Source organism: Peromyscus eremicus, chromosome 1 (genome assembly GCF_949786415.1).
Source record: "Peromyscus eremicus chromosome 1, PerEre_H2_v1, whole genome shotgun sequence".
Classification (NCBI taxonomy): Eukaryota; Metazoa; Chordata; class Mammalia; order Rodentia; family Cricetidae; genus Peromyscus; species Peromyscus eremicus.
Window position 1 is genome coordinate 116,327,255 of NC_081416.1, and position 112,585 is coordinate 116,439,839.

Sequence of the window (112,585 nt, forward strand, 5' to 3'; positions counted from 1 at the left end):
CCTGAACAATGACATCACCAAGAGGTGTGCTAACATAGCAGGGGAAAGCTTAGAAGCCTCATCAAAGAGTTACAGACAACTAAAGAATGTTGAAAGCTGGAGAAATAGTCTCCCTGGGGAAAAGAACATGAATTCACTCTCCAATACCAAACGGCCAGCCTTGAAAACATATACATACAAGAAACATTATATAGACTGAGCAGGCAGTATTTATGTATTTAGGAATATATATATAAATATATACATCTATACATGCAATAACAATTTGAAAAGGCCATGAACTTGAAAAAGTAGAGAGGGTGCATGGGAGGGATTGGAAGGAGGGAAGAAAAGTAGGAAAATTATGTGCTTATGTTATAATCTCGAAAGATTTTTTTTGTTATTGTTGTTGTTTTGAGATAGGGTTTCTCTGTGTAGTTTTGGTGCCTGTTCTGGAACTCACTCTGTAGACCAGGCTGGCCTCGAACTCATAGAGATCCGCCTGGCTCTGCCTCCCGAGTGCTGGGATCAAAGGCATGCGCCACCGCCATATAAAGAAAAATATCAAGATTTGAGAGAGGAAATATCAGCATCTCAATTGATCCTCAATCATTTTTCTAAAACACAGCACTCTTTCCAAAGTGGCATCTTTGTCAGAAACCATTCATCTATATCTCAGTGGCTTGTGTGCTTATTTGTTTCTTTAGCTTGAGGCAAGCTCTTTATACACAGATGGCTAGCCTGTCGGTCTAGTGTCCCTTTTTCTGTTATTGTGTGGATGAGACGTTCCAACCAAAAGCAACTCAAGGGAGGAAACCTTTAAGCCCACAGGTCGCGGTTCATCGTCAAGGGAAGTCCGGTTAAGAACTCAAGCAGGAATTTGAAGCAGAAATCCTGGGGGAACTCTGCCTACTGACTTACTCCCAGGCCCATCTTCTTAGCTTTCTTATACAGTCCAGGACCAGCTGCCCAGGAAATAATGCTGCCCACAGTGGGCTGGGCTCTCTGACATCAGTTAACAAGGTAATCCACCGCAGACGTGCTAACAGGTCAATGTTATCTGGGCAGTCCCTCCACTGAGATTCCCTTCTCAGACGACTCTAGGCTGTGTTAAGTTGACAGTTCAAGCAAACTAGGACATCTAGTTTTTACTATATAGCTCAGGCTGGCCTCAAACTAGTAGTAATCCTCCTATCTCAGCCTCCTGACTGCTATATGCCGGGTTACAGGTATATGCTATCACACAGGCTCAAAAATTCATACATGTGTGGGTTAGTATCTGGTCTTGCAATTTTATCTCACTGTCTGTTCATCTACTTTCGTGCTAAAACTTACTCTCGTGATCACTGTATATTGAACTAATATTGAAAAATATTAGTATCTAATAACACCAATCCTCCAAATGTGTTCTTTAATATGTTCAAGTTTCTCTTTGGTACTCTATATTTTATATAAGTTTTAGAAGTGAAGATCCACATACCCCAAAAAGCCACTGGGATTTTAATGTGGCTTAATTAGAAACCATGGACCAGTTTGAGATGGATAATACTGAGTTTCCAGGCTATGCACATGAAATTCCCCTGATATGTTGATATTATCTTTAATTTCTCTATATAATGCTTTATAGTTTTCTGTTTAGGGTTCTTAGAATCTTTCATTAATTTGTTCATAAGTAATTGATTTTTAGTATTATTACAAATGATAACATAGTTAAAATTTTGCTTTATAATTATGGCTGTTATAAACACATTTCTTTTTCTTTAAAATTAAAAAATATGTTGATGTTTATGAGTGTTTACTTGCATTATGTCTGTGCACCATGTGAGTATAGTGTCCACAGAGGCCAGAATAGAATATCAGATCCCCAGGTGGGTGCTGGGAACCAAATCCAGATCCTCTAGAAAAGCTCGTAACCTCTGAGCCATCTCTTCAGCCTCTACAATTAGTTTTTTTGGAGTAACATTTTTAGAAATAAACTTGCTGAATTTACTTATTCTTTTCTTATCTTTTTTAAATTTCTTCCATTTGTTTGTTTGTTACAGTGTTTCTCTGTGTAGCACTGGCTGTCCTGGAACTTGCTCTATAGACCAGGCTGTCCTTGAACTGAGAGATCCACCTGCCTCTGCCTCCCAAGTGCTGGGATTAAAGGCATGCACCACCGCTGCCCAGTTTTACTTCTTAACTCTGAGTTTTTAAAAATTACTACCGGTTTTTAAAAATTACTGCATGCATAATTACATTATCAGTAAAACATGTGGATTTATTATTTTCTAACTTTACTTTTTTTTTAACCATATTTCAAAGGACAAGAACTCTTAGATACAAGTCTCAAATACATGAAACACTCTACTAGATGTCCGTTTTTGTTCATAATTCTGGAGAAAGTTTTCAATACTTACTACTGAGTGTGATATTTTCTGCAGGTATTTTATAGATATCTTGTATCTGAGTAGGAAAATCCCTATTTCTAGTTTTCTGTGATATTTTAAACATTTGTTAAACTTAAACACTGTCCCTGAATCTCTTTAAAGAGTCACAATTTTTTCTCCTATAATCTATTAATGTGATGACATCAGTTGTTTTCAAATGCTGACTTGCATTCTAGATTATATTCTAATTTGCTGTGATGGATTATCTTTTTTATACATACCAGAATTTGATTTGCTACTTAGTTGACTTTTTTTACCTATATTATGAGAGGCTGGTGTGTTTTCCTTTCTTGTGTTATACCTGTCAAATGTTGATGTTCATATTGTACTGTTTCATTAAACAACTTTGTAAATTCACCCTCTTTGTAGGCTCTAGTTTTGTATGGTATTGGCATTGTTTAAGTCAAAAAATATTTACTATGACTTGCTAGTGAAGACAAATAAGCCTGGAATTTTCTTTGACAGATTTTATATTACAGGAGGAATTTCTTTCTCTGGGAGACAGAGTACTATTCTCACTTCTCTTTCTTCTTGTGTCAACTTTCTAAGATGAATTTCCCAAGACATTGTCCATTTCAACTAATATTTCAAATGTATGGGCATCAAGTTGTCCACAATGTCCTTGTTGTTAAATATCCACAAGATTTGAAATTATGTACCATTTTTTAATCTCTGTGATTTGTTATTTACACTTTCTCTATCTTGATCAAATTCTACAGTGGCATATCCATTTTATTATCTCTGACGTTGCTGAATCTCTATATGATATATTTTATCATACATTTAATTCTTTTTCAGTCATATTTTGTTTCCTCCTGGCTTTTTGAATAATCACTGCTTTTCAGTCTTTCGATTATATGAATTTAAAACTCTCTAAACAGAATTAACTTGAGCTTACAAGTATAGATGTATTGTGTATCCACTATTATTCTATCATTTCACTTTTTAATATCTTTATTCAAGCTACTCTTGGTGGGAGTGGTAGCTTTTATCTAGAACCCCAATATTTGGGCGGCTGAGGCAGGACGATTGCAATGAGTTCAAGGTCAACCTGGGTTACAAAGTAAGACTTTCTCAAAAAAGAGAAGAGGAGGAGAAATCTGTTAGCAGTCGAGAGTCTTTTTAATTCAGTTTGACAACCTTTTAATTGGAAAATCTGTTACTTTATCTTCAGTGTGATCATTGATATCTATGAATTTATGGGTTCTGTATAATTATTTCATATTATATGATTTTTTTCTCATTTCTTCCCACTTGGGAGGATGAGTTATTTTTACTAGTTTGAGCATTTAATTATTATTAAATTAGTAATTATCCTAAAATTCATGAGTGTCTTTGTTAAAATGTAATATCTTGGTACTTTTGTTAATTCTTCATATCCTAAGAATGTAGACCTCTTTATTTCACTCATCACAATCTCACAGGTTTTTAAGATTTATTTTTTTAACGTGTGTGTGTGTGTGTGTGTGTGTGTGTGTGTGTGTTCACTTGAGTGCAGGTATCCATGAAGGTCAGAGACATCAGATTCTCTGAGGCTTGAGTTATAGGCTCATGTCCTCTGCAAGAGCACTACATGATCTTAACCACTGAGCAATCCCTCCAGTCTCGTTTAAATTTTTAATTGCTGCATAAAATTACATATGATTATGGGTTATCGTGATATTTTTAAATTTTTATCCTTTGTTTTTTGTGTGTTTTATGTGTATCAGTGTTTTGCCTGCATGTATGTCTGTACAGCATGTGTGTATACCGACTGGAAGGGCTGGGAGAGGGTGTTGGACCCCCTGGGACTGGAGTTACAAGTTGTGAGCTGCCTTGTGGGCGCTGGGAATCTAACCCAGGTTCTCTGCCAAAGCAGCCAGTTCTTGTAACCACTGAGTCATCTCTCTAGCCCCCTTCTTATGGATTCCTAACTTGCCATATAGAGCTCAAATAAGTAACCACTGCCTAATTAAGACACTGTTTTTATTTTGATTTACCGCAATATTTGTTCTTTCAATTGTTCACTTCTCCTGCATCTTCCTGCTTCAATTTAGGATCATTTCGGTTTTGCCCGACAATCTCTCTTTAGTGTTTCATCTAGTGTAAACTTGATGTTGATGAGTTCTCTGGATTTCTAGTTCTACAGTCTTTACTTCTCCTTTATTTGAAAGCTAACTTGATTTAGCATTTTAGGCTGCTACTTCTTTCTGTTGGTAAATCAGCACTTTATCTTGTTGTATCTCTGAAGATAATGTGGTTTTTCCCATCTTCTTTATATATATTATCTATGTGTTCCAGTGATTTTATCATAAGATTCTTAAGTAAAATTGTCTTTGTATTAACCATAATTGACATTCAAAATACTTTTTTTGTTGTTGTTTTTCGAGATAGGGTTTCTCTGTATAGTTTTGGTGCCTGTCCTGGATCTCACTCTGTAGATCAGCCTGGCCTCGAACTCAGAGATCCACCTGGCTCTACCCCCGAGTGCTGGGATTAAAGGCATGAGCCACCACTGCCTGGCTTTCAAAATACTTTTTAATCTATGGCTTCATATCTATCTAAGTCAATTTAGACTGCTATAATAAAATACTATGGACAGATAGGTTAAACCACAAACATTTATCTTCGGAGTTCTGGAGGCTGGAAAATCCAAGGTCAGGGTGCTACCAGCCCCAGCATCTGGTGAGAGGGCTCTTTCTGGTTCACAGATGCCATCTTTTCACTATATGATGGAGAGAGAGGAAAGAAACTCTTCCACCTCTTCTTATAAAGGTATTATTAATCCCCTGCTAAGAGTCCACCTCATACTCAAAGGCCTTGTTGGGTGTCTTTCCCTGGAGGAAACTTGCACAAATGTCTATTCACCCCAAATAGGGCACCAAAGACAGACCAATGATTCCACTCAAGTCTAACTCGATGATCCAAAGAGTTTATTAGGATTAATTACAGGAGTGTGGGTGAGGGCTTATAGATAGGGTGCAGAGGACTCTCAAAGGCAGCTGCATCACTGAAAAGCCTACCCCAGCTTATATAAGCCCTCACTGCTTTTTTAACCACAGGGAGGTTCTCTGTGAATTTTCTTAGTTTCAGGAGCTTCCTGAGACCTGTAAGTTTTGTTTGCATCCTGAGTCTTCAGAAGCCTCTTTCCAGGAGCGAATCTCCAATTCAGAGGGAAGAGCTACACAACAGGCCCCATCACCAAATGCTATCACACTGAGAACTGGTGTTTCAACATACAAACTGGGGTTGTAGGGGGAGTGCACACAACTGTTCAATCCACAGTGGTATCTTCGGTTTCAGAAAACTCCCGATAGCAATATTCCTTCCATCTCGTTCTCTGTCTCATCACTTGGGACTCCATCTTAGACTACAGAAAAATCATATCTCACAGGTACTTACAAATACGAGCAACAGAATGCTGAAATGACTATATGAAGTTCCTCAAGTCTTTTTATCTCTGAGTTCAACATTTTCTTCTGACCATTGAGGTCACTAACTCTCTTTACCTGTATTAAACTGCTATTAACCCCTGCCTTTGTTATCTTTTCTTAAATACAATCTGCTCCCACATTAAAAATTATTTTTTTTAGGGCTAATGAGAGGGCTCAGTGGTTAAGAGTACTGGCTGTTCTTCCGGAGGTCCTGAGTTCAATTCCCAGCAACCATAGAGTGGCTCACAACCATCTGTAATGAGATGCAATGCCCTCCTCTGGTGAGCAGAGGAACATGCAGACAGAGCACTCATATACATACATATATACATACATACATTTTTTTAAATTATTTTTTTTGTGTGTACAGGTGTGTAGGTGTTTATATGTGTGCAGTGTGTGGAGGCCAGAGGTCAACCTTAGGTGTTGTTTCTCAGGAGTCACCCACTTTGTTTTCTGAGATAGAATCTTTCAGCGGGACCCAGAGCTCACTCATTAGGCTAGTCTGGCTAGCCAACAAGCCCCAGAAGTCTCCTTGTCTCTGTCTCCCCATCACTGGGATTACCTGTGCATGGCCACTGTACTCAATTTTTTCCAATGGTGCTGAGGAACTGAATTCAGGTCCTAATGCTTAGGTGAGGCCCCTCCATCTCAAACTTTCATAGCCTAAAAGAACTGCCACTATTGTCCTTTTGTGATTCTGTAAGTGGGATATGGTTCCATGGGTACAGCTTGCCTTTGTGCTATCATATGGCATTATCTAGGGTAGATGATCTAGGGTGAGAGGGTCCAATATGGCTTCACCCACATGGCTGGCACCTCAAATGGGAACATGGTAAGAGTTGAGAACTGATTAGTTTTCTCTCTCCTCACTCCATCACTTTGTTCAGTATTTTATTCATCATCGATTCTGGCTTCCTTTCTATTGCTGTGATAGAACACTCTGACCAAAAGCAACTTAGGGAGCAAAACATTCCTTGGACTTACCCTTCCAGGTCACAGTCCATCACTGAGGGAAGTCAGGGCAAGAACTCAAGCAAGAATTTGAAGCAGAAACCATGAAGGAATGCTGCTTGCTGATGTGATGGCAGGCTTATGCTTAATTAGCTTTCTTCTATGTCCCAGAACCATCTGCCGGGGAAATGTTGCCACCCACAGTGGGCTCCCAACACACACATCAAGTAACAGTCAAGACAACCCCCCACAGACATGCCCCCAGGCCAATCTGATCTTGCAATCCATCAACCCAGACTCTTTTCTCAGGTGACTGACTAGGCTGTGTCAAGCTGACAGTTTCAGCTATCTAGGACACCATCTCTCTCCATGTACCCCACGCCCTCTCCACACCAACAAAATATTCACAATTCTTGACGTGGTATTGGGTCTCTAAGAGGATTAAAAATGAAAGCACTAAGCCTCTGAGTGCCTGAGCCGGGAACTATGAAAACACCATTTCCTTCACATCCTTCATTCCACGTCCCCTGAGATACTACTCAGAGTCCTCCCCAGAATCCCGCACCACCTGCTCTGGTGGCTCTGCATCTGGTACCCTCACTCTTTGCTCTCTGTGGTCCTGGGTCCCTAGAAAATGACGGGTGCACACCAGTGTTCCACAAATATTCGTGGAATAAAGGAAGGAATGGATACTCATATTGCTCTAATGCTTTCTTCAGCAACTTGCACACGCACATGAGAACAATACTAACAAAACCGAGAGGCAATTGTGTAGATTCTTTGAGCATTTAATGTGCTCTACATCTTGAATCTCTTCTGCAACTAATTCATTAAACCTATCCACTTTCCTCCTCAGTCTGGAGCAGGACGCTGAAGGAAGAAGAGTGGAAATGACCTCAGTGAAATAGGTTTTACTCAGACTCAGAATTCCCAAGCCCTGCAGTCATCTCGGGCAGTCCGAGCGGCATCACGCGTGGGCTTTTCCTATGCCCTAGATTATTATGAGGGCGCCCTCTGCTTCTCGGCCTGCTGGCCTCCGGGTGCTTCTGCTACCCATCCCCACTCCGCTGATGCCTCCTGGCCCCTAATCTCTCCAGTTCCAGCCGGTGTAGACTCTATGGTGCCTCCTGCCGTTGGACACGGCCGCCAATGCACACTTGATGAGGGCGTTCTCTCACAGCAGTTTGCTACGACTTTCAAGAAGACGTCAAGTGTCCAGAAGCCCATTCTCTCTCAAGCAGGGTAAGATCTTGGGACTGAGTTGCTGGCATTTAAGAGACGCTTCAAGGAGCAAAATCAGTTGAAATGGACTTAGGCAAGGTCACAAGTGCTCTTGTCTAACACAGTGATTGTGTATGTTAGATTAGGCCCACCTTTCCCAGAATCCCTTTTCAGTTACTTTCAACCCTTGCTATGTTAATAATTAATAAGCAGTTACTGTGTGCTCAGCACTGTCTACATTATATATATCATATAAATATTATATATATTCATTTCACTTTGCACATAATTTCATGGAAAAGAAGAGATTTTGGGCAATTGGAAAAGGTGAATTTAGGGGCAGGATGTGAAGGAACGACAGGAACTTTATCGGATGCTAACTTAAGATACGAAGGTGAAAGCAAGACCAGCTCAACAAAGCACATGGACTGAGATGAGTGACACAGGACCGCAAAGTCAACATGGAGCCAGAGGCAGAGAGAAGCCTCAGCCCAGGGGATCTGAGGATACTGAAATTAAAAGCGATCAAAGATGATACTATTACAATTTTTAAGCAGATTTCCCTCCACATTTCAGAAATAAAATGAATGTGGTTGTGTTGTTGTTTCTAGATGTGGTCTCACATCACCCGGGTTGGCCTCACACTCATTTTGTACCTGAAGCTGGCTTTAAACTTTTGATTCTCCTGCCTCTACCTCACAAGCGCTTTTATAACAAACAGACCAACTTCTGGGACCACGCTTGCTAAATAAATATATCAAGTTCTTTTTGTATGGTGCTAATGAGACCTCTAAAGGGTTTCATATTATCTGTTAAATACTTGAATAAAGCATGTCCACAGCACCAGTCCTTTGTACAAAGTGGAGAGACCAGTCAGGCCGTCAGTGAAAGCTGCAGGGCAGTGTTTCCTCCCCAGCACGTCTGCATGCAGCCTGGCTGCAGACACAGACAGACTCTTAGCCAGGCACATTGTGGCAGTCCTGATGATCATCCAAAGACAACCCATAAGGGGATTCCCTGCTCTTGTGTTACTAAGTCTGGCTTGGTTAGGGCATGAGACTAGGGCCAATGATACGTGCTGAGCAGTAAAAGGCCAGGCTCAATTGAAAACAAGAAACCAAAAGACCGGGAGAAATGTCTGCCTTCTCAGAATAACCAAAGTCCTGTGAGTTACCCCCTTTGACACTGCCTCGAACCATGTGGCTAGCTGTTTTCCCGTTTACAAACTCCAGTTTGTCCTGTCTTTAAACTGCCCCTAACACCAAACAGCACAGCCCTCCTCCCCGCCTTCTTACTGACTTTCTCCACAGTGTTTACTTAGTATTTGTCAGAACCCGATGTATTTATTCAAGGAGAACGAGCTGCCTGCACTTTCTGCTTCCACATTTTTGCCTCTGACGCACCTCCAGTCACCACTCTGGTTTCTTTCCACCTCTATTCAAACAGTTCCCAAAAGGTCACCAATGACTTCCCAGTCAGCATAAGAAATGGGCCCATCTCCTCCAGCAGTTCACTTATCCTCTGTCTGCCACCTACCTAGACATCTCCTTTCGTCTAGAAATGCTTCAACTTTCTGGATCCTGTGACACGGAACGTTTTTTTTCTACTTGTTCCTAAACTTCTGGTGAGCTGTCTCCAACTTGACAATTGCTTTCTCGTTCTACACGCTCCTGGACCATGTCATAGCTTCGATCACCACCTGCAATATTGATATCATCCGAATCTCTACATTCTGCCTTCACCAACAGCCCCTAAACATGACCCACAGAAATCTCAACACCCCCCAAACTCATTCATGGTCTTATCTGCAAACCTGCCTATTCTTCACAGACTTCCTAACCTTTCAGCAGTGCTGAAAATCCTGTTATTTAATCTAGAAACCAAGGAATCGTATTTTAGTCTCCATTCCTCCTACCCACTTGCCACTCATGAGTCAGCAAGATGGCTGAGACCATGTCTTCTCTCTCCTGGTGAAAGTCCCTCCTCAGTGAGGGTCCTGGCTCCAGCCTCACCCTCAGATCCACCTCTGTACTGGCCACTGGAGTACTCTGTCTAACCCAACTGTGACCATGTTGCTTCCCAGCTCCGCTTCCTTCCAAGGCTTTCACACGGATAACTTCTCTCAACTCTCTCCTCTACTCATGACCACCTTGAGCCCACTGGCAGACCGGATCACTCCGGCTTCAGACAGTTAGGGCTTTGGTGGCCTGTCAAGAGATGTGGCTTTGACATGAGGATCTAGGAGACACTCTACAGGTACCTGTGATGGGTGTAACATGATTTCTAGAATTGAAAAGCACATCATCGGGCCGCCACAGCCAAGGCAAAAGACCTAGACTATTTTGCAGCAGAAGAGAAGGTGAGCCTAAAGAAAAGGTGAGGGGTGGAGGGACGGGAGAATTAAGAGATACAAAAAGGAAACGCACCAGTAAAGAAATGGCCAGGTGAACAAAGTAAACACAGAGAACGTCTACAGACTCTACGGCCCGATCACTGGAAGCTCAGCCCTGGAAGCCTGCGGTAAAACGGTTCTATAGCGCAAACGAGGGAAGCAGACGCTGGGAAAAGCCACCCTCTATATCGGGGAGATATGGCAAAGAGGGAAGTCCACAAACCAGAACGGCCCTCTAAACTAGGTGCAGGCCACAGCCGCACCAGCGGACCTTTGAAAGAAGGCGTGTTCATGGTGATGGAAGAGGCAGCATCCATTCATTCATCAGGCAAATTCAGAAAACAGGGACTTATTTTATTTATCGCTCACAAAGGAGGATGTTATAAAGATTCTCGCTCCCAAAATGCCTTCGAGAGCAGTCAGCTGGTTTCCAAATAAAACAACGGTGAATGCACACATTTGTTCTAGACCTACTGACCTGTGTTAAGAAATCACCAGAAGCTGCTATCCAGCATGTTGCCAGAATGGAAAACAAGTGACTTGTCAGGCTAAGTCCTTTTCCCCCAACTGCTGGCCTATGAAGCCCCCACATAGAGAAGCAAATAACGGCTACAGGCATTGGACCACAGGTCCATGTTCAAAACCCGACTGTGCCATCCTGTCGGTGAGGACTGGCCTTGACACCAGTGAAGCAGCTCGCCCTAGGTGGCTCACACTGCATTGTAAGGCAGACCTGGGGCAAAAACCTTAGGGAGGTCGCCAGCTCTTTCCAGCAGCCTAGTGACCAGGCGGAGAGTCCCCTGCGCGGCCATCCCCATGCCTGGGGCGCCTTTGTCCCCTCCACCCCCACCACTCACCAGACAGCACCCGCAGAAGTGGCCCGTGGGTGGGGGGCAGCCGCGAAGGGGGGGGGGAGGGTTGCAGTCCGTGGGGGGTGGGCGCGGGCAGGAGGGAAGAGGGGCGGCCGGGTAGTGATTGGCTGGGCTACGCCAGGCAGCTCCCGGCCAAGAACAAAAGAGAGCAGGCGGCGGGCGTCCTCGGAGTAGGCGCTCCTACCCGCCGGGCACCGGCTTCGCTGCTGCGGGAGGACGCGCCCACCAGCAGCCCGCCGAGCCAGCCGGGGCGGCGCGCGCGGTTTCTCCGCGAAAGCCGGCCGTGCACCTAGGAATTAACCGGCCGGCGCGCAAGGGGAGGGAAGCGGGGCGGGCGAGGGCGGGAGGGGGGGGGGATGCTGAGCGCGCGCGAGAACAATAATAAGATCGTGTTTGCGGTCGCTGCCCGAGGAGGAATTCGGAGGAGGCGCGAGGCCCGGAGCTCGCACGGCACCCAGAGAGCTCGGCGGGGAAGCGGCGACGCGGCTCCTAGGAGCTGCACGCGGCGGCGGCGGTAGCAGCGGCGGCGGCGGCGGCGGCAGCAGCAGGACTCGGTGCGGCCGGACGCGTGCTCCCCTCCCCCGCAGCCGGGCGGGGATCTGCCGGGGCCTGCGGGTCTCCCCCCACCCCATACACACACACACACACACACACACACACACACGCAGAGACACCGCTCGCCTCGGCCGCTGCCTCGCCGCTTCCTCTCGTCGGAGCGGCCGCTCGAGGCCCGCGGGGGAAGAGCGCGGCGCGGTGCCCGTCGGCCCCGCGCGCGGGGCGCGGGGCGTGGAGGGGGGCGGGCGGCCTCCCCGGCATCTTCGCGGCGACCAAGGACGAGCGGGCAGGGGAACGACCGGGATGGCGCGTCCGCGGCCCCGCGAGTACAAAGCGGGAGACCTGGTGTTCGCCAAGATGAAGGGCTACCCGCACTGGCCCGCCCGGGTGAGTACGGCGGCGGCGGCGGCGGCGCGCCGCGGGCCCGCCCGCCCACCATTTTCCCTTCATGATGGCGCGCCCGCCCCCTTTCCCCAGCACCTCGGCGCGAGCCCGCCGCACGGCCGGCTGCATCCTGGGCTCAGCCGCGAGCCGCGCTGCCCGCCGGGCTCGGGGTCCCAGGCCAGGGTTCCGGCGGCGCCCTCGCCCGGCCGCCCGCCCGCCCGGCGGCCATCCTGACGCCCACTTTCGAAGGCGGGTCCGGCCCGACCGGGAAGGGAAGCGGGCCCGGGGTGCAGGCGCCGGCTCCCCAGCACGGTCCCGGGTAGACCCCCCCTGGTCCCGGGCGAACGTCGAGGCAGGTAGGAGAGCCCAAGGCTGCCCCCCCCCCCCAGCCGGCGAGAGCCCGTGGGGGAGGTCAGTCCCGGAAAGGGTTCGTGGTCGTGCCGAGGCCAGCGCGAGCCTCGTGGCAGCATCTTCCAGCTCAGTGCATCCTCCTTCCCCTTCCAGACTTGTTGAGTTTCCCCCGAGCGCGATGCCCTCGCGTTGTCCGGGTGCCTCCCTGGTGCCCCCTCGTTCTTAGAAACTGACACCAGATAGCCGTGTCTCGGGCTGAGGACTTCAGGAAGCTCCTTGTGCCTTTTCACCTCCATGTTGGTTTTAGGTCAGTTTCCGAACCACCTTCTTGGCCTCGAACCACAGCTCGCGGTAGCTCTGTTCCTAAATTGCGAGGCTGTCGCTGGGTTTTCTCTAGAAAGCATCTGCATTGAATACCTGGCGTTCGGCATTTTCCTTACACTCCCTTGACTGAGGAAGAAGCACTACCCGGTGTGTGCGCGCTTTATGTTTGAAAAAATAAATCACTTTTACCTCTGATTTTGTGATAGTTGGCAGTTGACTGCCTGAAATAGATGTAGTTTAGGGATAGTCGAGGCATTTTGGAGACAGTGTTGGTATCATGGAGGAACAAACACAGCCCATGGAAAAGCTGACAGAGTGTGAATTCAAGTGCTGTGTGGTAATGAAGATAACAAGACCAAGGGGAAAACACTCATTCACAAGAGGAAGTGACATCAGGAGGGGCAGGCTGGAATTTAGTGGAGTTGAGGTAATGGATGGACATAACCATATTTTTAAACGTTTGTTTGGGCATGATTTTAAAATGGAAAGGACACTGGGCTGGGAATTGAGGGGATCTGGTGTGTGGTTTAGGCACTGCTAGGAACTAATCATTTGAACTGCATGCACATCCATTTCTACCGCTATAAAACAACCATCTCCAGATTCCTTCCAACACTAACAACCTCAGGCATCAAGAAGGAAAAAAAAAAAAAATCTGTCTCACTCAGACTCCATTAGGCTGTGAAAAGTTCTTCATGCACGAACCCCAGGTCCTTAAACAAGGCGAGGTTTTCAGTGTAGAATTACTGGTTGTTTTGTTTTCGATGCTACAAAACAGTATATAATACTTACAAGGGGAAGATGTGTGACTTTAGGAGTCTTTTAGGGAGTCCCTGTGTGTATTTGTCAAGTAAGAAATAATACAGCTGTGAGGTTGTGTGTGCATACTCAAAAGTGAAAGGCCACAGCCATTCCTTACAATCCTGCCTTTGAAAAGTATCTTCCGATGGTCCAAAAGAAAATGCTTAAAAACAATCTCATTAACATGCTGCTCTCACAGGTTGTCCACCTGTGGTAATTCTGTGCTACAAAAGTGTATCTACTTGTACAAAAAAATTCCTGGAAGATAGAATCCCAAACCAAGATAGAAAAGGAAATGAGAAAGCACAAGCCCATTAGGTTTTCAGATTTAAAATGATGCATGGAAGAAAAGTCTCTGTGTGTTCACATTTAACTTTAAGGAAAGGTTCTAAGGTTATGAAAATTATTTTATAATGAGCAACATTTTGCATTCTGAGGAAAGGTAAAGGTGAGGAGAAAAAGATATTTTGAGGTCCTACTCTTGATTACAGATGCTTGGTAAAACATGTGCTCATCTCAGTTTTATGCAGCATTATCCCTCATGTTATACGTGCTTATAATTTTGTCAGTTGATATTTAAAAATACTAACTGGAAAACGAATCTTATTCATATTTCCAGTACTTTCACTTTATATAAAATGTAGTCATGTGGGGACTGCAATATGTGAGGCTCCAGAGACTCTCACACTTACCGTGGGAAGAGAAGCTTGATACCCTAGGGAGGAGCTTCTGAAAAGTCAGAGCTGGTCCGTCCAGAAATGGAAGAACAGTTCCCTTGCTTGTGAGGAAGATGTTTGGTTCAAGGAGGCACCTTGTGAGAAATATGAGTCAAGAGGACCCAAGACTTGGAAAAGTTGGATTCCATTCCTGCCTGGCCTTGACACTTAGTGGTCTGGCCATACTTCTGTAATCTTTCTGAATTTCAACTTAGTAGTCTGTAAAATAGATAATTCTCACTACATAAAGAGTTTATTAGTCTCCTTTATCAGTGCTTTCATTTTCCACAGTTCAAAAGTAGAGTGCAGTGCTATACAGTATTTTGGGAGACAGGGAAAGACCACATTCAAATAACTTATTACAATATATTGTTTTAATTATTCTTTGTTGTTAATCTCTTTACCTAATTTATAAGTTTAACTTTTTCATAGTTATGTGTATTTCAAGAAAAAATAAAAGTGTTTATAGGCAATGGTACTGTCCCCACTACCGACATCCACTGTGAATTTTGAAACATACCCTGAGGATAAAATACTGCTGTTTCCCAAAGCAATGTGCTTGAATATTCCTACTTTTTCCATTATAAATTTATAACTTACATTGTACCATTATGCCATTTTAAGTTAATGTCTGTCAGTTTTCAGCTCTTCAGTATTTTACCATGAAAATCAAAGAGATGTTCAATTATTCAGTGAGCATACATATATCTTTCACTTAGATTTTTATTAATTATACTGTATTCATCACATACCTGTTCACATATCAATCCTTCCATCCATACAGCAGTCTATCTTAATTTGATATACTTCAAAGTAAGTTATAGACATGATTATAATTTATATTATAATGTATATTATAATGTATATTATAATTAATTAAATATGCTTGTCATTAACTATAGGTCAGCATATTTAATGAATCTTTCTTTTTTTCCTTATGTGGTAAAATTTACATAGAAGGAAACTTAAATGTACATTGACTGAATTTGACTAATATATATACAGATACAATAAAAAATACCTACCAAGATGTAGACTAGTACCAGTAACTAGGAAATTTCTCTTGTGTCTCTTCCTGGCTAGTTCCTGTCTTCTTCCCTTCTTTCCTAATGTTTGCCTGTGTCATTTTAACATTAAGGCAGCTAGATATTTCTGTGGACTGTTGTATATAGCTTTAAAAACTAGAAGTCCATCTGTGCATAAAGATTTCCTAGCCTAATACTAAAGAAAAAAAACACATGCACTAAATAAAGAAGGATCTGAACTCCATTGATTGAATATCCTGTTGGTAAAATTTCAGCATGCATTTCTAATATGTGTAAATTTACCTTAAAATTATGTATGCCTCTTATTTTATACTACTACTATGTACATTATAAAATAGACATAAAAATTATCCAAAGGTGATGACCATGAGATAAGGATACTTTATGGTTCAAATCTTTTATTGTCAAGATATTAACAGTAATGTATTAAATCCATCTTTTTAAGCCGTAGTTTTTTGAATGTTTTTGGCCTGTGCCTTGTGAGACCTAATTGATCAGGAGGCCATAGCTTTTAATCATCTAAAGAGGTTTGGTTTTGTTTTTTAGATTACACATGCCAGTTGGGTCATTTTGTAAAGTTGTGTGCTTGTATTCATTACTATTACCTGTGTAGAACTTCTTTAGTCATTTGTCTGTTTGGTGAAAGCTAGGTGAATTAAATATTCCTTAATTCTGTTCAACCAAGCTCTCCCAAATGGCAGTAAGTCACAGTAAGCCTAAGACAAGGGCATTAATGTCAATTCTTATATTAAATGATAGTGAAATTGACTTTTTAGATAAAAGAATAAAAGATTCGGATAGAAAAGTCTTTTCTTCCCACATTCCCCATTCACCTTGTGTGTGAGTTTTGAGCACTTTGTTATCCAGTTCGGAGAATAGCCTCAAAGCCGTTGTGCTTCAATTCCAGAGCTTTTTAAATTGAAAAACTTGATATATCACTTCAGTAGTAAATCATGTCCTTTGTATGCATGAGGCCCTGAATTTAATCCCTGGTTCCTCTCCCCTCCCCCAAGTTATTTCCAGGCATATTAGCCCGTACCTTTAGTCCCACTACTCAGGAGGCCAACACAGGAAGATGGCTTGAGTCCAGAAGTTCAAGGCCAGTCTGGGTAACATAGCAAGCCCCCACCCCCAGCCTCAAAGTTTCAATATATTTTTATGTGAACTCTCCAACACTCTTCATAAGTAATTGATGTAGTCATTTTCAAAATCTGGCCCTGTCTACTGAAATTGAACACAAACCTACTTTGTGGCCTAGCAGTCTGTCATCATAGAACCAAGAAAAAAATAAGTGTCCACCAAAAGATCTGAAGAAAAGTGTCCATACAAAGTGATTTATTCATAATAGACTAATAGAAACAACCAAATGTCCCCTCACAGGAGAATAAGTAGACAACTCTGTCATGTGTTACTGATACCCACACTATAAAAGTAAAGTTGAGGGAAAGAAGCCAGACATGACAGTGTATGAGTTTACATCTGTTTCTACGGTGTCCAGGAACAAGCGGAGCTGAGCGTGGTGACCAGCATGCAGGGCGAAGAAGCGCTGCAGTTGTTCCGTGTCTTCATCTCTTGGTATTGGATAAGCGGGTGCTCACGGAAAAGCTTGTCAAGTTGCACACTTACGATTTGTGCTCTGTAATGGAGTTCTATCTTAGTTTTTAGAAACAAGTTTTGGAGCAGTATGTGGTAATGCACCCCCTCTCACACAGCTGATCCTATAGGCTTCATGGATTAGATCTCCCCATTTTTAGATTTCAGTGTTTTGCTTTCCTTTTGCTGCTAGAGATTTAGCTCAGGGATCATGCTCACTTAGCAATGAGAAACCCTGGGTTGCATCTCTAGGCACTGAAGACAAAGAGGAAAACCGATTGCATTTGCTACTCTAGAACTTTCTCGTAGGTCTCCTTTGAGTTCTGAGTTCAGGGTCATTTGTTTGCCTGCATTTGTCTTTCTGTTCCTTACTTACTCAGTCACATTTGATCGTTTTGGATCTGTCTCGGCCTCTCTCACTTGAGAGAACTTTACAATAAAGCATTTTACCTTACCCTCCTATATTGCTTGAAGTGCTGAACTCTTGCTGAGATTTTGTTTTGTGTGAGGCACAATGCTAGGTACAATTTAAAGTTTAGATTAAATCTGTGGCACATAAAAAGCATAAATATAAAGTATTTTTATAATCTTTATTAATGTAAACATTTTGGAACAATTGAGTTTCTTCACTATAGCACTGTCCAGGTGGTAGTGTTCATATATTTGTTTGTTTGCCTTTGGCAATAAAGTACTAGAATATAAGACTTTATTTCTGGAAAGCAGGCCACATTTTTTTCAAGAATTTAAGTTCTTTCCAATCTCAACATAAAGTAAGATATCCATAATGTTCACTACTTTGGTATGCGTCCAGAGAAGTTGTCTTCAGGTAGAGAATAGCACAGGCTCTCTAAGCCTTTTCCTCCGGGGCTGCATTGACCTTGCCAAGAAACAGGCGGACTGTCTCATTTCTTTTACATAAACTGAGAGCAAATAGGCAACTTAAATTTTTAATACCAATCTGTGCATTAATTCTGTCATGAAATCTCCACTATAAGATATTGTTTATGATTCTTTTGTAAGAAGATTGATAGTTTAGAATTATATATAACTTTATTGGAAATGTTCTCTAGTATTAAAGCAATATAAGCTAGTAAACAGGAGAAAGTTTTCTATTATTGAGAGTATCCGAAGGTCAGATCAGAACCTGGTCTGTTTGATGTGGTTATTGGTATAGGCCATGACAAAATGCCTTTCTGATCACTTCAAGCCCTGCAACTGAAAACATGGTCTCCAGGTTGTCACCTGTCACTAGTGAAATAGGTAAAGAAATTACGAGTAAGAATGTGAAAATGAAACCTGGTGGGGGTGGTTCACGCCTTAATTCCAGCTCTCAGGAAGCAGAGGCACGCGGATATCTGTAGGTTTGAAGCTAGCCTGGTCTACAGAGTGAGTTCCAGGACAGCGAGCTACACAGAGGAACCCTGTCTCAAAAAACAAAACTGACAAAAAAGAATGAAAATAATTTAGGCTAGTTTAGTTTATGAATCTAATTAGACCAGGCTGGCTTCAAACTCATAGAGATCTGCCTGCCTCTGCCTCCCAAATGCTGGGATTAAAGGTGTGTGCTACCACTGTGAGGCTTGTATTTTATAAACACCAAGAGGCTTTTATAAAATACCAATGGTCCTCACGATAGGTAAAATAGAAGTGCCACTTATAAAGGACTCTTGCAAGTCACTAGTGGTCTTTTCTCTAATACAGTTGACAATACTATACATTACTTGAACTATTATCAACTTGTAAAAAATGGATTGAATTTCATGTTGTAGATACTAATTTCTCTTGAGTAAAAAGTTGTATTGTATGAATAATATTCATTATAGAAAGATTAATATCACTGTACCTAGTTATAACCAATGTGAATATGCACTTACTATGGTTATAAATTATAATAGTTCCTGTTATATGACATAGGTTATTCCAATTTATAACTATAGAACAAGACTTAGAAACATTCTTTTTGCTAGATCATTAGTTATTTTCTTGATGATTCTCTAGAAATCATATTTTTGAGTCATGGAGCATGTATGCATTTTAGAGCTTTGGATTTATATTGCTAGAATTGCTTTAGCAGAGAAGTTTTGGCTCCCACATGTTTACTGGCTAAGAAAAAGAATACCTGTTTTCTTCCTGGTCACTAAAAGTAAATGACTCGACTTTTTAAGATCGTGTAGCATGCCTAAAGTTCTAGGTTCTATCTTCAGCACCAATAAATAAATAAATTTGTCAGCTTACATGTACACATTTATAATTAAGTTATTTAATTATGATTAGATTGATTATCTCTGAGAGTGTATATATTACATATATATCTTGATAATATGGTAAGGTAAATATAATAATTTTTTTTATTCCCAAAACTTTAGTTTAAGAAATACATTCAAGATTAACAATTAATAAATATCATATTTTTGTTCTTATTTTAAAACAGAGTCTCATTATTCCCAGGCTGACCTCAAATCCAGTTTGAAATAATGAATATCCTTAAACTTCTGATCTTTTAGTGTATACCCTCTGAGTGCTAGGAATTACCATGCTCTGTTATAGAGTGCTGGGAATCAAACCCAGGGCCTCAGGATTCCTAAGCGAACACTCTACCATTTATCTTAATCCCTTACCACTAAGAATGCCTCAAGAATTTATAAAGTGTGACATTAGATTAGATGAAAGGACTAAAGAAACATCTGACAATATGTCCTGCATCTATAAAACTGGCAATCTTAAATCAGAGAACAATTACTATAGTGGTTTATATTGTATTTCTCTAGTCTGTCTCTTTAAAAGCCCTTTGATTCAAGGGAATATAAAATAAGATAGTAGTTGTGCATCTAGAGAAATCAGAGAACTATTAAAATCAAATCTGAGTTAATTGCATAGTATTATTGACTTGTGTAAAGGATTTAAAATCTGTATGTATAAAAGAGAACAGGTACTCTCCAGACATCAGATGGGGTAAAAGACAAGCCTTTTACTCTCCTGCTGTTCAAGTCTGTCAGGTTGAGCATACCTTTAGAGTAAGAAGGATGATAATTTCTCAAATCCCTTTCCTAGGGATTCCCTACTAAACTATGCATGAAAGAAATACTAAGTGGCTATTCAGGTACCTCCAAAAGCACCCAGCTCTACTTACATAATGCAAGAAACCTAGTAAAAACCTCAGTAAATGCTTGCATGGCTTGGTGGGTGTACTTTCTCATCATTTTCCTTGTAGTTTTATAATGTCATTTTGGCATTATCTTCTGGGAATTGTGGGGACTTTCCATTGTAAGATCCCCAAGTGTAATGAACCATTTCTAGAGATTCCACGTGGCTTCAGAATTTGGGGGGCGGGATCTATGACTATGCTGATGTGCAAATGGGTCAGTGAATAAATTAACCTTCCTGTTTGATCACTGGGGCTCAAGCTTCAGGAAAATTCTCATAATAGTTTAAGACTACCCAGAAGTGGAGCTGTCCAGTTTCCACAGGATGGTACAGTCAGTGGTAGCGACAATGTTTCTTGTATGGGCAGTAGAAAATTCTTGATAACACAGTAATGAGTTTCTAATGGAAAATATGCTTAAGAGTAAAGCTGTTAAAAAGATCCAGTAGTGGTTAACACATATAAAAATAAGTTTCACAGAAGATTGGAAAAATTATGTAGGCAGAAATGTCAGAAAATAACTCAGCTTTAGAACTCTCCTTTTTTGAGTCTGAAGAACTAGAATCAAACTAGTACAAACTAGAACTTTGTACTAATGACATCTTTAATTTTAGGGGAAGTGCATATCTAGAGGGAGCAGTATTATAAATTTTCAGGGAGTTTTTTGAATTCACATATTAAATGGATTGTAAACAAATTTTGTCTCTACCTATCTTTGGTAGATTTTCAGTATGAGACCAGCTGTTTTCAAAGTAAAACTTTCTACTTCATTGGACTCCTATATGAAGATTAACTCACTAGTTTTGAAGATTTAGACTCTGAAAAATAAGTAATTGTTGATTTACATGGCAGTTTTTTGTTTTGTTTGCTTTTGCTATATTCAACAGTAAAAAATAAATACTAATGCCCAGCACACACACCAGAATTTTTTTTAACCAAACCATAGTTCTTCTACATGTGATGCAGCCTGATAGTTTTATATGTAATATGATGTAAAATTAGGTTGACTACCAGTAAATCAGTTTTTACTGATTTAAAAGCATGGTTTTGGTCTGTTAGACCAAAGGAAGTTAATCTATTGTGTATTATATGTGTTTATATGGAGTAATTGTTGGGTTTTAGAAATAATGATGATTTACTCACATTTCTGAACTTTGTATTTTGATAGAGCTACAGTCTTACATGAAAGTCATAGAGTATAAGAAATGAAAGTGATAGTCTGTTAGAAACTTTAGTCATCCAGACCTATATATTCCTTGTTTTCACAAAGCTTTAAAACAGGCTGAAACTTTTCTACATTCACCTTCCTTCTAATTTTGTTTTTGTTTTGTTTTTCAAGACAGGGTTTCTCTGTGTAGCTTTGCGCCTCTCCTGGGACTCACTTGGTAGCCCAGGCTGGCCTCAAACTCACAGAGATCCGCCTGGCTCTGCCTCCCGAGTGCTGATATATCTATAACTACCTTGAAGCTATTATAGTTTCATGTATATGACTTGTTGAGGGTAATAAGCACCATGTATTTGCTAATCGCGTCTTTATTTACAGTCTGACTATATAATGTTCCCTGACTGATATTGAGGCTGTGAAGTTTGCTTGGGTTTATAGTGCTAAACTGTTCAAGTGTCGGACCCTCTGTGACTAAGGATGAGGACTGTTATGTTCACAAAACTAACAGGTCTACGAGGCAAGTTTGTGGAATACAGACTGTGGAAGAAGAGAACCCACGTCCAAAAGTTACTGTCTTACCTCCATAAGCGCTAGAGCACTCACACACGACCTAAGTAAATGTGAGAGGGAAAACCATGTTTAAAGGAGAAATTTCGGAGCATTTCTATCGTATTTGTGTGCCATTAATCAGCACGGAAGCCCTATATAATAAATATTATTATCCATCCTTTTACAGGTGGAAAAAAACTAAAGTCTAGAGAGATTCTAAGTATCTCCTCCAAGTTGCCAAATTATAGTAATTGATATACTGAAATCCTATCTCCCGTGCTTAAACTACCCAGTAAATTGTGTGCTTTAAACTCTGGCAATGCAAGTTTATTCCTCTTTTCATCCAGCTGCTATTAATTGAGTGTCTACACTCCAGGCACTGGTCTGAAGGCAGGGTTTATACATTTGGAATCTGGCAAAGACTCTGTCTTCAGGCATTACTTGAATAGCTGAGGAGAGATGATATGTGCTACCAGGTATGCGGAGTGCAGAGAAGATGTTTCTGTGTTACATAGAATATTCAGAGGAAACCCCTTCAATAAAATGGCATTTAAATAAAGGCCCTAGAGAGAGATCACTAAATCCTGAATGAGCCTACTTTGACATTTTGTTCTCTTGCTTCTTCCCTTCCTGCAGGCAGTACTCAAAAGGAAAATGGCTGAAATGTACATTTAAGATAACTTCCAGTGTTATTATTTTGAAGATGAGAAAAATTTAAATGTATTAATCTAGGCAACCAACTAAGTTGCCTAGAATCCCAGTCAGTTAATAGAAAGTGCTTTGCTAAAATTGGTGCTCTTTATTCACTTGTATAACGTAAAGGAAGAAGTGAAAGTAAATAAGGAAATCACTCTGGTTTTGACAATTAGAAATCATGACTTGGCCTGGAGAGATGGTTAAGAATGCTTGGTCTTCTAGAGGATTCAAATTTGGTTCCCAGTACCCACATTGGGTGGGTCATAACTACCTGTAACTCCAGTTCTAGGAGATCTGACATCTGCTTTTGGCCTCCTTGGCAACACACACACACCTAGCTGGCACACAACACACATACACACACACACATACACACACAACTATTTTAACACCTAGCTGGCACACAACACACATACATACACACATATAACTATTTTAAATAAAATTTTAAATATCATGAACCATTACTTAAGAAAATGAAAAGTTTATGGAAAAAAGATAACTCAGACTTGGAGTGAACTATTTATGTGCTTGTTGTAATTGTGGTTTTTTAAGTTATGGTATAATACGCATACCAGAAAACCATCTTAACTCTATCTTGTTTGTTTCGGGCAGGGATTTTGCTATTATTAGAGCTATGTCCCAGGTTGCAAAGAAAAAGACCACCATTCCAACTGAAGTGTCTCAACAGGGCAGAACTGGACTCATAATCAAAAGGGTGTGCAGCTCACCCAAGCAGGAGAGCAAGGGGTAGCAGGAGTGCGCTTGGATTTGATTCTACTGCAGGTGCTGTCTGTGGCTTTCCCCCATTGGCTGGGGCCAGTCTCACAGTCTTTTATGGATTGGCTGGGTTTAAAAGAATCCGCAGAAAGGAAATGAAGAAAAGCTGGCTGAGGTGTGCCACTTAATTCATTTAAGTTCAGAGAATGCAGCAGAGACTTTGTATAAACAAAGGTTTTACCTGGTGGGAGTGACTTTAAAATTTGCGTTAAAGTCTGGGGGAGATAAAAAGACTTGGATTCCTTGTCCAAAACACAAGTTTTACAGTGTTTGATAGAAAATTTAATACTTAATGTTTCTTATGTAGCTCAGGCTGGCCTAGAACTTTTAGTCTTCCTGTATCAGCTCCTTGTTAATGAAGCATATACCAGCTTAATAACTGTGCACAGTGTACATTAGTTAGTAATGTAATATCACCTCCCATCTATCTCTAGAACTTATTTCCTCCTGTAAAACTGAAACACAATGTCCATTAAACAGTAACTCTCCGTTTCCTGCCTTCTAACCCCTGGCAAACACCGTTGTACATTCTGTCTCTCTGTATGTTATTTGTCTAGGCATCTCATATAAGTAGAATTATACATTATATATGTTTCCATGACTGGTTTATTTTACTTAACATAATGTCCTCCAGATTCATCCATGTTGTGTCAGAATTTCCTTTACTTTCAAAAACCAAAGAATGATCCTTTGTATGAGTGAAGAACTAGTGAGGTAGGTCCAGGAGAATAGGTATGGCCACTTACTCTCCAAAAACCAGAGGGAAAAGGTTGTGATGAAGTATGTCTTAATCAGGGTTAACCATTGCTGTGATGAAACACCCTGACCACAAGCAAGTTGGGGAAGAAAGGGTTTATTCGGTTAGCTCATTGAACCTCACACACCCCTTATTTTATTAGCAATTATATTACTACATCAAAAATAACATTAGCTTCCTAATCAAAATACTTATAATTGTGTGATTTTAAAACTATAGCATACATTGATAATTTCTTCCTTCTGCTTACTTTCCCTGTCAGGAGCACATGACCATCAAAATAGTTTCTTATTTTGTTTTGATTTGTTTACATTTGTGTTGAAACTTTTTGAAAGACAACAAAACTACTTTATATTTTGCCCTAAAAAAGAAATACTTTACAGAAGGATGTATTAAGTCCTTAGAGTGGTATTATTACTGCTGTAGATTAAATTTTTGAGATATTTGATAGATTATGAAATGTGTGATTTTTGCCATTTGTCTAGTATCATCAGTGCATATGTCCCTGTTTTCAGAAGAATGTAAGATAATTGCTACAGTTCTAAATTTGAAATGATACAGTGTCTCTCTCATTGGTCTCTGCGTTATTTCTTCCTTGCCCAGAGGCTCTGTGTCCTTTGTGTTATGCTTTCTCTTCATCCCAGTCCATGCTCCTTCAAATGGTTTTCTCAGTGAGGAAAATAGCATGTTAACAATGATGACACAAAATAAGGAAAGCCAGAGTGGAGTCTATAAACACCCAGACAGCTTGTAGAATCAGTGCTACAGAAAATAAACTAGCCAAACAGAAGCGGGACCTGGGGGGAAATAACCAGAACAAAAATAAATCATTAGAGAGAAAATAATAATTAATGAAGTATACTGTGGGAAAGTGAACTTTCTGAAACATGAATTCCAAAAGACAAAGCAGATAATTCAAGAAAAAGCTCTAGACTTCCTTTAAAAGAAAGTTGTGCGTTTAGAACTAGGTAACATGTTGTTGTTAAAGTCTTAGACTTATAATTCTGAATATTTCCAATCAGTGAACTGTGTTGGGATTTTTGGATTTTAATTGGATTCAAGTTCTTTCTGTGGGTTAATATAGGAAGAACGGACATAATAAGTGAGGTTTCTTATCCATGAATGTAGTTTACTTCTCTATTTATTTAGACATTTAAATGTCTCTATAATTTTCTGCACATTTATTTTAAATGCATTTTAGTCTAATTGTAATTTTTGCTGATATTATGTGTGTTTCAATTATGTTTATTATTGTTTCTATTATTTTAAATGTATGTAAAATAACAGCCAAGACAAAACATTTCTGAACAAGAATTAAGATGATGGAACTTTATAAAATAGCAGAACATAGAAGTGAGTGCAGAAACTGGTCCACAGATAATGACATCCACAGTAGGTGACAGGGTGAGATTACAGACAGGAGTGTTTTAAAGTAATACGCCATGCTTAGTTAGTCGTGTGCATTGTACTGGGCTGTTTGTTTTCGTTTTTGGCAAATAACTGAAACGGTTTAAAGAGCATTTGTTTTTGCTCACGGCTTTAGGGGTTTAAGTCCTTGGTCATCTGGTTCCACTCCTTTATGCCGGAAGGGAGCAGAGCACCATAGTAGAAAGGGCATGATAGAGCAGAACTCTACTTACTTAACTGTAGCCTGGAAGCAGGAGAGAGTAACAACATGGGCAGGGCCCAAGTTAGACCCTTCAAAGGCATGCCTCCAGTTACCCACTACCTCTAGTCCTCACCCTCCTCGATCCTGTTACCTCTGACTAGTCAAGTCATTGATGGGGTCAGAGCCTCATAATCTAATCATCTCTGACAGTGCTCCCACAAGCACACCCCATAATCTAATCACCTCTGATAGTGCTCCCACAAGCACACCCAAAGAAGTGCTTTACTCACTGCCTGGGCATCTTTAATCCTAATCAAGTTGAGTCAAGATTAGTATCAAATCAGATATCCAGATGAGTTAGCTGTCACAGCATCTACATAAAACCAAACATCTATTATTACACGTATACAAATGTCAGATGAAAGTGTGAAGAGATTTTTAGGATGTCTGAGAACATCATTATGTCTCAAGAGCAGGGAAGAATTTTATGACAAGAACATAGAGGAGATGAACTGTAAAAGGAAAGATTGGTAAATTTGAGCTCATTAAAATCAGCTTTTAAAAAATTCCATAATGAAGTTGCAGAGGTAAACCACAAATCAGAAAGGATGCTCACAACACATGGAACCTATAAAGCTCTAGTGTATATAATGAATCAAGGAGATAAAGATGGGCAGCTCAATAGAAAAATGAACAAAACTACACAAACAGCCATTTCATTGAAGAAATACATAATGCCTATAAGTATAATGCTTATAAGAAAAGTGCTAGCCGGGCGGTGGTGGCGCACGCCTTTAATCCCAGCACTCGGGAGGCAGAGCCAGGCGGATCTCTGTGAGTTCGAGGCCAGCCTGGGCTACCAAGTGAGTTCCAGGAAAAGGCGCAAAGCTACACAGAGAAACCCTGTCTCGAAAAACCAAAAAAAAAAAAAAAAAAAAAAAAAAAAAAAAAAAAAAAAAAAAAAAAAGAAAAGTGCTGACAGAATTACAGATTAATATTATGGGAACGCCAGAAATAAAGAAATTTGCAAATATCATATATTGGTGATGGTGTGACTGATGGATTATATAATGGTCCAGCACTTTGGAATACAGTTTATATTGTGAAATTGAATGTTACATGCTTTCTGATTCAGCATCTATAATTTCCATAGCACATATATCCCCACCTCTAGAAGACTAGGAATGTATAGCATATATATATGTGTGTGTGTGTGTGTATATATGTGTGTGTATATATATATATACATATATATATATATATATGATTCATTAGAGTGGCTTACAGTCTGTGGTTCAAGTATTCAATAATGGGTATTCCTCAATAGGCCAAGGATCCAGAAGTTGTTAGTCCATGAGACAGGATGTCTCAGCAGTCCCAATCTGGTGCTAGGGTCCCCAAAGAATCAGAGATAGCTGCTGTTCTCCAGTCTGTTTTGGAATCCCAAAGAAGTAGGTTCTAATACTTGTGAAGGAATGTCTCACCAGCATGGTAGATGAACTTGCCAGTGAGAGTGAGGATAACCAGGCAAAAAGCAAAGCCTTCTTCCCATGTCCTTTTATGTGGGTTGCTACCAAAAGGTGTGGACCAGATTTAGGGTGGGCCTTCCCACCTCAAATAATCCAATCAAGAAAATCTACTGTTGTGCCCAGCTGCTTGGTTGATACCAGATCAGATGTAGTCAGGTTGACAACCAAGAATAACCATCACACTAGACATTGTCCCAGGTGCTAGGATTAAACACTGAACAGTATGGAAAATGTTTCTGTTCTTGTGACATGTTTAGTTTAGAAGGGATTTGTGGATAAGCCAACAAGCAATATTATGTGTAATATAATGGAACCATGAGCGAACAGGAGATGAAGCAAGCTTAAAAGGGTGCTTGTGATGTAATTCTGAGGAGATGAGGATGTCGGAGAGGGTGTGTGTGTGTGTGTGTGTGTGTGCGCGCGCATGATCAAAGGAAGACCATTCTGAAAATGGAATGTCTGAGCAGATTTTATCATTCTGTGGGAGAAATCCATACAACTCCTGAAGGAAAAGCAGCAGTGAGGTTGGAATAGTCAAGAAAGAGCGAGTAGATGAGTAAGGCTTGTGCAGATTCCCATTTAGGTGATGAGACACAGGAGATGAGTTTTGCAAGGTAGACACAAGCCTTGTTATGTAGGATCTTGGGTTCTATAATCTAGTTAGAATATTTACAGTGGTGAAAAGTCATTAGGGGTCTTCAAGGAGGCAAACAACAATCTGATTTATATTTAGGAACTGAAGAATTGAAGCTAGGTGCACAGTTGGGGAGGTTAAGGATTAGGGATGTTGAATGAAAGGGCCTTTTTAGGAGACATGTAAAAGTTTGGGCCTTAGATGATTTAACAAGGACTGGGGAGAACAGTGGACTTGGAAAGAAGTAGCTAGTTTGGCGATGTTTCTTAGCAATATAATTAGAAGAAGTTAGAGATGACCGAGGTGTATTGCCTTTGAAGAAAATTCAATCAAGAGTGTCTTCCCAGTGTCTGGTAGGAAACAGCTGTGTAGATGGTGATTGCTGTTTACTTAGGCAGTAATCAGCAGGTTAAGCCATAAGATCAAATTTTTTAGGACAACCTCTATATGTGATCTTAGGCTCAGAAAGCTCTGGCATTTGGGTATTTACAAAATGAGACTCATCAATTTATAGATGACATTTAAAGCTATGAAGATCACCAATAGCTATAGTAAGTGAAAATACAGGTGACTCATGAGACGAGGTAGTTGGTGAGATAGATGTGTGTGTGTGTGTGTGTGTGTGTGTGTGTGTGTGTGTGTGAGAGAGAGAGAGAGAGAGAGAGAGAGAGAGAGAGAGAGAGAGGGAGGGAGAGAGGGAGGTGTCTTGGAACTCAAAAGAATAAAATGTCTCCAAAGACATAATAACAAATGTGGGGGTAAGAGAGGGCAGAGAATAATAAAAAAAAAATTCTGTAGAGAAATGAAATATAAATAGTCAGTTTGCCGGAGAGCAAATTATAATGGCCAATAAAGCTATGAAAAGATGTTTAACCTTATCCATCAATCAGAAAATGCAAATTTAAAAGAAAAGTAACACCCAAATGCTATCAAAGATGGGGAAGGAGTTCCTTTTTATACCTTGGTGGAAATAGGAGTTACTGCAGCCCTTTTGAAAAGTCTGCTAATAGCTATTAAAATGAAAATATATATATAAGCTATGACCCAACAAATCCTAGCAATCTATTTCATTGAGATTGAAGCACTGGTATGTAAAGGTAGGGCAAAAAGTACAGAAAAGCAAGGTACAATTCTATCTCTAAAGGAAAGGTGAATGTATAGGTTTTATAATCATTGGATTATTAGTCATTAAGTTAATTGGATCTGTGCCACTTAGTCTATGCCAGTTTCAGGAATTTTCATAATGAAGAGAAAAATAAATTCCTTCTGTCTCTCTATGTGTGAGAAGTGGGACACAGGAAAACATTCAGCTACAGGTATGTCACAGAAGCTCTTTGATCATGGAGATCCTTTTTCTTTTTAGAGACAGGCTTACCTTCCCATCTTCTTGTGAACTTGTGAACTCTCAGGTAAATCTGTTTAGACAGTGGTGGCTGTTTTCTGAGGGGAAAGAGTGGTTTTCTGTGGCTTTACCTGTGTGTCACAGAACACGTGGCAACATTTAGATTAACAGAAATGGGCTGAGTTTAGGTGTAAGAGCTAGTCAGTAGTAAGCCTGAGCTAGTGGCCAAGCCATTTTAATTAATATAAGCCTCTGTGTGTTTACTTGGGTCTGAGCATCTATGGACTGGGCGGGACACAGGGAAACTTTCAGCTACATATGTCTTTTTGTGTAATATGGATGCACACATGTAGAAGAAACCAACAGATAGTCAAAACAACACTCTTAAGGGGCAATTAATTTTAAAAATAAAGTGCTAGTTGGTGTAAGTACTTACTCCCTTTTTATTAACCTTTCAATGTTGGTTCAGATGAAAAAATCTATACATTGCTCAAGGTTCAATTCATAATATTTTACTTTTACATGTGAGAAATATACAGAACTGTTATTATTTTATGCTTTTCACTAATGTTTCTTTCCATGTTCACTTTGCTACTTTTGCTTTCCATTTTTAACCAGCACCTTTATTTTGGATGTAAACTAAATAATATGAGACTAATAATGAACATTGGGACAGTTTAATAGTTAAATCTACAAACAGCTAGCAGTGCTCAGTTGAGTGTAAATTGTGAACACAATTATCTGATATCCTCTATTGTTAAACATGTTTGCTCAGTAGACAAAGAGGTTTTTACACACTATTAGGTTTTAGAGAAGAAATATTTAAATTGTTATTGATTTTAATTTTAAAAGGAAATAACATAATACCTGTCAGCTTGTTGGATATCTGTGCTTTTGCTAACTACTGTTCATAAAATGCTTTATGTACCCTAGTTAGTTTTCGCTTATGTCTGTTGGTGTTAAGTGTAATTTAACTGATATGACTTCTTTGTTTTCTCATCTTTCTCTGTTGAAGCTATGTTTTATCTCTACTTACATGATGTTGGCCTTTCTTCTGCCTCCTTGAGTGAGGTCTGCTACTGAAAAGTCCTGAAGTCAGATCTGGTTAAACACACACAAATCAATAGTAAATATAGTGAATTCTGTGTAATGATAAAAACTTTGCATTTTACTTTCAGCCTGTTTTTTCCTATCTAAAGTAATTTCTACATGCCTCCTGAATGCTGGCCTATTACAGTAGCAAAGGATTCAAGTAATATTTCTGACCATGCCTATCTTGTGGACCCATTTCCCCCACATTCTTAGTAGCCGTATTCTTCAGCTTTTAGTAACCTCAGAGTGGAAGTGAGGTAGAAATGGCATTAAAGTTTTTTGGTTTTATTTGGGTACAGAGTATTGAACTCTGGGCTTTCCACACGCCAGTCTTCTGTTGTTGAAAGTTCTTACTTATACTTGACAAACAACTGGGAACCTGGTGTTTCTGCTGCCTTGGACGAGGCAATTGTTCTTGCTTGTGAATTCTTTGCAGTTTCTTCTTAATGACTCCCTAATTGTCTTTATGATATTACTTACTAATCTGTGTTATAATATGTTACCATTCCAAACTAAATATTTTCATGATAGCAGATTACTCTAAAATTTAGTGGCTTAAAACAGCACACATTTATTATTTCATAGTTTCTGTAGGTGTGGATCCTTTGGCTCTGCGTCTTCATGAGAAAACAGTTACCTTAAGGCTTGATTAGAAGATGGATCCACTTTCAAGATGCATGAGTAGTTGGAAGGATTCAGGTCCTCATGGTTTGTTGACCTAAGGAATTCATTTCTTCACGGCTGTCAGTCGGAGGATGTCCTGTACCCCATGCCTTGCGGGCTGAATAGAGCAGGTTACAGCACAACAGAAGTCCTTGTCCTGATTCACCTAGAAGCACCATCTAATCACGTTTGCCATGTTCCATTCATTACTAGTGTGTAGCTAGATCTAGCCTGCACTCTAGAAGGGAGATTTCACACACAATGACTCAGGAGTGGAGTCACTAGGAGCCATTTTCAAAGCAGCCTGCAACTCTCCTACCAGCAGCATTTCTGGGATTACCTCATCTTCACCCCCTTGAGACAAGTAAATGTACATCCTCCTAGTGGTCTTTTCCCTGATCATCTTTTCATGTTTTCAGCTTGGTTTCCCCCTCAAGTCACCACCTTACCTCCAGATGGCCCTCTTGGACAGGATTTAATTGAATCCCGTACTAAGTCTTGTGGGTGAGCCATGGAGTTTGGCATTCTTTACAGGAATCCCTGGCAGTCACCCTTGATTTCATGCTGCCATCAGAGTACCTAACAGAATGATTCTGTCTTCAGCCTCTCTCAAGGATTTCACAGATGTGTGTCATCTAAAGATCTAGAATGCATACCTTCAGCTCTCAAGGGACCTTCTTTTTATAGGTTGAAGTCCTGGAGAAAGGGCAAAGGAGAGCCACAGCATAGCATTCTCCATCTCTTGCTGTCTCCACCCTGTTTGTTATGCTAGAATAAAATTTACATGGATTTTGACTGCATTCTTCCCAAATTATCCCAAATAGATGTGTAGTTTGAAAAAATATATATGTATGTATATAAAACACACACACACACACACACACACACACATATATATATATATATATATAACATATATATTTCCCCATTCTGTAGGCTGCCACTTTGTCCAAATGATGGTGTCTTTTGCCATGCGGAAACTCTTTTGTTTTATGAGGTCCCATTTATTTATTAATTATCGATCTTAGTGCCTGTGCTAATGGTGGTCTGCTCAGAAAGTCTTTCCTCTTCCTGATGAGTTCAAGGCTATTCCCTCCTTTCTCTTCTGTCAGGTTCAGTGTATCTGATTTTATGTTGAGTTCTCTGATCCACTTGGAGTTAGTTTTGTACAGGGTGATAAGTATGGATCTACTTGGATTCTTCTACATGCAGCTGTCCAGTTTGATCAGCACCATTTGTTGAAGATGCTTTCTTTTGTTCAGAGTGTATTTCTGGCTGCTCTATCAAAAATCGGGTGTCCATAGGTGTGTGGATTTATGTGTGGTTCTTCAGTTCAGTTCCACTGATCAATGTGTCTGTTTTTGTGCCAGTACCATGCTGTTTTATTACCGTCACTCTATAGTAGATCTTGAAATTGGAGATTGTGAGACCTCCAGCATTATTATTCAGGATTGTTTTAGCTATCTTGGGTTTTTTGTGTCCCATATGAAGCAGAAAATTGTCCTTGCAATCTGTAAAGAATTGTGTTGGGGTTTTAATGGGGATGGCACTGAATCTGTAGATTGCTTTCAGTAGGATAGCCATTTTTACTATGTTAATCCTACCAGTCCATGAGAATAGGACGTCTTTCCATCTTGTGCTATCTCCTTTAGTTTCTTTCTTCAATGTGTTAAGGTTTTTATCATACAAGTCTTTCACTTGCTTGGTTAGAGTTAACCCAAGATACTTTATATTCTTTGAGGCTATTGTGAAAGATGTTTACCTGATTTCTTTCTCAGTCCATTTGTCATTTGAATATAGGGCTACTGATTCTTTTCAGTTAATCTTGTATCCAGTCACTTTGCTGAAAGGTGTTTATCAGTTGTGGGAGTTCCCTGATAGAATTTTTAGCATCATTCATGTATACTATCATATCACTTACAAATAAAGATACTTTGATTTCTTCCTTTCCAATTTGTATCCACTTTATCTCCTTCAATTGTCTTATTACTCTAGCTAAGTAAATATCAAGTACCATATTGAGTAAGTATGAAGAGAATGGACAATCTTGTCTTGTTCCTGATTTTAGTGGAATTGCTTTGAGTCTTATCCCTAGCTCTGTAGCAGACCACCTGCTGAGTCTGCCCTTTCCCCCTGCCCCCCATCTCCAGTGGGTCACACAGATCTTCCCCTCCTAAACTATCCCCATTGCTTTATTCCAGCCCCCAACTCCAGCAGGAGCCCACAGGAAGCAAGTAGGCTAACTGCAGATTTTCACCTCTCTGGAGCTCAGCTCCCCCAAAACCAATACCCCAGTCTTATCCCCAGCTCTGCAGCAGGCTACTTGCTGTGCCCTGCCCACACACACCCCATATACAGTGGAATTAAGATTCTTTAAAATTCCAACCTTGTGTAGAATTGGAGGCTCTAAAAGCTATCTTCAGTGGGAAAAGGTGTTCTATCTAGTCAGACGGGTTTCATGGGCCCTGTCCTTAGAAAGCTTGGCTAAAGGAATAGTCCTTGGCACATGTAGACCAAGAATAGTCCTTGGCACATGATAGGTTCTCTAACCATTCTTTAGTGAGAATTCCATGCCCTGTGCATTTCTTTTTTTAGACAGGTTTTATAGAGCTGGTACAAAATATGAAATGCATCACCATTTTGTGTACCTGTGTTTGTGTTTTCATTTCAAAAGAAAATGTAAATGTGTAGCACTACTTACTCTACCCTACAAAGGTAACTGGTAGACACAGTTCAGAATATACCCTTCTAATGTTTTATATTTAAACGAACACACTAACAGTTTTATGAGATTACCTTTTTTTCCCCAGTGTGTATCCACTTGATCTCGATAAATTACTAGCTTTTCAAGTACATAATAGATCATGACTATATGGTCTATGAGGGCTTACGGTAGTATATACTATTGAACATTTATTGAACCATTTCTACCTATATTAATGGCCTTATGTTTCTTTGGGTTGGAGAGCTCCAGAGAACATTGGTTTCTTTATGGTTTCAGGCTCTTCTACAGGATAGACTGTTTACTAGCAGTAGAATTGTTAGACTGTGGTATATTTCTTAAATTTTACAATAAAAGGAATGGTACCAATTTCTTAAATATTTGTAGTAAGTTGCATTACTAGAATTTGTCTATGTTTTGTCCATTTCCCTGTACCCAGTTTCAGGCACATTTCTAGGTTAAGAAAATAATTCATTAAAACCACAAAAGTATCTAGCATTGTAGTTTATACCTATAATCCAAGCACTTGGGATGTTGAGGCAAGAAGATTGCTAAATTTAAGGCCAGAGTGAGACCTGGAAAGCAATGGTAGAGAAAACATGAGAAATGTGTTTTTTTTGTTTTGTTTTGTTTTTGTTTTTTTTTTGTAATCTGGGACTAGGAAAAGCCCTTAAGCAAGATCCAAACTCATAAGCCACAAAGGAAAATGATTAATAGTTTTAATAAACAAGTAATGATGTCTGCTGTATACAGCGACATGTCATGCAGTCTTAACTCATCAGGAGGCTGACATAGGAGAACTGCAAGTTTGAGGCACCCCTATGAAACATAGGAAGAACCTATATCAAACAAGATACTCTGCATCTGTGAGTAGGGGTGTGCATATGCCACAGCATGCAGAGAGATCAGAGAACAACTTTCTGGAGTAAGCTCCCTCCTTCTATTATATGTTCCTGGAATGGAACTCAAATTCATGTTGCCAGGCTTGGGCAGCAAACAATTTTACCCTCTAAGCTATCTCCCAATATTTTGATTCTGTTTCTACCCCCTTTTTCAGACACATGGCACATAGAGTTAGGATTCAACTTAAAACTTCTTCCATTCAGGCATTGCTATTTGCAGTGGGATTACAGTAGTGAGTAAAACAAAACTTTTCTCTAACAGATTATTTCAATGTCAAGAGACAGATATGTACAGACATACATTCCTGTGTCAGAAAAGTGTTAAAAAGAGAAAGGGGAAAAAGTGATAGGGAAGGAAGTAGTTTTGTTTTTTTTTTTTTTGGTTTTGGTTTTTTTTTGTTTTTTTTTTTTTTTTTTGGTTTTTTTTCGAGACAGGGTTTCTCTGTGTAGCTTTGCGCCTTTCCTGGAACTCACTTTGAAGACCAGGCTGGCCTCAAACTCACAGAGATCCGCCTGGCTCTGCCTCCTGAGTGCTGGTATTAAAGGCGTGCGCCACCACCGCCCGGAGGAAGTAGTTTTTAAGTAGGTTGTAAAGGAGTCTTTCTCATGAAGCCAAACAGAAATTTGAATGAAGTAAAAGAACTGAGCATGATCACTTCTAAGAGAAGACATCTTGCCCAGGGAGGAGCCTTAGTCTTTCCCTAGGCCCTGCCCCTTAGGACTTCTGACCCTTCACCACTTATCACCTTCAGCCACCAACTAGACTCTCAATGAATAAGCACAGAAGTTATTCACATTATTCACCACCATGTGGAATCCCTTGGTCTCCATGTTATGATTACATTACCCTCGTGTTGGTGCGTTTTAATCACTAATTCATTCCCTACTGTATAGTTGTGGGGATGGCTAAATACTGGGCAGATACAACAGGCAACAGATTATTAATTGCATTGCTCAAAGCCTGGAGTGAAAAAAAGACACCATACACTACACAGGGTCAATGGTAGTTCTACTCAGAAATAGTGGACAATGTAAATGTTCATAGTTTCAGTAGGATCAGGTACCATGTGGTTACCGCAGGAGGATATGATACATTTGGTTGTTAGAATAATTTCAGGGGTTGACAGGGAACTGAATGCTGCTATTTGGGGATAGTAGGAGCTCTGCCTGATGTCTTTGATTGGAAAAGATTATTTGTATGAGGGCCGTATCCATAGGTACAAGTTGGGAGAGCTGTCAGTAGAGGCCCTCCCAATTATATCAGATGTTGTTGAACTTTCAAATCTTATCATTTAAGCCAGTTGTTTTCAACCTGTGGGTCACAACCCTCTTTAACAAGGGTCACATATCAGATATATTTACATTACAACTAATAAAAGTAGCAGAGTTACAGTTATAAAGTAGCAATAAAAATAATTTTATGGTTGGGGGTCACAACAAATGAGGAACTATATTAAAAGGTCTTAGCAATAGGAAGGTTGAGAACCACTGCTATAAGCCTAGTTAACATGTTAAACTCTGTACCAGCAACATCAGAGAAGATAGGAGCGTTTAGACGTCTAAAAATAGTGAGATATTCAGAACACCACAATAGTGTTTTACATAAAGAATGATAGCTTCAAAAGTGAGGATTTGGGGCTTTGTTTAAAAACAAACCTAAGGTTGACCAGTGAGCTCCATGTTCAGTGTAAGACCATATCTCGAAGGAGTAAAATAGAGCACTAGAGGAAGACACCCATGGCCTCTTGGCCTCTACACAAATATGCAGTTACACGCAAAGAAAAATAGTTGTGAGGAGCTAAGTGTGTAGAGCATGCCTATAATCTCAGCACTCAGAAAGCCTAGTCAAATGGATATTGAGTTTGAAGCCAGTATGGACTACCTAGTGAGACCAAAAAAAAAAAAAGTAAAAAAAATCTCAGAATTGTAATTTGTTTACATTTTTCTTAGTTTTAAACATGTAGAAGTAATATTAGCTTTTAAAAATACACAAGAAAACAAGCCAATCTTATTTTAATAACAAAACATCTGCTTATATCACACAATAGTGATTCTATTCAGCAGACGAATGCCTGTTTTATATCAAACCAGTCTGATCTGTTCCGTAATTCATTTTGACTCCTGGAATTTGATTCCTATTTTTTAACTACTTGTGAGTTTCCAATTTCTATAAGATTTTTTTCTAAAAGGCTACATATTTAATAGTACTTCCTTAAAGAATTAGGAAAACAAGCTTGCATTGATATATTTTTTTCAGTCCGAATACAAAAGCCTAAAGATTTAGAGGACTTTCATGTTAATACAAACAGTACAGCTCATCTACAAGAACCACAAGAGGCTGACAAGTCTTACAGTATGGGTCAAAATCACTTGAGGCTTCTTTAAAGACTGATTTCTGGGGGCTATAGTCCTGGGCTTTCTGTTGTCCAATAACTAAAAACATAGCCCATGCATGTGTTGACTAGCTCTAAGATTGTTTACAGTTGGCAGACTAATTTTGGAACATGTTATAATTAGAAAATCTGGTCATATATTTTTTTAATTTTCAGAAATAAATGAAGCAAAATTCTTCACACTGAAATGACTTGCTTTGATATTTTTGTTTGTTTGTTTGTTTTTGTTTTTCAAGATAGGGTTTCTTTCTGTAGCATTGGCTGTCCTGGAACCAGCCCTGTAAACCAGGCTGGCCTCAAACTCACAGAGATCCACCAGCCTCTACCTCCAGAGTGCTGAGATTAAAGACATGTGCCACCACCACCCAGTCTCTATCATTAGGGGTTCAATTAAAACAGCAGCAATAAAGAAATACAATAAATTTTCTATTTATATAATGGTAATATAGTCCTCGGATATAAAGGTTTTCTTTTGCAAATTATGACAACAAAAAGGGAATTGAAAAGGGAAAATTTTTCTCCTTTAATACCAGACCTCACACTTAGATGTTTACAGTTTCCTATTCCTTCCTAGTCTCTGTCTATGAAAATACATACATATAATTGTAATCAATGATGAACATAAAGTTTTTGTTTTTTCTTAACAAGTCATGAGGGTTTTTTTTCCATTATGATATGTTAGATATTTTACCATACAACAACAAAGATTGATAACCACTATGTGTCATACCTACATAAGTGAATTAGTTTGTGGGTGAGTGCTGAAAGTCCAAACAGCATGTCAGCAGTTCTGGTGAGGGTGCCTTCCCTTCCTCACCTCATGGTGAATGGTAGCATAATGGTAGAAATGTGTCAAGAGGGAACTACTTCATAGAAAGATAGGAAATGGTGAGTAATTTAGGAGGCGGGCTCTGGTTTTTATAAGAATGAACTCAGGGATCCTATCAGAACTACCTTATGTAATCTTTTCCCAGGACAACCTCCCAGTAGCTTCCAATAGAGGTCTTACTGCTTCTTCTCATCCCTACACTGGGGAGCCAAGCTTCCAACAGATGAACTATTGAAGGATATTCTCAGACCATATTTAAGCAATAGTGTTAGGGATAGAATTTTAAATATGATACAGCTCCTACAGGGGCTAGGGACATGACTGTTGGTAGGGAAACATGAGAGCCTGAGTTCAGATCCTCGTGGAGTAGAAACAGGCAGATCCCTGAAGCTCACTGGCTGTCCAGCCTAGTGGAATCAATAAGCTTCAGGTTCAGGGAGAGACCATGTTTCAAAAATGAAAGGCGAAAAGCAATTGAAGAAAGGTACCTGATGTCTGCCTCGGCCCTCCACATGCAGGCACACATACAAACAAGATACAGCCCCTAGAAAGTTTCATAGGCTTATGGTAATAATAACTATCTTATCATTTATTTATTGAGCACCTGGTGTTAGGGATTCTAAACTGCCTTTCATTTGATAGTCACAGTAACAATGTGTGTGTCATGTGAAGAGATGAAGAAACTACAGTTGAGTAATTAGCCCAAGATCACATAGCCATTAGTGACAGAGTCATGACTTGTAGCCATATCTAGCTGCCAGAGAAAAGCATGGCCAACAGGTAGATTTACCATGTTAATCTTCAATTTCAGAGTCCCTCATATGTGAATGCAGAAGTTGAAATGTTCAGGGTAAAATTAGAAAGCTGTATTGTAACTAGAAACCATTTCTAGATAAGCATTTTGGGAAATTGCTGATGACTTCTTGTAGCTTATTTTGTTAACAAAATATTGTAAACAAATATTCATTTTTGTAATTGAACAATATATGTCTCTGAAAAACTGGGAAGTTCAGCCATCAGAGAAGACTGAAAGAAAAGAGCATGCTGGTGCTTGTCTGTAATTCCAGCGCTCAGGAGGCAAAGGCCAGAGGACTACAAGTTGCCAGACAGCCTCGGCTACAGTGAGTTTCAGGCCAGCCTGAGTTACAGTGTGAAACCCCGTCTCAACAACAGAGTTAAAAATGGCGTGCTTATAAATAAGTCCGTCTAGTCTCGTGTTGTGGAGTCGTGCTATGAGGAGAAGAGTGACTATTTCTTGGAATATTCTAAGGAATTTTGACCTTATCCTCTCTGAAGTTTTCAGCCTCAGCAGTAAGAACTGGTAGATCTTGGGAAGAGCTGACTTCTCTTTATTTTTAAAAATGCCAGAAATGATTCAGATAGGAGTGATACATGCAACAAAAAGCTATAGAATGTGGAACATGGAAGTGAAATAATAAATGTGTATTTTTAAGGCTTACGTGGATGGAGATACAAACTCAGCATGGTCCAGACCAATGATTGCATAATAATGCATTATTAGTTCTCATAACTCCTATGTTGAAATGTATGCTAGGGATATGTGTTTATCATTGCTTTTAAAAGTACAGCTTTTGGTTCTCTGTTGTTTATTTCACTAGAACAGATTTCCAGGAGTTGAGTCAAAAGAAATTAATAGTTTGGCCTCAATAAATTATTGTAATGGGTAACAATTTACAGTTTTAAGTAGGACCAAATAGGATGTTTAGAATAATTTTGCTAGGTTTAAGAAAAAACTATTAGAATTTTTATTACACTAATATTATTTTATAATTGGCAATAAATTATCAAAACAATGTTTATATTGTGTTTACAGCATTATTTCATAACTGAATTTATCTTTAATAGATTGACGAACTCCCAGAGGGAGCTGTGAAGCCTCCAGCCAACAAGTATCCTATCTTCTTTTTTGGTACCCATGAAACGTAAGTTAACAAAATAGCTTTAAGTTTCAACCTCTCTAATTTGACTCCACTAGATTACATACTTATCCATGATCTATACTACTCCACTAGATTACATACTTACCCATAATCTGTACTATTTTATATGTTGTTAGTCATTATATCCACTTCTAAAGTAACCAAACTTTTTTTTATTATTGTAAGGTATATTAGTTATTTTTGCATATTGTAACAAAGTAAAACACAACAGAAGCAACTTTAGGAAGATATGTTTATTTTGTTTCATGGCTTCAGTTCATCACAGCAGGGAAAGCGTGGTAGAGTCTGTGTCAGCAAGAATATTTGGTTATAGAGATTTTTGTTGTTGTTGTTATTGTTGTTTGATTTCGTTTTTCAAGACAGTTTCTCCATGTAGTTTTGGTACCTGTCCTGGATCTTGCTCTGTAGACTAGGCTGGCCTTGAACTTATAGAGATCCACCTGGCTCTGCCTCTTGAGTGCTGGGATTAAAGGCGTGCATGCCACCGCCTCCCATCTGGTTATAGGTTTTTACAGGGTGGACTAGGACATGTAGAAAAGGCAAGCCAGGGGCAGAGATGGGTATAGCTTAAAAGGTATGTTTCTAACGACCTATCATTTCAGGCCTCACCTCATAAGACTCCACAACTTCCCAAATTAGCATCACCATCTGGGAACTAAATGTTCGAACATATGAGCAGAGGAGAGGGGGCATTTCAAATTCAAACCATAAAATAAGTTGTTATTCATAGAAGTCTTGATTACTGAAAACACATCTTTGCTTTGAATGCCGTTTCTGTTTCTATTTTAAATATTGGTTATCAACCCAAGGTCTCCTTTCAGGACACTTGTAAAGTCCTAGAGTGGTTGACTTAGCACTCCCAGTAACCCCTTTTGGAACTCTATAGATGTCCCCTTTAGAGAAGCTTCTTCCACTCACTTTTTATAGGACAAAGTTATGTTCTCTCAAGCTCTTTCAACTTTAGACCTAAAACAAATATACTGCCTTTTTAAGGTTTCCTTAAAAGGTTGTTAATATATAGATTCAAGTAATATAGACATTTATTTTCTTCTTTTACAATAATACAGAAGTGGGCACAGGTCAAGTGGAGAGACATTGCTCTAAGAACTCAGCACCCTCCCTCAGACCCCACCATTCCTTGATGTGTTGTTACTCTTGTGTGCTTTTGTTTGTGAGAACCTCACTCTGTAGACCAGGCTGACCTTGAACTCACAGAGATCCCCCTGCTTCTGCCTCCTGAGTACCTGGGGTAAAGTCATTTGCCTTCACAAAGACCCAGCTTGTTTGCGTATTTTTAAATATTAACATGCTTCAGTTGTACATGTGCATCTTCTGTGGAGAGGGGAGGAGAGAAGAAGAGTGAAAAACAAGGATGCCTGGAAGGAAATGGCAAGAAAGGCCCCTAGATGACTTCTGCTTGCTTTCATTCCGTTGTCAAGAGTTTGCTCATGGAGTCACACACAGCAATGAGGAAGCTGGGAAATGGTCTCCAGCTGAGCAGTTCTAAAGTATGGGAGAAGTGATCTGTTAATGAAAAAAGAGGAGAGTGACACTGGGGGGCAATTGGTAGCCTTGCCATACTCTGACTGTGTCATTTATTTTCATTTAAATGTTACAGAGTTTGGCATAAATCTTAGCTTGCTATTTCTCCCATTCTAACTTCACTTCATTCTGGTCTCGAAAGCACCACAATAAAGGCCTGAAGACAGATTTATTTTCTTATGTGAGAAATAGTGTATATCTTTGAGGAAATAATGTTTTGTAGGGGCTTTTTGGTATTGTTTTGAGTTTAGTTTGTTGTTGCTCGCTCTCTCTCTCTCTCTCTCTCTCTCTCTCTCTCTCTCTCTCTGTGTGTGTGTGTGTGTGTGTGTGTGTGTGTGTGTGTGTGTGTGTGTTTTGCTGGACTAGCTGCAAGTCCTCAAGGAGGCAAGAAGCTAAACCCAAGTCCTATTTTCATCAAATAAACACTGTATATATGCCTTTTCTTGGGCTACTAGAAAGCTTAGAAGTAAATGTGTTACCTATAAATACATAATGCTTTGTGATATGTATTTTATTTATCTCACTCCTGATATTATTTTATGTGCATACCATTGTTCTGATTTTTCCTTAGAATAACCTATTCCAAATTATCTGGTTGCATTTTTGGAACAAGGCAGAAGTTAATTTAAAAAAAAAAAAATCACACTTCTACTGTATGCACCATTTACTAAAATTATGTGTTTACTTTTATTCCCTTGGTAAGTATTTGTTTTTTAAGGCATTCTGTAAGTCACTGGAAGTAGAAATGTGCCCTTAAAGATCTACTAACTGGCAATACAAACTTTAGGCAGCTTAACCCACACTTATTTCCTGTACATAGATCAATGACTGAAGAAAATCAAAAGCCATAGTAATAATTCTTGTCAAGTTTCCTTGAAAGTAAACTAGCCATATGCAGTGTCCATTTTTTCTCATGTTGTTCATCAAATAAGACTTCAACCCACCCCTCAAAAATTTTATCTTGGTTTTGTGTTTTGAGCATTTTCATTTCCCCTCCCCCCAACTCTTCCTGGGCCCACACCTTCTTCTCTACTCATTTAACTTTGTGTCTTTTCTTTTTAAACCACCAAGACCAATTTGTACTGCCCAAATAGTCTTGGATGTGTGGTGTCTTAGTTAGGTTTTCTATTGCTGTGATGAGACACCATGACATGACAACTCTTATAAAGGAAAACATTTAACTGGAGTGGCTTACATTTTCAGAGGTTTAGTCCATTATCATCATGGTGTGACATGGTGGTGTGCAGGCAGACATAATGCTGGAGAAATAACCAAGTGTCCTACATCTTGACTTGAAGGCAACAGGATGTGGTCTGAAACACTGGGTGTGGCTTGAGCATATATGAGACCTCAAGGCCCACCTCCACAGGGACATACTTCCTCCAACAAGGCCACACCTACTCCAAAAATGCCACACCCCCTAATAGTGCCACTCCCTTTGGAGGCCATGTTCTTTAAAACCACCGCATGTGGTCTTCCTGGAGTATGGTTGACTACCAGATCTACACTCTTAGATAAAACTGTCTTTCCTTCTCCCTTATAGACAGGGTTTAACATAGCCCACAATGGGCTCAAACTCCTGCCTCCACCTCCCATGTGCTTTATAGGTGTGTACCAACACACTTAGTATAAATAGATTTGTTAGTTTATTTTTATTCAGCTGGACAGTGTGAGAGATCATTGCTATACCCAGTCAAAAAATGAAGTTTATGAATGGAGTTAACATGTTGACTGAAAGGTTTCAGTATCATCTTTTGCTGATTTCTAAATTTCTGTCTCTAGCTCATAGTTTTCTTTAATCTCCAGAATGATCTTTCTAACTCCCTACTTGATATCTTCTTTTGAATGTCTTAACTGGGACTTAAGTTTTTATACCTAACAATGAGCTCTACCCCAACTCTTCTCCTTCAAAAGAAAAATCATAACATTTCAGTAAATAACAACTCCAGCTTTCTTATTTCTCATTCTGAAACCTTATAGATAACCTCAAATCCAGTTTCTACATCAAAATTTCTTGCCTGAGAATGAGTTCTGGATCTGATATTTCTTCGCCAACTATGCTCTGGCTCAAGCTGCCATCACTCCTTTATTTCGATAGCCTTCTATGACTTCTTGCTCACATCCTAGTAGCTAACCTTCACTTGGTTTCCGACATAACAGCCAGATGATGATACTAACATATTTCAGAACCTGTCATGGCTTCCCATATTACTTAATACCTTTGCAGTGTGCTCCAAGGCCCTAAGTGATCCGTCACTAACCTGTCACCTCTCTAACCTTACCCATACTGCTCTGCTGTTACTGATTTCACTCCAGCTGCCCTGGCCTCTTTGGTGTTTCTCAGACACATAATTCTTTGCCAGGTAACAGCACAGATGGCTCCTTCACCTCCTTTCCTTAGATGTTCCCTTTCTGGAGATGTCTTCCCCAATTTTTATAGCTACAATTATAGAAGTCATCCCTAGTCTATCCCTCTGGGATGGCTAGTTTAATTGTCAACTCGACCCAATCTAGACTCCCAGGGAAAGAGTTTCAGTGAGAGATTATCTAGACTTAAGTTGTCTGTGAGGGGTTTTCTTAATTGGTTATTTGAGATAGAAAGACCCACTCACTGTGAGAGCACCATTCCCTAAGATGGACTATATGCGTGTAGTGAGTTGAGCGTCAATATGCATGCATTGATTCATTAGCACCATTCCCTAAGATGGACTATATGCGTCTAGTGAGTTGAGCGTCAGTGTGCATGCATTGATTCATTGCTTTCTACTCTTGACTATGGATGTGATATGTCTAGCTGCTTCAGATCCCTTGACTTCCCTACAGTGATGGATAATAGCCTCAACTGTAAGCCAAATAAACCCTTCCTTCCTAAGTTGCTTTGTCAGGATGTTTTATCTCAGCAACAGGAAAAGAAACTTAAGATACCATCCCTCTTTGAATACAAGAAATATGTGTTTCATTTACCATTTTAATTGTTCTACTGTCAACACCACTTTTAGCACTGTGCTTCCTGAAGGCGGCAATGGCTGTACCTTATTCTCTGTGAAATTCTCAATACCCTTGCAACAACACCTGACACGGTGTAGGTGTTTAACTGGTATTTGTTAAATTAATAGGTACATAGACTTTAATTTGAAATGTCTCAAGGATGTCAGCCAAAGTGAGCCTCAGTAGTTTCACACACTAGATTAAGATCACAAATAATGATGCTAAAGATTCTGTTTAGAGTGCCCCAGTCTGTTAGCTACAGAATTTAACTACTTTTTAATGCTTACAATTAATTTAGTTAAGAAAGATTTAAATTAGATACGATTCTATTTACTTTGCTACTTCTGGGTTGTTCTCTTCCCCCTTTTACTCAGTTTACAGAAATAATATTGACTGACTATTCTAAAGTACTATATGGAATTAAATCATTTAAATTCCTATTCTAAATCTCACAAACCCTTACCTACAGTAAGATTAACATAAATACTAGTTTGAAATGATAATTGAAGCAATCAAAGTAAATAGCTCTAGTTCTACCTGGGTAACTAGAAATCAGTTTTAAACAACTCATATTGGTAATATTAATGTAAAGTCAAATTGGACAGCCCAGAGTTCCTGGCTTTATATACTCAGATATCCATTTTTATTGCTTTGAAATATGTTTCTAAAGCATCTTGTGATATGTGCTTAACCCACTGGGTTTATATATACTTTAAATATGTTTATTGTAATGTGCTCTGACATCATATTTGATCCTGATATTTAAAATACCTTGTATTTGAAAGTCAGCATATCAGTTCTATTTCTGATCTATCTCTGCAGTGCATTTCTAGGTCCTAAAGACCTTTTCCCATATAAGGAATACAAAGACAAGTTTGGAAAGTCAAACAAACGGAAAGGATTTAATGAAGGATTATGGGAAATTGAAAATAACCCAGGAGTGAAATTTACTGGGTACCAGGTAATAGTTTGCACCACAGTCTCTTGTTGTACTCTTATCCCTTGCTTTTAACTCTTGTGCATCTTTGTAAAATGTCCTTCATGCTAGTATTTGCCTTCCATTCATTTGAAGGCAGAGTTCTTCTTTGGCTCTAGCAGCAGTTTTTTATTAAGTACCAACTCCTGCCCGGAAGAGTCTGAGTTAAGTGGCCGTTGAAAAATTGACTTTGACAGCCATTTGGTTCATTAATTGAATCAGGATTTCACATGCTACTGAGGTTAGCTTCTAATTCTTGGCTACAAGCAACCCTCCTACCTCAGCCTCCCAAGTAGCTGGAATTAGAGATGTGTGCCACTATGCCTGGCTGTCATAGTCCTGTATTTTGAAAAAGTTAAAAGCAGGCCAAAGTCTTTGAAATTTAAACAGAGTGATTGTTTCCACAATTTGTGTTCTTGTTCTTTTTCAAAATGTAATTGGCTGATTTTTTTCCTTAGACAATTCAGCAACAGAGCTCTTCAGAAACTGAGGGAGAAGGTGGAAATACTGCAGATGCGAGCAGTGAGGAAGAAGGAGACAGAGTAGAAGATGGAAAAGGCAAAAGGAAGAATGAGAAAGGAGGCGCAAAACGGAAAAAGTCCTACACTTCAAAGGTCACTGAAAACCTCCCTCCCGCTGCTAATGGTTCATACTCACTAAAGGCTGAAGATTGGGTGGGAGGTCTAGTTCCTTGGCAAAGTGCTTGTCTAAAGCATGTGATTCAGCCCTGCCCTCCACCCCACCCCACCCCCACACACACACACTACAAACTTTAGAGGCAGTTGTATACCAGAGAGAAAGGCAGAAAGCCTGAGGTGTTAGGGGAGTCACTCCTGACTCTTCAAGGCTGTGCCCTGAAAGTACTACATGCTTAGTTGAAGGAGGAAAGCTAAGCATACAGGTAAGCTGCTCCAGACACTGAGTTGAACTGGGTGAGCAGGAGTGAGGACTCCCGACTCCATAAAAAGGGAGAGGGGGTACAATAAACAAGTAAATAATAAATAATTGTAGATTGTGAAAGGAGTTAAGAAGGAAGTGAATGAGACCAAAAAAACCCAGAGTTGGGAAGCGAAGGTGAAGTTTCTGCTAAGACTTGATCGAAGGGTGGGGGAGGGAGCCGTGTGTGTGACAGAAGGAGAGGAACAGCAGGAGAACTGAGGAGGTATAGTTCTTAGCAAAGTGCTTGCCTAGAACATCTGACTGCACCTGACTCGGCACAGGTAGACAGGTCAATGCTACACAGTGCAGACTTGTAAGCTGTATAATTGAGTTTGGGTTTTATTCCAAATGTAGCAGCAATGACATGATGGTAGATTTACAAATGGAAAGACTAGGTTTTTTTATACAGTATTTTAGATATGCAGTCAGAAAAACCTTGAGATTTATGAAAACTTTTTGTCTTTTAGAAACTGAAAGCAAGATAAATGGATCCTTGAAGACCTAAGATTGGTTCAGGATTCAGTAGAGTCTGTCACATGATTGAGTACTTGAAAGTATTTCTATTTCAATTCTTGTATTTATTGGCTGTATATACTCTCAGAGACACCTGAGAAAACAAGTACCAAGAGCTTCTCAGACTATTAAGATTTTACTTTGGCAGTTGCTAAAATCCACCTACTAACACATAGGTAAAATTGTATCCATTCATTGTTACTTCCTATGTACCCAGTTATATTATTCACTATATACCCTTATTGATTGCTAACATGATTGCGAGGGCCGAAGAGATGGTTCAGTAGGTAAAATGCTTACTGCACACACATGAGAACCAAGTTTAAGATAACCTGGCAGCCACCTGAAGTCTGGGCCGTGTGTCTGTAACCCCTGAGCCAGCAGGATAGGTGAGACAGGATGGTCCCTTGAAGGGGCTTGCTAATCAGCCTGTCTGGCCCAATCAGGGAACTCCGGGTTCAGTAAGAGACCCTACCTAAAAATATAAGGTAGATTCAGGACCTTTGAGGCCATTTATGTTCCATATACATACAGGAAGCACTACATGAATGCAGTGGGTGTTAAATTAAAAAAAGGCACAAACAAAAGCACTTGGAGGGGAAAATAGTGGGAGGGAAAGAGGAGGAGGAGTCGGACACATGTGCACACACATACACACATGTGACACAATAAGCAAACAAAAATGATTGCCTTTGATGGGCTAAAGTTTACAAATTATTAAAAAAAATAAGAATTTCCCCTCTCAGACTGTTTCTTCCATTGCCGTTATTTTTAGGCTGAATTTCTGTTAGCATTTGGGTTTCACTTAAACATTCATTTGAGTTATTTTTACTTAATTGATTGCCTGCTGCGTTTGTATGGAATGTGTTTGTAACCCTAAATTATGTGAAAGCTACACATGGCTTCAGACACTTTTCACAGTGGACATGTTCCCTTTCCCTGTCACTATTTCCTTGCATGTTTCAGAGATCAACAGGACTGAGACTCAGAGTTAGGACAGAGTCAACACTTTACAGCAGGGAAGGTGAGGGCTGAAGTGTGTCTGGTTAAAGGATTATTTCATTTTAATTCAATAGAATGAACCAGTAAGAACTGTTTAATTTTTTACCGTTGCTGGCTTTGTACCATGTTAGGAAGTCAACTCAAGTCCTTGTGCATACGAGGTAACTATTCTACCACCTGAGCTACTACCCAGCCCAGAATTCTAACTTTTCGTAGACATTTGTGTGTTGGAGTGGGCTGTGTGTATTTGTTTGTTTGTTTCCTTGTAGAGGGTCTATCTCTGTAATCCAGACTAGCCTGAAACTCAATTTATGTGCCAGACTAGACTTGAACTCATGGTATTCTTCCTGCCTCAAACTCCCAAAAGATTTGATTACAGGTATGAGCCAAAAAGCCCAGTCAGACTGTAGCTTTTTACTGTTAATGTCACATAGAGTCCTGTGAAATGCTGTTGGCATGCCTTAAGGCCCCCAGAACTGCTGTTTCAGAACTTCAGGAAAGGGTGGGGGATCTAGTTTATAAGTCTGCTCATGTGGAAATGATACTTGGAGAACTACTTTCTACTATACCCTGCTACTCTCTGGATTCCCAGTGTTTTCTTGGTGCTGAATATAGTGCATGTCTCTTCAAGTTGAGTAGTCTGCCTTTGCACCTGAAAACCTTCTGTAACATCCCAGTCAGGTAAAGGGATTATCTCACATCTCCTCTACTTACCGAATTTCATTGGCCTGTGAGTGGAAAAAACTCAATAATCAAAATAAGAAGCCAAAGTACAGCAGATCTGAGGAAAATTACGTATCTTTTAACAGCAAGTATATAGCTGATTAATGTTAAGGAAGCACTAGCAGATACTGGAAAAGTGTAGATTCAAAGTACTCTATATGCAAAGGATCTACAGTTAAGGCTTATCAGATCCTTACAACAAATTAAACTAGAAAAGAAGCTAAAAGAGCAAGAATTTTAGATAACAAAGCAACAATTAGGCATAAAACCAATTCAGTACCTTACTGATAAAACATGATAAACACCATTTTAAAAGAAACTTAGAGGAGTAATGATCTGAAGAGCTTTACAAAGTTAGTTTGGCACCCAGATTTGCTGCTGAGATACTAAATGTCATCACTCATTAGTACAAATCGAGTAGTGCCCTGGTTCCCATTGGTATGAGACTTGGTATTTGTGTCATGCCCTGCACAGGCGTTTTGTGTATATTAGGGTTCTGTACAGGAGGGTGAATGTCTGTAACCCCAGCCCTCCCCTCGGGAGATAGAAGGGTCACAAGCTCCTCTGTCACCTGTCAGGTCAGGACTGTTAAATGCAGTTAGCACGTTTCAAATGATACATAATGTCTACTAAAATGAAAAAGTTACTTTTATACTGTCATATGTCATTAACTGAACATGCTCCAAACTTTGTAAATGAATCTGTTTTTAATCTAATAGGTAAAAATGATAACATTTTAAATTAACGTTTTAAGTGAGGTTGGTAGTTTTAATCAAGTAAAATAGAAGCAGTCTAATTATGTGTTCTGTTATGTAACTAGAAGATCTTTCTCTTTGTATTTTAAATGTGTGTGTGTATGTGTGTGTGTGTGTGTGTATTGCCTGCAGAGACCAGAATGGGACATTGGATTCCCTGGAACTGGAGTTATGAGTGGTTGTTAGCCACCATATCAGTGCTGGGAACTCAACCCAGATCCTCTGTAAGTAAGCTCTTTTAACCACTGAGCCATCTCACCAGCCAATCTCTGCATTTAAAAAAGTGGATTATGTGTGTAAGAGGCTGGAGAGATGGATCAGAAGTTAAAAGCACTTATTGTCCTCGTAGAGAGCCAGACACACACACACACACACACACACACACACAAATAAAATAATTTTTAAGAACTGATTTATGAGGGGGCCCCAGTTTGCTAATTCATTACTGGAAGGCCAAGAAAAATGATTTGGTTTAGTCAATTTACCTTAGTTTTTGTTTTTAAAGTACTTGAAGGTTGACTAAAAAATATTTCCCCTCTCCCCTTCTTCCTTTTTCCCTAGAGAAACTGCTTTATGTACCCCAGGTTGGTCTTAAGAGAAATATGGATTTAATAGATAGATGGGCAAGCTGGTCAAGTTCCAAATATGTTAAAAGGACTGCATGTGAACAAACAGCTTAGCTTTTGTGTTTTCTGCCTAGTGGTCATTGTTTATTGTTTATATGCTTGGAATTAAACTTGTTTTTTACTTAAAAAAAACCAAAAAAACAAAAAAAAAAAAAACAAAAAAACAAAAACCTAAGAGCAGTCATCATGAGACTCAGTTGGTGACGGCACTTGCCACCAAGCCTGATGACCTGAGTTAGACTCAGGAACCACATGATGGAAGGAGAGAATGGGTTCCCACAGGATGTTCTCTGACTTCCAAACATGCCCTTGTAGGTGCATGCACCCATACAAATACATACTCGTGCACAATAAGTACATCTAGTTCTAAAAAATTCAAAAAAGTCTTTTAAAAGGAAATGTTAAAAATGATACATCTCACCATTATAAATAAGACACATAATTGAAGCCATCTTTTTCTAACTTTAGTACTATTCTGCCAAGCAACTTTTGTTGCAAACTATAATTTGATTTCAAATGCAAGATAGCAAAGACAATGGACTGGTTCGTCAGTATACTCTTGATGTTTAAGTAATTACCCATAGTTTAAAGATTAAATTGCTTGTGTCATGCTGCGATACAGAAGCTTTGTCAGGGTCTTTCTGTGTATGTCCCTAGCCAAACAGCTGCAGAGACATTCTACCTTGAATGCCATGTGTTGTCTTGGAAAGTTCACCTCGATTCTCCGGAACTTGGTTTCTATTACGATAACGTGGCTTTCAGTTCTAAAGGTCTCCTAAGGTTGTAGGTACTCACCTAGTCGTATTTAGTCATGCTGTGGGTATCTGTATAGTCCAGTTTTTAATATCACACTTCTTGCAAGAAGTAAAATGACCTAGCCCAGCCTTAGCACACTGAATGTGTTCCCTGTGTGTGCTACATCGAGCACATAGACTACATGCAAACCAGCTCCTTCTGCACCTCTTTCCTTACAGTTGTGCAGTTGGAGCCCTGCTTTTGACTCTAATCTCTGACTTGTCTAAACGTTTAGAAGTCTTCTAAACAGTCCCGGAGATCTCCCGGAGATGAGGATGAGAAAGACTGCAAAGAAGAGGAAAACAAAAGCAGCTCGGAGGGCGGAGACGCCGGCAGTGACACCAGGAACGCGACTTCAGACTTGCAGAAAGCCGGGGAAGGGGTGAGGACGTGCTGATGGTTTCCTTATCCCTGGTCACCTAGACGACTTCCCTCGGGAAGTCAGCATTCACAGAGCCCGAGTGAGTGGTCAGGGGGTTAGTCCGAGGACAGAAGAGAGCCATGTGGACATTATACCTTCCTGGGACATTGGAGCTCTGAATATGTATTATTTTTCAAACTACTTTAGCAACTTCTGAGTATTTTAAAGTAGTTTGCAAATTATTGAAATTGAAATTTAACAGTTCTGGTTTTTTTTATCACAAAGTCAATGGCATATGCAAATATAATACTAGTATTCAAGTTATATTTCAGTACTGATACTGAAAAGACCTACAGAAACAGGTTTCCTTACTGACTCTTGTTAACTTCTGTTGACTAGCATTAGAGGCAGGGCCACCTTTGTAGAAGTGGTAGTAAAGGTCATTTGTGTACCTGGGCATTTCCCATAGCTTTTTTTCTCTGTAGACCAGTTGTGTTCAGATAATAACCTGTGAGGGCTAAGACTTGAGCGGTGCACACTAGCCTAACAGGATTGACTGGCAGCCTGCAGTTGATTGAATGAGGGATGAATGGTTAAAGCTGGGAAGCACACTGCTGTCCTCTCTTAGCTGACTCTGTAGCTCTTCTTCCGTGCTCACAGTCCTGGCTGCCTCTCAGCCTCTCCTCTCTTCATCTAGTCAGCTGGCATTACTCTGGAGGACGCTTGCAGCTGTTCTCTCACTCCTGTCACTCGGGTAGCCTGCCTCAACCTCCTCCTCCTCCTCCTCCTCCTCCTCCTCCTCCTCCTCCTCCTCCTCCTCCTCCCCTTCCACTCAGTTTTTGAGACAGGGTCTTGTGTGCACCCCTGTCTGGCCTAGTACTCACTGTGTAGCTCAGGCTGGCCTCAAACTCATGGCCTCAAGGCCTCAGCCTCCTGAATGCTGGGTCTGCAGGGTGCATCCCCACACTTGGCCTGCCACCCTCTCTTGCAGCGTTTAATGCCATTAGGCACTTTCTCCTCCTGACTCTTCTTACCAGTCACTATTCTCTTCTGCTTCCCCTGTCTCCTAGAGCTCTCCTTCATCAATCTATCATGGTATGCTTCCTTAAAAGTTCCCACATTCACCAGACATGGTGGCGCTCACCTCTGATCCCAGCACTCTCTGGCCTCTGAATTTGAGGCAGCCTGGTCTACATAGTGAGTTCCAGGACAGCCAGGGGGCTACAGTGAGAAACCCTGTCTCAAAAAACAAAACAAACGAACAAAAGTTCCTATTCCATTTTTATTAACATTGTTCAGTTTGGCTTGTTTATGAATATTTTTTAATGATGACTTTACTCACTACTGTGTTTTTAAGGTTCATTCATTTGTTTATATATAGCAGCAGACTTGATTTTTTTTAATTAAAAAAAGTTATTACTTGGGGGTAGGGGAATGTCACAGCTTGCTGTGGTGCATGTATGGAGGTTCCAGGACAACTTTCAAGAATCTGTACTCTGACATGAATCCTGGGGATCCAGCTCAGATCTTGGATACCTTTACTCTCCAAGCCATCTTGGCAGCCCTTATTCTTTTTCAGTGCTGTATAATTGTCAGTTTATATAGCATATATAATGGAATGTGAATATTGCCACAATTTATATGTATATTCAGTCTGCTGTTAATGGATATTTGGCCTGTTTCCAGTTTTGAGTAGTTTAGAACTATATTGCTGTAAGCATTTTGTCTGCTAATGCGCATACTCAAGTTTTCTTAGTATGCAACTAGAACTGAAGATGCTGAAGTACAAGTTTATGGCATTCAGTTGGACCAAGTCACTTTCGGGAGGAGTTGCCCAGTTTATGCTCAGACCGACAGTGCCAATAGTGTGTTAAAGCCCCAAAGTTATCTTGGTGTCATCTGACTTGGATTTTTGACAACATATTGCTCTAAAATAATCAATGCAGTATGGTCAGTGAGAAGCTTCTTTTTATGTGTGTCAACTGGCCATGTTTCTTCACGATACACATTTCCAGGGTTTTGCCTATTTTCCCTTTAGGCTTTTTTCTTACTCATTTATAGGACTTTGCTTATGCTGTACAATACTGTTTAATGTTTCTGTCTTATCAGTTCACTTTCTTTTGCTTTAAAAAAATACTTTCTTAATTTTATGTAGTTGGCTATTTACTTTTCTTTGTGTGGTTAGTATTTTCTGTCTTTAAGCATAACTGTTTTAGCCATCTTATTGGAATCATCTGTCACAGAGTATGAGTTTCTGCCTGGATTCACTCATGTGCCTTTGGTCAATTACCCTTGAAATTAATAGTAGCTCTCTAATGAGTGATGGTATTTCATAAAGCCAATAACCTCATAGTAAACTTATTTTTAAATATGCAGTAATCACGAGCTGGGATAGAATGTCAAAGGACCTTTTTTCTTGATGCACAGTCTTCAAGAATGGTTCAGTAGATGAATTATCAAAGGAAACTATGAGATGAGTACACATCGTGAGGGACTATTAGACACAAATACAGAGAAATGGGTACCTGGGAGGAGAGCTTAAGAAAAAGTCTTGTGTAGTCACTTCTGTTTTCTAAGGAAACAGGGTCATCACTTGAGGGGGTGCAGGAAAAAGTGCTGAAGTTCCAAAAGAGAGGAAGAGGTTTAAAATAGTCACTTAGAAGACTAGGAGAGTGAATGGACTTGAGAAATGAAGGTGATTGTTAAGGCAGCAGGACCCACTTGGGGCTGGTGGGCATGAATTTGAAGTAAGCAGTGGGAACGACTGTGTTTGCTCCAGGCAGATTGAGCTGTGCGGGCACACAGAGGGCAGAGAATTGAATTCAGCTGGACTACAGTACAGGAGGTTGAGGACAGGGAGCTCAGTCTGCGGGAGGGGGAGGGGATATAGAATCCAAAGGATGTTAATTTATTAATTGTATCTTTTTAGTGTTCAGTTTTTGCAGTTTCTCATATATTCTAGATACTAACCCCCGGGAAATGCATACTTGGCCAAGACTTTTTCCCACTCTGGCGTTCCGCCCACCTTCCTGAGTTCTTCCTTCACTTTGTAGTTTCCTGTGATCCCGTCCATCAGTCCTTGGGACGATTTCTCATGCTGTTAACGCCTTCAGAAAGTCAGAATGTAACCATTGCTGTGTTTGGAAATACTTTGCCTATGCTTTCCTTCACTTTTTTTAGGTTAAAGAAAGTGTTGAGAATTTCAGACATATGTATAATGTGTTTTGATCAAACACACTTCCTATTTCTTCCCCTCCAGTTCCTCCCCTTTTCCTTAACACCACTTTCTCCTCTCAACCTTATGTGCTTTTTTTTCTCTAACATTTTCAAATTACTAGGTCTTACATAAAAATCTTTGATCCAATTTTGAATTTATTTTTATAAAGGGTGAGATACAGATTTAGTTTCATTCTCCTACAGGCGTATATCCAGTTTTCCTAGAACTATTTATTGAAAAGGCAGTTTTCTCCTAATATATGTTTTGACAGAAATAAAGATTGGGTGGCTGTGATGTGGTGGCTTTATTTCCAGGTCCTCTGTCTTCTATCTATTCCATTGGACTTCATATCTGTTTCGGTGCTGAGACCACACAGTTTGTGTAGCTCTGCAGTATAATTGAAGATCAGGTCTTTTGATCCTTCCAGCACTGTTCTTTCTGTTTGGAATCACTGTGGCTCGTGGAGGTCCTTTGCATTTCCAGCTGTATTTTAGGATTGTGTTTTGTAATTCATTGAACAGTGTTGTTGGTGTTTGGGTGGGAATTGTATTGATATGTATATCACTTTCAGTAATGTAACCATTTTCACAATACTGATTCTGCCAGTCCATGAGCTTAGAACCCTTCCATCTCCTGGTTCCCAATTTCTTTTTTTGGTGTCTTTAAGTTGTCATTGTGAAGGTCTTACATCTCCTTGCTTAGAGTTATTTCTGGGCATTTTACTTTTCCTAGTGCTATTACAAATAAATAAGATGGTTTTCTCTGATTCTACACAAACTCTTTATCAGTGTATAACAAGTTTTCTGATTTGGGTATGTTGTTTTTGCATCCTGCTAATTAATGTTTATCTGGTCTAAGGATTTTCTAGTGAAACTTTGAGATTTTTAAGTATAGGATTGTCAGGTGCATATAGGGATGATTTCTTTCTTCCCTGTTTGTAGCTCTTTCATTTCTTATCTTGTGAAGAGTAGTGTCCTAAAAGGTACTTGCATTAGGAGTCTGTCTAGTTTCACTCTGTTGCTGTGATAAAAAACACTGACCAAAAACAACTTAAGAGGAAAGGATTTATTTATTGTGACATTTCAGGTCACAATCCATCATTGAGGGAGGGCAGGGCAGGAACTCAAGCAAGGCAGAAGCTTGAAGAGGAAACCATGAAGGAATGCTGTTTGTTGGCTCATGCGCTGGCTCTCTCACTGGTTTGTGGTCAGCTAGCTTCCTTACACAGCCCAGGACCACCTGCCTAGGGATGATGCTGACCACAGTGGGCTGGGCCCTACCACATCAATCGTCAGTCAAGACAGTTGCTCCCAAACATGGCCACAGACGATCTGATCTGGGAGGTCTCTCAGTTGAGACTCCCTTAGATGATACTAGGCTGTGTCAAGTTGACAGCTGATGCTGACTAGGAGAGGATCTGAGCTATTCACGTTTTGGTTCAGTACAATCCCTTAGACTATATCACACAGCTTTCACTTGTTTCGAAATACTGGTTACTATCAAATGCTGATCTGTTTAGTATATTTTAATTATGTCTCTAAATATCACTATCTTTTAGAAGTCTTTAAATGTCAAGAAGCTGTCACATGGAGGATTTAAAATAATAATTTTCACTAAAATAATCAAATTTTATCATTGGCAACAAATACTGTCTATTTTTCCTATGAATTAGTAAGTCACTATATTTTTTACAAAGTGGCCAATACTAAAGCTTGTTATTAGTGTATAATAACTACACAGATTCATTAAGAAGTTTTCATCCATTTATACTATTATTATATTTACCCAGGCCTGGTCCCCTCCCACATCCAGCTTATCCCTTTCCTATATTAAATCTAGAATCTGTATATGGTTTTTTAAAAGTTTTATTTGTTTTTCTAAGTCTTACTTAAATCATTGTGTTCCAGTCATTTTCCTTCAAACAGCAGTTTCATTCTATGACTAAAACTCGTGTGTGTGTGTGTGTGTGTGTGTGTGTGTGTGTGTGTATGTATGTGTGTGGTGTGTGTGTGTGTGTGTGTGTGTGTGTGTGTATCAAGTTTTCCTTATCCTTTCATAAGCACCTAGCATGATTCCATAACTGAACTGTTGTGAGTAAGTGTCACAGTAAACATGGGTGTACAGGACCTCTACTGTATGCTTTGATTCTTCAGGAGTGGTATATATGATCCGGACTCAGGCCCTCGTGCTTGAGCAGCAAGCACTTTCCTCACGGAGCATCTCCCAGCCCTTACTTTTAGTCTTTTGAAAACCCTGCATACAGATTGCATAGTAGCTCTGCCAGTTTGTTTCCCCAACACTGTGTTAGGGTTCCATTTTCCACCTGCATCCTCAGCCGCATTTGTTGTTTGTTTTCTTGATGAGAGATAGCCGTCCCTACTGGGATGAGATGGAGTCTCACTGTAATTTTGACTTTCATCTTACTGCTCAACTCACCAAATATCCAAATCTTAACATCAGTTTTTTTCACTTAAAAATGGTACTCCATGAAAAAATCCTTTTGGCTTCTGCCTGCCGTATTTTGGGTATCCATTAACTTTGCTGCCCTGTAAAGCCTTTCAGTGTGCCTCCCATTAAAATACCTCAAGGTAGAATCTGGATCCTCCAGATGTCAGCATATCCATGCAACATACAAAAGATGACCACAAAGCATGAGCACCACATTGCCTCTTTAGGTAGAGAAGTATCAGGCCTGGCAGATACCTAGAGTCCTATGTCCAGCATAGATCCCGGTAGTTCTGAATTAGAAATGACTAGAAGTGAGTACAGTAGTCATCACAGACATTTAAAAGTCAGAGACTCTGCAGTTGCTCCACAAGCACCGTTTGACAGTGCCTTATTTAAAAATAGAGGTGTGTTCCTGAAGTCACATTGGTGGCATCACCTCTTCAGTGCATTGACAGTCCTCTGAGACTACTGTGGATCTGCTTCAAAATATTCTTTAATGTGAATAGAGCTGTTAAAGGAATTTCCTGCCACATAAACATAGAATTTAGTGCCTTTTACATTATATTAATAAAATATACTGTTGAAGGTTTCTTTGATTGATTAACAATTTCTTATTATTTGGGTATCTTCCTCCTTCCAAAGGAAGAGAGTCCTCCTAAGTATCTGTGAGTATAATCATATGTCTAGTATTTTCATTTATTAATAAATAAGTCAATTTCCAGACATTGACTTTTTCAGATTCACAGGTTGTAAATATGATTTAAAAAAATAAAGATCCACTAGCTTCCTTGTTTGGGGTAGGGGCAGAAAAGTTCAGAAGTCTATCTTTATCCCCTGTGGAAATGGTAAGCTTGATCTCTCCTTGTGAAGGTCCTATAGTGATTTGATAGGGTAAGTATGGCAGGCTTTGGTTAAATGGGAGCATCACATGCACGTGTGTTGAGTTATTTGTGAGGTAACTCACGCTGTTTTAGGGGAAAATATTTGGGGTCTGGGTTCCCTTTTTTCCCCATCCCGTGAGTGGTTAATATTTTTAGGTTAATGAGATGGAACACAAAAATAGCATCTCCTTGGGGAAGTATAACCTGACACAATTTAAAGTGGAGTCTAAATCGAAATGCAATTCCTGGGTCTGTGAGAGGGCTCAGTGGATAAAGTTACTTGCCACAGAGCCTGAGGACCTGAGTCCTGATCCCAGAATCCACATGGTAGGAGAGAACCTGCTCCTGTAAGTTGTCAGCTGACCTTCACGTGTGCTCTGTGGCCTACACACACAAATAGACACACATGAAACCTAAAATAGAAAACTAAGTTAAAATTGTAATTCTTTTATGAAACAGGAGTAATTTATCTTTGTCATATGTATCCATATAAAGTTTAAAAGAAATCTAGACTTTGTTTCATCTTTTATTTTCTTCAGAAGCACAATCAAAGACTAGACGTACTGATGTTGTTAACTTTTGTACTTTGTTATGCCGTGTGCCACAAGTACCTAACTATTTTGGGTGATCTGTGTGCAGCCATGTGATTTTCAGTTTTCTACAGCTTACTGTCCTTACAGTACAGTCCTGCAACACAGATTATATCTATTTTGGTGGCTTTGTGTATACCTGCAGTAAACAGTTCCTTGCACACTACTACACCTTCCTCCCTACCAGAGAGTAGACAGTTTAATTTCATTTTGTTTTGTTTTTGTTTTTTGAGACAGGGTTGTTTCTCTGTGTAGCCCTGGCTGTCCTGGAACTCACTTTGTAGACCAGGCTACCCTGGAACACAGAGATCCACCTGTCCCTTCCCCCTAAGTGCTGGGATCGAAGGCAGGTGCCACCATGCCCTTGCTGACAAAGTTTACTCCTCAGGGTTTTTGTTTGTTTGTTATAGCAGAACACTAAAAATAGCATTTAACTTTCTGCTAGATAAAAAGCAAAGCCTCTGAAGCTGTTTTGCTAAGTATTACTGCTGCCATATGCTAGTGTTGATTCAGACCTCAGAAAAAATAGTGCTGTGCCCCAGAGGTGTGAATGGCTGGCTTCCCTCGTTAGTATCCTAGCTCATCTAAGGCTTGTTTTATTTGCTTTTTTACAGACCTAACTACCGTAAGAATGCTGCATATTGAGAGAAACCACAAGAAGGTTAACTGTTTGATTGTCTAATTCCTGGATTTGATATGAACCGACAGTCTTTGTTGTCATTGACAGAACCCCACCCAGTGTGTGTGTGTGTGTGTGCATTATTCACATTCCTCTCTGTTCTGTTGAAGGGAAAAAAAAAAAGACATTTTGACCTTTTTTAAGGTTATTGACTTAATTTTGTGTTACTTGGTTGCATGAAGTTGCCCTTAACCACTAAGAATTGTCAAGATTTTTGCACAGACTTTTCCATGTCTAGGCTCCTTTTCCAAGGCAGTTCTGGTCATCAGCTTCCTGCCTTTATCCCACCATCATCAAATACTCAGTTAAATAGTAATTCATATTTTTTAGATGACTACTCAACATAATACTTAAGAATGGGATTTTCTTTCTAACAGAACCCAAGAGCCAACTCCTAGATATATATTGTTGGTATATTGGAGATGAAATGAAAGTCATCTTTCAATTTGAAGGCCATGTGTAAAGTTTAACCATATTGTACAATACCTGTTCTGTATTAGAAATAGATAGTTGAACTTACACTTCTCAAAACTCATGTTGCTGTGTACACAAACTAAGTGTATATGTGAACCTAGTGAGTCTTTTTGTGTTAGACCAAAATAAAGCAAGGATTTATTTTTTCCCAATGCCAATATGATTTGAGCTAATCACTCAAGGTGGTCACTTTACACTTGAAAGCTGAAATCAGCAGGAGCACTATGGGAAACCAGACAAAGCATTGACTCTTGAATATAGACTTTTAATAAACTTTTCTTTTGGAACTAGAATCAGAGTAGTTAACATTCATCTGCAAATGATTATTATGTGTACATTATTGTCGCTATTGTGATACTAGAGAGTCTTATTTATTTTTATGCCAGCTTATACTGTGAGAACACATTAGTCAGTTGGGTTTCATCAATTCTGTTATGCTCGTCCTTGGAACATCTCTTCCGTGTGTGTTTGAGGTTTGTAGCTGAAAAGTTTACTGTAAAAAAAAAATCAAAAACAAAAAAAATGTATTGTTTTTACAGAATAAATTTATTGGAATGTGTACTGGGAGTAAGGTTTGAGGTTGTAAACAACTGAGTTAGTCTTATTTGGCTTCATACGTGTAATGTGAAGTATTAATGTAATTCCTATATTAAAGCAAAAATTGACAGCAAGTTGACATAAGAATTAAGTGCAGGTGAGGATTTTATTTTCTATCTTTTTTCTCTTTATTCTGGATGTTAGGTTAATTGAAAACATTGGGAGGGATGGGAGGGCGTAGCAGTATGATCTGCCAGCACACCTGAGAAAACACCAGCTCAGTGGCCCCTATGTTGACACACAACTGTATGTGCATCCCACTTCCCTCTGGTGTCTTATGTTGTTGAAGAACTAATTAACATGAAGACAAACTATTAAGATGACCTAAAAGCCCAGTGTCACGTGATGATGAAGGTGATGCTGGGCTGTGAGAGCTAAATGCAGTCAGTCCACTTACCCTTCAGGGCATACTGAAGAGGCTACTGTGTTTGGGGCTTCTTTTTGTCATTTAGCAATTAGTGGTTTCTCTATGGTACTTAGTTCCAAGTATGGAAAGTTCCTTAAGAGACAGGGTGCCATATCAGGTTTTATCTTTAAAAGGTACTTTTTAATTTTAAATATTTTATTCTAAAATTAATGAAATTCATCAAAAGACCTCTTCATTGATCACACTAAAACATATGGAGAATGTAGATAACATTTTAAATTGGAACATAAAACAAACAGATTTCTTAAATAAAAAGTTCAAAGTTTGTCATGAAAATGTATACATAAAATACTTCAAATTTAACAAAGTTTGTCTTCATAAAACACCAAAAAAATTTTATTGAAAGTATACACAGAAACACAAGAGGAATATTACCAGCCACCAATAAAACAAGTGTTCATTAAGGCTACTAATAAAGTGGATTTGTGTCATCTTAGCCATTTAAGTTCACAATAGAAGTTTGGATAGCAGTTTTTTAAAACAGCAGTAAGTAATATTCTTTCCTTATGAAGACACTTCAAACAACTTAAGAATATGATGATCTGGCATTTATATTAAGGTTGTCGATGACTCATACAATTCATACAAAGTTATTTCTCCAACCTGTAATTGCGGTTTTGAATTGTTTCATATGCATAGTGAATATGGTTAGTCACTTCTGAATAGTTTCATTTTTATGCTATTTGTAGGCACTAGAGTTGTAATTTTCATACACAATATGTGCAATGTTAAGATCCATGGTCACATTCACAGACAAATTTTGATATATTTCTTTAAACAAGCTGTTTCTCAACTTGAATTTCCCTTCAAAAATGAGAATATACCTATACAATACCATTATTTCACTCGCACATCCACTGTAGAACAAGAATCTGTATTCTCGTGAGTATCCTGGAAGGGAATGAAGTAGAGCATCCGTTCCATATAACAGGGTCAGAGAGAACTGAGGTATGTTTATTCCACCTTTTCATCGGCCTTTGTTCTTAGGAAGAACTCGGGACTGTAGGTACAACGGTAGGCCAAGAGCTGAGGAAGAACTCCATATGCTATGTTTAATGCTAAAAAAAGGATTTTCGCTTCTTCGGGGACTCTGTAGACGTAAGCAGTTCTAGCATGAAGGGAAGCACCAATGTGAGAAAACTGAGCCTGTTTACATTCAAACAAAAAACAAAAAGTAAGCATGAGATCGTTCACTTGAATTAAGGATGCATTCTGGGTGACTCGTTCAGACCATGTGCCCTCAAAACCTGTCTTCAAAGCAAAATTCCTTTAGGTAATCCACAGTCTTAATACATGGTCTTTCACTAAATTTAAGGTCGTTCTTGATGTAACTATTCAAATAATGTATCCTATTTAAAGTGTGCTTTTATCATTCCAAGTTGTGGTTTTTTAACCTAACCCGTGCCGAATACCAAACATTTCTAATTTGAATTCTAGGAACACTACATAGACACTCAGCTAAGTCTCACAATTCAAAATGAAGTTGAGTTCAAAAGCTAAACTGTGGTTAGTATAATGAGCTACTTAAAGAGAAGCACTGAAGATCTCAGTGTCATTGATCAGACTGACTACTAGAAGCAAGAGCTCAGAGCCCCATCAGCATGTAGTTTTGTTTATTTGTGTATTTGATTTTGTGCAACTTAATTGCACTCTGGTTGTTTGTAAGACACACTTGTTAATAGCTTGGCTGTGGATAGCAGAATGATTATAAAATGACAAATATGTACACAGGCAACCTTTTCAAATCGGACTGAAATCTATTTAGAATTGTGAGTGGTCAGCATAATCCAGGTTTCAGAACAGAAAGGCAAGAGCCTCCCTCTGTTTATATATACATAGACTATTCAGAATGTGCCTGTTGAGTTTTGCTTGGCTCGTTTGTTTTTAGTACTTTTCATAAGCACAGAGAAAAACTATTAGAAAAGTAATACAGGCCATAGCGGGCTTCAAAACCGAGAAAATATTTTCTCAGAAAAAGTTATTATAAAATGCAAACCTCAAGTCTGCATTTTTGTGTTTGAAATTCAAGATACACATTAATAAAGACTGAGGGTTTAGATGCAGTAAGTAATAAATCATTGGTATACTATTATCAAAGTGGAAAGATAAAGGATACTGTAATCTAAAGAGGTGGAAGGAACAAGAATGAATCACTAGACAATTTGTTTTTAATGTATTTGTTACCTTACAGTTCCTACATTGATTGTGCTAAGTGGCTAACATAAAAGTTCTATTTAGCATTTGATTTGACCTTGACAAGAAAAGGGCAAGCTTTTATAAACAGCATGTTTAGGAATTTGTATCAATGGCAGATATTTTAATGGGCTACAATTTATAAATTACTGATATATTCTGGATACCTCTAATATGTTTTTGCTACTCTGGAGATAAAATAAAAGTCCTGTGGTGTGTTGACAAGGACCAACAGGTGGATTGTCTGCATTGTGGTCCACAGGCACTGAGAGGGCTCTGCCCTCGGACACACCTCCCTAGGGCAGATGGCCGAAGGCCCGGCAAATGTTTGCATCTCAGGGCTCCACAGGCAAAAGACCTTGAGAATAAAGGGCACTTTGGAAGGTACCTTGAGGAGCTGCAGTTGTGGACAGTCTGGGACTCTGAACAAAACTTGGCCTCTGACACTATTTTTCTCTAGGTCCTACTTTAAATAGCTGTTTATCTGAATATATAACAATTTTATTCTGGACTAGAGGCCAGTTTTGAACTCTGGTTTTTGTCAGATTTGTGGGTTTAGTGATTCTCCTTGTAGATTATTGTGTACATCATAAAACGACCAGAAAAATGCCACCCATAGTTTCCAAGAATAAGTAACATAAGCAGTTGTGTGTACTTGTATAGGCAAGCCTGCCTGAAAGGTCAGTGATTCTGTGGGCCCTTTTCTGCACTAAACAGTGCGGTTAATACCTCATTTTCATGAACAGTAAGCTCATGGCAACATTTGAAAAAATGATCTGTGTCCTTAGATTAGATTGTACGCCCACTGGGCAGATACTGTGTCAAATGTTTTGTGTGGCACCTATCACATTGTTAGAGTTCAATAAACGTTCAACAACAATGGTCTTGTGACTATCAGAGTATAAAAAGAATCTTTAAAGCATTTCTCTGTACCTGTAATAGCAAGCCATTCTACTCAGAATTATTAACAAGGGGTGAAGATTGTAACGTTTCTTACCAAAAGGTGTGTGCATGTGAGAAAAGAACCCTGAGGCCAGTTGTCTGCAGCTCCTGGTACTGCACAGGGTGTGTTTGTGGCAGCCAACTGAGTGGTGCCCCCAACTGTAGCTTCGCTAGTGTTGAGTGCTCAGGATTCTGATACAAGAAGAAGTGTCACCTGAAGAGGCTTCCTTTCCCAGACACCTTGGTAAGGAGTGTCCAGCACACTTGCTTCCTGCACGGCCTGTGGAGCTCAGCCTGGGAACCATACCAGAGCCGAGTGAGTGGGTGAGTGAATGCAGTGCTGCCCAATTCTGCATTTCAATTATGACTGCAATATTCAGTGATGGGGCTGACAGACACCCCTAGTCATTTCCCTTTGACTTAATTCTAAGTTTTCTACCTTGCAGAAATAATGATTTTTTTTTTTTTGGTCAGATTGAATGTTTAGAATGTAAAATGAGGTAATGGAAGTAAGCAAAGGCTAAATTTTAATAGCTTCCATTCCTGATAGAGAATATTAGAGAAAGATGACCCTATCCTAATCCATCTCCTCACTAATCACAACCCTGTCTCCAAAAAGAAGTGAGTCTTACATGTCCACATGAATGTTAGAGGGTGAAATTTGTAGGTGTTGGGTCCCTGTAATACAAGTAGATAATCTAGAACCGTGTTGCCTTAGGGTTTTCTGACTAATAGCATAGAAGCTAATAATACTGACTCTAGAAACAGATGGCCAGATTGGATTATTGCTCCACCACAAACCAGATATCGGGGCCCACCTCAGGTGGAGAGTAACTTTATGATCTGGCACCCTGATGACAACCTGGGCTCCTTGTTATTAGGTCCCCTTGTTGACCTTTTAACTTCTCTATCAAAGGATAAGCATGTAAAAAAATGAACCTCAAGGTCAAAGATGCTTGGTAATAAAGCACCAGAGTAGATGGCAGAAAGATTTATATTAGCCTAATTGTCCGGGAGCTTCCTAAAACTTTAAGATACTCAAAGATTTCTGCGAAGAAAAAATGTTACGAAACTTACTTCCAGGAAAGTCAACTCTTTTCAACTAGACTGTCCACAGATGTACCTCTAGATCCCTGTATAGCCAGGAGTGGAGGAAACAGCTGGAGGGATGTCACCTGACTCAGTTGTCACACATACCCGTGGATGTGGGGTTACATAATGCCCACCAGGTATCTGTCCCCAAACCTTTGCCCAGGTTTTTTTTTGTTTGTTTGTTTTGTTTTGTTGTTGTTGTTTTAGGTCATTAGATGTGAGATACACTTCGGTTAACTTGTAGAAGAATTAATCTCAGTAAGAAGGCATTTTTCTCTTAAATTCTTTCTGGGAATCTATACAATAATAATAAACAGGAGTCCCATAGCTTTTCCATGGCAGGCACTATCATTAGCTCTTTATGTAATACCCTGTTTAATCCTCAGCAACTTTACAGAAAAGAAAATTGGTGATGAAGAGAAGTAAAGTGACAGTGGTCATTGAATTAACTAGTGACAACAAGGGACTTCTATCAGCTCTTGCTGCTAGTCATATTGACTAGATTAACTCTAGGTTTTTGTTTTGTTTCACTTTCAATGATTCTGACAATGTGCAGTCACCCACTGGCATCCAAGGAGGATTGGTTCCAGGACCCTGGGACATCCCATGTATGTCAAAATCCTTGGATCCTCAAGCCCTTGTATAAAATGTGTTTGCATCCTGTGTACATCTTTCTGTATGTCTTACATTAGATGGCTTACAGGACCAAACTGCAAATGCAGTGTAAACAGTTGTAGTGTGTCTTTTAGGGACTAAGAAAAGTCGGCTTTTTGTTCACAATTGATAGCCATCATAGGCCTTAACATACTTAAGTTGGTTGAACCTGCACATAACTAAGAACTGACTATACTTCAGTTGATGGAAAACACTAATAAGTAATTGATTCGGTCTGTTACTTCTCAAATTATACTTACAACTTTAGCCCTATAGCAAGCACTGTGTATAAAGAGAGAGGTTTTATTTTTAAGTCCCCCAATGGAACTTGACCTAAAATATAGTCTGATTTTTATTTTAAAATGTTTAGTTGAGCTTGTACTTTCTGAAGAGAACAAAGAAAATGGGCAACAGGAGAATGGGGAGGACAAGAGTCTCTATTGACATGCTACCTTGGGCATGATGGGAGGTTGAGACAGGAGGATCGTGAGTTCAAGGCTATTCTGGGCTACAAAGCAAGACTCTTATCAAACTGGAAAGTGTGTTTTCTTTTATAGACTGATACTTGCTTTGCAAATGTGTTTAAAGTCTCAAGTTGGCCTATTTCCATTACAAAAGTGCTGCTTCCATTTTACTCCAGAAGTTTCTCAAAGTGCCTCAAAAAACCTGATGTGCTAGTGAGACATCCAGGTGCAGTGATTAAGTTTGGAATTAAGTTTAGGAGTCAGCAATCGGGGCTGAAGAGACTGGTTACCAGCTTACAGTTGATATCAAAAGACAGAAATAAAAGCCCAAATCAAGGCCTTGAGGATAGGGGATTCAGAAGCTGACAAAGCAAAGTAGCTAAGCATTTCTCCAGGAGTATTTCTTCTGCAGGTTTTATCTATTTTTCTATGACTAGTCCAACTCAGTACCCCAGGAAGGATTTAACCACTGACCCCATAAGTACTGTATTTTTCAACACTATGATTCTGGGGTCTTTCTGCCATCCTGGTTACTGTGCCATGATTGTATAATTACTGTGCTTTGCTTCTGGGTGGGCCCCACTCATTTCCAGGTCAATGTTGCTTTCATTAAACACCTGCTGTCAGGCAGGGACATGGCAAAGTGCCAGGGTGAGGGACTGAAGGGCAGGCTGAGCTTTCTAGAAACAGAACTTACAGCCAGCCTCCCTGTTCTGTTGAGTATTGTGTGGCAGAGCTCTTAGACTCTTCATTTAGATAGAATAGACAGCCTAAGAGTTACAGCTTTCAGCTCTTCTCAGTAGCCATAATGTTCATAGACTGGGAAACAATTCTGTAACAGAGTGCCACTTGCTACTTTTGTGACTCTGGGGAAAACCCTAATTTCACTAGATAACTACATCTACCAGGTGGTATCACTGGTGTGAGTGAGGGAGAGGGAAAGAGAGAGAGAGGCAGAAATGTCATCCAATAAACTAGAAACTATTTTCTACTCAAAACATTGAGCAGAGACATGTTTCATAATTTCAGTGACAACTAGGTCACTAAAGAACTTTCTCAAAAGGGAATATTCTTATCTGAGTACCTGAGCTAGACCTCCAGCATGGACCAGCGTTATATCAGGCATCCATGAACATCCAGGGACCACTAAGCCATAAAGTGCAATTACGAAGTAAGGGACAGAGTAGAACATGTATGCCAGCATCTGTGTAAAAAGAAATGAGCAAATTAACAGCTTGACCTAACAAAAAGCAAAAACATGAAACACTTTCAAAGATAAATGCTAATTCCTACTTATGTGTAGACACCTCATTATCCATTTAAAATATGAGAATTGACTTCAAAAAAAAAAAAAAAAAAAAACCTTAGGCTTTGTAACAACTTGACCTGAATTTTAGGGTAAGCAGCAGGGTCCTTTAGGTAGGGCTCTTGGAACTGTGTGTAGAGTCGGCAGAGCTCGGCTGGGCAATCCAGAGCAATCTAAGGACAAAATGAGTTCGTTATGACAGTCCCGTTCTTAGGTTTGCAGATGAGGCTGTGTGCCAGCTTCAGTGAGAGCCACTTCAGTTCTCACCATAAACTATTTACAGGCCCGTCAGTAACAGGAAAAGCAGATATCCAGACTTCTCTAGAGGACTAAGCCTAAGTCAACAGTGGGTCATTGTTCTTGGGACTCTCCAATATTCACAGCTTCAGCATCTAGGTTTAGTGAGCCAAAGCACAGCTCTTGGTAGAGATAACCAGTTCCACTTGGGAATAGCTAGCCAACTAGTCTCTATCAGAAGAAAAATAACACTTCTGTACCAAATTAATCATACTGTGCTTTGCAAGATTCAAAAATAGCATCTGCCTCTCTCCAGTACCTCACAGAGCATATGGAAGCAGTAAGGGATGATTTGAAAGCAGGGTCTTCCTGTGAAGCCGTTTCCTGTCCACTTTGGAAAGAGCAGAGAGCAGATTTAGTCACTGCAGAGGACACTCTAGGCCACAGAATAGATTTTGGCAAACCACTGAGACAGTTCCCCCTCAGGCACCATTCCTCATATCCTTGGCCATAAATGAAATGTTCTACCAAATAACAACCTGGACTGCAGGCTAGCAGTAGAGTTGGGCCTTGGTCCAAATCCTCATCTGAGCAAGCCCCACCCAGCACACATGTACACAGAGAACAGGACATGGGAGGATGCAGTTGGATCTCATTGTGTGGTGGTGACTGAACTTGGAAATTAGCACAAACCAACCAAAGAACAGGTTCCATGGCTTGTTCTCAACTTGTGCAACCCAGCAAGTTTAGAATAGTTGGTAATTGGTGAAACTGAATATGATAAGCAAATAATTCCTAGATTTAAAATATTTCTTCTAAGAATAAATTATAAAGCTGGGTCATTGTGAAGAATCACTGATGAATTAAGACTAACAACAGTTGTGTATTGAACACTTACTTTGTACAAGGCCCTTACCAAGGAGGGTGGTCACTAATCTTCAAAACGATATAAGGTAGGCACTAGTAGTTTACAGAGAAGGAAGTGACAGGTCAGAGAGTGTCATTTTTCTAAGGCACAACTAGCAAATGGCTAGTGTTCTCCACAACTACACAGAAAACTTGTCTCCCAAAACAAATAACGAACAAAAACCAATAAAGAGCAAAGAGGGAAAAAAAAAAAAAAACATCTCACGAGTCCTTCCTATAATCAAACTCCAAACCTGAATCCTAATTCAGCATTAACCTGAGCAGTGAGAAATTCACATGACCCTGCACAGGTGAGAACTGTTACCCAGGGACCTCTTGATCTCATCACCCCTACTCTTGAGAATACATGGTTGCTCTGGGCCACAGCTGTATTGAGATCTTAGGGAATCACCCTAACCAAAGATAGTTGCCTTTAAATCGGGGGGCTGGGGGGGGCGGGGGGGATCAAGGGAAACAATGAGATTCTAATGGCCAGTTTTTCAGGTGTCCTAAAATAAGGAAAGGAAGGTACTTCTAAACAGAAGTTGATCTGAGGACCCAAAGGAGGAGGTATGAGATAGCCTGGGATGAGCCATCCCTTGTGAGTGGGGCACTTGGGGCAAGAGAGCAACAGGAAGCTAGTCCAGAGCTCTAGGCTGTGGCAGGAAGAAGAGGTGATCAGTTTGATCTCACACACTATACGTATACACACACACACACACACACACACACACACATACACACAGAGACTTTTTTCTTGTTTGGAATAGTATATTGTTATTTTGATGTTATGCTTACCAAGCCTCTGAACAGGCAAAATCCAGCCGCCAAGACGAGACACACAACCAAGAGCAAGTCAAATGGTCTTCTCAGCAGGGCCTTTGCTTGGGCTTCTTGAAGAACCTAAAATGGAGTTTGTTGCTGGAGAACAATCCCAAAGCCAGGGACAAGTCTGCGACACTAAATGCCAAGCTGATGACTAATGAGTCTGGAAGATGCACAATTCACATCGTAGACCACTGGCCACTGAACATCATGAGTATCTTCCCCTCCAGTATATTCCCTTTTTTATGAAATGGAGCTACTAAGCCAGGTGATTTGAGGCCCATCCAGCTCTAGTCCATTTTTTTCTTGAAACTACATTTTTATGATTATAAAAGTAAGTTATAAGCCGGGCGGTGGTGGCGTATGCCTTTAATCTCAGCACTCGGGAGGCAGAGGCAGGCAGATCTCTGTGAGTTCGAGGCCAGCCTGGTCTACAGAGCGAGATCCAGGAAAGGTGCAAAGCTACACAGAGAAACCTTGTCTCAAAAAAACCAAAAAAAAAAAGCTATATGCATTTGAAAAATGAAATTGTAGAATTGTCAACTGTTAGTGGTTGACACACATTCCTAGTCATGTATAGTTTTGTTTCGTTAGTTGGTTGGTCAGCTGGTTGGTTGATAAGCCGGTTGGTTGGTTGGTTGGTTGGTTGGTTTTCTGAGACAGGATCTCATCTATGTGGTGGAGACAGACATAGAACTCGCTGTGTAGCTCATGTTGGCCCCAAATTCATGATTATCCTGCCACCTCCTCCCAAGTGCTAGGATTAGATTTCATGTGTGCCATCATGCCTGACTCATGTATGTTCTATACATTTATATATAAATGCATAGACTCACATATAACCTTTTTTTTGCAAAAATAGAATTTAGAATATAAACAGTTTTGCATTCTTCACTGAATAACTAATTGCCTGTGAGCACATCCTCAAGTGATTAAAAACTGAAAATACCCTAAGGAAACCATACTTGTCCTCCCACTGCAAGACACTGGGCACTTTTTCATTGTACCACTTAATGTTCAGGAGAGCGGCCCTGCACAGAAATCTCTGCCTTGTGTCTGCGATGACTGTCTCGGGACAGGCCCTTGATATGGAAATGGGTTGGAAGCATGGCTAAACTGCTTTGCAGGGTGATTCTGTGGTTGTTAAGTTTTGTTTGCGCTGAGTATGGTTCCTAACAGCACTGTGTAACAATGCCCATAGCTGTGCTTTACCATTAAAGTAACAACACAAATGATTCTGTGTGTCTCGTAATGCAAATGCTGTTCACACACTGACATGGAGCCCTGTCAAAGCAGTGGAGCCAGGGCCAACTAGGGTTACTGTTTACCCTTTCTTTCTAACACCCACTCACTTCTGAAAGAGATGTATGAGTGTAGCTGCTGATGGCCTGAGTTTACACAGCAGTAGCTAAATATTTACAAATTAACTATGTGTAGATTATAATGTACATAGAGCGAGAAGTAAACCTCCGTAGTGGAGTGGTTGTTCAGCACACGGGTGGCCATGAATTCAACCCCAACACTCCCCTAAAAAGGTAGTCCAATGAATTCAACTTGTACAAATAATTTTGGCCAGATGTGGTGGCGCAAACTTTTAATTCCAGCACTCAAGACAGGTGGAGCCCAGTGATTTTGAGGCCAGCCTGGACTACATGGAGAGTTTGAGGCCAGCTAGGGAGAGCCTCAAAAGTAAATAAGTGAATAATGATTTTAAACTAAAAATAGTTTTGTAAGGTGAGTAATCATGTTCTAACTAGTAGTTTGTTCTCACACATCAGATAGATTTAAAGGACCCTACCCAAGGATATATTAATATAAACTGAAGAGAAGGAAATCACTCTCTTAGAAATGAAGATTTAAGCAGACCTGTGGGGTTAGCCTTGCTTCATACTGACCCCCTTGGCAGTGAATGGAAGGGGAGGAGTCTTGGGGGTGCTCCTGCAACCACTGTCCTGGGGCCTGTATCCCCAGGGATCAGAACCAATGGCCTTGTGCATTACCTTGAACACCTCAGCAGTAAATGGTATTACTGAAAGAAGTGTCAGGTGCTCACACACAGGCCGTTAACCCAGGCAAACCACATGCTGTGAACTTTACCTGTCACACTAACACAGAAGGGTGGCAGAAGCCAAGGTGATCCCTGCAAGGGAAGTCCCCCGTAGTGTAGCCTGGGCAGTAGAAGCAGATGGATTGAGACAGAAGCAGACCATCTGCCACATTAACAAAGATGCCAGCAAATGGCAAGGTATCAACATAGTCCTATGGATTGAATGCCCCAATGCTCTGTCCTCACGGAGATGTGAGCCTGGGGAGTCTGGGAACATGTAAGTTACCAGCTGCCAGAATGCCAGCCTGAGGTTGCACACCAGTATTGAATTGTTACATTTAAATGTAATAAAACTACCTTTGAGGGATAATTATAGTTTTCTGATGGCTGGTTGTAGATTCTGAAGCCAGCCCACACCGGAAGACATGTATATGGTATGCTTAAGAAAAATGCAGGGCAAATCCGTGTTCCATATTTTCCTATTTAAAAGAGAGGAAGAGATAGTCAAAAAGATGGCCAAAAGTCTGTTGGTGCATATCTAAACAATAATATTTAAGCTACCTACAACCTCAAATCACCTAAAATTTTGCAATGAACCAGTAATAGTTTTGTTAGATAAGACAAAAAAAAGTCAAAACCATTAGATATTTCTTAATAGTGATGTCCTATTTACAATATTAAAAACTATGTTAACACATATATCCTAATTTTCTGCATGTCTAAATGACTTCTTTTACTTCATCCTGGAAGAATATTTATTTCCGGGTGCATTTACCATAAGTTCTCATAGTGTGTGAGAAGCAACATATAATACAAAGAGCTGCAAACCGTATCCGTGCACTAAATGCTGGCTGCTTAACTACCAGTTCAGTATACCCTTCTGAAAATGGCTTTAACACACTTCTTAAAAGATGAGAGCACAGAGCCGGGTAGGAATAACTTTGCAAAATAGTTTTTATAAGCTTAGAACCTACTATAAAGCTTAAGAACAACTTTTCTATCTAAAAACCCCATTATAAAAAAAAAAAAAAAACCCAATGACTGTTAAAATAACATTTCTTACCTACAATGTTTCCAGGCACAAAAACCACAATGCTCATTATAATGGATCCGACCCAGTATAGGCCAATGGTTCTGTAGCTTTCCCTACAACAAAACATTTTGATTCAGTATACTTGTCTTGGGATACAAAAGGCAATCCTCAGAATTGTCTTCCAATCTAGTTACAGAAGTACCTGAATAGAAACCCACTGAATCAAGTGATAAGCATAGGGAACCCTGATAATCAAGATCACTTCCATATGTGACATGGTACAGAACCCTTTGTGGGCTTGTGCACTCAGGCATGCAAACGGGTGGTCTATGTGTGTGTACATGTATGTGCAGGCCTGTTCATGTGCATGCTTGTAGAGACCAGAAGGCTGTGTCAGGCAGGTTCCTTTCTCAATCACCCTCCACCTCATTTTTTTTTTTTTTTTTTTTTTTTTGAGACAGTGTTTTTCACTGAGCCTAGAGCTCTGGCCACCTCAGCTACACATGCTGGATGGCAAGTCTCAAGGAACCTCTTTGCTCCTCACTACACCCCATTACTGGGATTCCAGGTGCAAGCCCTCAAACCCAGCTTATTACAGGAATGCTGGGGATCGAACCTGTGTCCTGATGCTTACCCAACGAGCCCTCACTCCTACCCCTTTGGTGTCCTTTTCAGTAGGAAATTATGCTATCCATACAACACACATGTTGACCTATGACATGGTCTTCACTGATTAGGACTGTATTTCCACACTGTGTATAAAACTCACAGCATAGGGAAGAAGGATCAAGGATGAAAGTTTAATGTAAAGTGGACTTTCTGTGGCACACGGAGTTTGGGCTAAAGCCCCAGAGACGACAGGTCCCTGTGGTCTAAAGGGACAGATCTAATCTCAATGGTGGCCAAATGTCCCTTCATCTGATAACCCAGAAACAGCTCCATACTAGAGGCTGAGAAGAATCCAAAAGGAGGGGCCAGTATGGAGAACACTGTGTGTTTTCTGCTCTGCTGTGGGCCCCAACCCAAATGGAGCCACCCCACCAGGGCAATGCTTAGTCTCGGAATGCCGCTCCTGGAGAGCATGATGAGGGGAGGGGAGGACAGCTCAGGGGGCTGCGTTGTAGCCTCCCAGGGAGCAGAACTGGAAGACCTCCTCTCACTTAGGGCCATGCAGAGGCTGGGGATGCAGGAGCTGTGTGGGAAAACGCCATAGCCAAGACTGCCTGCTAACCCCTAGGAAGTCACAGTGGACAAAGAGAGAATTCAGCCAGCATTGCTGGTTACTTCTGCAGGGGGTGTGGCACACAAGTTTCTGCCGTGGGAGTCCCCAGAGAGCCTGTGTGTGCTGTGAGAAAGAGCTAGCATGTCACAGCAGTGAGTACTGGTACCCAAAAAACAGCAACCGTCACAAAAATCTTCCCTCGTTTCTTTAATTACAGAGACATGCTCCCAGAGGAGCCAGCCACAAAGAATTGAGGGGTATGATCAACCCCCAAGTTTGTGCAATTTCCCAACCCCTAGGACCACACCTGAACTTGAGAAATTCTGGACTGAAATGAGGTGGAACTTTGAATTACAATGTGCTGGACTTGGGTTCCTAAAACTGGGGATGAGTAGACGGCTCAGTGGAAAAGGTGCTTCCTGCACAAGCATGAGAACCCAAGTTCAGGTCTCTAGCACCCACGTGGAAAGCCAAGCATGGTGATGTGCATCAGTAACTTCAGCATCAGGCTAAGGGCAGAGACAAAGGAGACCCAGGTGCTTGCTGGCCACCCAGTCTAGACAAAACGGTGAGCTCTAAATTCAGTGAGAGACCTTATCTCAAAAACTATGGGGTGAGCCAATGAGAAGGCTCAGTGGGAAAGGCACCTGCTGCCAACCTAAGTTAGGTCTCCGGGTGGAAGGAGAGATCCCATCCCTGTAAAACTGTTCTTTGACCTCCAAATACCTACCAGAGCTCACATACATATACCTGCACATGAACACACACACACACACACACACACACACACACACACACACACACACAATAAAATGTAATTTTAAAAAATAAAGTAGAGAAGAAATTGAGGAATTCTCCCAACATCAATCTCTGACCTCCACACTAGCCTACATGAATGAGCACACACTCCCATATAAGCACACATGCACACGCATGCGCGCACACAAACGCACACAGTGAGTTTATTGTTGATGTCATGTGTTTGTTTATTTGTTGAGACAGGCTCTCACTGTGTATGTAGCCCTGGCTTGGAACTTACTTTGTAGACCATGCTGGTCAGCAGCTCAGAGATCTGCGCTCCCCAGCTCCTGGATGCTGGGATTAGAGGCATACACCACCATGCCAAGAGAGATTGTTCTTACAAAAACAGAAACCTAAGGGACCGCTTTCTGCCTGAGCTGCCACCAAGGTAGAAGGAGAACTCAAAGGGATATGTTTACAAAGACAGTGATACAGAGAAAATAAAGCTTTGTCCAACTCATAGAACATTCCTGTCCTGACATTCGTGTGTGGCATACATACATCCTGACATTCCATGTTCCTTACATACCCCTTATCAGTTGCAAAAGTGGCACAGACACACACACACACACACACACACACACACACACACACACACACACACACCAGGAGAGCTACTTACTCCCATGCTATGGCGGCCACCATCACCAGGTACATCAGGTAATGAACAGAGCCATCCCAGTAACAGACCATGTGCCCATAGGCCGTGTTCAGATATGGTTCACCCTAAGGAAAGCATTGAAAAGCAGCCATTTTAAGGAAGGCTCCAATCTTCAAATGCAGGACAACAGACCTCTATTGCAAATAAAACAACAGAACTAAGGGGTGTTTCTTCACTGAGACGAAACCACTTCCACACAGTTGGTAGGATTGCAGAAAATAGGACTTTAGCCTGGGGCAGTCAAAGCCAGGGTCTGCCATGGTGTCAAATAGAATTTCTAACAAATTGGCATTTGATTACTCAACAAAGGTTTGTACTACAATACAAAGGCATCATCAGGTGGCTGTGTGGGCAATCTCAGCCAACTGGAGCAAGGCCAAACTTGTGTCTGTAAGCACTTGACCCTGGCCGGAAGGGTGGCCCAGGAAGGCCCTGTTCACTAGTGCCACCTGCTGGCCTTAACCAGTCATGCTAATCTTGTGGAGGGCTGGGCAGTCCATGGGGAGGTGCCCATGTCCAATTCCACACATAGCTTCCCACCTGCCCTTTATTCAGTCTTCCCAGCAGACTTGTGGGCTGGTCAGGACCGTCTATCTGCAGAGGAGAAAACGTTTCAAGAGCCTGAAGACTTGCCTGAGGTCACATAGCTAATAAGGAGCAGCACTTACATTACCAACAAGAGCCACACTTCTGGGATATTTCAGTTTCATGAACACAAGATTGTATGATGAACTATGAACATTTCCCCTTCCCGGGTAGTCATGTTCCGGGGTCCTGTCAGACATGGACTCTTCAGTGGTGTTTTCTTTCTCCCTTCCCTAGGACCATGCCCTCCCAGACTGCTTCGCATGTCTCCCTAATATGCGTGAGCAGCCAAACTGTATCAACCAGTCAAGGAGGTATTCTCTGAAACTCTGTGGCTCCCCTCAGGCAAGGACATCAGCCACCACCATCCCCCCCCCAAAAAAAAGCCACACCCAAACTTCTAACCCTCTGCCTGGCCACTGCCTTTCCCTCTCACTCGTGGTACATAATTCAACTGATTTCATGGCTCCGGTCACTCCTGCCTACACACTCAGCTCTGAAAGCCAGCACCGGCCTCCTCGGGGAGCTTCACAGACACGTGTGGACCTTTCAAACCCACCTGAACTCCTTCAACTCGCCTGCTTCTCCCTCCAGCCAGGCCCTTCCTGCCTGGCCTCTGCACACCCAGCTCAGCCAGCTCCAAGCTCTTCTATGCAGTCTTTGGACAAATCTCACTAAGTATCTATGCTGTCACTTTAGGTGACCTTCCCTTTTCATCACAGCGTGGGGCAGGCCTTCAAAGTCACCCATAGAGCCACTGCTACATTTCCAAATGGGTACCTCACCTCTCCCTGCTTCCCATCTACCACCCTCCAGCTGCAAGGCAAGACTCATGCAGCCTCCCTCTTCCTGAAAGGCTGCAGGTCGAAACCCCATCTCTTCCACTAGGCCCGCAGATCCTACCACTGTTACACCCCAGCTTCCTTCCTTGTACCTCCTACCCAAATTCTTGCCAACCTCACAGGGTTGATAGATAGCTTGCCCCCTGATCAGCATCCTCCCTCCTGAAGGCCCCTCCTCTGGTTCATTGGCCTCCTCCCCAGGCTTCCCTCTGCCTCCTCTATCTGCCCACCATGGTCCATCATCCCCCACAAAAGCAACTCTCTTCTCCAACTTGAAGTATCAACTCTATTTGGGTGGTTCCTGAGTCTCTCTGATGGAGTCATTCCTCAGAAGACCTGCTGAGCCCTGCCAGCTGGGGCATTAGTAGATGTCCCTCCAGGACCCAAAACTCCACATGTCCCAGAGGAACTCAGCATTACCCTGCAGACACTCCTGGGGAGACAGACACTATTAGGCCTCCTTTCCAGACATTTGTCCAAGCTGTCCCTTCGCCCCAGAAGGCCTTCCCTTCCTTGCACCATATAGCAGTATGTGTGGTCCTCTCCCATGGCCACTCTGAAATGCTATGGAAATGCCAGCAACTCAAAGAGGCCATCCTGGGCATTCATTCCCAGAGCCCTTGCATCTGTGCTGAGAGTGTACCTCTGCCATCATACCCAGGCCAAAGCCATCCTCCCTTCTCATTAGACAGTGACCTCCTGAAGGCTAGAAACAGCTGGATTCAAGGACTCTCTAGAACTTCACTCCTCAAGCTTCTGACTTAATAACACCAGCATTCCAACAAACCCCAAAACAGGAATCAGGACATCACTCCAGGCCTTCCTCTCCATCACCCACAACTTGACCCGAAATCCCACTCAGAATCCCTGAAACTCATTCTCTCTCTGTTTGCCCTGCACTGCCACTGGCCATCTTCTTGCCCTTGCTGGCCTTGCAGAAGCTGCCTTATGGATAGCACATCTCACTGTGTGACACGGCCCCATACCCACAAGCTTGCCTTCTTCCCTGGCTCCAACGCTCCCCTCACACATTCCTGGGGAGACAAACAAAGCTCCCCATTATTTGAAACACAGAAAGTCCATAGACAATACTGTTTCAATCTCTGCTCCATATTTTCTGTGTGACCTTGAGTAGGTCACTTGGCCTCTCTAGGACTGGATTCAGCCCACTATAAATTAGAAAACAAGACTGGTTTCCTCGAGGGCTGTGATTTTGTGGTAGGGTATTAATTGCCAGACTCAGCAAGCTTAGGTAAATAACTTGATATTACATATATATATACAGGGTCCCGTACTGTAGTCCAGGCTAGCCTGGAACTCACCATATTGTGAGACTTCCCTCAAACTTGCAGTAATCCTTCTTTCTTCCTTTGCCTCCCAAATACTGAGTGAGATTATAGATAGACTAGACTTTGACACCTGAGATGTTTAAGACGAATTTGGGATCTCTGAAATTATCATCCAGTAAGAGAACCCCAAATACTAAATTCACCTGAAGTTCTTCACTTAAAAGGAAAACAGTTCTGGAGGGAAGGAGGTGTGGTGGAGACAGAGTGCCCTCCTGGCCCTCTGTCTTCTGTGGCTAGCCTGTCATGTGTCTGCTTACACTGGATGAGGGGACTGCCTCTGAGCCACCCGGTCCCAGTACAACCCCCGAGCAACCCCATACCTCTCTCAGGTAGTGGGTCATAAACCCATCGATGATGCCATCCTGCTCCAAGCCGATGATGAGGTTCACCACGCTGGTAAATCCGAACACCGCATACACTGGAACAAAGGAGGCGGCAGCTGAAAGTGCACGCCATGGGAGACAACAAGGACGGGGTGCCCACCAGGTACCACGCAGTGTTGCTCATGCTTTTCCAGACTGCATGTACTGCGCACCAGCTGGACATTAACCTCTCTTCATGGACCTCCCTGTACTGATCCAAGGCCCTCACTGAGGGAACTCATGTCACAGAGACAGAGAATCAGTGTCCCAGAAGATTCTTCCAGGCCGCCTCCACCATCCTCACTCCCTCAGGTGAAACCCACATCCCACCTGAGCAGCAGGAGCTATGCCGGTAATAAAACAGCCGAAGAGATACTCAGGTGGTCTAGAAAAGGCAGGACATCTTAGTGTGGCATGCAGGCCAACTAAGAGTGTGTCCAACATACTAGCCTAGTCCTCCCTGGAGGTCCTCAAGACAGGTGGGTGACCGGTGTACAAGTGGCAGTCAACAGCTTTAAGGAAAAAGGCAGTGACTTTTTGCTTGTTTGTTGTTTGGGGTTTTGTTTGTTTGGTTGGTTGGTTTTTTGTTTTTGTTTCTGTTTTTTTGTTTGGTTTTGTTTTTTGAGACAGGGTTTCTCTGTGTAGCTCTGGCTGTCCTGGAACTCAGTCTGTAGACCAGGCTGACCTCGAACTTGGAAATTGGCCTGCTTCTGCCTCCCGAGTGCTGGGATTAAAGGCGTGTGTCACCACCACCCGGCAAAAGGCAGTGACTTTTAAAAATGCACATGAGATGGGACAGCTGAGGATGCCCGGAGGAAAGCCGCCGCATCTCCAAATCCGGCCAGTTGTACAAAACCCCTAACTGGGCTTTAATACTAGGAGTGGCCAACTAAGGGCCAGAGCTTCTGAACATCTGGCGATCCCACTCAGGGTGTGCGAGTCCATCGAGAAAACTGCATTTTCATGTTATAATAAATTGATATCCGAGACTGGAACAGGAAGGGGCAGTAGCAAACCCAATTTGTGAATATAAAAAGCTATGGGAAAAAAAAAAAAAAAAACAAACGGAGAGTGGGGAAGCTACCTCAGGGGGGAGCCAAAGGGGGTGAGGGGTCCCCAGGCGTGCTTCACTGGGCTCCACTGAGGCCCACGTGTCTCCTGGAAAACAAGGCACTGGGTGTGTAATCCACTCACAGCTGGTGACACCCATGGAGGGTCAGATACTTTCTTAGAGGTGACACACAGTCTCTGCCTCTTGATAGATGAGGAACCTGGCCCAGGGCTGGACCCAAGGCTGAAGTGTCCTCAAAGCTGGAACAGAACTGAAGACACAAGAGCGGTTGCTTGCCTCAAGGATGGGGATGTATCAGTAGGCTAAGCGTGGGCTCCCTGGGTGGGGAGGAGGAAGGAGAAACAGCAGAGGGAAACTGTTCTTGGACCAGATCGAAGCAGGTAGAGTGCAACATGAATAAGGACCCAGCTCTGAAGTCAGAGAGGCACAGCCAGACACGAGAGGCTCACGATTTCTCTGAGCTTCAGTGTTGTGTGTGTGCAAACAGAGAGAAACTGGTCATTTATAATTCCTTCCTTCTCCACCTTTGCCAAGGCTCATAGTGGGCAGAGAATGCTTCCCATGCCTTTGGTGAGGGTTCGAGGCTTGCTCTGACCTTAAGATGGAGCTGGAAGTGACAGGGGCCAGCTCTAACCAAGGCAGTGGGGACATTGCTGTCCTTCCTCCAGCCCTCGGTGTATGCTGTGGGAACTATGAGGAGACACAAGTAGAGTCCTAAATCTGTTCACAGCCTGGAACAGGGTGTCTCGGCCAACCCACAGGTCGGTGAGCAAGAGAAATAGATGCCCATTGCTAGAGCTACAGAGATGTGAGGCCTGTTTGACATCAACAGAAATGAAATGAGTAAGATACCCAACAAAATCCCTGGCCACAGGAAGTACCCCAAGACCAGCCACAGCTTTGCCTGAGGCAGGATGTATAATGAAAGGGGTCCGGAGCTGTTCCCCCTGATTCTGACCACATTTCTGGCATCTCTAGCTAGCCAAGTGGAGGGATATTTGTTATGAGTATTAAAATAATACTTCTGAAGGGCTCAGAACCTTGTCAGGCACATGATGTGCTCAACCAATGCCTTGTTTGTTTGTTTGTTTAATACACATGTTTATTTTTCAGGTGCTGATCGAAGTCTCTAACAAATGCTAATGTTTGACCAGCTCCCCAGGGCATTATTTTCCTCTTTACACAAATGTGTAGACCAGAGTTCCCAACCTGTGGGTCACGACCCCTAATCTGCAACAGAGGTCGCGTATCAGATATCCTGCATATCAGATATTTCCATTACAATTCTTAACAGTAGCAAAATTACAGTTAAGAAGTAGCAACAAAACTAATTTTATGGTTGGGGGCGTCACCACAACATGAGGACCTGCATTAAAGGATGGCCGCATTAGGAAAACTGAGAACCACTGGCGTAGAGTGAGACATGGTAAATTCAATCCCACATGCCAGCAGCCAGCTGAAGGCAGGAAGCCCAGCCTGGAGGCTGAGGGAAGAGCAGGCTGGGGGCTCCCAGGGTGCCTGGAGGAGGCCCGCCTGGCCCTGCCACTCACTCCCTGGAAGAACTCTATTTAGAAAGTGGACACCACGAAGGGGAGCTTAGCGGGAAGAGCCTGGCCCTGAAGAGCCCTACACTTCCAGTTCCTGTCAGCACTGGCCTCAGAGCAGCCCAGAAGGAGCATGTACCCAATGCCCAGCTCCCTGCCAGGGTGGATACAAACCCTTTCCCTCTGAAGAGTACACCTACCAGCCTACCTACCGTAGAACAGAGGGTCCCGCGGGGGTTTTCTTTTGACAAGGACCCGAGCCAAAAGGGCCACCAGGAGCAGGATGAGGGCAGCGACGCCAACAATGGTCCAGGAACTGTGGGGACCAAAGCAGGGAGGTGGTCACTAATCACAGTCAACACAATGGTGCCTGGAATTTCCTGGCTACTGAAGGTTCTTGCTCCCTGTGCTGCAGCAGGCTCCTGGAAGCCAGCCTCAGCTTTGGCACTGAAAAGTTACTGCAGCTTATCTACAGCACGTTGGCCTCTCTGGGTCACAGCCCCCTAACGCTCATGGCCCGGAAACCCAGGTCGCTCATTCGTTTCCTTCCCACCTGCATCGTGTGCATGTTCCTTCCCCACCCTCCCTCATCCCTAACATGGCTGCAGCCCAGCGGCCTCTACCCTCCTGTTTCTCCAACGCCTTACCCTGAAAGCTAACGGGTCTAACCACTAAGTCTGCCACCTCCCGTGGGCCAGCCATAAACCCTCAGACTGAACTGCATTAAAAGATTGCACTCTCCAGGGAGAGACCCATAGCTTGCAGTGTGCTTCCCCATGTGGCAGGCACTGTTGCTGGCCTTAGGAGACTCCAGATGAACCCAAGTGGCCTCTGTCTACAGGGGACTTAACCTCCATGAGTTCTGAGCTCTGCTTCCCATAAGGTCACCCCAACCCTATAGAGATACCCAGATTGCCAACACTAGCTGGGCTTCCCATCCTGCACAAATACCTGTGTGGCCCTATCTGTCAATTACATACCATCAGCTCTCTACTAACACTCAGTGATGCTACAAGCACTGATCCACAGCTGGGGCACCTCCACACCATGGCCTAAACACTGGGATCTTCAGGTAGTCTTCACCCCATCCCCCTGGGGAAAGAGGAAGACAAGGGCGGAGGCAGGAAAGGGGGCATGAATGGGTAGAAGGAGAGACGATGGACAGGTGAATGGTGAACGGGTAAGAGACATGGATAATGGATGCAGTGGTGGTCGGTGAGAGATTGGATCGTGCATGGATGAATTCTATAGCATGATGAGAAGGAAACCGGGTCTTGTGCTGGGAAAAAAAAAAAAAAAAGGAAGGTTTCTGATACCCCACACCTGCGGATTCTCCAGGCTCCTCGCAAAGGCCCAGAGCGGAGAAAGGGGAAGCTGCCATGACTCACGAGCATGATGCTGCTCTAAGATACCCAGGGAGGAGAAGAGCAGGGAGGTGAGCCATATGACAGGGTGTCAACGATGAGCCCAGAGGCCGGTGCTAGTCAGCAGATGACCCCATCCTTGGACACCAGTGGCTGAGCTCACAGCCAGCATGCTCACGGGGCTGGGCTCTGATGGAGCAGGACAGACAGCATGAATTAGTTCAGAGTGTCCTCTCACGCTCTCTACCTCTGAGGTAGGAAGACAGGCAAAGAGAAACTGGGGCAGTAGGTCATTTCTGTCGCCCAGCTCTGTTCCTGGGGACCCTCTAGGGAGAACAACACATGCCCAAGGTGGGCAGAAACAGGTCTGACTGCGACTCCAGGTGATGGGTGGAGGGTGCTATGAATAAGGCATGGGTTGTTAGCCTTGAGTGGTGGGAAAAGTTACTGGTGCTCTTTGCTGACTCCTCTGGGCTGCCATACAGCCCTTTCTAGGCTGCTCCCCCAGCAAACACCAGGCCAGCCCTCCCCCTTCCTTACCTAGCTCACACATACCCCAGAACACCTGCAAGGTTCTGTCCTCAGATCTCACCATAACTGAACATATGCGGGTGCATGTGAGAGAGCCCCCTAACTCCTTCCTGGCCCTTCAATCTAGCTGATCATCCTGTTTCTCAGAGTCTCATAAAAGGCCTGGGGAAACAGAAGCTTGGGTTATGAAAGGTGAGTGTAACTGAAAGCCGGCTGCACACAGGGCTGGGCAGAGCAGTACCCAGGTGAGCTGCAGCCCGGGAAGGTGAGCTCCGGCCACAGGAAAGAACTCTGTGCTGTGGGAAACGTGAGTCATGAGTCTGGGGGGCTCAAAGCAGAAATCCCTGATTTGGAGGAAGGACCCACAAACAAAAAAGGGGCGGTTTCACTTACTTGGGGCCATCAAGTTAGGTGTGTGGTCAGCAACCAGCAATGGGGAGAAAGGAAGACAGAACAGCCACAGAGACAAGAAGGTGGACAGTGTCAAAAATCAAAGAGGATTGACGCTCTGGGGGTGGGGGTGGGTTGGGAGCTGAGGCTCAGATGCCAGCAGGGGGTTGAGACAGGAGGCAGGCGCTGAAGGAAGCCCCGTGCCAAAGAGAACTCAGAGGAGGGCACAGACACTAGAGTAGACTCACCAGGAGGGGGCCAGGAGGAAGAAGGGAGCGAACAAGTATGAGAGAGGTGTTATGGATTGCCGGGTTTCTCCTAGAGGAGGATGGGGTGAATGGCTGGAACTAATTCACTCCGGGCCGCAGCACTGATCAGTTAACACAGTCATCAAATCCTCACCACCACCAGCAGTGGCCCTTCCTAGACAGCTCTTCCAGCAAACACCTGCCTATCACAACCACTTCCTTCCCCTCCCGTGCTCACCCCCTCCCGTGCTCACCCCTCCCTATGCTCACAAAGTTGCTGCCCCTGGATCTTGCCCTCGCTGAAGCATCCCTATCTCCAAAACACCTTCCCAAGCCGCTGCCCCCGCCCCCAGCCACCGTGTTTTGTTGTCTTCATAGCACGCAATTCTCTGCTTATGTATCTGTTGATGTCTATTTTAATTCATGGCTCCTCAGCAATTCCTGGCCTGTTCTCAGCCAACTTTTGCAAGGGTTCAGAGCACAGAGGGGGTGTTCAATAAATGTTCACTGCGCTGTTCATGGTACTATACTGCTTTAGGAGCCAAGTTCCCTGTACACTCTATCGACAGGCACAAAACATCTGACTGCCCAGAGCCACCGTTTCAGGAGATGCCCCAAAGACGGGGTTGGTCCAAGGGCAGAGGCAACCTGTGCCCAAGAGAGCTCAGTGCTCAGGTTGTCTGGATGGGGTGACCAGAGCCGTGAGAGAAAATCCATGACTGTGTGCATACTCGGCTAGCAGTCTGGAGGTCTGGAGGGGGTTGCAGGGTATAGACTGATGCAATTTCCTTAGCACCAACTGCTGTGGAAAACACAGCAGGTTACTTCCTCCTCCAGCAGGCAGCAACCAACTTCAGCAGGGCCGCCGCTGGCGCCTTTCCACTAACCAGCCGGGCCTTCGCTGCCCATGGGGGCTGGTCAGTCAGACACCCCTTTAAAGAAGTGGAGGGCGAGACTGGGACCCAGAGTCCTCATGGACGCCTTCGGCTCCACTCGCTTCCTCGGCACTGCGCCGCTGTGCCCTTGATCCAGGCCAGCATCCTATTCCATCAGCAGCGCCCCTCCACAAAGTTCTCACAAGATCCTTAGGGTGTAAATACTGTCCATTTGTCAGACCAGAACACTAAAGCCAGGCCACCCCGTCAGCAGCAAAGCCAGGCCCAGAGAACCAGGGCTATTTCTGCTAGTTTCTCACAACAGTTTCTAAAATTAAAAAAAAAAAAAAAAAAAAAAAAAAAAAAAAAGTGGTTAAGTATGTGAAAGTCCATACATGGAAAACGATCCTATCAAATAAGGCAGGCTCGTGCCTCCCGTGTTGATCTGGTGTCTGAGAGCCTCGGAGGCAGGAGCATTGCGGTATTGACCTCCGTAATCCCAGCTACCCACTCAATACCAGCAAAGAGCAGGCGCCCAGCCCTCAGACCTTGAACTGCCCTAGCCCAGTCGAGCACCTGGGGCCGGGTGACCTGGCTGGCTCCCTCATGCCCCGGGAGTGGAGTTCCCTGGACGCGACCCCAGTCCCGCGGAAAAGTTGCAGGCGCTTGCCGACCCCGCGCGTGCTCACTCACTCGTGCTGGGCCGCCAGGTGGTTGAAGATGTAGGTGACCGGGATGGCTGAGAGGGACAGCACGAACACCCCGGTGGCCGCAGAGGCACTCATTGCCGCCGCCGCGTCGCTCGCCCTTCACAGCATCGCACCCGGGTGCCCCCACCCCAGCTTCCGCCGGCGCCGCGCCCCTCGCCGCTGCCCTTCCAGGCGCCCCCCTGCCGCGTCCCCTCCGCGCGTCCCCGTCGCCCGCAGCTGCCCCGCGCGCGCACTGGCGCCACCCGGGTGCGCTAGGGCCGCGGTACGATCCAGAGAGGTGTCCCCGCCCTGCTCCTACTAACGAATGCGGGGGTTCAGAGGCCACCGCGGCGAGACAAGTGCCCCAGGACGCTTGCTCTCAGGGAAAAGGAGTGGCCGGGCGAGGGACGTGGGTCACAGCCGGGAGCTGGGCATCCTCGAGCTGGAGCGGCGCTGGGCTGAGCCAAGGGCCAGCGGAGGGTGGAGCCAGACCCGAGGGTGTCAGAGCGTGCAGGCCCGCGAGATCGGCTCAGAGACCCACAGGGACAGATGCTCCGGGAACCTTGGAACCTCCCCGCCCCCCAAGCAGTCATCAATGGCCGCAACCAAGGTTCTTGTGACAAGTGGAAATATTTGGTTTTCACCCTGGCTACTCGCTCACCAGCCCTTGACCTTGGTCAAGTTACTGAAGCATTCCATATCTTTTCTCTCTGTGTGAAATGGGGATAGCCTGCTCCATCGTACGATTGTGGAAAATAACAGAGTTAACAAGTATGAAATGCTTCCCCTGCACTGCTCAGCACACCGCTCCCTGTCCTTTTTGTGCAGAACTGACCCTGAGAAGAATGCCCTGGTGTAGGACACTGGGATAACATTCGTTCCTTGCCTGTAAGTGTTCTTGGAGGCCAGGTTACCACCAGCTAGCCTGGCAGGTCCCCGGGATTACAAAGACTAGAAGGCAAGGGCTCTCCTCGGAATATTGCCAGACAGATGGCTGGTTGTGGAGCATGATGGTGACAGCTGTTCTGCTTGAGCTGGCTTTCTGGTGAGGGTGCTCAGGAAGCCCCCTGGGGCTGAGCCTGGTTGATACGGCCTTGGGGAAGGGACAAGAAGTGGGCTCCTGGGCAACCACGGGAGCCGCAGAGTGCATGTCTTCCTGTCTGCACCACAGTCTCATTTGGCTCATTTTAAACGTGAGCAAAATGAACCACTGATTGGCAAGAGCCTGCTCTGGGCCATTCAGTTGTTCCAAAGCCAGCGCTCCTAATTCCCATTCTAGCTTTTCTTGAAAACTCAGGGCAACATAGAGGTAAAGCAACGGGCACATAGAGGTAAAGCAACGGGCACATAGAGGTAAAGCAAAACCTCTACCCAAACTGTGGCTTCTCCAAAGCTTCTCTCAGAAGTCTCGGGGGAACCTGGACAGCACCCGCTCCCATGATTGCTCCTTATCTTTACCCCCTCCTTCATTCCCCAAAGTGCCTCTCTCCTCCTGGCCAGCTCCCCAGGCCAGCCCAGTCCTCCACCACCTCCCATGCCTGGCTGCTTTAGCCTTCTCTAAATACCCTGAGGCCCTCTGGCTGCCCTATCTTTCCTGTCTACCTAGACACTTGCTGGACCTCATCTTCTTACTTACTTCTTTCTCATCCATGCTTGGTTTGTTTTAAATTCAAAATTATATTTATGAAAATTGTTTAGTTGAGGCCGGGAATGTAGTTGGTGGAGTGCTTGCTTGCCTGGTGTTCACAAACCCCAAGGCTCTACCCTCCAGCACTTCATAAAACTAGATTTGATGGGGGCACATCTGAAATCTCAGCACTAGGAGATGGAGGTAGAGGGATTCAGGAGTTCAAGGTTATCCTCAGCTACCTACCTAGCAAGTTCAAGGCCAGCCTGGGATACATGAGAGCCTGTCTCAAGAGTAACAAAGAAGGCTCAGGAACATGCCACAGAGCATGCCATGCCATGAACTGCACATCATTTGCTCTGGGTGGAAATGATGAAACATTGTGGGACAGAGAGGAGAAGATGCGAAGTGATCAGGGTTTCCCTCACAGAACCTCACATGCAGGAAGCCACTTGTAAGGGTGAGGAAGGGCTGAGCGGATGAGAGGGGCATCTTAAAAGCCTGTGGTGTGGACAGCTGCTTACCAGAGAAGACCAATCAGGAAGCTCCTACAGTTTGTCCTGGCAAGAGACGATAGGACCAGAACCAAGCCAATGGTAATGAAAGGGAGGAGGAAACCAACGTGAAAGATGCCAGGAAGAATTGGACAAAGTGGGAGGAGACTGTATAAGAGCTTGTTCTGGGGTTTTCAGTACAAACGGTGTTCCAACCATCCCAAGGGCAACTGGGAGTCGTAGTCTGCCAGCAAAAGAGGCAAAGGCTGTAGATACAAGTTTGGATCCCATCAGTACAGAGGCAGGCCATAAGACCAAAACCACGGATTCAACATAGAGGAAGAGTCAGAAGGGCAAACAGGAGCTACCTGAGATTGGTCAGGGGGCATTGCTACCAGCAGGCAGTTTAGTGGCACCTACCCTGACGGCATAATCAACCAACATCCCTGGGCCGAGAGCTGACAACGCTTTAAAGTTTACGACAGGCAGATTGGACTTGCGTTTTCAGTGTTCTGTTTTGTTTTGTTTAATCTTGAAGCTGAAAATATAAATAGCAAGTGGGAAGCGCTCATAGGGACATGCCCTGGGCTTATGAGTAGTCACAGCCCTGAAAATATAATCCTATCTGCAACAGGTACCCTGTGGTACCTATTAAAAAGCAACACCCATCATTGTTTTTGTTTTGTTTTGTTTTTTTGTTTTTTGTTTTTGTTTTTTTGGGGTTTTTTTGTTTTTGTTTTTTTGAGACAGGGTTTCTCTGTGTAGCTTTGGTACCTGTCCTAGAACTCACCCCCGTATACCAGGCTGGCCTTGAACTCACTGAGATCCACCTGCTTCTGCCTCCTGAGTGCTGGGATTAAAGGCATGCACCACCACTGCCTGGCCATTGTCTCTTGGTAAACTCACAGCAGGTCCCTAAAGAATGTAGAGCCATTCGAGGATAGAGATGTAGAAACCTCAAAGAAGTTAGCTGACTTTGCTCAGAGCCATAGGACAAAGAAGAAAAATGATGAACTCACATCTCCTTTCAGTTGCTGTTCTCAGGATCCCACAGCCAGCCAGCAGCAGAGCATTGGGAATGGTACCTTAGGAAAATGTGGGTGCATGCACCCCAGGTTTTGCCTAGGTTTGTTCTGGAGGTCAGAGTCTCCCTCAGCACAGCTTGGTAATTTAAGTTTGAGAGAGGGACAAATCCAGATTTTTAAAAAAGGCATTCAGAGGGCCTGGAGAGATGGCTCAGGAGTTAAGAACACTGGCTGGTCTTCCAGAGGACCCAGGTTCAATATCAAGCACCCATGCTGCAGCTCACAACCATCTGTAACTCCAGTTCCAGGGGATCTAACTCCCTCTTCTGGCCCCCATAGGCACCAGGCACCCACACGGTGCACAGTCATACATGAAGGCAAAGTACCCATCCACACAAATTTTTTAAAGTTTTAAGGCATTCAAGTAATGCAGGGGTTTTGTTTGTTTGTTTGTTTTATAGGTAGTCTTTTATTTGCTTTTTAAGAAGTATCAATCCTATAAATTGTGAATGCTAAGTCTATAGCTGTAGCCAAGCACCAGATTGATTCCAAGTGTCCTGAAATAGAAATCGAACACCATTTTTGTAGTATCAACTCAACAACTGACTAGTGAGAATTAAACTGGAGGTTCCCCTCAGCACATCTGTGTCCAGCAGTGAGGAGAAATGAAAGCAAGACCCTGAGGAGCTTGGTCACATAGGAAACAAGAAATCCCATCTATCAATTATGGATGAGGTCCCTTAGATAGACAGCCTTCCGGAAACTTCAACAGCAATCAGCCAACCTTTCACTTCTTAGTCCCCTGGCCCCAGGGCCTTCCCTCGCTGCCTCTTTTCTGGTGTTTCATTTTTGGTTGAGTTTGTGTGACTGGGTTTGTAGCTCAGGGATAGAGCGCGTGTCTATTGTACACCAGGCCCTGGGTTTGAGCTCCAGTATTGCAAAGGGGGTCGGGCAGGGAAAGAGCTGAGTATGTGTTCTTACAAAAGCTTACATGTTCTAGATGAGAATGCATGAGGCATGCAGGATGCTCTGTGGGATGCACTGTGGTGACACAGAAGTGACCAAAGAAAGGACCGTATGACTCACGGGGTAGATAATGAGGACACCGTCTGATGGCAGAAGCCAGGAGAGAATAACCCACCACTTCCCTCCCGAAACCTCAAGACTGGAAGAAGCTCTCAGTGCATATGACTGCTTAACTCCATAGTTGCCGCGAGTGGGCTGAAATTGTTGATAAGGATCTTGGGGGGGCGGGTGAAGTTGCTCAGTGTCCAGCCCCGGACAGTGCCAAGCATACGACATGCTCCACACTGACTGCAGAGGAGAAGTGGGGGCATCAGAAATAGAAGTGCTGTAGAAAAGAGCAGTAAGCAAATGAAACAAGAGGGTGTGTAAAAGGTCTGCAAAGGTACCGAGCTGTTGCCAGTGGAGGTCTGCAGTTTTGCCTCGGGTTTCCTAGCAACCAGAGCAAAAAAAGAAACATACACAGCTATAACATCCACAGTGCCGAAAGATAAAAAACAGAGCAGTTGCTCAGAAAAACTCCTCCCTCGATCTTCTTAAGGGAGCGTTCCTATGGTAAATACAGGCTTGTGTTCTGGACATCCTCCTGCGGGTGACTGGCATGTTGACAAGTGTCACTCAGTATACTTGGGTGGCCAAAGCAATTTCATGGCAATAAGAACACTCTGAACATTTAGACTTGGTTCGGAGGGAGATTTTATAACATCTGGGGACAGTGATGCATCAAAGATACTTTTCCAGCACTTATACCATCACCTCTAGTCTAAGTACGAGGTAGAGATCACTGCCTCATGGTGGCACTCTTTCCTGTTTGAGGGCACACTGGTAAGTTTCTCTTGGTAAAGTGTTTACAAAAAAAAAAAGAAAGAAAGAAAAAGAAAGCATTTAACTGGGGCTGGCTTACAGTTTTCAGAGGTTTAGTCCATTAACATCTTGATGGGAAGCATGGCAGCATGTAGGCAGACATGGTCCTGAAGAAGTAGCTGGGAGATCTACATTTGGACCCACGGGCAGCAGAAATAGAGAGACACTGGACCTGGTTTGGGCTTTTGAAACCTCAATCCCCCTCCCAACCCCTCCCCAGTGACGCTCTTCCTCCAATAAGACTACATCTATTCCAACAAGGCCACACCTCCTAATCCCTCTCAAGTAGTGCCACTCCCTGATGACCAAGCACTCTAATAGCCCATGGGGGCCATTCTTGCTCAAATAACCAACCAGCCAATCTAGCCTAATCAGCAAGGTCCAGGCCAGCAAGAGATTCGATCTCAAAATAACCAGGGAGGTTGGCACCTGAGGAATGATACCCAAGGTGACCTCTGGCCTCCACATGAACACACATCTGTGTATGCACACAAATATGAACATACACTCCCGAAGAAAAGGCCAAGCTTGATGACATAGTCCTCTAATCCCAGGACTTAGAAAATACAAGGATAAGAATTCAGTCAGCCTCAGTTAGGTACTGAATTAAGACCAACCTAGGATATGAGACCCTGTCTCCAAACACTGAAAGGGAGAGGGAGGGGGAGGAGGGAGAGAAGGAGGAGGGGAGGAAGGGAGGAAATCTTAATACAAAAGCAGTGATAGGGAGAGGGAGGTTACAGCAGCCAGCAAGCAAGAAGAAAAAATTGTAAGCTTTTCAGTAAGTATGGAAAATAGATAATTTGACATTCTGAATGAAAAAAAAGTGAGTTGGGATAAAGTCCTATATCAAAACTCCAAGTTTCTGTAGTGTTCAGACTGGTCCTGAAGTATGGCCAAATGACTTCACTAAGTTTTGGATTAGAACTAACTGGAGCAGGGCTTAGAAACAATATGCTACTTAAAAAGAAAAAAGGTATGATTGATAGGCCACAAAGTCTGAAGGCTAGGCAGAAGGTTATGACAACTGTTCATGGGGGGTGGGGAGCAGTGAGTCATGCCTCCCCTGCCACGTGACACCAGGCTTGGCAGTGCGAGCTACACCTCTCCGTGAGACAGTAGCACAGGTAAGCTGAGGTACATTAGGAGTCTTTGCCTCTGGAATTCAGTCTCTTGGAATCTCTTGCAGCTACCCTATGGTGAGGAAAGTCCCAGTAGTCATGTGAAGAAGCCAACACAGAGGACCAGGGCCGTGGCTGACAGCTATAGATGATCCTAGCAAATAGGCAGCATTTTTGGACCTTCCAGCCAGCCCAACACTGACATGAATCATTACAAATTACAAAGTTTTGGTGTCCTAGACCCCTGAATTTTGGAGTGCTTTGTTATGCCACGGTGACACAGGAAGCAACAATGAGAGACCAGAAGGAACCTAAACCTGAGATACCAAGTACTTCTTGTGGGAGATGAGTAAGTCCAAGGTCAGAGTCAACAAATGCAGAGTGGGAGGTGGCTCTGGATGGCCCTTCAGGAGCTGGGCTGGGCATACCTGTCCTCTTCCCTGCAAGACCAAGTAACGGCCTAAAGTAGAAGCTTTTCTGTTTGCTAACCAGGATCTGTACTTCCTGAAGGAAATAGGTGATTCGCCAAGGGACTGTTGGAGGGTGTAGGCCCCCAAATGAAGCAGACCCCAGCTTGAAGTGTTAGAGCACCCTACCCCTAGAACAAAGCCCATTTGGTATTCTATGGGCACCCCTAAGCCTGCTGCTTCCTTCTCTTGCAAACACTAGAAAATGGTCTCTACATTTCTATTGATCCTGCCTGCTTACACAGAACCCTCCCACAGTCTGTCTGCTAAGGAAGGCCTGATGAGCAACCTACACATCCGCAAAGACTCACAAAAATATGCATATTGACCACCATAGTCCTTTATCCATAAATACAAGTCAAAGCCAAAGATGTCGAAATATATCAGGAAAATCAGGAGCACAGAGGAAAGATGGTCCAAAAAGAAAGCTGACCTTAGAGAAAACAGGCAACTTAGGAACAAAGAATGCTCTCTTTAATGACTAGTTACTGTTTAGAAGAGTCTGAGGTGTCATAGGAGTAAGAAGAGGTGTTGTTGAATATTATTTTAACTGGGCAAAGATGTGTTACATTTGTTTATGCTGCATTTGTTTAACGATGTAAGGATGTGTGTTTAATTATGCAAAGATGTGTTGCATTTGTTTCATCTTGCCTGCCTAAGGCACCTGACTGGTCTAATAAAAAGCTGAACAGCCAATAGTTAGGCAGGAGAGGGATAGGCGGGGCTGGTGGGCAGAAAGAATAAATAGGAGGAAGACGAGAGAAGGAGAGAAGAGAACAAGGAGAAGGAGGTCGACATGCCCGGGACAAGAAGCTAGGCAGCCACAGGAGAAGCCGTGAAAATAAGATATACAGAAGGAGGGCTGGAGAGATGACTCAGGGGTTAAGAGCACTGACTGCTCTTCCAGAGGACCCAGTTCAATTCTCAGCACCCACATGGCAGCTCACAACTGTCTGTAACTCCAGTTCCAGGGGATCTGACACCCAGGGCAAAACACCAATGTACATAAGACAAAAGAAAAATTAATTAATTAAAAAAATGAACAACAAAAATTTTAAAAAAGATATACAGAAGGAAAGAAAAGTAAAAAGCCCTGAGGCAAAAGGTAGATAAAAAGAACCCGGTTAATTTAAGTTAAAAGAGTTCGCCAGAAACGATCCAAGATAAGGCTGAGCATTCAAAACTAACAGGTCTCCATGTCATGATTTGGGAGCTGGTTGGTGCTCCAAAAAGGAACAGCCTGGTGCAGGGAGATGCTGTGTGAAAGGACCAAAGAACACAGACAAAGCAGTTGCTCCAGGAATCTCAGAATACAGAGCCGTGGTTCTCAACCTTCCTGACACTGGGACCCTTTAATACAGTTCCTCATGTTGTAGTGATTCTCAACCATAAAATTATTTTCGTTGCTACTTCATAACCATAATTTTGCTACTGTTATGAATTGTAATGTAAATCGCTGTGTTTTCCAATGGTCTTAGGTGACCCCTGTGAAAGGGTCATTTGACCCCAATGGAGGTCGTGACCCACACATTGAGAACTACTGAGTAAGAGACACAAAGGACTGGAAGTACCAAAGAGGGGAGAGAAGTAGAAGTCCAGCAACTGTGCGATCAGGAAAAGATGGAGGAAACGTCTGGAGTCACGGGACAGTGTCCTTGTTTCTCTGTTTTGTGCTTGGTGGTTGGCTGCTTGGTTTGGTGGTTGGTTGGTTGGTTAGTTGGTTGGTTGGTTGATTGGTTTGGAGGTTGGCTGGTTAGTTTGGTGGTTGGCTGCTTGGTTTGGTGTTTGGTTGATTGGTTTGGAGGTTGGCTGGTTAGTTTGGTGGTTGGCTGCTTGGTTTGGTGGTTGGTTGGTTGGTTTGGAGGTTGGCTGCTTGGTTTGGTGGTTGGTTGGTTGGTTTGGTGGTTGGTTGGTTGGTTGGTTGGTTGGTTTGGTGGTTGGTTGGTTGGTTTGGAGGTTGGCTGCTTGGTTTGGTGGTTGGTTGGTTGGTTTGGTGGTTGGCTGCTTGGTTTGGTGGTTGATTGGTTGGTTTGGAGGTTGGCTGGTTAGTTTGGTGGTTGGCTGGTCGATTTGGTGGTTGGTGTTTTAAGACAGGATCTCACTTTGTAGATCCCGTAGACAGGATCTCCTTGAACTCTCAGAGACCCTCCTGCATCACCATCCCAGTCTGAGATTACAGATGGGCACCTCCATGCCCAACAAAACATTTACTTAAGGTCATGAGTCTTTAAGACTGAAAATCTCCTCCCAGCATGCCCCTCACTCTGGGCCGCTTGCTTCATTTCCCCATAGCACTATTCATCACTAGCATACTGTCTACTTTTCTCACACATTATACATGTTAGCTAGGATCTAGCTTCCCTGCCCTCCTGCCAGCTCCAGGAAGGTGGCAACTATTGTCTTATTTGTTAACTAACAGTTCTGGAACCCAACAGTGTCTGGCACCCAAAAGGCACCCATAAAGCTTTATTGAATTAAATTAAAATCAGGACACAAAGACCAATATTTTATAACTCCACTTCTAAGAAGGAAATCACGGGCCGGACGGTGGTGGCACACGTCTTTAATCCCAGTACTTGGGAGGCAGAGCCAGGCGGATCTCTGTGAGTTTGAGGACAGCCTGGTCTACAGAGTAAGATCCAGGACAGGCACCAAAACAACACAGCGAAACCCTGTCTGGAAAAACAAAAAAACCAAACAACCAAAAAAAAAAAAAGAAGGAAATCACAAAATAGTTGGTATTTCCTTCAGGGGAACAAAAAGCAGAACTGTCACCAACATGAACAGCATTAGGTCCTAGAAAACAAAGTTAGCAAGGAAGACATTGGACCTAGAATAACAAATTCTGCCAAAATTTCAATTATTAGTAAAATGCTAAAGAGCAGATCAATTTTCAGACACGCTATGACTCAGGATATTTACTATCCATACCCCCTAGATGAGAAAATTAATCGAAAATACTTTTCAGTAAAAATAAAATGAGTTCTGGCCAGGCAGAGGCAGGCAGATCTCTGTGAGTTCAAGGCCAGCCTGGTCTACAGAGTGAGTTCCAGGACAGGATCCAAGGCTACAGAGAGAAACCTTGTCTTGAAAATAAAAGCAAAAACAAATAAATACATGCATACATAAAATGAGTTCCAAGGAAGAAGACAGCACAGGAAACAGGGAACCGAAAACCCAAAGGACTGAAGACGCTAGCCAGGAATTCAGAAGATCCTCAAAGAGTCTCCTTAGACCAACACCACGTAAATGACGCAACTCTTCACATTTATAAATGCCTTCCGGCTCCGCTCACGCTGACTTCAGAGCCCGTTCCTCCCAAGGACTCAATGGCCTTCCCCCTCACCGTCAGCCTCTCCTGCACTGCTGACCTGCAGAATTTCCTAAAGTTGATTAAAGTGACGGCGGAGAATGGCTTACTTAGAAGAATTCAACCATAAAATTAATTAACAAAAAGCAAAGAAACAAAGATATAGACGTGGCAAATGTTTCCAAATAGAAGGATCAGTGGCAGAGGTGGGCTGTGGACCGACCCAGTGCACACACTGTCTATCACTGACCAGCCCGTTAGCAAACAGTTGGGAGAGTTAATGACTTTTGCTGCTTTTTACAATCTGTAGTGGCTTGGATGTGAGTCATGTCACATCCCACCTCCCTCCAGAGGCTCATGCGTTCAAAGCTTGGTCCCTATCTGGAGGAGCTATGGGGGGGCGGGTGTTAACTGGCCCATGAGGGCACTAGCCTTAACCACTGATGACTTCTCACTGGAAGGGCAGTTGGGGTGGGGGCTGCTGGAGAAAATAGTCCCCTCAGTGCATCTTAAGGGCATATTTCATCCGGCCTCTTCCAGTTTCTCTCACTATTTCCAGCTTGCCACAAGGAGAATGATTTTCCTCCATACGCTTCAGATGTTCTGCCTCAGACCCAGAAGCTACTGAGCTGAGTGGTCAAGGACAGAAATCTGTGAAACTTTAAGGTGAAGTAAACATTTTCTCCCTGTAAGTTTATCTTCATGAGCATCGCGTCACCATGAAAGCTGTTTCACACACTCTGCTGTGGGACCCTGAGTAACAGATAAGCAGACAATATGAAGTCTGGGTGTTGGGAGCGTTAACTGTCGCCCACATTCACTCTTCCTTCAGTAGTTCACCGCTTCCTTGATCCTAGTGTTGGCAAGACTGGCCTAGAGTCAGGAAGTAGAAAGGGGAAGTGGGAAGAAAATACAACACAGAGATTAACTAATTACACCTCTCAGTGCTAGAGAGCAAAGTGAGCTTCTGCCTAGGTTACCCGATTTAATGCCAATACATCTAAAGGACATTTCAGCATTGACTGGACACTTCCTGTACTAGGCATTGTGGCTAAGTTACCAACTCATTCACAGTCTACAAGGGAGTTGGACATGTCACTCATCACAAACACATGAAAAACACAATGAGAGTGTAAGTCCCACAGCACATGGGATTGTGAGGGAGACGATACCTTCCTTACCGGTTGCTAGATTCGTGGCTGAGGCACCTAAAACAAAAGATAAATAATCAAGAGAAAAATCATATAAGTGGATGTATAACTTTTCTGTGACACCAGAGCCTTCAGAAATGAAGGCTTGGAGAAACACAGAAGCCTGTGTATTTTATGCTATTTGATGAAAACCGTATAGTCGTGGGAAAATAAAATTGAACAAAGGCAGCAATCACATCACCAGACCTGTTTATTCAGGTTCTTCTTGGCATCTCTGTGTTTTCAGAGATGAGGGGATCCCTTTCTTCAAGGTCTAGAAAGGGCACCTCTAGAGTGAAAGTTTTCTGACTTGCCTCAGGGGAACAGAATGAGGGGGAAATGATGGTTTTCCTGTTTCTGTTATTTTCTCACATGTCAAGATGCTGCACTCAGAGGTGTCTTAGTCACTGTTCTACTGCCGTGAAGAGACACCATGACCAAGGCAACTCTTGCAAAAGAAAGCACTTAGCTGGGCAGTGGTGGCACACACCTTTAATCCCAGCACTTGGAAGACAGAGGCAGGCGGATCTCGTAGTTCGAGGCCAGCCTGGTCTACAGAGCAAGTTCCAGGGCAGTCAGGGCTACACAGAGAAACCCTGTCTCAAAAAACCAAACCAAACTAAACAAACAAAAAATTGGCATTTGATTGGGGCTTGCTTACAGTTTCAGAGGTTTAGTTCATTATCATGGTGGAGAACATGGCAGTACACGGGCAGACATGGTGCTGGAGAAACAGCTGAGAGTTGGCAACAGAAAGAGAAAGAGAGCCCACCCCCAGGGACACTTCCTCCAATGAGGCCACTCCTTCTAATCCCTCTCAAGTAGTGCCACTCCCCGGTGACTAAGCATTCAAATATATGAGCCTATGGGGACCATTCTTCTTGAAAGCACCTCAAGAGATGACATGTCCTGAACCTCAGGGTACAGGCAAGTCAGCAAATGTGACCCCAGAAGGAGCAGAGTGGAGGAGGTTTCTCAAAGAGCAGGTGGAATGGCCCCATGGAGGAAACGCTTAAGGGCCAGGGAACTAGTGGAAAGTTGTTGAGAGAGACACATTTGCTGGGCTATTTCAGTAGCTGGGGCTGGTAGGTGTGCAGAGAACAGGTGAGCGGGAGGAGGTGGGCAGCAAAGAGCAACAGAGCACTCATCTCAGCAGGAAACAAAGGGCCCTGTGCCTGGCAGCTACAACAAGAGCAGAAAGGACATGCTAATTAGAAACTGGAGCCCAGAGTCTGCTGATTAATTGCCCGAGAGTAATGAGAGGGTTTAGGGATGGCAGGTGGTTAGGGGAGGGAGGAGGAAGAGAGCCAAAGAAACCAAGATTCTCTGAAATGTCCTGAGTTCTGTTATGTTTTGTGGTTTTTCTCTGGAACCTGGAGATGGCTTCCTCCTTCCTTACGCTTATTGCTGCCCAAATAAAATAATTTGAGTTTTATAAATTAAGGAAGAAAGGAAAAACTATCAGGAAACAGCTGAAGGATAAAGATTTATTGAATGCTCTCTCTGCTCAATCTCTCCACCAAGGTTCTCACTGTGTAGCCCAGGCTAGCCTGGATGTCACTATTCTCCTATCTCTGTCTCCTCACTGCTGGATCACAGGAGTTTGTGAATTTGCCATTGTGCTAGACCCAGTGCTTGATCCTCAAACAGCTCCCTAAGGCTTTGCTTCCCTTGGGGACCCAGGGAACTCTAAGTATCAGCAGGCGTACCCCACCTAGCTTAAGGAAGACGATCCTTGAAAAGCTGATATGAAAAGGTCTTGAGAAACAAGGCTCAAGGATGTCATTAAGGACACGGCCTTTTTATGCCCTCTTAATCCCATCCTCAGCATGTTGGATTTTCACCTTTAAGCTTGCTAATACAGGCCTCTTTCCTCTGGGGTTTTTAATTTTAACTAGACCACAAAAACCTCCTCATTGGCTGGAACTCATGGTTTGATCAGTTCAGAAAGAATCACCGGCGAGGACACAACATCACTCTTGGTAACTTCCTGAAACCAGAGTCAGGCTCTCTCAGGCATGTGTTGCCATTGGATGAAACCAGGTTCTATAGTCTAAAAAAAGAAGAAATAGCTTGATGGGCAGTGGTTGTATGTCTTGTAGAACATCACAGGAGAAGGGGAACACGTTGAAAGAAAAAGAAACAAAGAAAAAGAGAAAGCCATTAGGCAGTGGTGGCGCACGCCTTTAATCCCAGCACTCAGGAGGCAGAGGCAGGTTGATCTCTGAGTTCGAGGCCAACTTGGTCTACAGAGCAAGTTCCAGGATAGCCAGGGCTACATAGAGAAACCCTGTTTTGAAAAAAAAAAAGAAGGAAGGAAAGAAAGAAAGAAAGAAAGAAAGAAGGAAAGAAAAGAAGAAAAGAGTGAAAAATAGAAAACCGAAACTGGTCTCTTAAATACTTCTTGGTGTTATTTAACAATTAGATTTTTTAAGGCCTTTTCCATGCAGCACACTTAGCAGGCTATGGCTGGTTTATGTGCACTATGGTATCTTGGGTGTATGCATTTAAGGGACCTAGCATAGTGGAAAGCGTTAGTGACAGTCCCTTAATTGCTGGCGTATACAATAAGGGTGTTTCCTAGCTTCTTGGTGTAAGAAGTGTCTGGCATGTACCACTTAATAATCCGGTACATTCCTTATGGGCTCCTGTACATCCCATTGTGGGAGAGGCCAGCCCTTCACGCTGGTCCCAGACGGCCTTATACTGGTGCTAGACTCAATGTCCTCTGTATCTTTTTAATTAGTAGTGAAGGCCAGTATTGGGTGAGATCTCTGGGAGCTGTGAGTCTGAACAATTAACCCTTTTGTTATTCCTAGTAAACAAATAACAATGCTATATGTCCATTAGACAGGTGATGAAATAGGAGCTTGGCAAGACTGAAAGCCTTGCCCAAGTTCATCTAGACGAAACAGAGCAGCACAGCACCAGGGACTGGAGGCCTTCTACCATGGCTTGTGGCTGACTGCACTGTGGTGCCATTTCATGAGACAGGAATGGAGTTGAGTGACCCCATCGGTAAACACAATGGCTGACATGTGTTATATGGTTTTGTTGCATTCTGCTGTAAGTGACTATTGAGACCACAGGCAAAAGCCAGATAGCATGACTTTCTCTCCAGTTCACAACTCGAGTTTTTGGCTGGACTTCTTAAATATCTTTACATTCACTTACTGTATGACGGGTATGTGTGGGTACATGTGCTCCATCACGGAGGCATAGGTCAAAGGACAATTTCAGAGTTTGCTCTCTCTCTTTCCAACATATGGGTTTGGGGATCAAAGTCAGGTCATCAGGCTTGGTGACAAATTGCCTTTAGCTACTGAGTCATCTTGATGGAGTGTGCCAGCTGGGTTTTGTTAACTCGACGCAAACCTAGACCTATCTTGGAAAAGGAATCTCAGTTGAGAAACTGCCTCCATCAGATGCCTGTAGGCAAGTCTGTATGACATTTTTTGTTTATTAATAATTGATGTGGGAGGATCCAGCCCACTGTGGGTGATGCCGCTTCTGGTTAGTTGGTCCTGGGTGGTATAAGAAAGTAGGCAGAGAAAGCCATGAACGCTAACACCAATAAACAGCGTTCCTCCATGGCTTCTGCTTCTGTTCCTGCCTCCAGGTTCCCTAACTTGCCTCAGTGATGGACTGCGACCCGAGAGTTGTAAGATTAATTAAACCCTTTCCTCTCCAAGTTGGCTTGGTCGTGGTGTTTATCACAGCAATAGAAGACCCAAGGAAGACAGGGCCCTTGGCTCTGAAGTTTTTCAAGATAGCAACAATTGAGTTTATAAGAAAGTCTGAGACAAAGAGATGTGGTAAAGCTTGGTTTGATGTGTGGGACACTGATAGGACATTTCTAGTAGAAATGTGGACATCCAAAAACAAGACCTATGCGAAGAATGACCAGGAAAGAGACATGAAGTCGCCAGCATTAGCTGAATTGTCGGTATAGCTGAGACATGAAGAAACTGGTTTGAGGGTGGGAAGTGAGATGGTCCAAAGCTGGAACCATGAACCAGCACTCCACAGTGATAGAAGAGGCACTCGTGACACAGGGGACTAAAGAGGAAAGCTTAAAGATGCTGTGAGAAATTATGAAACTCAGTGCTACAAAGTCCAGGCAAAAGGAAGTTCCAGAGCGTGCGTGTCAACCATCGTGCCCAAGATGTCACACAGAAGACAAAGACCGTGGGCTCAACAGATCACCAGCCAGCAGCGTTAGGGCGACATGCGGAAGTGCTGACGGAACCAGACAACACTGGCTTGTGGAGTGTGAGGAGATAAAGGTGCTTTGAGAAGAAGGAAGAAGAGGCAGCGGAGGCTGAGGCAGGGTTGAGGAAACCTTCCATGATGGGGCATAGCCATGCATTGACAAATATCTGGAAAAGGAGCCATGGCATAGGAACATTAACACCAGAAGGAGAATACACAGAGTAATTCTGGATAACGGGATGAATCCAAGTGCAAAGACAGGAAAGTTGGTACTGAAAAGAAGGGGGATTTCTGCAGCTGGCAGAGAGAGTCAAACAACTGCTTGTACTTGGATTATCTGCTTTCCGAGGGCCGGGAACAAGCAGAGATGGGCCGAGCTAAATGAGACATGTTCACATAATCAGCATCTATATTTATTTCCCTGTAACCCAAGAGGCAGCAGATGCTAGAGAAGCGGCCTCTGAAACCCAACCTGCTGCTTTGTATTTAATTTCTGGCCAGGACATGTTTTTCGTGGAAGGTCATATTTAAATCCCCATAGCAGAATCACAGCAGCTGTGCTCAGAACACGTGGGGCAGAGAAGTGTCCCAATGCCCTACAGCCCTAGGGTTATTTTTATTATCACAGAAATCTTGACACGATGCAAATTGGACTTTTATGTCTAGTTATCTGCTTCATATTTGATCCCATCAAAACCAGTCAGAGATATCTAACAATAACAGTGAGCTAAATGATGAAAGTAGATTAAAAGTGGGACGGTAGCAATGGCCACAAAAAGTTGAACAACAGCAAATGCAGAAATGGGAATTTGAAAAAAACAAAAAACAAAACGAGGCACCGTGAATTAAACAAAGGTAAAGTCAAACTATTAAGTTCCTGTAGAGTAGACCTCGGGAAATTTGTAGCACAGAAATTACCAGTGAGAACCTAAGCCCTGTGGCCCATGCCTGTAATGCTAAGGAAGTGAAGAGCAGGCTCAAGGGTTTGAAGTCAGCCTAGGATACACAGCGAGGATGTTTAAAACAACCACAAAAAGAAAAAAAGAAAAAGAAATCCGCAGTTAGTATTTACATTGACTCCTTTTTGAGTAATTGCTAACATTTTGTAGTAAGGAAAATGGGGAGTGGAAAGATAAAGTAAACGGGTCATGTGTCATGTAGCAAATTGTGGCCCAGCTGCAATTCAAAGCCAGGTGAATTGGCTTCAAATGCTTTTTCTCATGAGTCCCTACCCATACCAGCAGCTTTCAAACTGGTCTCGAGTATCTTAACATTCTTTGGCCTCAGGATCTCAGAGAATATAATGGCTTTCATGATGAAAAAAATCCTCAACTAACTAGGACTAAAAAGGTGACTACCCTAACGTGATAAACAGCAGTTCTGAACAAGCCGGAGTTAGCATCATACTCAATGGAGAAAGATCGAAGACATGCCCTGAAGATGCCACCATTAGACGGGAAGGTGGTCTGCCTAGGGTAGCTGTGGTTTGAGTCAGCTGATCTGGCTGAATGGTGGAGTGTTCTCTTTCTCTCTCACTATCCCATGCATGTCCTTTTTACAGCTATGCGCTGAGAACATGGCCTTCCCGGCAGGGAAGAGCTACCCCATAGGCAAGGATATGTAAGCATAGCAATCAATGATAAGATGGTAAGCTGTCTCTCAGCCCCTAATTTTTCTATTTTCAGTTGAGACTTTTAGTGTCCTTTTTAAGAATTGCTTGCCAAATCCCAAACTGTGAAGATTTACCCTCATGGTTATTCTAACAGTTCAGTAGTTTTAATTCTTAGGCCTGTGTCACGCATCCATTTTGTGTTAATTTTTGTATATGATATGGGGTAAAGGTCCACCTTCATGCTTTTTATTTTATTTTATTGGTCTTTCAAGACAGGGTTTCTCTGTGTAGCTCTGGTTGCCCTGAATCTCTCTTTGTAGCCCAGGCTGGCCTCACAGAGATCCACCTGCCTCTGCCGCCCAAGTGCTGGGATTAAAGGCGTGCACCACCACTGCCTGGCCCCATCTTCATTCTTTTACATGTAAATATCCATTTGTCTGAGCACCGTTTACTGAAACACCATTTTTCTCCCATTAAATCGACTTGGTACCTTTGTTGAAACTGACCACAGATGTTTGGGTTTATCTCTAGACTTTCAAGTCTATGGATCTGTATGGTTATTATTATACCAGTACTGGTTTAATTCTTATACTTTTGTGGGTTTGAAATTAGGAAATATAAATCTACCAATGTTAGTTCTATTTTTCAAAATTGTTTTGGCTAACAGGACTCCTTGCAATTCTTTTTCAACTTTTATTTTTCCACTTTCTTCAAAAAGGTCATCGTTTACATGGGCTTGTACCCAGTCTGTGGACAGTATTGGGAAGAGCGGCCATCTTATCAAGTCTTCCAATCCAGGAACCTAGAATGTCTTTCCATTTAATTTAGATATTATTCTGTTTTAGCGGAGTTTTATAGTCTTCAGTGTATTAACCTCATCATTTGGGCTGAGGCCACAGTTCAGTCAGCAAAGTGTTAGCCTTGCAAGTGTGAAGACCTAAACTGAGTTCCCAGGATCTGTGTAAAAAGCTGGATATGGGGGTGCATAATTATAATCCTACCAGTGGGGAGGTACAGACAGGCAGATCCTTGGGGCTTGATGGCCAGTCAGCCTATCTACTGGACAAGTTCCAGATCAATTAGAGACACCGTGGTGGTTTGAATAGGATGGCCCCCATAGGCCTATAGATTTGAATACTTGGTCACCAGAGTGTCACTGTTAGGGGGTGTGGCCTTGTTGGAGTAGGCATGGCTTCGTTGGAGGAAGTGTGTCATCAGCTACCTCTCCAGCACCAGGTCTACCCCAGTGTGGACATGTTTTCCACCATGATGATAGTGGACTAAACCTCCAAAAATGTAAGCCAGCCCCAATTAAATATTTTCCTTTGTAAGAGTTGCTGTGGTCATGGTGTCTCTTCATGGCAATGGAACACTGACTAAGATTGACACTGTTTGTTTTGGGTTTTGGTTTTGTTTTCTCTAAAACTATAGATGGAGCCCGAGGAACCATGTTTGTCCTCTGACCTCCACATGCAAGTGCCCACATGCTCACATGCATCTGCACACACATGAATGTACACACTCCTACACACACAACAAAACTTGTACATCCTTCACCAATCTTATTCCTAAGTATTCTTTTTGTTGCTATTACAAATGGAATTTTTAAAAACTGTATTTGAATAGTCCATTGCTCATGTAAAAATACAACAGGTTTTTAGGAGTTGATCCTATATCCGCCGCACTGTAAAATTAAGCAACGGTTTTTGAGTGTGTATTCTTTGATGCTTTCTATATATAGGATCACATAATCTGTGAATAAGAAGTTTTATTTCCTACTTTCCATTTTAGATGGTTTTGTTTGTTTGTTGTTTTCCTGATCGCTCTGTCTGAGAGTCCTAGATTGGTGTTAACTAGGGGAGATGAGAATCAGCATATCCTGTTCCTGATCCTGACAGCGGCTTGGAGGTTCTGGAAGAGGCACACATCTGAGAATACAGATGTAGAACTCTCAGCTCCTTCTCCAGCACCTTGTCTGCCTGCATGCTGCCATGTCCCACCATGATGATAATGGACTAAACCTCTGAAACTGTAAACCAGCCCCAGTTAAATGTTTTTAAGAGTTGCTGTGGTCACGGTGTCTCTTCACAGCAATATGAACCCTAACAAAAATGGTGGTTAAGAGTATTTACTGCTTTTGCAGAGGACCAGAGTTTGGTTTTCAGCACCCAAAAGATGGCTTACAACTGTCTATAACTCCAAATCCAGGGTGATCCCACATCCTCTTCCAGCCTGTGAGGACACCAGGCAATCATATGGTACACATATATGCAGGCAAACACTCATATGCATAAAATTTAAAAAAATCTTTAAAAAAAAAGGAAATAGAAAAACTGGACCAGTGGATCTAATCAAAATTAAAAAGTTTTAAGGTTCAAATGACACTACAAGAAAGTAAGAAGACAACAAATATAATGGTAACCATATTTGCAGACCACACATTCACTAAAGCTCCAGTATTTAGAGCCTATGAAGAATACTTACAACTCAAACTCAAAAGACAACCCAATTTTTTTTTTTTTTTTTTTTTTTTTTGGTTTTTCGAGACAGGGTTTCTCTGTGTAGCTTTGCGCCTTTCCTGGGACTCACTTGGTAGTCCAGGCTGGCCTCGAACTCACAGAGATCCACCTGGCTCTGCCTCCTGAGTGCTGGGATTAAAGGCGTGTGCCACCACCGCCCGGCAACAACCCAATTTTAAAGTGGCCAAGAGGCACTTGGAATTAACGATGAGGGAAGTACATTAATGCCTGGGGAAATACAACCAAACCCACCAATGAGATGCCATTTTACAACCACTAAGATCTTGGGTCTGATATAGAGTTATGCATCTCAACATACTCCACAGCACAGAAGATGACTGCCATCTTGTCCTGAGACTTAGATGCAGCACTCAGATGCTGAAGTGAGACATCTATGTGGCCAGGGGGGAAAGTGGCTGAAACACTGTGAGTCACTGTTCTGGAAGCATGATGTCAAGGAACGTCTTCTCCACCCTCTCTCTCTGTACCTGGTACATGACTCCAAAGAAACGGCTGCTTTTCAGGACAGATGATTGGATGATGGATGGAGAAAAATATTAAAAACCTTTGCTAATAATTAAAGGGTAGTGTGGGGGCAGTAATGTTTAGAGCTTCCTCCTTAAATTCTAATCAGAAGTCTAGAAAAATGGTCAAAGTAAACTACTCTCATGGTAACCATAAAAGTTGGCAAAGTCAAGGGAAAAATAAACACAGAAGAGTAGTAAATGTACCCACACAATACTCAGAAACACTGAAGAATGGAATTTCCTTATTTATCTCAAAGCAAAAAGGTCTTAGCAGGTCCCACCTACTAGATGAAATGGGAAAATGTGTTTTAGCTTGTTTCAGTTACTTGTCCAAGACAGGAGGACAACCAGTCCCTACAAAGCCCATCATCCACTGAGTGACGTGAGGCTCTTAGATTCTTCTTTGCTGCCCAGCCTATCTGTAAACTGTATAATCTGGAAGGACCACGTGCCCTCAGGATACTGCTGGGATACTCAGCTACCTTGTCCTTGTCCTTGTCCTGGACCTGGGATATGTGTGGGCTGGTGATGGTTGACATACTGGCCCTGGCCCTGGCGCTCTGGTGTCCACAGCTGACCTTAGAAGTCGTGCTAACCTGCAGCCTAGTTTTGTTTCTCTTGGTCGGAGGTGAGGGCTGCTCTCCAGCTGGCTCAACCTCAGCTGGGCGTTGACTGACCCATTGAGCTCCACTGACACATTGTCCACCAGGCAAGGAGGTCACTTTGCCCCACCCAGCAGGTCTATGGAAGTCTAGTTGCTCTTCACTTAATCCCAGGAGCTGAAAGAGGCTCAGGAGTTGATCACCAACATCTCCTCTCTGACCACTGAACTTCCTCCAAATGACCTTGATGAGGAGGCCGAATCTCCACCCTTTCATTCTGAGGGAGGATAAATCTATCTTAAAGAAGAAACATTAAGCTGGGCCGAGGTGGTGCACACCTTTAATCCCAGCACTCAGGAGGCAGAGGCAGCCGGATCTCTGAGTTCTAGTGAAATCTGTGGGAGGCTGGGGTTGGTTTAAAAGCTGTATGAAGGACAAGCTGGGGCTCTTCTCACCTTGACCTTTGCCCTCCCTGGAGCTCAAACTGGAGTCCCAGGAGTAAGTGCAGTCTTAAGTGTAGAGGATATGATTTCACATGCTTATCGGTTTCTCTGGCACGCGTGAGTATTTCTGCCTTTGGCTCTTCGGCTTTAGCTTCTATTTATACCCTCCGTGCTCATCCTTTCAACGGTAGCCCAGCAGCAGCCACCGTTCCGGTCCGCGCACTCCCTGAAACACACAAACTCCAAGGACCTAATCGTTCACACTTTCCAGATCTCTTCTCTTCTTCGGCATTAAGAGATCCAAAATAGATCTTGTCCTCCTCCCTTTGTCCGGCTGCCTTTTCTAGAGCTGTCCTAATGCCTTTCTGCCAGTAAGTCTTTTTCTTCTAGGCCCCCACATTTGTTCTAATTATAAACTAGCACGCACGGTGGCATATGTTACCTTCCCTAGGCTGGGTTCCAGAAAGCACTGACGAGCAGAGAAAGAAAGACTCCATAAGAAAGCCGCATTTAGCTGAGGACACGGCAAATTGCTGTTGCTGCTGTAGTATTTAAAGAAACACAGAAAAAGGGAGTTTGATTTCGAGCTGAGCCTTTTTCAAACAAAATGCCGTACTCTGAGCCCAGAGGACAGGACGGTGTGCTGTGGACCTCACTATGCAGCCTGTTCTTTTTTTGTCGGTGTTACGGGCTGAGAACACTTTTCACAGCAATGAAACTCTTTCCAACAGATAATATTTAGTCCATCACATGGCAGACTGTACAGGAGTTGCCCTAGTTAGCTTCCGCTGTCATTTTGACAAATCCAGTCACTTGGGGAAAAGGAATCTGAATTAAGGAATTGCCTAGATCAGAGTGTCTTGTGGGCACGTCTGCAGAGCATTTTCTTGATTAATGGTTGGTGTGGGAGGGCCCATCCCAGTGTGGGCGGTGCCACCGAGGGAAGTTGTGTGAGACAGCTGGCTGAACTCAAGCCAGGGAAAGCAAGGTGGTAAGCTAGTAAGCGGAGTCTCACCATGGTCTCTGCTTCAGTTCCCGCCTCAGGCTCCTGCCTCTAGTTCTTGCCCCGACTTCCCTCAATGATGGACTGTGATCTATAAGACGAACTAAACCCTCTCCTCCCCAAGATGCCTCTGGTCAGTGTTTTATCACAGCAACAGAGACCAGCCTAGAACAACAGTCAAGTATCTGTCTAGGTTATTTCCATTTTAAAAATCATCCTAACACTTTGATATCCTTGTTGTTTTAAAATCTACACCCAGCTCTCTTTCTTAAAGACAGAATTTCTTAAGAAGTTCATTGGCTTTAAACTGTGGACATACACTTTTGAATTATTCCAGTGAATTCACTGTTATCCATTAAAGGGGAGATTGAGCTAGGGATATAGCTCATTGGTAGAGTACTTTTCTAATATGCACAAAGCCCTGGGTTTGAGTTCCAGAACAAAAGAGGGGGATGGGCATTTGTCTTATTGATTTACAAAGGTTTTATATATTTTATATATTACAATACCACATCATTGTCATAAATCATATAAACTCAATATTCTTTTTTTCTACTTTTAGTTTTATTACGCATTATTTCTGGGCAGATAGAATTTAACAGCATTATGTAGTCTAACATGCTTGTATTTTTTTATTTTATGAGTATTAATTTTGATGTCCTGTTTAGAAAAGCATTTCCTACATTAAAAGCAGTCATTTCCATTTGAATTTGACTCTGGTTCCTTTATAGTTTCTTCTTGGCATTGTTCCTCCTTGCTCTTCCTTTTTATTATTATGTTATGTTTTATTGAGGCAAGATCCCTCTATATGGCTTAGACTGGCTTTGAACTCACTATGCATCCCAGGCTGGCATCAAACTCATAATCTACCTCTCTCAGCCACCTGAGTGCAGAGATTACATACACGAATCAACACACCCAGATTTTCATCATATTTTAAAATAGACTACTATTTCAAATATATAGGAAGAGAAACATAATCTAACTCATGCAAGTTAAGAAATTTTATAAAGTACCTTTACTAATGAATTCCATGCTTTCCCTACTAATATGAAATGTTTTCTTGTCTGTCTGTCTGTCTGTCTGTCTGTCTATTATAATAGAGTTTCTGGGCTCCTTAGTCTCTACAAGTATAGCAGACTACTATTTATCAGTCATATATAATAGATATCCATGTCAAGCACATACATGTCACCAGACTCTTCTACATGCTTTCTATATCTCTATTTATTATAGCATCTCCACAGGGAAGCCTTGTCTTCAAACTCATGAAGCCAAAGCTCAGGACAGTTCCCTGGAGCAGGGACCAGCAACATCTCCACACAACTTTGAAAAATAAGATATTTCATATCAGTTGGTTGACTGCTGCTTATGAAAAAGAAAATCTTCCATGGCAATTTCCCTGAGTCAGAGCATAATAAGGAGCTAAGTGGGGTGCACTCAGCTGGGTTTAGCAGGATACCGTTGTGCTAGACGACAACGTAAGAAAACCTTCTAGGCAGCTTCCAGCCGCCTATTGTGTAGATCAAGCCCACAGCACAACAGAAGGCCAAGGACCAGGCTGGGCCAGAACTTTTCTATAGCTGAGAATCAGCCCTAGAACATGTGAGTAGTAGAGGAAAAACAAGGTTAAAATTTTGTAGCATTTAGGGGCTGGAGAGATGACTCAGAGGTTAAGAGCACTGGCTGCTCTTCCTGAGGTCTTGAGTTCAATTCCTAGCAACCACATGGTGGCTCACAACCATCTGTAATGAGATCTGTAATGAGATCTGGTGTTCTCTTCTGGCCTGCAGACAGAACACTGTATACATAATAAATAAATCTAAAAAAAAAATCTTTTTTGTAGCACTTGAAGTCGACCAGTCTACTGATTTCTTCCAATCCATCAATGCACAATTTATAAGAGAATTTTGTTCTCAGTTACAGCTGATCAAGAAGTCTCCTCCTGTCAGGACTATTCTTGGTAAGTCACTGGTCTCAATTAGCTAGTCATATCCTTTTTGTGAAATCACCCAGAATAAATTTATCAGCATCCCTGTGTTTATAAAACACACACCTGTATTATACAAATGTCTGTTATAGCTCCCACAGAGAAGCATCAATCTTCCCTGGATTTCCGAACACCCTACAAAATCGACAGTCTCCACTAACAACTGTGAAAGCTGACAACATTCACTCAACAACCAACAATGATCTTCCGATCATTTTAGAATACAATCTTTCTGCTTTCTCTCTAGAAAACATTTTCTTATATGAAGAATTGAAACCACAGGAGCAAAGCATTACAGAAGTGTTCCGGGGACTTCATTCTTCCTCTCTCAAGTGTGCCGGAAAGTTTGAAAGACTTGTGTAACAAAGGCTGCACATGCCAGTTTTCTGCTTAGCTTTGCATTATTTTTTTTCTTAAAAGTTCCTCATAAAATGTGCATCTATGATATAGTAATTTTATAGATGAGGAAATGAAATAAGGAGAGGTCAAGGCTAATATACTGTCACTAGATTGGGAAATACTGACCTAGACTGTCTGTAAATGACCATGCTCCATTATATTGCATCTTATCTCAGCTTTTATAGTTCTGAGGACATTTGATTTTTATTGTATGTGCATGGGTTTTGTCTGCCATCTCCCATGTATGTTTGTGTACCACTTGCATGCCTGGTGACCTCGGAGGCCAGAATATAATGTCAAATTCCTGAAAGTGAGTTATAGATGGTTGTGAGCTGCCATGTGAGAACTGGGAATTGAACCTGGATCCTCTGGAAAAGCAGCCAGTGCTCTTAACCACTGAGCCATCTTTCTAGCCCAGTCTGGGGGCATATTTATCTTCCTTTTTAAAAAATTGAATAATACAACTTAAAGAGCTTTCCATACCAGCACACACGATACTCTGCAGGGGATTTGGTGACCACCACGGCCAGCAGAGTAACAATCCTCGGGAGGCAAGAAAGCAGTCTGGTTCAACATGACTAAGTAGCCAGTGTTGGTTCAAACTTTGGGAGTCTGACCCCGAGTAGTTTAGTTTATTTAGGCATGTTTTTAGGCATATTTAAGCACAGCACAATTTGGTGAAGATTTTCCTGGTGATAATTAACTCAGTCCCGTGTGCACAACAAAGCAGATACAAATCTCCTTGAGGAACAAAGTAAGCTAAATAAAGATGGGACATGACCCGTCAAAACTCTTTGTAAAGTACACATGACACCTTCAATAAAGACGGGTTCCACTGACTGAGAATAACAAGCCTATGATAAGGGTCTGTTGAGGCTCCAGTGTGGTCTCGGACCACACAAAGAGCATACAGGTCACTAGACCATAACCACTTCTGCTCCCAGCCTTCTGGGCAATAACAGGTTGTGCATTTCTTCCTTTGAAGGGACACCCCTGTGTGTTTAACATTTTGGATTCCCTAGTGTTTATCTGGGAGCACAAAGACCTCCCTGTCTCCTACAATACTCATTTTTTAAATGGCTATGGTTTTAGATTATCTGAGTAAACCATAATTTAAGCAGTTCTCTCTTGATGAGTATTACATGAGTTCTGAGGACAGAACCCAGAACCTCGGGCTTTCAAGGCAAGCACTTTACTGACTGAGCCATCTTCTTAACAAAATTACATAATTTTCCTAATTTTGTTTGGTATTATTCATTGTTAGCACACAGAAGTATAACTGATTTTTCCGTAGCTCTTAGATCTTGTAATCTTGAACTTGTTATATATTTTGCTAAGAGCGCCTGTAGTCCCTCCCTGCTGCCCTCTCTCTCTCTCCCTTTCTTTGTTGTGTTGGGAGGTCCAGGTGTGCAGCCCATATTGGCCTGGAACTTGCTGTGCTATGTAGTTCATGCTGGCCTTGAGCTGACAATCATCCTACCTCAGACGGTTAAGTTACAGCATGCACTACCATGCCTAGCCAGTCTTCGAGACTTTTCTGCATGTAAAACAAGTGTAGATAGTTTCTTCTTGACTAATTGGCCTGGCCAAATCTCTAGTACAATGTTGTAATCATGTGGTAAAAGCAGATGACATCCTTGTCTTTTCCCTGATCTTAGGGAGAATTTTTTTTTTTTTAAATATGAAGTTAACTAAGAATTTTCTTTATGTCCTTTGTCAGAGTGAGTGTCTTAGAGTTTTCTATTGCTGTGAAGAGACACCATGAGCATGGCAGCTCTTACAAAGGAAAACATTTAATTGAGGGGGTTCGCTTACAGTTTCAGAGGTTCGGTTCATTATCATCATGGCAGGCAGACATGGTGCTGGAGCTGAGCGTCCTACATCTTGCAGGCAACAGGAAGTTGACTGACAGCCACACTGAGGGAAGCTTGAGCAAAAGAGACCTCAAAGTCCGCACCCACAGTGACACACTTCCTCCAACAAGGCCACACCTCCTAACAGTGCCACTCCCTTTTGGGGCCATCTTTTTTCAAACCACCACAGTGAAGTTGCCTTTTCTGTTCTAGTTTAATATTTCTATAATAATAAAATAATATCTGATAATATTATTTTATAATATAATATAAAATTTGTGGGAGGCCAGCTCCCACTTTTTAAAAGGGTTCCTATGAGGGATAAGAAACTTTTAGGTAGAAAGATAGCAAAGAGGAGAAAGACAGAAACACAGGATAGCTTTGAGAGAACCTGGATCAAAACCCACCGGCCTCATATGTCTCTTCAAAAAGGCTTTTTATAACAATGCCAAGGGGCGGGACAAAAGACCTCCCCCTTGCTAGATCAAAGCATACCAGGTGTGTGGAAGGGTCTGCACTTGGTAATCACGCCCGTAGTCAAATCATCCCCTTATGCAGCCCTGCTGGGTAAAGCAAGTTCAGATTCTCAGACCCTGAGTAAGTTCTCACTAGGAAACCTCTGTGGGTCTCTACAAAAATGTTATTTTAGAATATATTTAATATATTTTATAATATAAAATGATAATATTTTATAATAATTAAAAACATTGGGGGGGGCTGGGAAGATGGCTCAGTGGTTAAGAGCACTAGCTGCTCTCCCAGAGGGCCCAGGTTCAATTCCCAGCACCCACATGGCAGCTCACAACTGCTTGTAACTCCAGTTCCAGGAGATCTGACACTTCATATAGACATACATGCAGGCAAAACACCAATGCACATAAAAATAATAAATCTTTAAAAAAAAACATTGGGAGCTGAGGGTGTAAATCAGTTGGTAGAGTATTTGTCTAGTATGCAAAAGGCCCTAGTTCAACCCCACAACTACATGAAAAAAGGGGTGAAGGTGTGGTGGTGCAGGTAGGAAGTTCAAGGTCACCCTCCACTACACAGCAAGTTCAAGTCCATCCTGGGCTTTATGAGTATGCCTCAAAATGCGCGCGTGTGTGTGTGTGTGTGTGTGTGTGTGTGTGTGTGTATACATATATAGATAGTGAGATGATATAACTTTTGTCTCTTATTCTACTTATATGTTGTATATTATACTAATAGCTTTATAAACTTTGCATTGCTAAAATAAATTCCTCCTGATAATGGTATCTAATACTTAAAAACTTACAGATATATTAGTTTTTTGAGCCAGGGATTCTCTTGTAGCCCTGACTATTCTGAAACTCACTCTGTAGACCAGGCTGGCCTCAAACTCAGGGATTTACCTGCCTCCTGAGCTCTGGGATTAAAGGTATGCACCTGAGCTGCCGCAGCCACCACCACCACCACCGCCACTGAGCAAAATTTATGTTCTTTTTGTTATAGGTATGTGTGTGCCACATGTGTGTGGGTGTCCAAAGAGGAGAGAAGAGGGCAGCTGTGCTCTGGAGCTGGAGTTACAGGTTGTGAGGGCCTGACATGGGTGCTGAGAACCAAACTCTGGTCTTCTTGAGGAGCAGGAAGAGCCTTAACTACCGAGCCATCTCTCTAGCCCCAGCATGCTACTCTGGATATGTTGATAAATGCGATTTGTTAGGTTTGTTGTTGCTGTTGGGGATTTTTGCGCCCATATTCATGAATATTGGTGGTTTTCC

At 42.3% G+C, this 112,585-nt stretch overlaps 2 protein-coding genes across 3 annotated transcripts; one reads left to right on the forward strand and one right to left on the reverse strand.

Moving 5' to 3' along the window:
• Positions 1-12,030: 12,030 nt before the first annotated feature.
• Positions 12,031-59,865, forward strand: Hdgfl3 (HDGF like 3). Its single transcript, XM_059272174.1, has 6 exons — positions 12,031-12,202; positions 39,701-39,777; positions 45,148-45,286; positions 45,760-45,915; positions 50,890-51,036; positions 58,766-59,865. Exons 1-6 carry the CDS (start codon positions 12,119-12,121, stop codon positions 58,769-58,771), a joined length of 609 nt encoding a protein of 202 aa, XP_059128157.1. The 5' UTR covers positions 12,031-12,118; the 3' UTR covers positions 58,772-59,865.
• Positions 59,567-84,711, reverse strand: Tm6sf1 (transmembrane 6 superfamily member 1). Of its 2 annotated transcripts, XM_059272157.1 has the most exons (10): positions 84,567-84,711; positions 80,678-80,781; positions 77,808-77,905; positions 74,673-74,776; positions 72,058-72,140; positions 71,352-71,473; positions 68,921-69,025; positions 67,060-67,152; positions 66,758-66,877; positions 59,567-61,474 (listed from the first exon to the last, which is right to left on the reverse strand). In XM_059272157.1, exons 1-10 carry the CDS (start codon positions 84,656-84,658, stop codon positions 61,283-61,285), a joined length of 1,113 nt encoding a protein of 370 aa, XP_059128140.1. In that variant the 5' UTR covers positions 84,659-84,711; the 3' UTR covers positions 59,567-61,282. The 2 variants fall into 2 exon arrangements, with proteins under 2 accessions (XP_059128140.1, XP_059128150.1); XM_059272167.1 differs by lacking the exons at positions 59,567-61,474; positions 67,060-67,152; positions 68,921-69,025; positions 71,352-71,473 and having other exon boundaries at positions 66,792-66,877.
• Positions 84,712-112,585: the final 27,874 nt, after the last annotated feature.

Excerpts from the sequence above, each read along its gene's own strand:
- Hdgfl3 (XM_059272174.1), top strand. The coding sequence starts at position 12,119 with ATGGCGCGTCCGCGGCCCCGCGAGTACAAAGCGGGAGACCTGGTGTTC. Across the intron at positions 12,203-39,700 it reads ACCCGCACTGGCCCGCCCGG|ATTGACGAACTCCCAGAGGG; the intron begins GTGAGTACGGCG and ends TATCTTTAATAG. Across the intron at positions 45,916-50,889 it reads AAAAGTCCTACACTTCAAAG|AAGTCTTCTAAACAGTCCCG; the intron begins GTCACTGAAAAC and ends CTAAACGTTTAG.
- Tm6sf1 (XM_059272157.1), bottom strand. The coding sequence starts at position 84,658 with ATGAGTGCCTCTGCGGCCACCGGGGTGTTCGTGCTGTCCCTCTCAGCC. Across the intron at positions 80,782-84,566 it reads CACCTGGCGGCCCAGCACGA|TTCCTGGACCATTGTTGGCG; the intron begins GTGAGTGAGCAC and ends TGGTCCCCACAG. Across the intron at positions 66,878-67,059 it reads CTGCTTACCCTAAAATTCAG|ATGCTGGCATACATGTTCTA; the intron begins GTCAAGTTGTTA and ends CTTTTTACACAG.